Source organism: Canis lupus, chromosome 37, assembly GCF_003254725.2.
Source record: "Canis lupus dingo isolate Sandy chromosome 37, ASM325472v2, whole genome shotgun sequence".
NCBI classification, from domain to species: domain Eukaryota; kingdom Metazoa; phylum Chordata; class Mammalia; order Carnivora; family Canidae; genus Canis; species Canis lupus.
In genome coordinates, this window is record NC_064279.1 from 13,230,746 (window position 1) to 13,374,924 (window position 144,179).

Here is a 144,179-nt window from a genome sequence, read left to right on the forward strand (position 1 = left end):
CTTAAATTCTGCATGAGTGAAGTCATATGGTGTTTGCCTTTCTCTGACTTATTTCACTTAGGATAATACTCTCTAGTTCCATCCACATTGTTGCAAATGGCAAGATTTCATTCTATATATATATATATATACCACATCTTCTTTATCCATTCATTAGTCAATGGACGTTTGGGCTCTTTCCATAATTTGGCTATTGTTGATAATGCTGCTATAAAAATCAGGGTGCATGGTTCCCTTTGAATCAGTATTTTTGTATCCTTTGGGTAAATACCTAGGAGTGTGATTGCTGGGTCATAGTGTAGTTTTGTTTATAGCTTTCTGAGTAACCTGCATAGTGTTTTCCAGAGTGGCTGCACCAATTTGCATTCACAACAGTGTAAGAAGCTTCCCCTTGCTCTGCATCCTCACCAATATCTATTGTTTCCTGTGTTGTTCATTTTAGTCATTCTGACTGGTGTGAGATGATATCTCATTGTACTTTTGATTTGTAGGAAATTTCTCTTTTAATCTCAAACATCTGATTTTTCTCTAAATCAGTCTTCTAAGCCTTTCAAGGCTTTCCACTAGGTACCCATGACGTCACGTCACTTTTTGTATTTAAGATTGTGAGCTCAAATGTTTCTGCAAAGTATAGAGAAATAGAGTGAAAACTATTTCAATTGTGCAATAGATAAAAGCCCTTTCTACTCATGGGGGCATGACCTGAGCATAATATGGAATATTCTTAGTTTCTGTATGTCCCTCATAGTGTAAAACTGAATTTTTTTTTTTCTAAATCAAGGAAATGTGGCCTGTACTAATGGAGAGGAACAAATCTGCCCATGTTTGAATGGTAGTTTTGATTACAAGCACTTTTGGCCTCACTTACTGACTTTAAAATGTTGTTTAAGATAAAATTCTACCCAAACACCTGACAGCAAACTTTTTAAACTGAAGCTGGGAACCTTGCAGACATGTCACAGACCGATCTTCCATCAGATTGGCACTGGGCTTCAGTGGCATCAGTTCTCTGGGAATCCTGCCCTGACCTTGGGGGTGAAAGCCAGGGCCTTACGGTTTAGTGATTCCTTCACACTGAATCCGAATGTGGGCCCAGCTGAGCCCTGGTTCAGTCAGCGGGTGACACTGGATGATATTTTACAAGATTAAAAACCAAAAAAAAAAAAAAAAAAACCACCTTCACAAAATTGTTCCCCTTGGTGCTCACTTTGCCGATAACTTCAACCTAAGTAACTTAATAGGTCAATCTGGCACGCCGTCGGGAAAGTAGGTCAAGATCAATATAGCAGAGACTGAGAGAGAACTCGTGTGCACTGCCCAAGTATTGTTTTAGGTAGTGCATACATAGAAGTTGTTATTTCTCTAGATGGGTGTCTGTCAAGCTTTCTCCCTGAGAGATGTCATTTGGGGTGTCACATCCAATTTCAGGGATGTCAGTTAACAGCCTGTAAAATGTTCCTGGGATAACCCCTCTCAATAAGAGAAACATGTCCTGGGCATTGACAAGTCTGACCTCGTCATTGACACACAACAAGGCAGCCACTCAACAACAGCATCCATTTCTGCTCCTCTTTAGAGTTCTGAGTGACAACTGTGGTCAGATGAAGGTGGAAAAGGAACAAAAACATGAAACACAGTGATTTCCCATACATTTTTTTCCTTGTCTTCAGGCGAAAAATTACACCATTATGTCATTTTCGTGATGTGCTCATCAACAGGAGTGAAAACCTCATTTGTCATCTTTTGGTCTGATAGAAAATCAGAGTTTAGGGAATTTTGCTGGGCTGTCAGCACTCTTGCTGTCAAGTCGAACGGCTAAAGGAAGGCAGCAAGAACACAGAGCCAATGAGAGCCACCAGACCCTGATGCCAGTGCCTCCTGTAGAAATCCACAGAAAGATCCTGTGCTCCTTGGCATTCCAATCCAATTTGCTAGAGCTGTTTATCAAGTTCCCATGCAGACAGGATGTAAATATGCCACTTAAATCTGCAAATACAATAATGAAAACTGATACTTGTAATTGTATCTGTGTGGTCCCACTGACTCAAAGCTAAATGGATTTCCAACCTAATATTGCTAAATGAATCCTTGAAAGATGTGAGGTCCATTACAGTGGAAGAGTGGCATCGCTTCTCACATCCTGTCATGATAAGGATATCTTCGTTGTTCTGTATGACTGAAATATTTTTATCTGACTCCTGAAATTGCCTTGCCTCAGTTTTAACCCCATCTTTTGTGGGAAAGTATGTGCCATGTGAGTGTTCCTCCCATTTGCTTTAGTCTGTTGTGCCATGGCAAGGAGAAGGTTCTAGATGGCAGAGAAAGACTTATGGACACTCTCTCTCCCACTCACGATTTAAGTATCTTCCCATGGGCAGCCTCCATAGAGTTCTCTCTTACCATAAAAGGTTCAAAAACCATCATGTGTCTAGTAAATGACGGGAGTCTTTGTAAATCCCACCACCTCTTGGCCCCAGTTCAGTGCAATGCCATAATCATTCCAGAAACATCGTTCCAGCATTAAAAGTCATTAAAACACAATTAAGTCTTTGCTGGCATTCTCTTAAATAGTTTGAAGGGAAAAGACATTCATACTAGTCATCACAACATGTTTGCCATCCATCTTTTCGTCTCTTTCTCTTTTAATGTATCCATCATGAGGCTTCTTTTCCCACAGCAAATTCCTCAGAACCCTTCTGCCTCAGCCCGCATAAACTCTCTATTCTCCTCTTTTCTTTCGTCTCTGACTCAGCTCTTTAGTTTGTAGAGTGATTTGGCCTTCTCATGCCCCATTCCCCAGCTTCTGTGGCACAGAAGACCTTGGACTGCCTGAGGAAAGAAGAGCCCCTTTCTTCTGAGGTTAAGAGGAGGCGGGGGAGAAAGGGAGAATCACAGAAATTTGAACCTTAGTTTCTTCTATAATCTCTATTACACTCTTGAGCCTCAGGTTCCTCATCTTCCAACTGGGTATAAAGGCAACATGTTCCATATCTCAGAACTGTTGCCAGGAGTCCACGAAAATGGAGTAGGAAAACCCCTCTCACAAGAAGGAGCATCTGCATAAATATGCATTAAGTTTATCTCCTTCCCGTGTTCCTGGTGAGATTTCAAAGATATTCACCTTTTATTATGATGACTCTTCTTTATATGAATGGTTTTTTTTTATAGTTACTCTTGCTTAGGATTATTTTCTGATGTGTTCACTGTCATTAAAGCATATTATAATCTATACTATTTCGTACTCTGAACATCTTTTGAAGAAACCATATTTTGCTCATTTTACTATCCCCTATAGTGCCCATTAAAATCCTTTAAATATATTTAGTGCTCAATAAATGTTAGACCCGATTGCACTGCTGGGTTATGTAGATTGAGTCTCAACCCATTTCCCGACTATACATGTCACTTCTGGCAGGACTTCCCATCATTTTGGAAACCCCAGGAAATGATTAGATAGAGATAATGAGAAAACTACCTGTCTACGGCCATACTACCCAGAACACAGCGGATCTTATCTGATCTAGCTAAGCAGGGTCAGGCCTGGTTAGTACTTGGATGGGGGAAAACTGCCTGACATGACCAAAGGGCCCATTGGTTGAGACTTAGCATCACTCCTTTGAGGGAGAAGATTTCACTTTGGTTATTTTTCCAGCATCTAATGCACTTCTTGTCTTTAGGAATACAGCACCATAGTGAAACTTGGCAAAAACTTTTGTGATAGCTTATAAGATATAAATTATTAAGACGAGAGAGAAATTTTAATTCCCTTTAGAAGAAGTTTCTGTCCAGCAGAGTTCCATATTCTTTTTTGATAAAGTTAAACTTTGACATCCCTTTGACCCATACAACTCTCTCTCCCCTCTTGTTAAAGCCTCAAAATTCCTAAGTAAATAAAGGGTTCTGATTTGCAAGTCTTGTTTGAGAGTAGCATAGATTTTCAGAGTTTTGCAAAATTCATCTTTTTTTAAAAAAGATTTTATTTATTTATTCATGAGAGACAGAGAGAAAGAAAGACAAAGACATAGCAGAGGGAGGAGCAAGCTCCCTGCGGGAAGCCCTGTATGGGACTCCATCCCAGAACCCCGGGATCACAACCCAAGCCAAAGGCAGATGCTCAACCATTGAGCCACCCAGGTGTCCCAAATTCATCTTTCTTTTTAAGATTTATTTATTTTAGAGAGAAAGAGAGAGTGCACAAAAGCAGGGGAAGGGGCAGAGGGAGAGAGACTCTCAGCAGACTCTCCGCTGAGCAAGGAGGCCATATAAGATGTGATCCTACAACCCCAGCTGAAATCAAGAGTCAGTCATTTACCAAATGAGCCGCCCAGGTGCCCCCAAACTTATCATTTGGATGCCCAAATCTATAGTATGAATATGACAAAAATGTGCTTTGGTAAACTTTATTAAAACTTCAATAAATTTCTATTCTGTACTGGTTTTTCTTGTGTCTTCTCTCTCTTACCTCCCTATTCTACATTCTCTCTAACCTCCTCTATAGAAGGGAAGTCTAAGTATTCAGAATTTGCCCTACACTCTTCATCTCCTTTTATATTTTCAAGTGGTTATGATATCTATCTATCTATATATGATATATATGATTAAATGGTGAATACCCAGAAGACACAACAGTGTCACATCTTAGGATTCAGACAAAGCCATCCCAGGAAAAATTCCATTTCCTGCAGCCATTGTTGCTTCTTTTGTTAGAGAGAGAGAGAGAGAGTGCAAGTTTACCAGCAGATAGGAGGAGGCACCAAGAGAGAGTGAGTGGCAACCATTCACTCTCCACCTCAGTCTGTGCCCCTGAAAATGAGGCTGAAAACCATTTGGCAGACGCTTCCAGAAATATAGATAAGAATTTATTTTCTCACGGACCTCTCTTCTCTTCTCTCACTCCCTTGAAAAATAAAAAGTAGTACTAACTCTTCTAGTTTTCACAATAATCTCTGTATCTAGAAAATGACTCCATGTAAAGGAAACAGGATTTAATGTCATTTTACATGCATTTTTCTGATGATATTTTGATATATGATCAAGACAAAAAATTAGGAAGTGCAGAAAAAATCACTTTAACCACAATATCTAGAATCAGTCATTATTAACTTTGATATATAGCTTTACGTGTCGTGTGTGCATGTGTGGACACACATGCATGTATTTTGCATTAACTTGAATTTGCTTAAATTCTCACTTTACTATAAACAAATGAGAAAACTGCTTGGAATTACATTGCCATTTTCCCCCTAATACTCCTAACTGTGCTTAAGAGAAACATTTTTTATGAACTGGATGCAAAGTGAGGTTTGAAGGCATATTTTCAGAGAATTAGTAATTTTGGAGTTTCTAACAGCCAGATTGTTTGAATGGTAAGAACCAAAAAAAATAAAAGCACAGAAGGCAGCAAAGGGTAGAGAAAATGGTTGAATAATCAGCTGTGTTGTTGATGCGGGTGGAGGAAAGAAAGAGACAGCCTATCACATCTAAGCCTTATTCAAAGGAAAGTGTGCTCCACTTGATGGGCAGGATGCCAGGACACAGTAATAGAAGAGCAATGTAGGACTGCAACACGGTACTCTAGAAATACATTTTCCAATTAGTCATAAGTGTTTATTCATCAAGGCACACCACAATGCTTTTGGTAACTGAGTTGTACAAGCAGCTGTAATTGGCAATTGAGAAGCATCATCGCAAATGTTTTGATGTTTAATCCTGAAATCGTTCACGCTCCACATTTCTGAATGGTCCCTCTGTCCTGGAGTGGAGTCAATAGTGAGCCTGTGACTAGAGGTTTCGGTCCTTTATAATTTTCAAGCATTAAATTAGGTCCACCTCACACATTTTGTCCGTTGTCCTGATCGATTTGAAGAAGAGAAGTGGAAGCGGATTGACAAATGTTCTTTCAGGAAGGTTGGTGGATATTGTTTAAGTTAGAAGGAAGGCTGATGGGATGGTCAACTGAGAAATAATTTTCCAGATCATCAGAGTAAGAGTCTGTATCAGAAGCTCTTACTTCCCACAAGTTCCAACAAGAAGCTCAACTGGATGTGTCACAAATGTCTACAGACTAGTCTGCGTAGCTGAGAGCCTATGCGACAGATCCTGATAGCTCTGTTTTGGTAACAGCACATTTACCTTCTGGCCATTAATCTAGAACAATTCTTAAGCTAGATAAAAAGCTCCAGTGAAAAAAAGAATTCCACGGGATGTTTTCTGACCTTTAAAAAGAAAACCATCAGGACTGACAGGTTTTCGATTTTTTTTTTTTCACTTCTTAGTAGCACAAAGCTGCACATGATTACTTAAAAGGGTCTCCTCCCTTTATTCTCCAAAGTTTTCAGGTACTTAGAGTGAGAGGCTTGTGACAATTAAATCAATTTCCACTGGAGTCTCCAGAGGTGGGGCTCATCTCAGCTTCCTCAAGAAGACTTCTTATTCTAATAAGGAGCCAGCAATTTATGAGGGAGGATGCTGCAAAGTAGAAAAATGAAATTTCAGGTCAAAGGAAAACTTAGTAGCAGAATTACCACTTCTTGCAGACTGAAGATCAAGCTTATAATAGAGTTTTATTTATAATGGAAAGAAGAGTTTAGCCAAAATCAGGCTTTGAAAATCACTTTCTAATAACACTATTTGACTCTTGAAAAATAAAAAAGAGCTGTTATTAAAAAGAATTTACTTCGCTCTCGCTGCAAGTTGAAAATGCACTTTTCATTTCCAGAGGTAAAAAAGGAGCCTGCTGATTTGGGTGCATATGGAGGGTTATAGACCAGAACCTGAGCATTCATTCTACAGTTACCGAAGCAAAAGCTACAGAAACCACCACCCGATTGCCCTTTGCCTGGGTTTAATCCCGGTAATTAGGATGTGAGTCTGCTTTGAGACCATAGACCATTGTCCCCCTCTTGTTCTCTTTACTGCTCAAGCACAGCCAGACCAAGGACCCCAGTGCTGCTCCTCTTCATCCACAGGCAGCGTAATCTGACAGGTAGAGCCATCTAATACCTTCTCACCAGGACTACCGGCCACCTTTTATGTGCTCAGCACACACCCTGGAAGCAACAGGTTAAAGGATTAGGAGATGTGGCATGCTTTCCTCCCAGCCCCTGGCCTTAGAATTGACCAGGGAAACTTCCAAAGCCACTTCCCAGGTGGCAAGGCTGCCTTTCCGTGAAGCAGCAGGGCTCTGTGCTGGACAGCACAAGAGGGAGACAGAGCGTCAAAGGTGGTTCCCATATCCAAGGTCAGAGTGCAAACCTGGGCTGTGGCAAGCAAGGGTTTGAGAAGGCTGAGGTCCTAGCAGCCGGGGAAGGTTCTCAGAGGCTGATCCCCTGAGCACTCCTGGAAATCTTCCCAGGTCTCTTGAGTCAATGCCTTCTGGCCCAGGGACCAGGTTAGCATTGTTCCATATCACTAGGGCCATTGGGTTAGGGCCCTCATCAGCTCAGTCCAGTCGTGTGCAGAGTGTCTCCTGTTAGGGTTATGTTTTGGTTTGTTTGCATGCATGGGATGCAAACCACCTGGAGACTCCAAGCAGGGATGGTCCTATGGGTGTGCGACCTGTGCCTCCTCCCAGGGCCCTCTGCTCAGAAAGATTTGCTCCAGGACTAATGCTCTGCAATTGCCATCTGGAAGGTTAAAATAATTTTTATAAAAGAGGACTTGCACTCTCATTTAGCACTGGTCCTGTAAATTATGTAGCCAGTCCTAACTGCAAGCCTGCATCTCAGGCTGTCAATTCATCTGCTCCACCTAGAAGTTGGCTGTACCCCGCTCAGGAGAGGGGAAAATGCTGAATTTAAGTTAAAGACAGAAGCTCTCCTTGAAATAGAGTGGCCATGAAAAACTGGTATAGCTTTCTTGAGATGGCCCAAGCTTCCCATGCAGAACATGAGACACAAATAAAAGTTGCACATCATGATAATTGGGAACCATTGATTCAAAGGTCAAGACAGCCTTGCTAATTAATTGGGTAAATGTTGTTTTTCTTTTCCCCTCCATATGGATTTAGATTTCACTCTCACAGGAAAAATCAAGGTTTGTCCTTGGGAGCTGAGCTTTCTCTATTTAATAGGTAGACTAAATAAGTGGCCAGTAGGCCTAGAGCTCACGGGAATATTGAAAGGGAATTGAGAGTGTACACGGAGACTGACCCCTAGAACCGGAGCCTTTTCCCCCAGGCCACAGGACTGGAATATAAGAGCAGTGAAATCACAGGGATAATAATCCCAGGACACAAATCATGACAGCAATTGTGAGTATAGCCTTGGGGCATTGTGTAGGGGGTAGGACCTAGTGGTGGAGAGCTTTTAAAAGGTAGCTTCTCTGAGATTCCGGAGAGAGTGCAAGCTAACTGCAATGTCAGCATTCCTATGTTGTAATTCCCTTCTAAAATTCACCTAGCTCTTCAGCAGGTTACTAAGCATGCACTGTCTGTTCAATAGTTACATGAAGGCTGGTGGGGAGGAAGGGGCTTGGGTTGAAGGGGCAGTTCTAACCCCATCTCTTTGTGACCTCTATGCGAGAGAGCGTGTCCACTCCTCCAGGGACCGATAGCTCTTAGCTCCAAGGGGCCGTGGTGGGCTTGGAGATGCCTTTAGCAGCTCCATGAGCTGAAGGTCAATTCCAAGGAGGACTTACACAACACAAAAGAGAGGGTAAAGGCAAACCACTGCCACTCCTGCATATTAACCAGAGCATACTGCTCCCCGACAGGGGAAGAGGAATCCTGGTGAACTTCCGGATTATACAATTTATCTATCAGGACTAAACATTCCTCACAAATGTTCCTCCTCATTTATGTAACTTGTGAGCCAAGAGCTTTACTGTATATAAAGCACCGCATGCTATGTGCTATACGTTTAATATTCATAGCTATATAATAGTCCTAGATGTTGGTCGTACGTTGGAATAACTTAATGAACTCAATAGAACAAGGTAATGTTTTGATATTTAACAATATTTATAATTGTTATTCCACTGTGTGTTGATTAGGGCATAATAGCAAGTGGTTCACATGTGACTAAAATTAATGTTGTTTCTATAATGTCAAATCAAGTTTTCACAGTTTTTCTTCTTCCACTTGGCTCATTAAGATCAGTAACCAAAGGTGCTGGGTTTGCTCTTTCGTCCCCAGATTTGCCCCTCTTTTGACTCTGAGGCTGGTCCCTATGGGCTCTGGCTTCAGGGCTCCCTTGCAAGCTGACTTCCGGTTAGATTTGATCAATGACAGGCACCAGTGGACCAGAGAGGAGGAAGAGGCGGGAGGGTCTCCTCCTTATTCAACCCCATTTTCCTCATCCCCTTAGCTCTGTCAGAAGCTGGATCTCTTGTGAGAAGGTGGCCCCTCCTCCAAGGCTCTGTCTTCAGTGGGGTCTGGTTGCCCTAATTCCTTCCACTGTCCTTTCAGCCCTGGGTCTTCATGTCCTTTCAGTCCTGGATCAGTTGCTACTAGTCTTATCTTGGTGTATTCCCTTCTGCAATTGTCCTTTCCTAAAATCTCTCCATCTGAGCCCAGTGCCAGGAAAGCATAGATGCTTTTGCCTGTAGGCTTATCCTCTTCTCTCTTGCTCCCACTGTGGAATGAATAAAAAGCTCTTGAATCCGCTCTGCAATACCCGGGATCCTATCTGACCAGTGCCCTACATCCTCCCTCACTGCCACCTCACTGCACCAGTGCATGACAGATTGCTGAGGTTTCCTGACATTTTTCTCCACCAGATCTTCTCGCTTCCGTCCCATCTCAGTTATATTTTCCACACTTTACGATTATTTGAGCCGCCAATTCCCAGAGTCAATGATAGCACTTGGGGCTGAATGTGAATTAAGGAGCTGTGTGACCATGGGCTAGCACAGAGAAGCCATGCCATCACTCCAGAGCTTCAGACTCTCATATTTCCTGGGGTCTCCAGAACCTGCCCCTAGAACAACCTTGTAATCTCCTCCAGAGAGGGAGCCTGAAGGTAGGGAAAGAGGAGAGCAGAGTCTAGTTTGTCTTGCCCTAAGTGCTCTGCACAGACATCTCCCATCTCCACCTTTGCAATCATCACCAGTTTTGTTGACCTTGGTCTCTCCCATCACCAAGGGACCTTCTTTGATGTAGCTCCTGCCTTTCATTTCTGTATCCCCAGGATCCAGCAGCAGTACTTGGCTTACAACACTTGCTGTGTTAACTGTAAAAACAACTTTTCCTTCAAGACTTTTAATGATTCGTTTGGGAGAAAAAGCGTTACCATATTCCTCATGAGGGTGGTGGAAGTCAACAGGAAAGATGAACAAAGAAAGGGGAGGAATTTGGCACCAGCAAATATAACCTGCTTCATTCTTTTGCCTACTTACCTCTAACTCATCAAAGCAAAGATAGGTAGGGAATTATTATGGAATTTTGAATAGCTCTACGTTTGTGTGGCATAGAAGGAATACTGCAGACTATGTGTGCTTCATAAAGCCTTTCATAAAGCTGGAGATCTACGGGTAGTGCCATGTCGGCGCTGCAGGAAAAAAGACAAAGACCAGGCCATGGGTCAGGAGCCTTGGGGCTGGCTTCTGGTCCTGCCACTCACCAGCCATTCTGATTTGGAACAGCATCACCCAACCTTTCTCTACCTTTTTGTTTTAACCTACACAATAGAGATATTATAATACCCAGTTTGTGTCCTTCCTCAGATGATAGGCAGGGTCCCATGAAGTAATGTAGGGGATTTCTGCCAACTGTACAGCGTGAGACAAAGGTGAAGCTCTAGAATCAGCATCTACATCCTGACTCTCTGAGGCCAGGAGAGGCTTAGGCCATGAGATGCTCTGTCCCCAGAAGAGCGTGCGCATCAAGAAGGAGGCAGGTGTGCTGAGTTCATTCCAGCAGTTAATTGCATGTGCTCTGGAGGCCCCTGACAGTTTCCAGCTTCACTTTGGGGGCAGTGGATTACTTGGGAATTTGTGTTCCTGCCCATGCAGATTCCCTCTTGCTCCCCAGAGCTGTTCTTCTCTGTTTTCCTCTCAGCGTGATTACTCACTAATCCCTTTCCCTTCTCACATTTACTTCTGACCAGACCCATGTGTTTGACTCCAGAATGACTCTTGTGGATGCAAGCTTAGGCTCAAAATATTTGGTTGGAAAGCCACTCCATACCTCTGCCATGAGGGGTTCTTACAGTTTCGAAGTATATTCTCTTGTAACTATTGAAATGTCTTCGGTCAGAATGTTTTCATACTGTAGCCATGTGCGTGTGCATATGCACGTGTGTGTATGTGTGTGTGTGTGTGTGTGTACCCACATACTGGTTGTACTTAGTGGGAAGAAGGCTCAGAGGCCAAAAACCTATTTGGGTTTGTTTGGATGAGCGAGAAATGATGGGAATTCATAGTGTATAAGATTATAAATATTACAGAAGTTATTCAAAATCTCATTTGCTTTGGTTTGACTGCCTCTTTACTCTACATATTTAAATTCCATTTGCAGCCACCAACCCTGATACTGTTAAAGAAAATAACAACAAACAAGCTACTGCTAAGGGAAATGTAAATTGGTTTGTTTGCTACTTCACACTCCTGGGCAGTGAAAACACAAGCAATTGTTATTCCAAGGGTCTCATTGAATATACAAAAATCTTTGTCTTTCTTAGGAGTTGCTTTAAAGGTTAACCACTTTCTAAAGAGTTTTTTTTTGTGTGTGTGTCTGGAAACCAATTTTGCGCACCTTTTGTCCAGCTGCGAAGTTCTTATAAACTTGTTAAAGTTTCCCACACAAACACATTTGCACTCATTTAGAAAATAGGGAAAACATTTCACCCTGGGAAAATCTGTTTGTTCTCCTTTGACATTTACAAAGTCTTCATAGTGTGCTGGGAGCCACATGCAGCTTCTAGAAGCCCTGTGCTGTGGGAGGTGCATCGGAGGGGATAGAAGTTCAGAATTCTGAGATATTGATACCTTGGTCCTCGCTTGGGACTTGTGCACACACAGCAGTGGCTGTGGCAGTAGGAATTGGTGCTCAAGATGTGAACCCTATGCTCATCTCACCAAATTTTCAATTCCCAGACTCTGAGCCCCGTCCTTCCTGGATAATTTCTTTCTAGCAGTGCATTTCATGCACTCAGAAATGTCTCTTCTATGTGAATTCCTATTCCATTTCTATTCACTTTTTACTATAAATGATTGTGTACAAACCAAGATGGTGCACTCAGGCTGCCATCAGGGAGAGAGAACGCAATGCCCAATGTCCCCAGTCTAAGTTGGGGTCATAAATGAGCAATATTTTGGCAATATAGATGTCTTTTGCCTTCCCCCAGGATGAGAAAATATCATATGTAAAGTCCCAAACTTAAACTACCAAAAAATTTAATATTTTCGTACATACAATTTCTAGTTTTAAAAAAGGGTACTTTTAGATATGGAATCAGTCAATGGACGTTTAAAGTGGGATTTCTTTTACGGGCATTTCACTCAACAATGTGTGAAGGGAGGTACACTTATAGGGCAATACTGCAATTCATATACAAGGCTCATACAATAAATAGTTACCAAGCATTTGCCTGCCAACCACCGACAATGGTCGATCGTTCAAAGTTGGATTTGCCTTTTTAAGGAATGTTTTCTCAACAATTCTCTATCTCACAATATAAAGACTCATTCTACTTAGTCATAATATAAGTACTTTCTCTTGCCCTAATGTTTCATCAGACATCTTTTTAAAGATGAAGTGAGGGTATTTGGGCTACTTGTCTTTCTGTACCGTGTTTATTCTTCATCTCTCACGCTCAATGATAGAGACTGTGATAGTAATTATAGCCCATATAGGCAGTAATTGTTCAACAAAGGGGGACTCAGGGAGGTCAAAACAGAATTTGAAAGCATCACAGCAAAGCAGGTTGGGCTGGTGGTGCAGTAGTAATGCATCGCTCTGCTAATTGGGAGGCACAGATGTGGGTATGGAGTAAGAAGCTTCCTTGGCCCCAGTGAAAGACAAGCTGACATAATTAGCTGGGGCTTATGAAGAAGCTGGAGCTGGTGCTGGAGCTGGTGCACCACAGCCAAAATGATGGCCTGAGGTCAGCGCCTGGCTATGCCATGATCCTTAGTTCCATCTGGACTTAAAAGAAAAACGTCATCAGTGTGGAAAACCCAGCTAAGGTTCTGAGTCTCAGCAACCGGGATTTGCTCCCTTTCAAAGAAAGTTAAGTATGCACGACAAATATCACATCTCCAGTGTAGCCACTGAAAGATAAACTTGCAAATGCACAATTCATTAAAGTCAGTATGCATAACCATGACACTATCCTAACTGCATCAGAAACGATACATTTGGCTTCCTTCTAATTCTCCTAGAACCTCAATTCTAAGCCTCAAATTACGTGATAATGTTCGAAGGCAAGAAGAAAGGGGTGTGAGACTCCAAGAGCTCTTTCCCATAACCCCCTTACCCCCACCTGATCTCAGTGGCTAGAATCGGGTCAGATGCCCACCCCTCAACCAACCACCGGGAAAGAGGAAGGACTCACAGGAGAGGCTGAGATCAGCCATTTTTCATCTGGGGAGGCAGGAGCAGGGCAGAGGGGATCCACTTTACTGGAAAACATTGCCAATGCTATCTGAATGTAATTAGGGTTCTAAGTTTTATCCAGTCCCCACAGGATACAAAAGAACAATCACAAGCTACTGAAAACATAGCCTCCTAAACTAAATGGAAGCAATATAGCTTGGTAGATAAATGCTAAATTGGAGAGCTGTTGCTTTGGGTTGCTTTGTCAAATGACTCACTCCCTGCTATGTGTCCTTGGGCAGCTCTCAATGGATCCAAGCCCCAGTCTGTGATTCTATCAAAGGAGAATAGCGTCATTTACCACCTCCTGGTCTCACAGTTGGGTTGTATGATGATTAAAAGGAGCCTCATAAGGGCTATGAATTTCTCAGATTAAAGTATAAAGTGCTGACACAAATGTCAACTCACTGAGCACAAAACCAGCATCGACTTGCCTCTCAAAGTGGCTTGGAAGCTATACCACCTAAGGATGGGCTCCTCTTTTGATGACGCTGATTTGAATCCCTCTGGCTCTTATCCTTCTTTCTCAGCTCTTCTCTGAGAACCTTGTGCCATTGTTTCTGTCCCATATGCTTCCTCCCCAAAAGCTAAGAAAACAAGGGAATGGATAATGGGTCAGGGTTAAGAGGAGGAGTGTGGTGGGTGTTATAAGAAGAGTGAAAAGCGGGGAGCTAAGCAAATCTACTGCTTTTCTTCCACAAATTTCAAACCCTGTTCAAGTCCATTGCTTTGATACCTAAACCAGACCGCTGCTTGCTTTTATCCTGCCCAAGACTGGCACGTTCTGGTCGCTTGATGGTAGAGTTTCTTATATTTAGGGTTTCAAGCCAGTATGTCCTGGTTTCAAAGCCACCCCTACTGATGGTGTGTGATCACCATACAGTTATGTCCAAACAGAGAAGACGTGCACAACTAAGCTTGTTCTGTGCATGTTGCACATGTCAGCCCTCAGTTTTGAAAGGCATTCCTGTTAAAGATGCACCCAGAGCAAATACTTTGTTGCTGTATTTATGTTTGCTTCTTCCTCAAAACAAATGGAAGTGGCTTCCATTTAAAGATGTAGGGAGTATTTTTTTTTAAATGAGAGCTTAGAAATAATTTAGAGCAAGATATATCAAATGGTGATCCTAGAACAAAATAGAATGAGTACAAAACTCCACAGCCTAAGACGGAGGAAAACTTGTTGGATTATATAATTCTCTGTTTGAATTTGTCACTGTTTTTTTTCTCTCTCTCTCACTTTTTAAAAAATACCCTTTTACTAGTAAGTTAAACTGATAGCTGTCATTAAATTCAGAGAGATTTAATCATGTATCTTAAATTATTCTTGGAATAATGCAGAGCACTTGTTGATTTATTTGTCAATTATGCTGCTTCTTGCAGAAGGGACATTTTGAAATAATGAAGAAAGTACCTTTAACTTTGGCTTTGTGGAAGATGCGATGATGTTTTCCATGTTAATGCTTTTTAAGAAAAAAAAATTTTAAAGAAACGCAGATGATATATCATTTTATTGTGATTGAATGAAAACATTTCCATAGGAAGCTTAGCTAAGAGAAAGAAACAGCTATTAAATTAATAAATTATGTTACAGTTTGCATCTCTGCTTCTCTTTTTTAAAAGATTTTATTTATTTATTTGAGGGATGCCTGAGTGGCTCAGTGGTTGAGTGTCAGCCTTTGGCTCAGGTCATGATCCTGGGGTCCTGGGATCGAGTCCCACATCAGGCTTCCCCGCAGGGAGCCTGCTTCCCCCTGTGCCTCTGTCTCTGCCTCTCTCTGTGTCTCTCATGAATAAATAAATAAAACCTTTTTAAAAATGTATAAATTATGTTACAGTTTGCATCTCTGTTTCTCTTTTTTAAAAGATTTTATTTATTTATTTAAGATATATATATAGAGAGAGAGCTTGAGCATGAGCTGGAGGGAGGGGCAGGGGGAGAGGGAGAGGGAGAAGCAGACTCCCCGCTGAGTGCAGAGCCTGAGATCTGGCTCTCTCAGGACCCTGAGATCATGACCTGAGCCCAAAGCAGGTGCTTAACTGACTGAGCCACCTGAGCACCCTCTGCATCTCCTTTCTTTCTTTCTTTCTTTCTTTTTCTCTCTCTCTCTCTCTCTCACTCTTTTTAAAGATTTTATTTATTTATTCATGAGAGACACACAGAGAAAGGCAGAGACACAGGCAGAGGGAGAAGCAGGCTCCATGCAGGGAGCCTGACGTGGGACTCGATCCTGGGACCCTGGGATCACACCCCCAGCCAAAGGCAGAGGCTCAACCGCTGAGCCACCCAGGCTCCCCTGCATCTCTGTTTCTAATGCTTATTGTCCATCTGTAAAATGTCCCAGTCTGCCTTTGGACATTGTGCTTTTCAGTTAGCTAAAGCTGGTACTTCTCCTTCCCTCATTTGTCAACAATGCTTCTCTGGCTGATTTTGGTAAGGAACCTCTTCTTCAGTCACAGAGGTGATGGCTTATTGGAAAGAATGTAAGCTCTAGAATTAGATGGGCATGGGTTCAAATCCTACCACTCAGTAGCTGTTCTTATCCTCAGTTCTGTCTTAAGTAAAACAAGGATAATGTCACTTCTTGGATATTACGTTGCCTCCTCTCCCTCAGCCACCACACTCAGTCCTACCGGTAGCCCCTCCATGGCCATAGATCAGCCACAGTGTCGTGTCACTACTAAATATCCTTTATTAATTGACATTGTCCTGGGATAAGATCCAAACCCCTTTTCATGGATCGTAAGACCCTTCTTAATCTAGCCTTGACTATTGTCTCTTGCCTTTCTTCCCAACCCCAGCTCGCTCCATGTTTTGGCCACAGTGAACTATCTCCCCTTTGGGGAACCAATCAGTTTCCATTGAGCCTTGGTTCTGATTTCTCTCTCAGTGTGAATATCCCTCCTCTCCTGGTCTGTACTGGACTCTCACTATTCATAGGCCCTGTTTGCATGTCCCCTTGGCTTCCTCATCCCCAAGTCCAGCACTGCCCCAAAGTCCAATAAGAAAGTTTTTCTCCTGTGAGCTCCCTTAGCACTGTCAGGAGCCTATTTGCTTCTTGTCTCACCCACTAGCCGTGAGTTCCAGGAGGAGAAGACCACATTTACCCATCTTGATGTCTTCCGGGTGCAAGCCAGTCCTTCACAGAAGTCGCTTAATAAATATAAATGAAAATGTGAACAAACAAATATCTTTCAGGGTTTTTGTGTAGATTAAATGGGATAAAAGAGGCAAGGCCCTGGAAATATCGCATGCACTCAGGAAATGATCATCCTCATTATTATTATTGCTCGGATAACTACTACTACCTAGTGGGGCTCTACTGCTTTTAGGATTGATTGTGGTTTTTGCCTATGGAAACCTATGTGCAAATGGCTCAAGGGCTTTTGACATTTGTAACTCCAGAAATATGATGAAAACTACTATAGTCATAGTTTCGTTGGGTGTTTGTAAAAATGTGCCCCTACCTCCACCTCCCTCATTTCCTGGTTCGAGTGCCTCTTACAACCTTTCACAAATAAGTGGGTTTAGTCATCGGAATATGCACTTTCGCCGGTTGGTTCACTTGCCTGTAACCCCTTGCGTCCCTATTCAACAGAGGCTAGTAATTACCATAGCAACCGCAGCATGTGGTGCCTGTGCGCTCTCTCAGAAACAAAGCATTTGCCTGAAAAAAAAAAATCACACACACACAATAATTTGTAACATGAAATTCTATTTCATGGTATTTATGAAGGGAAATCATGCCTCTAAGTAGGCAGACTACCTTCCTGCCTGGACTGGGCGCTCACACTGCTGTCCTGTCTGCCCCACCCCCATTGCACTCCCCATGCACATATTGATTCATTTCAAAAATGAAATTTTTGTGCTATGGGAAAAAAAAAGATGGGAAGGATTCGGTTTCAGTGGGAAGGTACAAAGGTCAGTGAAAGGGTGCAGAGCTCCATATAGCAGTTGTTCCTGTCTGAGTGATGATTATACTACCAAGGGGATTTATTAAAATGGAGCCTATTGCTGTTGCACTGAATGAGGCTCTCCATAAATTCGGTGTGAGCCTGTCAGGGGCTAAGCCCATACGTAATGCTTAAATACAGTGCCCGCATCTGCTAGCCGGTGTGTGCATCCCAGCGCGTGTGCTCCTCCCCGTGCACTGGGTGCATGTGCAAACACGCCCCAGCACACTCAAGGACCCAGGACCTGACATGAAATGCTGTGCGTGCCCAGAAGTGGAGAACTCCCATTCTCACCTGGGCTCTGTGTAGGTGTGTGGGTGTGCACACGCATGTGTGATTCCAGCAGGACATCATGGTGTAGACGTTGACAGAATCAAATGTGACAGGGCCACTTGCTCTGGCTCCTGATCTGGTGGGGAATGGGAAAGGGAAGGGGAGTTTGGCTAAGGCAATCCAGGCCACGTGGCCCCATGACCTCCTCCCCCTGTCCTTTCAGGAAACAGACGGAGGGAGATCTGTGCTAGGGAGTGTTCAAGGCCCAGCTAGCTCTCAATGTCATTAGTCATAATCAAAGGGCAGGCGACAGAGGGTGAACTCTTTCTGGCCTGCCTCCTTGAGTCACCTGAAAGGAGAAGAAAACCTGGGGAGAGCCTCTGCTTCAACTAGACCCTTTTTTCAGTTGTTGTTTAAACCCAGCCAGTTGGAAGCCTCTTTATGAGTCCTCTGGTTGAAACTCTGATTTTTTTTTTTTCCAAATTGCTTTGGTCTGAGGAAAAACTAATATATTCCAGTCAGAGGCTTGCAGGGCCCCAGAACAATCTAAATCCTTCACTCTGTTCCACAGGAATTCGGTTAGACAGCCTTCTCCAACAACATGGGTGCGTTCTCTCAGCAAATAGCGCTCAAGAAGGGAGCATAGGGTCATGGGGTGATGGGTGGGTGGGGGTTTAGGGGTTTGGGGGGGACGGGTGTGCAGGTGAGGCAGGTGCACATGGTCTCATCCTCGTTGGCTTTTACCAAGTAGTTGATACAATGCTCTGAACGTACTGTTTCCCTGGGCGTGCAAGGGTGGGTGCTGACACGGGCAGAGGCTCACCTACAGAGCTCTAGGAGTAACAGGTGTTGGGGCGCCCGGGGAGCCTTGCACCCCTCCAGAGGCCATCCCGGAGGCGGCGCTAGGGGGCGCCTTCCACCCAGGGATGGCTCGGAGCAGCGACCCTGAGGCTAAGGGGAGCACACTGAAGTGAGCAGCAGGGAAGTCAGTGACGTGGGGAATTATTATGCACAGTTCATTTCCTTGTAATTTAACTCTCAGAGTAACAAAAGCATAATGTATAGCCTAGTTTTCGGGTCTGATTTACAACAATTTAAACTTAAAAGATGCTTTCTGCCTCCCCACCCCCTTCTCGTCGCTTCTGCTGATATCAGCAGCTGAGAATTTTGTATTTCATCATGCCATCATATCCTCCCTCAAGCCACAGATCCAGGAAGAGAAAAATAGAGAAGGATCCCTGCAGACAGATCTGGATGCAAACTGTCACTCTCCGTTTCAAATGTCATTATAGCCTTCTTGTCTGTGTTTACAAAATTGACGTTTTTCTGATGGTTGGTTTGGTTAGAAGCCCTCAGTATGTTTAAACAAAAGTGGAATCCAAGTGGGGCAAAGCTCTTCTGTCCTCAAAGGGCTGTGGTGTCAGAGGTTCAAACCCAGAGGTGCGAGGAGCAAGTGCCAGGTGAGGGTTCCCAGCTGCCCCAAGCTCCCACCATCCCTGCAGACGCCAGCTGGCTTCCTCCGGCTTCTTGAGCACTTACTGACTCTACCAGCAATTTAGCATTTTTGTAGCTATTGTCTTGTTCTCTAATTGCTTCATATGTGCACTTTTTCCTCCCTAAGGAAGAGGAAATAACTTTTTTCTTGAGTGCCTACTCTAATAAGACTCTTTGCTAAGGGTTTTGCGTATAATTTCCTTTAATCCCTGTAATAATTCTTTGGCTTACACGCAATTGATTTCATTTCACAGATAAAGAAACTGAGTCAGAGAGGTTAAATAATGCACCCAAGGTTGGTCCTGGAAACAAGAGGGGGGGAATTCAGACACAGGTGTACCTTTCTGTTACATTATTGTGATCCCACCTTGATTGTAAACTGAAATGACTGTCTCACTCTTAACACACATGTGGCATGAAGCATAGTGGTGGGTGTGCACCCCCCCCCCAACATACACACATTCTCTGTCTCTCCTTACATGGTATTTAAAATCTGTCTGGGCTAGCCTTGGTAAGAAGTTAGAGTTGACTCCATTTTTAAAACTAAGTAACTTGCTGAATATTAGCCAACTTCCCAGACTCCTTGTCTTACTATACACCTAGTAGATAGTTAGTAAATATTTATTACAGACCCATTTATATGCATCAGTGCTATTGTTGTTGGGCCTTTTAGTCTGAGAGGAGGAAGATCCATGTTAGTCCAGAGATTTATTGTGAAATAATCAGCACTGGAAACCCTTCTATGGGGTCCAGGCAGCTATCAAAGTAGTGAAGTCACTGGACTAATGTGAACCCCGGTCTCTAACTCCCAGCTCACTGTTTTATGCATGACGTGTATTGTTTTGTTTCCCCTTTGGGTGGCTTTATTGGGGGTTGGTTTGGTTTTACCTTAGATTTGAGTGATTCAGACTCTGACTCTCCCCACAACCATCCCAAATATTGGAGGGAAGATCAGTCAGGAGGAAGAAAGAGGGCTGCTTTCTTGGCAGTGGAAAAAACAGACTGCCCAGGGGTAGAGAGAAAGCAATAGATCCTAAAGCCCTTTAGGCGTGTGCTGTGTCTGACGTGTTTGGGAACAGCAAGTGGTGGATGCAGAGGACTGCGTCAAAGTGTGCACGTTGATATAAAAGAAAAATTCTTTCCATCTGTTGATTGGGATCAGTAAGAGAGCAATCAACTGGCACCCATAACGTAACAAGAGCTTTTTAATAAATACCTGGTACCTCCCAGAACTCTCAGAGCACTGGGCCACTACAAAACCACCCAAGCAAGTTAACAAGATAGAGACATGGCAGAAAGTCACTGAGGAGGAGGTGGTTTCTAAAGACCCAGTGGAACCTACAAACCAGGAGGCTAGTTTTCGTCTCTGGTGGCTTCTGGCCTTCAGGAAGGGAAACTGGGCGGTAGAAGAATGTGATTGCTAACCTCTGAGATCACATTTGGGAAACATATGGAACCAATAAGAAAATTATGGTCCGTATAGGGTGGTTTTAAGAACTCAGAATTTTACCACATTTTGGGACTAAAGATATAAAAGAAGGAAACCTCTTATACCTCTTGGGGGTTTGAACATGAAGTTCACCAAGAGGGAAATTCTGCCCTTTGTGACATGGATGGATCTGGAGGACATTATGCTAAAAGAAATAAATAAGCCAATCACAGAAAAACCAATACTGTGCACTTCCACTTATATGAACTATCTAAAATAGTTCAATTTATAGAGTCAAAAGGTAGAATGTTGGTCACCAGGGGCTGGGAAGAGGAGAAAATGAGAACAACTAATCAATGGGCGTAACGTCTCTGTTGAATAGATGAGTGTGCTCTAGAGATGGGCTGCGCTACATCGTGCCTCTAGTTCATAATACTGTACTGTTCACTTAAAAATTTGCTAAGAGGGTAGGTCTCATATTACATGTTCTTAGTACAATAAAATAATTAAAAAAGAAAAGAAAAGAAGAGAAAAATTTCTGTAAAGCTAATGAGCTACTGTGCATGGTCTCCTGACTTGCCTTGATGTTTCAAGAGCCTTTAAGAGAAAGTAGCTTGAGTGGCTTCTGTGACAAGGGTGGGAGCATCTGGGAGCATGTCTGACTGAGTGGGAAGGAATCTGTAAGGGACCTGAGGGCTGGAGGGTTGGGCTGATTTCCAGAACAGCAACACTGTGGATGCTTCTGAATATGCTCTGATCCAGTCACTCCAAGGAGAGATGGACATCCTTAGGAGGGAGTGTTCAAGTGCGGAAGAGGAACAGTCTCACCAAACCCGTGACATTTTAGCACAGCTCTAATCAGGCTCAAGAAGAAAGGGGGTGCTGTGGGCTAGACTGCTGCCCACACCCTTCATGCTGGATGCTGAGGCTAGGGTGGAGGACAGACAACCACGCTGCTTCAGCCATCATGCATCCCCATGCCCAGAAGCCAGTGAGCTGAGCAGCTGAGTGACAAATGACTGGTGGGGGGAGACGAGGATGTAGGGGAGCAGCAGAGGGCAGCTGCAACCAGGCTGATGCCTGAGTACATAAGCTGATACTCCCAGGGCCTCAGCAGCCCCTGGCAGGACAGGAGGAGGAAATCTCTGATGTGGGAATCCTATGTATGCTGGTGAGGCAAGGAATCCGAGAGCTGAGAGAGCTCGGGTCTGTGGGATCTGAATCCTATTCCAAAACTGTTGAAGACTTGGGGGCCTCCAAGTAACCTTTCCAACATCTAGTGCAGATGTAACATAGAATAACTATTACTTTCTTCCATTTCCTTCCCTTCTCTAGAAGGCTTGTATGTGGGGACCTTATCCTAATTCATCAGTGAAGTATCGACTCAGTTCATCTACTATCATTTTTTAAAATAAGCTTTCCTAAGCAGAAGTAGAGTCATTTATGTGTGAAAATTCCCAAGGGTCAATTCAAACAAAATGTTTTCTTCTCAATGCTACTTCTCTTCCCTCTGCTATAAGCCACCAAGAATCTCAATTGATGAAGTTCTGGAAAGTATACCAGACACAGTCCTGTCATTGGACTGTTGTACCTGCTATACCCTCATCTATGGAAAGAACGTTCCAGGTAGTCTATGTGTCTGGCTGTCTTGGGATCGTTGCTTAAAGGTCACATTCTTTAATTTTTTAAAGATTTTTATTTATTTATTCATAGAGACACACACAAAGACAGAGAGAGAAAGAGAGAGAGAGGCAGAGACACAGGCAGAGGGAGAAGCAGGCTCCATGCAGGGAGCCCGACGTGGGACTCGATCCTGAGTCTCTAGGATCACACCCTGGGCTGAAGGCAGCTCTAAACCGCTGAGCCACCAGGGCTGCCCAAAGGTCACAGTCTTAGCGAGATCTTCCCAACCACCTTAATTAAAATTGTAACCATCCACCAACCCTCTCTATGTCTCTCCCTGCTTTGTTTTCCCATAGTATTCATCACCCCCTGGTACATTTTTGCTTATAATTTATTATTGTCTGTCTCCTGCACTAGAAGGGCAGAGACTTTCAGTTCCTGTTCATCGATATTATCTGCAGAGTCTGGAGGATTGCCTGGCACAGAATAGGTCCTTAAATATTTGTGTGAACATATATTAAAATGTCACACCTTTAGTTAATATTTCTGCCATTCAGCATTGCTTGGCTTGAAAGCAACATTTTATTTTCTCAGCATCTGTCTTAATATATCTAAGCATTCTTTCTTGCTATATTTAACTCTGGGTAAAGAAGAAAAGGATGCATAAAGGACTACGAAAAATGCCTTATCAAAAAGCAAATGAAGGCACACAAAGCCAGCGCAGCAACAAAAGCAAAGAAAGATCATTCAGTCCTGGAAAGCTAAAGTGATAATATAACAATAACAATAATAATAGTAATAGTGATAGCTGTTAGCGGGTACCACCTGCAGGCTAGGGCTTCATTTTCAAGACATATAATTAGTATCATAGAATTGTCTTTCAGGAGCTTAAATTCCTGTGACCTTATTGGGACAGGGGGTGGGGAACCATGGAGAAACTGACAGGAAGATACATAATAACAGGAAATAGGAGTAGGAAAAGGGAAAGGAGGTGGAGAAAGAGGAGGAAAGTAGGAGAAGCAGGCCAACATCCGGGGCTGGTCCCCACCCCCGCCCAGACAGCCACCCCTGAAACATCCCCTTTGCAACCATCCCCTTTGCTTCTATCCTCTTTTCCAGGATCCATCAGGGCTCAGGCAGGTTTCTCTTCCCTCCATGTGTCAAGTATTTAAAATCACCTGCTACCTCTCCCTGGGAAATTAATGACACATAAGGCATTTTTAAAAATTGCATTAAGACACTATGTTATAATGCCTTAAAGTTGTGAGGATCCCATCTTAATCATAGTTTGCAAGGCCTCTGAACAGCACAGGATGAAGGAGATACTGGAATCTTCCACACTTGGAGGAAAGGATGATGCATCGCCAGGTTTGGAAATTTGGCTGTAAGCCTCCTGCAGGAAGCTGAGTGGGGAATTGAAGGCAGAATGAATTCAGAACTCTACCTTAGCAGTTTGTGACACATGTGAGCTCACAGAGGCATCCCGACTTCCTTCTGGCCCCATTGTGCAAACCCAAAAACATCCAGTTGGAGAAACACATCAGGAATCTAGACACTACCCCTATAATGCTGCCCGGCCCATTTTCAATCCAATTGAAACAATGGCCAGTATTTGGAGCTCAGAAACCACATTGATAAATCCAAGAGAGAAAGGGAAGGCTTAAAGCTTCCATTTATGCAGGGTTTCTCCCCAGGAGGAGCAGAGTGGTATAGATGATTGCCACTTGTTGCCCTTCAGATGGAGAAATGGTGCCAGGAGTGAGAGTTGCCGTGAGCTGCTTCATATTGCGCAGGTGGAGTAGAGTTTTAATAATTACTGGCTGACAGCAGCTGTGGTTTTGATGCCATAGCAACAATCAACTCCTGGTTTATTCTGAGTTGATAAAATTATCCAGGCCACAAAGACATTATTAAAAACAAAACAAAACAAAAATATCTGTTCCACAGCTCGAAGGCAGTGCTTTGCAAAATTTACCATGCTTTGGTATCAGCGGCACTGCCCACTAAAATTGCAGGTGCCACCATTTCACCTTTGATATTCCACATGGTAGTCTTGGAAGGTGAGGTCCCAAGAATTTTTATTGTGGATAAGGTCCCTAAATGAGTTGGATGCAGGCGTTTCCTGACCCACACTTTGACAATCACGGCCTCAGATGACGCCTACCAGTGGTTAGTTCAAGTCCCGCTCTTGAGTTCTCCCAAAGTAGGCCAAGGGATGGACTCTAGACCTGTACTGCTAGTGCAGAAGCCACCAGCCACATGTGGCCACTGAGCACAAAAAATATTGTGAGTCCAAACTGAGAATGTGCCAAAAGTATAAAATAAAGTGGATTTAAAAAGAGTATAAATAGCAAAAACAGTATAGAGTATCTCACTGAAAATTTTCATATTGATTATATGTTGACTATGCTGCTGTGCTTGATGTATTTTATTTTGGTTTCAAGTTTTTATTTAAATTCTAGGCAGTTAAATCTTTAAAAAAATAAAAAAAAATTCTAGGCAGTTAACATGTCTGGTAAAATTCATTTCAGGTATAGATTTAGTGATTCATCACTTACATATAACACCTAGTGCTCATCACAAGTGCCCTCCTTGTGATGGCATCTACCCATCACCCATTTAGCCCATCGATAAAATATATTCCTAAAGTTAATTTTATCTGTTCCTTTTCACTTTTTCAATGTAGCTACCAGAAAATTTGAAATTATATATGTGATTCCCATTAGATTTTTAGAGCTGCTCTAGACATATGAGTTCCAGATCATAGAACAAGTTGAAGAAACTTTCCAGAAAAGGAGGAAGTATTTCCAGTTTTATTCTTCATTTTATCTACATCCTTACAAAGAAATAGAAGCAACTGAGGCTCATCCAGCTTGTATAGCAGAGGTTGAAAACAGGTAGCATTCTAGCTCAAACCCAAACCAAACCATGGAGGCATTCTGTTTCGCTCAGCAAATGTTGGCCCACATAATGTTTTCCAAAACTACATCACTAACATAAAAAAAGAGTTTAATATGTAATTTTATTTTTAATATCTATTAAAATATCTGAATATCCAGAAACACTGGGTTCAGCATCCCAGATGAATAAAATGCTGCTAGCCCCACCCACGCAGCAACTGCTTCATGAGGAGCAGGATGCATGCTTTTCCATTTGCCAAAATCCCTGACGCTCCTTATTGCCTCCCGACACTGAAATGGGAGGGTCATTGCCATTTTCATTTTCCTTGTGTTGTGGAAAATGTTTTCTTTCCTCTTTTTATATCCATATAGGATGTAATAGGAAATGTTTATCTTTCCTCTTTACTATATCCCTATTTCTATTGAAAGTTGGAAAGTAGGGGCACCTGGGTGACTCGGTTAAGCGTCTGCCTTCAGCTCAGGTCATGATCTCAGGGACCTGGGATAGAGGCCCCAGAGTTGGGTTCCCTGCTCAGTGGAGAGTCTGCTTCCCCCTCTCCCTCTGCTGCTCCCCCTGCTGTGTGCTCTCTCTCTCTCTGTCTCTCTGTCAAATAAATAAATAAAATCCTAAAAAAAAAAAAAAGAAAGTTGGAAAGTCAGTTAAACCAAGTCTGCCACAAATAATAAGGAAAACACCTAGCCCACTTTACACATTTCCAGGTCCTACCAGGTCCAGCCTGGTAGGCTTTTGCGTTCACAACCCTTGCTCAAGTATCATTTAAAAACAGGAGCCCAATGCCTGCCTGCCCTTTATATAACTCTTGGCTCTTTATTGTGATTTCATAGCCCCTTTTGGAGCAGCCCTTACGCCACGGGGATTGCTGATTTGCCTTCTTCAGAGAATGTCCTGTCGCCATCTATGTTTCTCTCCCAGTTGACAGCTGATTATTCACTGGTAGGAGTTCCATTAAGTCCTACCCTTAAAATGACCCATCTCCAGCCTGGGGTCAGCCAGTTTTGGTCTCAGTGGTTGAAGACAGCAAAATTCTGGATGTGCTACATACAGAGCTGCTGGTCTCAGCAGCAGTGGCTTAGCTTCCTTTGTTCCATCAATTTCAAGATAATCTGAGGACAAATCAGTCCAGATGCCATTGCCATAGTTTTATTCTGCTTGTCAGATTTTATTGCAGGCTCTGCTTTCTAAGATTGCCATCAGGTAACAGACAACAGGAGGCAAAGAACAAGATAAGTAGCTCTTATGGAGATTTGGGCCTGAGGGCTTCATCTAACCCTGATGCCTGTATCTTCCACCCACCTTGCCCTCAGTCAATCACTCTTCATACCAAACAACCGTTTCAGAACCAAGGAGACAAAAAGATCCAAAATACCAAACCTGGAAGTAGATGAAGCTCTCATTTACGTAATTAGAGAAAGCCTCTTGTTTCCTACCTAATGATTTTTGACAATATATTAGGCGGGACAAGTGAAACTAGCTACTGAAGCAAACAAGCTTGGGAGCTTGACGTAATACAAGTTTATTTCTTGCTAGTGACCCAGTCAATTTCACGCTGGAGCAAGAGCTCTGGTCTACAACACCATTTGGGAATCCAGGCTTTTCCTATGATGTGGTTCCATCACATTCTAGGGACTTGGAGTCCTCTATTGGCTCCAGTGAATCTGGCTGTCAGACGAGACAAGGAGACAAAGTATAAAAGTTCATGTGAGTGGTTTTAGGGCAGGTGGGAAAATGATGTATGTCACTTTCACTTAATTTCTATTGGCCAGAATTCAATCATAAGGTCCCAACGAATTGTAAGAGAAGCTAGGCAATGTTTAGCTGTGTAGCCAGTGAGAAAAGGAAATGGATATTGTGCACCTATGTCAGCGTCTTTGCCTGATCAGGGCTTAGTAAGGAATGGAATGTGCAGAAAGAAACAGAGATGACTGTGGGAAGCCAAGAAAACAGCCAGGATCAGATCATTCTGGTTAAGTGTTGGGTCTTCCACAGCCTTGCCTCTGTGTCCTTCGTTCATTCCAACCCTGGGTACATAGGGCTGACAAATTGCTTTTTGTACCTCTACAGGCAGCAAAATGGATTACTCTGCTTTTCCCAAATAAATTTAATAAAGAACACAAGGACCTTTCTGTTACTCAGAATACAGTGTTCTGTTCTGGCCCAGCACGACCTGTGACTCTAAGCATCTGTTCTAGTGATTAATGTCATTTAGGACCCAGAGAAATATTTCTCCAAATCTCTTGCCCTGCATCCTTCAATCAAAAGGCAACGACACTCAAATGCTGTGAAGGTTTGTGGGTTATTCTGCTGACATCAAAGATGGACCTTGCTTTAAACTGTGGGGATGATTTGATCCATAGAAGCATTTAGGTAAGAGTAAAAAATTGTCCAATTTTCCCTTTCAGTGTCCTTGAGATAGATTCTCACATAATGAAGTACGTACTCTTTTTTTTCAATAGTGTGGAGCAGTGTCTTCCTCCCATGTCCCAGTTTGTGGTTTCAGAGATACTCACAAATCAGGCAGTGTTCGTAGCTGTGCATGCGGTGACTGAGAACAGTTTGTAATGTTTTTTTTGTTTTTTTGTTTTTTTTAACAGTTTGTAATGTTAAGCAATTCATATGCCTTTTAATTTGGATGTGTGTAAGCCCAAACATATCATCCATGAGGAATGATACCAATTCTTTACCTGAACAACTTGATGAACACCAAAAGCTAGAATTGTAAATATTTCTAGCTTTCTAAAAATATTTAATAAGATCTTCATAGCCTTTTGGGATATAATTCACATTTCACACAATTGACTCATTTAATGTGTATAATTCAGTGGTTTTAGTATATTCACAGAATTGTGCATTTGTCACCACAATCTTTGAACACTTTCATCATCCCTAAAAGAAGCCCTGCTAACCTTATCTGTCATCTCCAATCTCCTCATCCTTGCCCCCAAGCTCTTGGCAGCTATAAATCTACTTCCTGCCTTTATGAATTTGCCAGTTTTTGACTTTTCCTATAGATGAATCATACATTATGTGGTCTCTTGTGACTTGGCTTCTTTCACTTAATATAATGGTTTCAGGTTTCATCCATGTGGTAGCATGTATCAGCACCTCTTCCCTTTTTATTGCCTAATCATATTCCATTGTATGGATATGCCACATTTTGTTTATCCATTCATCAATCAGTAGGTATTTAGGTTCATTCCCTTTTTTTTAGCTTTTATGAATATGCTTCTCTTAACATTCACGTAGAAGTTTTTTTGTGGATGTACATTTTCATTTCTCTTGAGTATATATCTAGGAGTGAAATTGTTAGTAAGCTTTCATTCAATTTTTAAAACCTTTAAAATAAAAGTTTCAGCTTTTTAAAAAATACATTGGCTAAATTTTTGATATTCATTAATTGTGATTAGAATTTGTCGTTTATTCTTAATAGATAATTTTAAATATCTTGAAAAGGTCACATTTTGAAAATGTGAAGAATAAGCATATAATTTTTGTTTTTTTTTTAATAAAAATACATTTAAATTGTTTGCTTTGAATCCAATATTCCATATAAATCCTTTAGGTCATTACCATTAGTGCACTATAAGTTATATGAAAATCTTGGTTATATCAACATAGCGATTTTGATGAAAAAAGGAAAAGAAGAAGAAATTACATCAAATAAACATATAATTATTTTTGGATTATATATGTATCTTATTACTCACCCCAAATTGCCAGCCCATCAACAGTACACAGAAACATGAGCAAAATATTTAAATTTTGTCAGTTAAAATTCAACCATATAGGGTAGCCCGGGTGGCTCAGTGGTTTAGCACCGCCTTTGGCCCAGGGTGTGATCCTGGAGACCCGGGTTTGAGTCTCATGTCAGGCTCCCTGCATGGAGCCTGCTTCTCCCTCTGCCTGTGTCTCTTCCTCTCTCTCTCTCTCTCTCTCTCTGTGTGTGTCTTTCATAAAGATAAATAAAATCTTTAAAAAAACATAAATAAATAAAATAAAATTCAACTATATAAAAACCGTAGACTTTTTTGCTTCTTTCTATTTTGTTGTCATTGTTCTATTTGTTTTTATGAAAGCATATTTGTCAAGGTAGGAGGATAGAACATATGTTGTTTTGTGGTTTGTTAGCTTGATTTTTAACTTTTAAATATTTAGACATATGCTATGGGACCTCTATCTACTCTTAATACAGGCCCTGTAGGGTTTAAGGGGCATACCTAGTACAAGGTAGTTAAATGAAGATCAGTGAATACTGGTTGATTGATTGGTCTAGAACCGGAACAGGGGGATTTTTAAAAATAATGTTTTAGAATTTTTAATTTCCTTATACCTGATGCTTTAGTCTTATCGAGGACATTTGGGTTTGATTACCTTGACTGCGATGGACAGGTGCAGCTGGTTGGTTATAGGACCACATATAATGTCTAATTCACACTAGCAAAGGCATGTAATTAAATCCTCCATGTCAAATTTCTCTAGTTAGGGTCTCACTGCCAAGCCTATGGAATCCTGCCTGCCACTCTAAGAAGTAAGTTACTTATTTGAGCATTCCTAATTATTTTACATTCCATATTCATGAACCTGGGAAGCCCCGGGCCCTGTTGACCCAAAAGGATGTCAAAATTGGTTTTCCACTTTTTATTTTTTTATAAATTGCAACCAGAAACTCTGTATTATCCTAAGACAGCTAACAAATGTAGATAACTACATTGAGTGGACATTTTGTGTCCCTATGTAAGGAATTGGCCAAATAGGGAATACAATAGAGTAAGATATAGCCCAGTGAACATTTGACATTTTGAGGGAATGTATCATTCTTTCTATTTGGGAGAAGTCCATTGTATCAAACCACTCAGTGACATGTAGCCATATGCATTTATAATCACCTTCATCATTCTGTGGTGAAGTTCAGCTTGGTCAGCTCTGTCTCGACTGTGGGACTAAGTCATCTGGAGTGGCTCTGTTCTGCAGATGTTCATTCTGGGGTCAGGCCAATGGGCAGACACTTCTCATAGCATGTCCTTCTCATGGAAATGGCAGCCACATAGAAGAAGGAAGGGCCCATTATGCAGAGTTATTTCAAGTCTTTGCTCATGTCACTCCTGTTGATATCTCAGTGGCCAAAGCAAGTCTCATGGCCAAGCCCACAATTAGAAAGAAAGAAAAGTGAATATTTGTGGCACTATCCAAACTATTACAACCCCTCTAGAGTGGCTATTTGGATGAGGGCCCTCCACCTTCTACTTCAAAGTAGTATCTAAAAAAGAAGATATCTTCTTTTCTGCCTTCTGTCCTAGCTTGGCCACTAGAAAATCCAGAGGGAATGACTTAAAGAAGGAACAGTGAGAGAGAACACTCAGTCAGAAGCAATGCTATCAAATAATCAGGGTAGTCATGTCACTGGTATCTTTCATACCAGATTATTCTGGGGGCAAGGATCTTGGCTATGTTCTCCTTTTCCTAACCTTTCTTTGGTCTTTCTGGTTTTCTGAGCCTGGTTCTATAGCCTGAAAGATGATTTCTGGTATTGACCCAGTTAACTGCTTTCTCCTTGATAGCTAGAGAGAGTTTTGTTTGCTTGCTACCAAGAAAGCTAACTGGTGCTAGTAGAAACCATATTTGCCCTTGAAAAAAACATTCCATAGTTAGAGGAGACAACATTCTCAAAGAAAACTCTTGAACAAAACCTTGAATGTATCATATGAAATTCCAGGAAGCAAGAGTATGACACTTGGGGCCTAACGGCAATGATTTCACATCTCAATTCTGACACTTCCTTGCTATGAGACTTTGTGTGTATGATTTAACTTCTCAGAGCATTGGCTTTCTCATCTATAAATGGGAACAATACTATCTACCTCACTAGATCATCACAATGGTAAAGCAATAATAGCATGTTTAAATCTCCTAGTACAGTAGATATTTAGTATAATTACTACTTTTACTATATTCAGAGTAGGCTAAGCTTCCTGAAGGAAGGGAGCTTTGAGTAAAGCCTGAAAGAAAATAGGAATCCTAGACTGATGAAGGGAAAGAGAGGAGCATTTCAGACAATGATAATCTGTAATAGCCAGAGTATAGTACAAGACTTGACAAGTTGAATGTGAGAGATGTGGAGGAGATTGGCATGACTATTTAGAGGGAGCATATCTGCATGGCAAGGAGTGGAAAGTTATAAAGTAAGAGAAGATCTGATGCTCGATACAGGCCTCCACTCATAGATGAGGTCTAAATGTGATGATTCGGTAACAGGGAGGCCTTACAGATTTTTAGGCTGTTGAAGAATACATGTATGAGACAAGTTATATATATATTTAAAATATTTGGGGGGTTATGAGTGGGATGATTCATGGTAAAAATGGAGTCCAGTTAGAAACCAATTGCTGTAAATACAGCGTAGTGTGATGAGAATCTGGGTTGGAGTGAAGAGTGTGGAAGTAGAATCCTTGAGAAGAAACCCATCTGAGAAATACAAGGAGCTCAGTGACTCTTTAGATGCAAGAATTGGGAGGAGTGTAGGGTCACTGCTGCATTTGGCCAGGGACTACAATTATAAGGTCAGAATAAATAATTGCTTCTTTTTTAATATATAATTCAGGTATTGTATTAGAGTTCTCCAGAGAAACAGAACCAATAGGATTGATTGATTGATTGATTGATTATGAGGGACTGGCTCATGTGGTTATGGAGGCTGAGAAGTTCTACCATCTGTCACCTGCAAGTTGGAGACTCAGAAAAGCTGATGGTATAATTCTAACCTGAGTCCAAAGGTTTAAGTACCAGGGGAATCAAGGGTATATTTCCCATCAACTGATGTTTCAGCTGAAGCAGGAAGGAAGGAAAGGAATGAATCTTCCACTTTTTGTTCTCTATAGGCCCTCAGAGAACAGGATGGTGCTCACCCACAATGGAGCAGCTTGTCTACTTGACTCAGTTCACGGATTTAAATGCTAATCTCATCTGGAAACACTCACACTCACCCAGAAATACGGTTTAATTTGGTCACCTGTGGCCCCCGTCAAGTTGACACAAAAGTTAACTGTCACACATATCATACATTTTACCATTTTAGAGTATACAATTCAGTTGTTTTAATATATTCATAAAGTTGTGCAACAATCTCCATTATCTAATTCCAGAACATTTTTGTCAGGTCAAAAAGAAATCCCATACCTGTTAGTAGTCACTCCCTGCCCCCTGTAGCCCCTGGCAACTGTTAATATACTTTCTATTTCAGTAGATTTGCTGATTCTGGCATTTCATATAAATGGAATCATTTGGTGTCCGGCTGCTTTCACTCAGCATAATGTTTCAAAGGCTTATCTGTGTTGTTGCATGTGTCAGTACATGCTAATTTCATTCCTTTTTAGGCTGAATAATAATTCATTATATGGATATAATGATCCATTCATCAGTTAATTTGGATGATTCCATTTTTTTTACAATTATGAATAATGTGGCCATGAAGTTTTGTGTATAAGTTTTTGTATATGTGCAAGTTTTGTTCATATGGTTTTAATTCTCTTGGGTATATACCTACCTGCAAGTGAAATTGTTGGACCATATGGTAACCATGTTTAACTACCTAAGGACCTGCCAAACTGTTTTGCACAGCAGCTACACCATTTCACATTCCCACTGGCAAAGGACAGCCCACATTCTCATCCACTCTTGTTTTTTGTTTGTTTTTGAGTCTTCATACCCATCTTAATGGGTAGGAAGTGGTACCTTATTGTAGTTTTGAGTTGCATATCCTCAGCAACTAATGTTGTTGAGCATCTTTTTATGTGTTTATCATCTGTTTGTATTTCTTCTTCAGAGAAATGTCTTTTCAAATCCTTTGCCTATAATGAGATTTTTGCCTTATCTTATGACCTAATCTAAGACTATCTCCACAAAGTGCCATAATTGACAGCTCTTTAGGGTATAATCTGCACTATGTAAATCAGAAAATTCTGAGGTTTCCAAAGTTTTTGAGGAACTACAGTGATGCCTCTTTCATTTTATTCGGTCTGCAGTTATGTGATCAAGAAATTTAAACTGCACTAGGGAGCTATTTTTCTATTCGTTCCTTCTTTCTCATTTTTTTTCATATTCCTTGAAGGTAATTGATATTAACACTTTGGATTTATTTTTTTAATCTTCTTTCATCTGATACCAAGGACAAATGAAATGAAATTCTTTTCAAAAGTTAATTAATTTCACTTTATTTGAGCCATCTCTCAAATGGAGCTTAGTACTTCCAAATTAGTGGTAGAGAAGTAAACTACACAAGGACTTTTCTTTAAGTAGCTGTAAAATAAGAAAGCTGTACTAAATTATCTCAAATTTTTTCTTCACTTTTAATAGTCCGTGATTCTAACATAGTTGGTTTTTAATGAAGATGGGATGTAAACCCAAGAATGTAAGCTTAAGCCCCCTTCCCTGGTCAAGATGCCATTTTTCTTTGATGAAGTAACATTTGCAAAGTAAGACTTAACTGGTCTCTTGGAGGCTGAAAACTCTGGAAACATAAGAAATTCAGGTCATAGAAGGAAAAGTTCAGAAACTAATGTATGTACTTAAGAGAGTGGTCATAGTAATTATTTGGTGGGTGAACTGTGCTTATAGATAAAAGTCATGTTTAAAAAATGCAAAACAGATGGTGGTTAGGCAGAGGGGTGAAATTATTCCTTGGAAACCAATGAAATTTGGACTGAGACATTTTGAGAAGTCCAAAATGTTAACGGAAACCTTGACAGTAGATTAAAAAGTATGTGGAAAATATTATCCATTTGCAATCTCCTTCCATCTAGCTATTAAAATGGGATCAAATAAACCTGAAAATAGAATCAAGAGGAAATGGAAGCTAGTCTAATGTTGCAAGTTGGAGGTAAAATGGGTTTCAGAGCCACGGAAAAGTTTGTGTGCTTATATGCTAGGTTTCCTCTATTCTCAGCACATTTCCAGTTTTCTCCTGGAACTATTTAAGAGAGGAGGGCTAAAGAGAAAAAAGAATTTGAATTCCTTTGAATTTGAATTTGAATTGGTTGATTTATGTTTGTGCTTAGCACATATCTGGGATCCTTGGGTTATCTGAGCCCTGGACCAGAGGAGCTTAAAATCTTATTCCTATACAGAACCCTTTAGTTAGGGGTTTAAGGCAGTATATGACTGAATGTTGAAATATATAACATATGAATTACGAATTACATGCTATAAAAAGTCAGGGTGCCATGATTGATTCAGGTCAGAGAAATCAGGCTCAGGGAAAGCATCCAGGGCATGGTGACATGGACCATGGGTTTGAAGAATGAATGAAATACAGTCAAGAGAAGTAGAAGGAAAACGGCATTTTATCGAAAGAACCTGTAATTTGGTATTGGGGATAAGCTCGTTGTGTTCTGGACATAGAAAGTGGTCTTCTGTGATATTTCTGTTAGTATCTTATTAGAAGTGAGAAAGCTATAGAGCTAACTGTCTCAAATGGGCCTTGAATGTGAGATATGAAAGCTCTTATTATTAAAGGCTGAAAGAACAGGGAACTATCTACTGAATGCCCACCCTAAAAGGACAAAGGCTATATAAAAAGAAAAAAATGTTATCTACAAAGAATCAGCATTAAGATTATTTTTTAATAGAGTTGCAACCCTTGACTTCATCTAATTCCTTGGTAGATTCATACTATCAAATCATAGAATCATAGAACAGAATGTAAAAATTGAAACAAAACCTAAATTCATCTAATTCATTCTTCTCATTATATGTGAAAGACCTAGAAGTTCTTGGAAATAAATAACTTGCTCAAGGTCACATAGCTGGGAAGTAGCAGAAGTCCTGTCTCTCCAACCCTGGTCTCCCTACCACAGAAAATATGTTGTTTAAGCTTCGATCCTTATATGCTGAGATCTTGATCTTGCAGCTTACATTCAAACTAGCCAAAAATTTGTTCCACTTCTATTATCTTTGTGCATAAAAGATCATTGTATATAAAATAGTGTAGAACCATGTCCCTCAAGGTGTGATTTGTAAGTCAGTTGCATTAGAACATTCCTGAATTCCATCACAGAATTATTATAAATTTTCATGATTAGAGCCTCAGAATCTGCACTTTAATCAAGAATCTGGGTGATTTTATACACGAAGATTTGAGAATCATTGCCCTAAAGTAAAACAGAATTCATCCAGAATATTTTATTTTATTTTTGAGACTCAAGTAAATTATGTGCAAAAACACTTTAAATAATTACTATTTTGTAATTTGTGTGGATTGAAGAACTAAAGATTCTGCATTTTAGTGTTCATACATGATATTCATCTATTCAATCATTGGAACCCTATGGGGAAAAACATAAAAATGTAAATTATTTTTCAGTCACATAGCTACAAGCTGAAAGATGACACATGTCTGAAATCTGTATGTGTTAAGTGTATATTATACATATGTAGTGTGTATATATATGTGTAGTGTGTGTGTGTGTATATATATAGACATAGACCATATCCAGTGCAGAAACTGAACTGATAATTTATGATCTTCATTTGTTGCCAAAATCCCTGATCCAGATGATTTTTAAAGATTGGAGTTATTAACATTTCAGGAAACAGATCATCTTTGGCTTATATATGTTGTTTCAGAAAGAAAAGAAAATGCTTTCACAGTAATTTCGTGTGTCTAACATAATTATGGTTCAAAAATTAGATAACAGTACAATAAAAAAAATCAGAATCATTCCACTTATAAAATAGATGCAGAGATCTTTTTTAAAGGTTTATTTACTTATTTTAGAAGAGAGAAAGCACGAGCAGGAGGGGGAGAAGGAGAGAGAGAAAAAAAAACTCAAGCAGACTCAGCGCTGAGTACACAGCCAATGTAGGGCTCAAGCTCATGGCCCAGAGATCATGAACTGAACGGAAACCAAGCGTCAGTTGCCTAAATGACTGTGCCACCCAGGTGTTCTAGATGCAAAAATCTTTTTTTTTTTTAAGATTTTATTTATTTATTCATGAGAGACAGAGAGAGAGAGAGAGACAGAGACAGAGACACAGACAGAGGGAGAAGCAGGTTCCATGCAGGGAGCCCAACGTGGGACTTGATCCCGGGTCTCCAGGATCAGGCCCTGGGCTGAAGGCGGCGCTAAACCGCTGAGCCACCCGGGCTGCCCTAGATGTAAAAATCTTAAATAAAATATTAATTAACCAAATAAACTAAATCCCCAAACTATATTATGATCAAGAAGTATTTATTTTAGGCATGAAAGAAAAATTTAGCATCAGAAATTCACCTCATTAAAGGACTAAGGAAGAAAAAATCATTGATTATAAGATGCTTTTTCTGCATATATTGAGATATAGTTAGATATGGTAATAAAGTCAGAGATCAATCCTGGTCAGAGAAATCAGGCTAGATTATTATGTTATATATAATGTATATACTAACCAGACTCATTAATAATGAAACCTGGCAGTAAATGAGGAATTAAAGGGAACATTCTTAATTTGATAAAGTCTACATCATTAAAACCTATAGCAAATATTATATTAATAGAAAAACTCTAGATTTATCCCAGTAAATACCAGGCAAAAAAAAAAAAAATCCATCATCACTACTGGTAACATAATGCTAGATGCCCTGTCCAATTATATAAGACAAGAAAAAAGGAAGTTCTGGGAAAGAAAAACTAAAACTCTAATATTTTACTAATGATTGTCTCCACTGAAAATTCAATATAATTAAATCAAATCATTAGAAGCATTAAGAGTTGAACAAAGCTGATAGATACAAAATTATCTAATAAAATCGATTATGTTTCTATCAGGAATAACAACCTAGAAAATATCATAAGAAATAAAATGCCATTCACAAAAGCTATAGGAGTTGGCAAACTATGGCCCATGGGATATACCATGGCTTACTACCTACTTTTTGTAAGGATTTATTGGAACACAGCCATGTCCATCCATTATATATTGTCTATGACTGATTCAACTGTAGAGTTTAGTGGTTGCAAGGGAGATGGTATGGCCCATGAATCCTAAAATGTTCATTACCTTGTCCTTTACAGAAAAAAGGTTGCCAACCTATACTATAAGATTTTCAGAAATCAGCATAAGGTATGCATAATGCCATGGAGTTTGTTAAATGCCATTAAAAACCATTTGAGGGCAGCCCTGGTGGCGCAGCTGCTTAGCGCCACCTGCAGCCCAGGGTGTGATCCTGGAGTCCCCGGGATCGAGTTCCACATCAGGCTCCCTGCACGGAGCCTGCTTCTCCCTCTGCCTGTGTCTCTGCCTCTCTTTCTCTGTGTCTCTCATGAATAAATAAATAAAATCTTAAAAAAAAACCCATTTGAATAAAAAGGATATATCCATTTACAGGATGGGATGATTTATCATAGCCCTCATATCTCCCCTAGTCTAATTCTCCCCATAAATGAATCTAATAATTCAATGCAATTCTAATCAAATTGTTGTCTGGATTTTGGGGAACTTGACAAACTCACTTTAGAAATTATAATAAAGGAATAAATGAACACAAATAACCAAGTAAAGGGTAAAAAGAAACAAAGACCAGAGACTCTCACTACCAGATATTATTATTATTTTTAAATATTAGTATTTATTTGAGAGAGAGAGAGAGAGCATGATTGGGAGGGAGGGACAAGCAGACTCCCCGCTGAGCAAGGAGCCTGAAATGTGGAGCTCAATCTCAGGATCCTGGGATCATGACCTGAGCTGAAGACAGACAGTTAACCAATTGGGTACTTGTAGGGTGGAGGGAAGAAAATGTAAGTGTGGAAATGCAGAAGAGGGAGGGGGAATAAAAATAAGAAAATAAAATTTGATATACAGCCTTTCACCAACTGATGATGACAATATTCTGTGAACCGAAGAGTGGAATAAACTGTGCATCTCTTGTTTTTGAAAACAAAAAAGCATAATGGTGAACTTTTAGTCAAATTTTAAAATAATGAAATTAGCAATGTTCATAAAATGCATATTTGTTATTTAAAATCCCATATGTACTTACAGAGTTTCTCTTATTCTGTAGATATTTCCCAGCTTGGCCAGAAAGCTGTGTTTATGGGCATTTGGGAGGAATTGAAGGTTGAGAGGGTTTTGCTCTGCTGTGGCTCAGAATGTAATATCCCACCAGGCTATCTGCACAGCTATCAGCAACATTAGTCCTCCGGTGAATCAGAATTCTACAGGATGTGGATTAGCATTTAAATGTAATAGGATCATACCAAACACTGCTGTGGATGAGATGCTGAAGCTATTTATTCCCTTAGTAACCAGTTCCAACTTGTATCGCACTAACTGAGAATTTTTTCTTGTTCCTAATCTTTGCAGTAAAGTGCTAGGCATGCAGTAGTATTTTTTTTAATTGCTGAAAGAATACTAGTTGAATGAATAAGTAAAAACACAGCAAAACAGATTAGCCCCTTGCCTCAAACAAGACTTAAAAATACGTCCTAACAAAATTATACCACTAAAAATGCAAGAATTGCAAACCTTGGGAAACCTGAATTAATATTTAATGAACAAATCTTCCCTTTTTTAGATAGAGAAAATTCTTTATTATTATTATTTTTTTTTGGTAGAAGTCTTCTTGACTTATGGGGTCCATCTGTCTCCTTGCCTAGTGACCAGTAAGATATCTAATGATGACTTGATCCTAAATGCAAAGTCTGAAATTATTAGACTGAATGAGAAAGCTAGGCTAAATCAACACTAAGTGACTAGGGACTAGGGGAGGGGTCATAAGCAAACAAGGATAGGAAGAGTACTGTGAAGGCTATCAAACAAGGAAGAAGCTGACTTGGGCATTTGCCATAAACTAGGAAAAGACAGCACCCCCCCCCCCCCCAGTAAGAAAAGTCAAATGGAACTTGTGCCAATGCAACCAGCATTTTCGAGCAAATCTATGAGCTCAGTGCTTTTCAGCTGCTATCTCCTTTAATCCTTATAACCCTATGAGGTGGCCGACACAGCGATCCCTGTCTTCATTTCAGATGGGATAGCTTAAGGCTCAGAGATCTAAAGTATCTTGCTAAGGTCAGGTCAGTGGTACACATTAAATATGAACTCACTTTTTTTTTTTTTGCAATTCCAAAACATTGGCTATTTCCATAATACCACGGTCTCTTCTTTAGCTTCTACCGAGAGTGAGGACAGACTAAAGAGAAAATATAAAATTTTAATATCCAGAGGAGAAAGATTGGAGTTAAAATGGGCTGGCCTCAGGTGTTGGGAGTCTGAAAATATTCTGAAGTGATGATGCCTTACCTTAACACTTACTTCCTAAATTAGATGAACACTGACATTGTGTCTATGTACTGAGAGCTGTCAACTTGTGCATAACATTTTTTAACATTTGCAAATCACCAAAAACTTTTATAGTGTCTGTAATGTGTAAAGTATCTATAAGTTGTTGGTCCAGGGTTGTGGCAAGGGGGATTCGAAGAAACATTCCCCACCCTCAAGAAGTTTGGAAAGTAACTAGAGGACAGGTAAAAAGTGAATAATAGGAACCATAAGAGTGGAGCAGACAAGGGTGACTGGGATGAAGATTCCAGGGTGATGGCTGTGGAGTGGTTTAGTAAGGGGAGATTTTAAGGAGACAGATTTAAGAAAGGACATAAAAATGAGAAAGGTTTAGATCAGCGTTTCTACAAGTATGGTCAGAAGACTCCTCCCGCCTCAGGAGTCTTGGAGATCTTTTCAAGAAGTCTACAGGGTCAAAAGTATTTTTATAACAATGCAAGACTTCACCTTTTTTTAAGTCTGTTGACTTTTGTGTTAATACTGCAAAGATCGTGGTTAAAACTACAGTGGCACTAATCTGTATTGGTGGCGTATGGGTGTTCTTCACTGTTATACACTCACAGTTTAACCAAGCTGCCAATTTCACTTAATATTCTTTTTTTATGTTTTAATTTTTAATTTTATTATTTTTAAATATTTTATTTATATATTCATGAGAGACGCAGAGAGAGAGGAAGAGGGACAAGCAAGCTCCTCACAGCGAGCCTGATGTAGGACTCCATCCAAGGACCCTGGGATCACATGACCTGAGCCAAAGGCAGATGCCCAATCACTGAGCCACCCAGGTGCCCCTACTTTTTTTTTAAGATTTTATTTATATATTTGAGAGAAAGAATGAGAAAGCAAGAGAGAGAAAGAGAGAGAGAGAGAGCATGAGTGGAAGCAGAGGGAGAGAGACAAGCAGACTCCCCACTGAGCAGGGAGCCTGACTTGGGGCTTGACCCCAGGACCCTGAAATTATAACCTGAGCTGATGGCAGAAGCTTAACCTTCTGAGCCAACCAAGTGCCCTTTACTTAAGAATGTTCTTGATGAAACAATGAAATAATTTTATTAACTCTCAACTCTATAGTATAAATCTTTTTAATATGCTGTATGATAAAGTGGAAGGTACACAGAAAGCACTTCTGCTGGATTGAAGGCTGATCATCTTAGAGAAAATACTTGTGCGATTGACTTGCATCCTGAACTAGAAATAGCTGCTTTTTCTTCACAGAACATTTTTTTCTTGAAAAAAAAAAATGACAAACAGACAACTATGGATATAAGAAGCCTAGATATTTGGCAGACCTTTTCTTGAAAATGAAATGAAGTGAGCTTGTCACTTCAAGGAAAACAACTGGCAGTATCTGTTGCCAAAAATAAAATTAGAGATTTCAAGTAAAAATTAGAATTTTTGGCAAACCATATCCACTACCATAAGCTTGACAGCTTCCCAATACTTGAAGAGCTTTCTGATGAGATAGGTGATGATATTAATGAATGTAATATATATATTTATATGTACTTCATATATATATTATATGTAAATAAAATAATGAAATGGGCCAACATTTGGAAGATTTGCCTAACTCAACCAATATTTTCCAAATGACTAATGCCTGATGGTACAAAATCATGAATGGGTAATCAGTTCATTCAACATGTAAGATAGCCCAATGGATTTTTAACGTAACAGAGTATGAAAAGTTTCATTGTATGATTTTAGATTTCATGTTGTAACTATCTTTGGAAAAAAAAAACTGCTTAGAGAATTTTGGTATAGCATCAAAAAAGAATAGCTATAATTATCTGAGGAATATCAAAATACTCTTTCCTTTTCTGACTACATATTTGCATGAAGTAGGATTTTCTTCATACACTTCAACCAAAACAACATATAGCAACAGATTGAATGCAAAAGCAGGCAAGAGAATCTCCATGCCATCTAGTAAGCCAGACATCAGTGATGTTAGTACTTTGGTTTTCCTCCATACCTTTCTTTTGTTTGTTTTTGGAAATATAGTGTTTTTTCATAAAAAGACATTGGTTAAGTTAATGTACAGTGAGGTTATTATTTACTATTTTAGTTGAGTCTATAAATAAATATTTAAAATGTTTTTCTCAGCATCAGTTCCTAATACAACATATATCAGCGGATATAATGCACACAAATATAAACTCTTTGGGTTCCTCGATCATTTTTAAGAGTGTAAGGAGTCCTGAAACTTTTTCTTTTAAGTCAGGTTTAGTGAAGTACACCTTACATACAGTGAAATGCACCAATTTTTGTGTACAGTTATGAGTCTTCACCAATGTGTCTACCACCACATTGAAGTTATAGAACATTTCCATCATCTCACAGAGTTCCTTTGTGCCCCTCTGTACTCAATCTCTTCCACTACTTTCCCTTCGGCAACCACTAAATTATTTTTTGTTCCTGTAGTTTTATCTTTTCCAGAATATCTTATAAATGGAATCATACAGTATGTGATCTTTTGAGTCAGGTTTCTTTCATTTGGAATAATGCATTTGAAATTCATTTACATTGTGAGTTTTTTTGGATTGTTCCATTTTATTGCTTATTGGTAGTTCATTATATGGACATATCACAACACAATTTGTTTATCTATTCACCAGTTAATATTAGGGTGGTTTCCATTTTTGGGAAATAATCAATAAACATTCACATGCAAGTTTTTCTGAATGTTTTCATTTCTTTTTTTCTCTTTTTTCTTTTCTTTTTTATAGAGATGGGAGGGGCAGAGAAAGGAGAGAGATAATCTTAAGCAGGCGTCACACCCAGTGTGGAGCCCAGTGTGGGGCTCCATCTCATTACCCTGAGATCATGACCTGAGAAGAAATCAAGAGTCAGACACTTAACAGACTGAGCCACCCGGGCACTCCTAAATTTTCATTTCCTGTGAAGAATACCTAGGAGTTCAGCTTCATAAGATGGTTTCGATATTTGAAGATGCCAAGGGAAATATCCTAGAGAGGGAAAATGTAGGCAAACTACTCTACCTTTTTGCCCCAATTTATTCTTTTCACCAATATTTCACAGCTGAAATATCATCTCTGCCTTATTCTTCTCCTCCAGAAACACCCATCATCTATTAAGTAAACATGTAAGAGATGTCCCAGCTACATTGCTGCTGTTCTCATGGATTCTGCTTCGATCTATTAAATAGACCAGCTTAATTGTTGCGAAAGACTTGTGGGGTGGAGTAGTGGGAAATGATTCTGCAAAGATAGTTGGGATCCAGCTTGTGGAGGCCCAAACTAAGGAAATGCTTTTTTTCCAGCAATGGATGAAAATGAAAGAGCCTCAGGAGGGAATATATTCCTTACTCCTCTTAAGCAAGCTGCTTTCCAAAGACAGAAGATTGGGAGCATAGGCTTTAGGGAAATGCCTGAATAATGAGTAAGAAATCTGCTCTTTAAGAACATATCAGGGGGATCCCTGGGTGGCGCAGCGGTTTGGCGCCTGCCTTTGGCCCAGGGCGCGATTCTGGAGACCCGGGATCGAATCCCACGTCGGGCTCCCGGTGCATGGAGCCTGCTTCTCCCTCTGCCTGTGTCTCTGCCTCTCTCTCTCTCTCTCTGTGACTATCATGAATAAATAAAATCTTTAAAAAAAAAAAAAAAAAAAAAAAAAAAAAAAAAAGAACATATCAGGCACATGCTATGTTCCCCCTCAGGCCTCTGTGTTGCTGACCTCAGTGCTTGCTCTGACTCAGTGGTTACAACCAGCCAACAGGTGACACCTGGACCTGAGTTGTCATTGCTGCTTAGAGTTGAATGGTTCCTTGTCTGGGAATCAAGAAGAATCAATGTTTGGAAGAATTAACACAAGTTTGTTTCTATTTTAAATGATATATATTTTTAAAATATATTTTTTATTTATATTTATAAAAATATATATAAAATATATTTTTAAAAATATAAAAGCAATTCATAATTATTACATAATTTTGGAAAATTTAGAGTTAAAAAATTCTTTGCCCAAATAAATCACCATTCACACTTAGGCTATTTTCATTAGATCGCTTTCTAGCCTTATTTCTGTGTAATTGTGATCACATTCTCTATATTATTTTGTACTCATTATTTCCCTAATATTCCATCATAATCATTTTCTCCTTATTAAACTCTTTATAAAAATTATTTTAATGGCCGTGTGATATTTCATCATATAGCTCCAACATAATTTACTTAGTCATTTCTTTATTACCGAGAAATTGCTGTTTCTGTTTATCACCAGTATAAGTAAAGGTGTGGTAAACATCTTTTATAGACATTTTTATTAAATTGAATTTACTTTCTTTGTATTCCCAATAACAAAATCACATGAATACTTTTGAAGTTTAGAAAAAATTATAAAAAGAACCATCTCAAATGACCCTAGGAAGAGTTTATTTAATTTTCTCTCTCTCTTGCAGTCTAGCAACACTGCACACCTACCATCTGCTGACTCCTTCCTAGGCATGGCAAGAAAGAATCCAAAAAAAAAAAAATGTAGCTGGAGGTTTAGATTCTGAGTGTCCAATTCAGTTATACAAATATTGGTTGCCCACTGCACTCACGTTATGCATCATAATAGCAACTGGTTTCTGGTGAGGAGCAGGATCTCATTGCATCCTTACACCAACCTAAATTGCACACAATATTGTTGACCTCACTTTATAGAGGAGGAAGTAGAAGTACAGAGAGATTAACTGACTTGTCCAAGCCACATAGCTCATGAGAAGCAGAGCCAGGATTTGAACCTGTGTGGTTCACAGTCCCTTACTCTTTACATTACTTTGTTCTTCCCTCAAGAGCACTTGTGGTTAGGAAGTAAAGGTCCACAACATCTTGTATTTTACCTCTTTCCTGTCCATGTTTATGTTCTAGGAGTAGTAACATATGTAGTAGTAACATAGGAGGAGTAAGATACAAAGGGCGGTAGGATTTAAGCTGCTAATAGTGGAAGGTCAGCATCCACCATAACATTGGGGTAATTCTACATAAAGCAAATTACACAAGTCCTGGTCACTGGAAAGTTCTGCTGCTAATATTTGAGTACTTTGAAACATACTTACATTTTTTAAAAAAACAACACATACATAGGAAGGCAGCAAAGTTTGAAGTCCAGACACGAAAGAAAAGGAAACCTAAATTCTTAAGAAAAAAAAAAATTCAGACTGGACTAGATTACCATTTCCCAAATGGTATTTTACATAAAAGAGTTTTGTGGATCAGCCCAGTTTAGGATATGCTGCATTCTTTACCTTCCTTTTAGAGATAGATTAAGCATATTAAGGAATTCAAGGGTCTGAGAAGTCCTGCAGTGATACAACGGGCACTGAGGGGGGTACTTGACAGGATGAGCACTGGGTGTTATTCTGTATGCTGGTAAATTGAACACCAATAAAAAATAAATGTATTAAAAATAAATAAATAAATAAATAAATTTAGTTCATCCAGAATTTCCAAGAGTTATATGTGCCCAGAACTCTTTTCTCAGGTGACCTCTATTTGCATCCCACACACTTGGGGAAATGGTGGACTAGACTCATTGGATAGTAATTCTCCTCAGTTTGCTTCTGAGCGCAGAAGCCAAGCACCATTAGGTGGTGGGCTCTAAGTGGCCAAGGAGGCTGGTCAGGCTCTGGTGGCTGTGTTTTTTTTTTTTTTCTTTGTCTTGTCTCACCAATGAGAGACAACAGAGCAGTGAAACATGACAATTCCCACCAAATTCTCATATTCTGATTCATTTCCCTTATGCTTATGAAAACTCTAGAGGCCAAAGAGAGTTGTGCTTATAAAGCAGAGGAAGGCCCCTTCTCCACATTTCATGTGACACCTGGTTCAAGTGTGTTGCTGTTACTGGGAACACCTGCTGCCCGTTCTGCAGCCCAGCATCTCAGCCAACTGGCCCAGCTGGTCCTCTCTCCCAGCACATGAGCCATTTCAGGGTAGTGTGATGAAGTTTTGACGCAGCCCCAGAACTGCCTCCTACACTCCTCCCAGCCGCCTTTGGCTATTGTTTGAATGGAGGTGGTGATTGAATTAACAAAGCTGTTAAAAGCAGAAATGGAACACATGGAAAAGGACTTAGAGCCCTAAAAGGCAGCCTCATTTGCTTGCCAGTCTGGAGCAAACATGTGAGCTGCACTTAAGTGGTACCTGGTGATTACGGTATTAGGGGAACTTTGCTCCTTGATGCCTGTCACTCAGTGCTACTGAAAAGAGGTCTCAACTAGGGAGCCATCTGAGTGGCTGGGAACCATGCAAAGCCCTGTAATTATGATGCTAACTCCCAAAAGGTCAGAACTCCTTAATCAAACATTAATCAAACCGTTTTATAAATGGTAATGATTTTATCCAGAGTGGGAGGTAAAACAGGGACAGAGCCCTGAGTCCTCTTGAACCAAAATGGATTTTGTGGATAAGTGTTGGTGAAGGCAAATAGCTTTACTCAGGAAGATAAAAATCAGTAGCTGTTTTTTGTTTGTTTGGTTTTTTTTTTTAGTTCCAAATAACATTGTTTTCTGTGACTGTCTCATTACCTTGAATAACCACGTTAGAGGACCAGTTAAGGGATAATAGTCCAAATGTGCAGGCACTTCTCCCCTCCTTACCCTTTCTAAGCACATTCCTTTGTAAAAATGTTTAAATTTGCAGAGCCCACTTCAGTTTATGAAACACTTCCATTTGCGTTGTCTTGTCTGCTCTTAGCAACCTCAAAAGACGGTTAATCCATTACAGAGATGAGAAAACTGAGACTCAAGGGAAATTCTGTTGCTTTCCTTTAGCTGGTCAGTAGCAGAAGGAAGACTCAAACCTATATTGATCCAAAATGCAAGGTACTTTGTACATACAATGGCTTCTAGTAGAATAGAGCTTGAATTCTTGGATTTCTGAGCTATGTGGGCCTCTTATTCAATAATCAAGATCTCCCTGTCATCCCAACTTGCCCCAAATAAGAATTTAGGAGCTGACTTTTAATGACAAGGGTTCTTCATGTGCAAACCTCCCGGTTACAAATTAATACGTAAGCTGTACAAACAACCTTCACCCTCTCCAATTTCTGAGTCTTTAAAAATACATTTAAAGGACACATACACATTCTTTTCAATATGAAAAGAATGCATATTTGGTGATTGGTTGTATGAAAAAGCATAACCTTATTCACTAGGTCACTTATGTCTCATATATTTTTTTAGGCTTTGAGCTATATATATATTTAAGCACTGCCAATCAGCTGTGATCAAGCTAATGATAAATTTCTAGAAGATTTCATTATGCAACTGGTCTTGGTCATCCTGGTGGGCAAAGTGGTTTTCTTTGTGGGCCTGCATTGTGTGCACCCGTCTATAAACTCCAGGCAGAACACATTGGCAACAGCCTCCTCCCTTTTCCAATCCTCATTTTCTCTCCTTCCCAGGGTGTGAGCTCCCCAAAGTGTGATTAATCCATCTATTGATCGCCTCCTGCCATAGAGGGTGAGCTATGGCTAGCAATCGGTGCCAGGCCGCCTATGTGACCAGACTACTAAGGCAGGGTGAGAACAGACAAGGGCTAGCCAGGGCTTTCCAACCCTGCAGTCGGAGGGGGAACAATAGCTGTGCTTCCCACAAGTCTTGTGAAATGATCTCTCTCATCAAAATGCAGTTGATTCCTTTTTGAATGAATTATTATGTATATTCCCTGCTATCTCAGTTGGCTTCACAAAGGTCTAATAAAGGTTTATGGATAGAAAGAAAGAAGGTGATGGGGAGGGAGAAAAGGTAACCAGATAGAAGCCCCTGGAAATAGAGCCAAGCAAGAATGTGCTGCTTTGATTGAAGCATTCCAGGCAGATAGGATGGATGACCAAAAGCACACCAACTAAAGGGATTAGAAGAATAAGAGTATTATTGAGTATTCAGAGACACTACAGGGGGAGGTAAGGTGAAGATAACCCAAGGGGATAGGCAAAGCCTCTAGAGAGAAAAACCTACCTGGAAATGAAAAGAGTAAAATGAAATGAAAATATGGGCATTTCTCAAGGCTACTTTTGGCTGGCAAAATGAGGAAAGAAAATTTGGCCAGACAAGAATCAGAAAAGCTTTTGTTTTTTCCACTTTCTCTCCCATCCTGCCCAAGAGATAGCCAAGCACAGCTATCCTTGGCTGCAGATGCCATATTTTCTTTCATTCTGCTTCATATGTTTAGAAGAACCCTTCATCCACAAAGTCATACTACTTTTCATTTCAGCAACTCCTATCATAAGCAGGAAGTCACCTGGAATTATACAGCAACTTCCATTTCCTGTAGAATTGATTTTGAATGTCCCCAAGCAGGAAAACAAACAGTTGAAAAATTGATCAGTGGTTTAAAACCTGGTGGCCCTTCTGCATTAGGGAGAGTGGCAGTGTAAATTTTGAGACATCCAGACCCCCTTGTAGTAACTCCATGTCTCTGACTCATGTTAGCTTTTCTGCTTATCTATTCTGCCACATCTGGGAGACCCAGGAAGCCCTGACCAAGGACAAAAGAAATGGCCACAGTGTAAAAACTGTCAAAGTGAAACAGAAAAAAATATTGTTATAAAAATTTCAAAAAAAAAAAAAAACGAGTTAATTCTGATTTATGTAGCATTTCTAGGCAGGTTACATGTAAAGAATCTAATATTTGTTAGGCACCTACTTAAATGTCAGTTTCTTGCTAGGGGTTAGGTGTTCACAGTGAGCAAGGCACAGACCTAGTAATCAAAGAATTTGTAGCTCACCAGGCCATTGGAATAGACCATTAGAATTAGAATACAGGGGGGTGCCTGGGTGGCTCAGTCAGTTAGGTATACACCTCTTGATTTTGGCACAGGTCATGATTTCAGGGTCCTGGGATTGAGTCCCACACTCAGTGGGGAGGCTGCTTGAGGATTCTCTCTCCCTCTGCCTCTCTTCCCCACTCATGTCTTCTCTCTCAAATACATAAATAAATCTTTAAAAAAAATAGAACATAGAACCAAAATTCTATAGAAAGGTTTTTAGCTCAGGATGAGCTGGGTGTCTAACCCAGTCACTGAATCTAGTCTTGGTGACTCTTATTTAAGCTTCCTGGAAGAAATGACACATGAACTGGAAGCTAAAGGATGGACAGGAGTTTGCCATACAGAAAAAGAAGCAGATGAAGAGAGGTAAAAGAGTAGGGGTGGGGGAAGCATAAGATTATTCGAGGCTGGAGAACCATCATCACACAGGTATGGAGGTAAGAGAGATCAGAGTACATTCAGGTAACCACAAACTATTAAACATGACCAAAGCTTAGCGTGTGAGCAAGACAGTGGCAAGTCACCAGGCTGGAAAGTCAAATCAGGCCCTGGAGGAGATGTTTAAGTATTTGGACTTAATTCTGAGGGCAACTGCAAAACCACAGGTGGATTTCAGTAAGGCTGTGATGTGATCAGGATCAGTGACAGTGTGGGGAATGGGTAGGAAAGGGACAACGCTGGAAGCAGGGCCCAGTTGGAAGAGGATGGCCCTAATCAGATCAGTGTCCTGAATTCATGTGCTGGCAAAGGGAATGGGGTGAAGGAAAAGGAGGAACCATATCCACTGAGAGTTTATCTAGAGAATATATATCTAATTATAAATAGGTTCCTGGAAGGGCCGAACACTTCTTAGATGCCCAGTATGTTGTTAACAAAAAATGTATAAATGAACACTTGCTCTTTCTAGTGGTTTCCAGGAGGTGGAGAACTCCAGAAGACAAGAAAACAATAGATTTGCTAGGTTCATATTCTATTTGAAGAATAGCCCCAGAATATAAAAGGAAAGGTTCTTTCAAATTCAAGTCACAATCCACATGTGAAAAACTGGCTGGACCAGACTGTCCCAAAGTCACTTTAGCAGTGTTGTTCTCCCAACTACCAGCCAATGAAGGCAAAGTTGCATGTGCTTGGAGATGAGCAGATCATTTCCCACAAAAGCAGTGTTTCAATGTTTTGCTTGGCACCAAAATCAAATTGGACTGGAGAAGATCGTGCTTTGGAAATAGGCTGAGATTTAATAAATGAAACAGTCTGTGAGAAATGTCAGTGTTTCCAAATATGGAGCACAGTCTTTGATAGAAATATTAATTCTTAGTATCTTTATTAATAAATTGAAAAGAGGGATTCTCTTATTGATGCAAATCACAGACGCTTCTAAATTAGGCAGCATTGTCAACACCCAGCAGATCACAATGTCCCCAAAGAGGTTAGAAATGAGGGGCAGGAAATAATAAAACAAGGTTAAATTTGGCTGGATGGAAACTACATCTGGGGAAAGATAATTCAAAAAGCAGATATTCATTGGGCCAAAGAAATCTGGACCACACTAGTGCCAAAGGAGACCCAGGTGCTATACCGGATGGCAGATGAGGTGGGAGTTTAAAATATGCTAGGGCAGCCCAAAGCCCATTTGGTTCTGGCCTGCCTCATCTGATAACACAGATAAAGATCTGGTCAGCCTCAGCATTCCACGTTTGCAGGCCAGTCACAAAGGAAATTAAATCCATTCACTGCCTTTGTTTTAGTTATAGAGATAAAACAAAAATCACCTACTAGAGCTATAAGGCCTCTACCGTTATCTCGAGTTCATGGCCAATGCTTTTCAGTTGAAGAAATAAAGGTGATTTGCATACAGAAGCTTGGTTCACAGTAACTCAAGATGTATGGGAAGTACTTTTTGATTATTCTCCCATTGTTGTCTCTTTGTAACAGTCTTTCGGGTAAGTGGCTAGCCAGTCAGACGGTCTACCTCTGTTTTACATGTTAAGCAGCTGAGGCATGTTTGCCAAGGGCATTCAAGATTGCTGGTCATTGGTCTCTCTGCTCGTGCTTTGTCCATTACAAGGACATTTTGTTTTTTCAAATAATTTATGATTTTGAGAGATTTTAAAGGGAAATGGAGAATTGTCATTCCAGTGTCCCCATAGGTCTAAGGGGGCATTGTTGGATGACTCAATGGGCAGATGAAGTATGTGGCTGAAGGCACTAGATTTTTTAAATTAGCTGATACATAAAGAAATACCAAGTAGTCTTCATGATAAAATTCAAAACTTTCTTGGACACTCTATAGTTTAAGCTTTATTATTAATCTACTTTGAATCATAAAAGGAAACATGGATAGGACATGACCATAATAATTTCATTGCTAGAGATTTAAGGTTTATATCAAGTCTAGTTTGAAATTTGACATAAAGGGAAGCAGGAAATGGAAGTAAACACTATGACTGCAAGGAAGATTATTTCATTATTTCCTCAATTTGCTTTTATTACTTATCAATCACATTCAGAGAACTTAAATGCTCCTAGAGCAAAAATATATGATTTCACCCAACTGTCATGCCTCCGTTTTAAACAGACCCATTGGCCATATATACTTTTGGGCAGAATTACAGGGTGATTAATGATGTGCATGCTCAGAAACTCTTCCCAAAACTAAAAATTGCATTTTGACCTGGACTAGAATGTGGGCACTGTGGTTTTGGAGCTTTGGTTGTAGTCAGAGTCATTTCAGTCATATTATCTGAGTGACAACTCATTACTACAATTCAAGTAAGGGATAGTTTGCTGCTTGGGTTTTAGTGAAGGATAGTAAATTTTATAGTGTATATAATTTGGAACAAGTCTGCGTTCAGCCCATATGTGGAAATCTGCCCGTGTGCTTATTATTATGCTTATCTGCAAATGACCAGATGGCCTTGCCCAAATGTAGACAACCATTTAGTGCCATTTTAAACCATTAAGGCTATTAGCTTTGACTTGAGATAATCCTTTGCCCAAAGGGAACTAGTTTTGCTGTCCTTCAGAGCCATCAAATGTAATTAAATGCCATATTGTAGAGTAAACATTAATAGATTAAGGAGACAGCACAGTCCGCCAGTCCTGGGTCAACCAGAGCAGAAGGAATATAGGAATGGATCAGAAAGATGATGTATTAGGTAACGTACTGGCTAAGCTGCTATAACAAAGAATCCCAAAATACAATGACTAAGAGAAGATCATTCATTTTCCTCTCAGACAAAAAACAGAGGTAGGTAGCTCTAAGATAGGCAGGTGCCAATTGTCTACAACTGCAACAACATGACATTTGCCCTTTACTCTTCATGTGGGAGAAGTCAGTTCAGTGTGACTCAGCCTGACCAGAAAGCCATCATTAGAACCAGCACTTATTCAAAGAGCTACCAGTGAAAGTAACCGGGCAAAACAGAAAGGCACAGTATTTTCTTGTTATTGCTGCTGTTTCCCGTCAGAACCAAGACCACGTCCACATTATTTCCACAAGGCCGTTGGCTCAGCTCTGCCCTGATCCTGCTTGGCTGGGAGACCTGGTCTCCTTCGATATTCCCTACACTCCCAGCTTCCGTCTTTATGGACAATGTTCTCAATGGGAGCAGATTCTCCAAGCCCTCCTCCTGGGTGGTATGACAATGGAGCTTGATGATTTAATCATGTATTTGCCAGGCTGCCTAGGAGACAGCTGGTTAGGGCTAGGATGCAATCTGTGGCTATGGAACAGAGCCAAGTAAACTGGGGTTGAAACTATGACCTTGGCCTCCTGGGAATGAACTCTAAGTCAACTGCACTAACTGGCCACATGTATGGCAAGGCAGTTATGTGTGATAATAGTAATAATAGTATACATTTGCATTTATGGAGCACTTACAATGGGTCAGGCTCTTGTCCAGTACTGTTAAGGGGATTATCCCCTAGAAGTCTCCCAATTCCCTGTAAAATAAGGATGCCTACCATCGTTTCCATTTTTTCATGTGAGGGAATAGAAATTGAGAGAATCTAAGTAACTTTCATAGGGCACATAGCTAAGAAGTAGTGAAAACAGAATTTAAACCCAGGCAATTTGATTCCAGAGCTCACACTAGTCCTAGGAGATTCCACATATTGAAGACAGAACACAGATAGAAGTTGTTTCCTGTGAATAAACTAGCTAGCTAGTATGAGCCTCTTGATTTTCAGTTTAAGGCTTTATTCATTAAACTTGAAGTTTTTGAATTTGTAAGTTAGGACATCATTGTTTTTAATGTACCAGAATCCCATCTTTTGTGCTAGTGACGACAGTCCCAGAAAGAAAAGGCTGATACTAAAGATGCCTACACCAACCACATTCTCAAGAGGTATTTTATCAAAACCTGGGTTGCCGGACACCTGGGATGGCTCAGCAGTTGAGGGTCTGCTTTTGGCTCTGGCCATGATCCCGGAGTTCTGGGATCGAGTCCCACATCGGCCTCCCTGCATGGGGCCTGCTTCTCCCTTTGCCTATGTCTCTGCCTTCTCTCTGTGTCTCTCATGACTAAATAAATAAAATCTTTTAAAAAATCTGGGCTGCCAAAGAACAATACTCAATCATCATCATTGCATTACTTATACACTGCTAGTAGAATTATAAATTGTTAACATTTTCTGGAATGTGGCTTGATAATAATGTATCAAAAGCCTTAACTGGGGGTCCCTAGTTGACCCAGGCATTCACTTTGGCAAACTTATCCTGAGGAAATAATTTGAGAGAAAATTAACAATGATGGGATCAACCAAGAATTTTAGTCATAAACCACATCTTATGTATACAATGGAATATTACTCAGCTATTAGAAATGACAAATACCCACCATTTGCTTCAACGTGGATGGAACTGGAGGGTATTATGCTGAGTGAAGTAAGCCAGTCGGAGAAGGACAAACATTATATGTTCTCATTCATTTGGGGAATATAAATAATAGTGAAAGGGAAAAGAAGGGAAGGGAGAAGAAATGTGTGGGAAATATCAGAAAGGGAGACAGAACGTAAAGACTGCTAACTCTGGGAAACGAACTAGGGGTGGTAGAAGGGGAGGAGGGCGGGGGGTGGGAGTGAATGGGTGACGGGCACTGGGTATTATTCTGTATGTTAGTAAATTGAACACCAATAGAACTGAAAAAAAAAAAAAAAGAATAAGGATAAAAGGGAATAAAAAAATTAAAGGAAAAGAAAAAAAAAAAAAAAAAAAAAAAAAAAAAAAGAATTTTAGTCACACTATTGTTTGTAAAAATAAAAAGTTGAAAATACCCTAACAATCCATCAAGAAGAGATTGATTAAAAATTTGTGTTAAATCTTTAGTATAGAATTCTATTTAGCTATTTCAAATGGGAAATGGTACCCACATTTGTTTGTGATTTGCTAGTAAATTAAAGATGCTTGTGATGTGTTGATAAATAAAAGAAAGTAATTATCAAATAATCTGGATAGCACAGTGTATTAGTTTCCCAGGACAATCGTAACAAATTGCCTCACATAGAAAGGCTTAAAACTTTATTATCTCAAATTTCTGGAAGCTACAAGTCTAAAATCAGAGTGTCATCAGGGTCCCTTCCTTCTGGAGACTTGGAGAACATGTTCTATGCCTCCATCCATGATTCCATGGTGTTCCTTGGCTTGTAGATGTGCCACTCCCATGTCTGCCTCCATCTTCATATTTGGCCTTCTCCCCCGTGTGTCTCCATGTCCTCTTTCTGTCACTGTATTTGGGGCCCACTCTAATCCAGGAGGATCTTATCTTGACACTCTTACTTATTATTTTTTAAATTGAAGTATACTTAACATATAATCTTATATTAGTTTAAGGTGTGCAACATATTGATTCAACAATTCCATACATTACACAATGCTCACCATGATAAATTATTACAACATTGTTACTATGTTCTCTCTGCTGTAGTTTTTATCTCCATGACTTATTTATCTTATAACTGGAAGTTTGTAACCTATTCTCCTTTGTTCATCAACCCCCTTTCTTCTGGCAACCACCAGTTTGTTTTCTGTATTTAAGAATCTGTTTATTAATTTGTTTTGTTTTTTAGATTCCACATGTAAGTGAAATCATGATGTATTTGTCCTCATTTCACTTAACATAATATGCTCTATGTCCAACCATGTTGTTGCAAATGGCAAAATCTCATTCATTATTTTGACTGAGTAATATTCCATTGTGTGTGTGTGTATAAAAAAAAATATATATATATATAGAGAGAGGACATTTGGGTAGCTTCCATATCTTGGCTATTGTGAATAATGCTGCAATAAACATAAGGGGGGGATATATCTTTTTTTTTTTTTTTTAAACACATTTTGGAGTTTTTTTTTTTTTTAATTTTTATTTATTTATGATAGTCACCAAGAGAGAGGGAGAGAGTCAGAGACACAGGCAGAGGGAGAAGCAGGCTCCATGCACCGGGAGCCCGATGTGGGATTCGATCCCGGGTCTCCAGGATCGCGCCCTGGGCCAAAGGCAGGCGCCAAACCGCTGCGCCACCCAGGGATCCCAAGGGGGGGGATATATCTTTTTAAGTAAGTGTTTTTGTTTCCTTTGGGTAAATACCCAATAGTAAAATGACTAGATCATATGGTGTTTCTAATTTTTTGAAGAATCTCCATACTGTTTTCCACAGTGTCTGCACGAATTTACATTCCCACCAACAGTGCATGAGGGTTCCCTCTTCTCCACCTCCTTGCCAACACTTGTTACTTCTTGTCTTTTGATACTAGATGACTGGTGTGAGGTGATATCTCACTGAGGTTTTGATTTGCATTTTCCTGATGATAAGTGATGTTGAACATCTTTTCATGTGTCTGTTAGCCATCTGTGTGTCTTCTTTGGAAAAATGTCTATTCAGATCCTCTGCCTATTTTTTAATTAGACTGCTTTTTCCGGGGTGCCTGGGTGGCTGAACATCTGCCTTCAGCTCAGGGCATGATCCCAGGATCCTGGGATCCAGTCCCATATTGGGTTCCTCACAGGGAGCCTGCTTCTCTCTCTGCCTATGTCTCTGCCTCTCTCTGTGTGTCTCATGAATAAGTAAATAAAATATTAAAAAAAATAAAAACAGGGATGCCTGGGTGGCTCAGCGGTTGAGCATCTGCCTTTGGCTCAGGACATGATCCTAGAGTCCAGGATCAAATTCCACATTGGGCAACTTGTGGGGAGCCTGCTTCTCCCTCTGCTCATGTCTCTGCCCCCACCCCCATGTCTCTCATGAATAAATAAATCAAATCTTAAAAAACTAAAAATAAAGTGTTTAGATTGGGTTTTTGGGATTGAATTGTATTATAAGTTCTTTACATATTTCAGATATTAACTTCTTATTGTATATATGATTTGCAAATATCTTCTCCCATTTGCTAGGTTGCATTTTTGTTTTGTTCATAGTTTCTTTTGCTGTGCAAAAGCTTTTTATTTTGGTTTAGCCCCAATAGTTTTTGTTTTTGTTTCCCTTGCCTGAGGAGACATATCCATAAATATGTTGCTAAGGACAAGGTCCAAGAGATTACTGCCTATTTTTTCTTTTGGGAGTTTAGGGCTTCAGGTCTCACATTTAGGTATTTAATACCTTTTGAGTTTTGAGGTCCTCACTTTAATTGTATCTGCAAAGACTCCTTATTCTACATAGGTCACATTCTGAGGTTCTAGCTAGACATAGTTTGGGAGCCACAGTTCAATCTATTACATATGGCTTTGTTTTTATTTTATTAAAAGCATGTATTTATACAAATACATATGTAAAAGAGAGTTTATCATAGCTGTATTGGACTTTAGAGTCAGACAAATGGTCTTTTGATCCTAATTCTACCCCTGGCTGACTATAGACCACCAGCCAATTACCTTAATTCTTGAGGCCTCATTTTTCTTATAGGGGATAATTCCTATTAATAATAGGATGATAATACTTCACAGGGTTATTCTAGGAGTATAAGAGATAACATACAAAAACTGCTTAGCATAGTGGTGCCTAATTTGCAGAAAGTTCTCAGAAAATACCAGTCATGATTTTTTAAAGAAAGAATTCTGGAAAGATAAACCCCCCACATGGTGACAGTAGTCATTTGCTATAGGGGTTCACTATTCTAGGTAGTTTTATAATTTATATCTGTATTTCATAAAATTTTTAGCTACACATATATTACTTTTTTAAATTCCAGAAAGAACTAATAAATCCATTTCTATTTAGGGAAAGAACAACAAGACTTATTAGATTCTGTATCCTCTGGTTAAACATACACACTTATGAATAAGCCAGACATTGTAGATTAAATTAGCCATGCAACTAATTTTAAAAAATATTCTCTCCTAGCCTTGAGAGCTCTTCCTCTCTCTCATTCCTCATTTTTCCAAGCGCAAAATTTGTTGGCTTCACTGACATTTTTCAGTGCCAGAGCCACAATATGCTGACAAACATTTAGGAGTAACAGCATTTCTTAAATGTCCGCAGTGTGAAGGGTGATGCATAGTATGTTTTGAAAGATGGGCTCCTTCTGTGGGAAGATTTGTTGACTCAATGCAGTGATGAAGAAATCTGTCAGAAGTAGGATTTGGGGGAAGAAAGGGCAATAGCAAAGTTGAAACCTAAAGGTTAGGTCACGTGAAATTGTCTAATGGATTTGCATACTCGAAGGTACATTTTTAAGGTTAGCTGCCCTTTGAGAAGGGAAACACCTTACCTGAAAAAAGTGTTTTTGTTTTTTACCGTGTTAAAAGCAGTATGTGGTAAATCAAGAGAATGTAAAACACAAGCACAGGTGCACACGTGTTCCTGTCAGCACATACAACCCCTATATGTGAAGAAGAAAAAGGCAACTCTTTTTGGGGGGTCTCATTAGAAAAAGATGACCCTACCAGGCAGGTGTAGCCCCTAAAGCTGCCTGTTTCAGCAAGTGGATGCACCTTTATGCAAATTAAGAAAAGAGCACCTTCTTCCCTGACCTGGAATACTCTCTTACCAGAGTATCCTCTGGGTGCCCCTTGTCAGAGGACAACCGGAGTGACTGCGTGTGGTGGCCCTGAAAACGACTACAATTGCACCTACAGTTTTTAATGCTGTATTTTGTAATATTTGATACAAATATTCAATAATACAAATACAAAACAATACTTGTAATAAACATGCAAGTCATGGGGCAAAAAATTTAAAAATGAACCTATCAACCAACTTAAGAACTGAATCATTACCAGTGTCACTGCTTCTATTTCTTCAGTCTTCACTGTCCCAATCAGTCTTTCTCTCAGGGGAGGGAATCATTATGTTGAATTTTGTCTTTATTATTGCCTTGACCTATTATATATGTATCTATCTATCTATCTATCTATCTATCTATCTATCTATCTATCTACCTATCTCCTATGTCACATCAGGTTGAATGTAGCCAGTCTTCTGTGACTTGTTTTTATAACTCATACTATCATGTAACCTAGTTTATCACTTAATTTACAAACATCTTTTATGCCATAGAATTTTATTCTGCAATACTTGTACAAACTACAAAGTATCCCACTGTATGTTTGGACCATAACTTAGCTAATTCTGTTTTTATGTTAAATTAGTTAAATACTAATACACTCGATTAACATAGTTTAATGAAAAGGCAGATTTTTATGTTGTTTCCAAGTTGCTACAAAACTATCATGATGATTTTTAATTTCATCTACCGGATGAAATCTATAGGAAATCCTGAATCTAAAGGAAATCTTGGACAACATCTGTGATTATTTTCTTGGAACACAGGCTTAGACATAGAATTAGTGTGTCCGTGGTTTGTGGATTATAAGGCTTTCAATGTGCATGAATACTGGTGACATTGTTAAGGTGATGAAGAAGCTGCCCAATGGATATATGATACCTAAACCAAGGAAGTTCAGAGCTAAAATAATCCTGTAAACACTTCATATCTGCTCTCGTCAGAGAACTCGTCTGTGCAGCAAACCCCACAGGGCTGTGCTGTCTACTCCGACTCCAGGAACTCAGGGTTTGCCATAATTCCAATAATGGTGCCAGTGTGGGGGTGGTCATCTGGACGGGGTTTAGGGGGTGGGTGGTGGTGGGGAATTCTCAGGTAAGCCCAAAGAATCACAAAACCAATCCAGGGAAATTCCTTTGGATCCAAGAGGACCACAGGAGGAGGCAAAGACACCTACCTTTCTGTGCTGTAGTCAAAATGAAGGCCAGCCCAAGAAAGAGGACTTATAAGGAGATTAGAATATGCTAAAAGTGGAAAGGAGGGGTGTGGACAGCCAGCCTACCATCACAGCCCAAGTCCATCCCAAAGGGAGCCTTCCCCTCAATGAAGGAAGAAGTAGAGACTTTAGAAGGGGGCAGGACCCACCAACCTCAGCTCTGGCTGAGAGGATGATTAGAAAAGCAGGCAAAAGTCCACACGAAGAGCCCTTCTTCCCCAGTGGAGACTGTTAGTCATTGCCTCCTTTGGCCTTGACAGATACCTAACAAACAGAAATATCATTTCTATGTTAGTATATTAGTTGCTTTAAAAAACAATTTAGAAAAGCTCTTTCTTTTTTCAGGAAGCACTTCTATTTTTCTAACTGATTAAATTACTTGAATACTATGCTTCAAATCTTTACAATTGAAATGAGCATGGTTTCCTTTCTATCATGTCTGGAGATCAGAAATTAAATTTGTGTGTTAAGTAGATTGTCAATGCATTTCAAAAGGTCATAATGTCTGAACTTAAGCAAAAGTAGGTTTTTATATAAGGCAATGTTCTCTCTTCTCCAAAGAAAGGCCAATAGTTTCTTTTTGCTTCTGTTGGCAGCACTGGCCTGTTTTGCTACATGATCAAACAGTGTCTGCTCAGTACAATCAAACAATAGTAGCGGTTACCACTGATTGAGCATTTATTACATCTCAGGCACAGGCCAAGTATAAAACGGTTGAATCTAACAACCCACAGGGAAGCTGTTGAAGTTAACAGAGAAGCAATCTGAGGTTTAGTGAGGTCACCTAATGGGTGGGCTACCAGAGGCCATGACCCAGTGGCACACTACCTATCTTCCGTCTATACCCAGACCAATGAGGGTGGGAGGTGCGGGGGGGGGGGGGTGGGAGGGGGCAGGTGGAGGGAGAGTCACCCAGATCCTAACATGGAATGGGGGCAAGAACAAAGGGATGTGGGGTGAGGCCTGCCTTGTTACTTGGGTGGGGAGGAATCATCCTGAATAGGCTCCACTCTTACATTCCTTCTCTACATGTCTTTGGGTGTTGCTTCCCACTGTTTTCCCTAAGGCTTTTTTTCTTTAATTATAGTCTTAAAACGGTCATGTCGACATACTAGCTTTTACATCTTTTGAAAAAATAACACCCTTCTTTAGAGCGCATACGTAAGAGAAATGATTGCTCACCTCACCACCACTTCAACGTTCAGGGGTAATTATGACCCAGCTTAGAAATTAAATCAAGCACTTCTGTTCCAAGCTTCAGGATTGGAACTTTGAAGGATGAAAAGTTTGGAGCTGTAGGACTCACTATAAACTGAGTTTAGGAACTTTCTAAGCTCTGTCAAAGTAGCTTTGCCATCATGAGTATTTCATTTTCATTTGACAAAGAATGCTTGAACACCTACTGTATGCCAGGAACTATCCCAGTTTCTGGGAAGACAAAGATGGCTAAGGCATTGTCCCTGCCTGTGAGAAGTGAGGAGAAGACCACAACAGAAATATGAACGATTACAGCAAAGCAGAGGGTCTGGCTGCCAGTAGAATCAGATGGAGAGTTTTTAAAAAACACCATGGCTAGATTCCACATTCAGGGATTTTGCTTTAATTGTTCTTGGGTGGGGCCTAGTCATTTTTACAAGCTTTCCAAATGATCCTCAAGTGCAGCCAGGATTCACAATCACTGGAATTGAGGCATGCATAAGAATACCCAGGGAGGGGTGCCTGGGGTGGCTCAGTGGTTGAGCATCTGCCTTTGGCTGGGGTCATGATCCCAGGTACTGGGATCCCCGCAGGGAGCCTGCTTCTCCCTCTGCCTGTGTCTCTGCCTTGTTCTCTGTGTTTCTCATGAATAAATAAATAAAATCTAAAAAAAAATTTTTTTTAAAGAATACCCAGGGGAGTCCATCTAGAAGCTTCTGAGGAGGTAATATTTGAGTTAAATTTGGAAAGATTGATGGGAGTGTGCCAGACATTTCAGGGTAGAGCTGAGGAAGGGCCTTGGAGGAAAATGGAAAAGCCTGGACCAGATTCCAACATACAACTGGCAAGGTGACTTTCATGGAGTGGCTGGAGCACTGAGTGGGTCAGAGCTCAGTGGGAGATGAGGCTAGAAAGGCGAAGTGTGCAGTGGAGGGGAGGGTACAGGGAGGGATCAGGTGAAAAAGAGTCGGACTGAGAAGATAAGATTCTATTTTAAAAGTGATAAGTGGCCATCAATATTCTTACACAGATCCCAGTTGCAGTGTTGTATGCGTGTGTGTATACGGAGAGAGAGAGAGAGAGAGAAAGAGAGAGCTTGAGTGTTTAAGAGAGAGGAGGAAGGGTTGGGAAAGAAAATCCTACAAAGAATGTATCTGGCAATATATAGAAAGAAACTCATGAGTAAGTTCTTGCAGTACTTCTGGTGAGATCTATACAAGTAAAAGATAAAACAATTCACACATTTCTTGTTTGTTTGTTTCCTTGGGCTTAGGGTCAAGAACTACAATCTATTAAAAACAAGTGTTTTCTTTGTTTGTTTGTTGAGTTTTTGTGTTGTTGTTACTGTTGATGTTGCTGTTTTGAAAACCTACAGGGTAAGGCAGTGGGAAAATGAAGGCAAATGTGAATACAGGCAAAGCTCCTGCTGTCCTGTCGCTTACAGTCCAGGAGCTGAGGTTGTAGGTGGTGTATTTTCCAAAGACATCTTTGAAAGAACATCAAGAAGTGAAGCAAGTTGAAAATCTACACAAATTCAAGAGGATTTGGATGGGTATAATGTGAGGATATTTGGAGGATGTTAGAGACATTTGCTACACTTAAAAAAAACTTTTATAATTGGCATGAGGGACGTCAGTTATGGTTTCCCAGATGTTGCTTGTTGCCCATATCAAAGACAGGATTCTTGGTTGAAGGGACTGTTAGATATATCCTAGCATAGAATTTCTTATGTTCAGATTATTTTACTTTTATAAATGTAGCATGTGCCATAGAAGAAAACGGAGTTAACTGGAATTGTCCCAAACAGCAATAATTGTAAAATGTTCGTTAGTTTAGCCTAATGACCATTACAAGTGTCCACATGAAGGCACTAGGGTACTGTACCAACTATTTCTAGCATCCTGTGGCCTAATAGAAATATTATGCCCCAAGCGAACTAAAATATGCATGAGACCTCTTACCCTCAAGTATTATAGAATTGATCTTGAGTAATAAGGATGAGGATGATAGGTTTATTATGATTTACTAACAAATATAAATTAAAAATCCACTTATAAATATCCATTTGTATGCAAAATCATTATTCATGATAATAAATAATTTTTGACGTTAAATTAAATTAGCGGAAGATTGGGGGGAATATGGATTCAATCAGCAATTTCTTGCTTAAAAAAAAAAACAACTCAAGCTCTAAAAGCTGATGAGGTGTTTTAATTATTTCGTTTCACATGTGGAAAGAATAAATCTGAAGGAAATAGCTTAGGATTCTTTCCAAGTTTGAATTACAAATTATCCCAGGACCCTGGGGAGAAGCAACAGCAAACAAGTTTTTAGGCGGTTCTTTGTCAGGTCAGCCTTTCGATCAATATTGAAAGGTACCTCAAGGACCTAATCTTTCTCTTGTGCTGTTTCCCAGAGTCGAGAGAAATTTAATCTTCTTCTTGATAGGTCTATGATATGTGTTATTCATGTATATGTGGCTGGTGTCCCGGGTCCAAATCCTATGAAAGTTGCTTCATCTGGGTATCCCGTATCCATCTCAGCAGAGCCCTGTGAAATAAATTGCCCCATTGCCCCTTTAGCTTGAGGTCTGCACCAGGGACAGGTGGCGCTGACTGTCCCTGTGCCCTGTCCATTGGCCATCTGGACCTTCACACTCATGATGGAGGAAGCAGGTGCTTTGGCAACACTCAGAGCAGAGCTGGCTTATATGCCACAGATTGCCGGACTCCCATCTCAGAGACAGTATTCTCTGATAATCCCTTTTCCCTAAGCTCCACTCTGGACCAGCTGTCTCTTTAAGGAGAGAGGATCCACATGACGAGAATATACCACATGGAACAGAAACACTCCAGGAGAGAGAAGACTATGTTGTCCCAATCTGGTTTTTATTTGCACTCTCTTTAGTTCTCTCCCATAAGCTCCCACCCCCTATCTTACAGGGCCAATTTTCTTGCTCTGAGGAATCCTTCTTACCTTGGATTCATACCCTTAAATGTGGATGTGAAGGGCGACCTTGAACATCCCATGGGAATAAAAGTGTACCACTAACCATAACTCAACCCTAGATCTAAAAATCATGCAACACATTCTAGATGGCACTAAGAAAAAAAAAATGAACATGAAAGATATTACCAAAAAATTCTCTAAATCACATTTGCCCCCAGTAAAAGGCAGTAGCAGACATATCATTTCATAGGCAAACTTGGCAAATCCTTAGGAATTCTGTGGCATGAGAAAAACAACACCAAACTAGGTAAAAATTTAGTGTTTGACTGAAGCTTGATCTAGTTTCCAGCCTCTCCACGAGTCAGCAGGAGAGGTATTATTTTGGTGCTGGTTTTCTAAAAGTCTTCCACACAGAGGATGTTTTTTTTTCTTTTTCTTTTTTTTTCCCCCCATCTGCAGTGATTTCTCTTGACTCTAAACTTCCCGCTTGGCACCTGAGCAACCTCCTCAGGCGTTTAAACTGCGAAGGGGAAAGTCTCAGGCATCTCAGAAGTCTGCGTAGTCACAGAGTGATCTGCCTGGAGCTGCTGTGCCTCCCAGAGCACCTGTAAACTGTTCTCCCTCGCGCCAGGCCTGAAGGATACCTCCTTTTGGCATCGACATAGACAATTTCTTCCTCTGGTGCAATGCAGCTTCCACATCAATTGATGCCGGGAGCATTCTGCCGAGAAACAAGAGTAAAAGGAAAATCAGCAGCCAAGTGACTGTATCATTTTTTAAAATACTAATTGACCTTGTCAAGATAATTACTGCAGATTGGGAGACACTGTCTCTGGCAGGTTAGATGGAAAACTTACTGATTCTGGGGAGAATATGCTAGGAAAAAAGTTTGCTGTGTTGAATGAGAAGCCTCAGGCTATTTTAAAGGCAAATGCTTCTTATTCAGAGATCATGAAGCTGAGGGACATATGCTTGCTTTAAATCTGGAAGAACAATATATACTCATGAGGTTGTGTTTTGTCAGAGCCTCAAAGCACTACACAGTCCTAAAACCCTCCTTTGAAGCCAAGAGTATTACTGTCTATTTATATCAGCTCAGTGATTCAGTCATTCAACACCCAGTTTTCAAGCATCTACTGTTTCCAGTGCTGTATTAGGTTCTACGTGAAATGCAAAGGTGAATCACATGAAGTACCTGAGAAGCTTGTGCCATCATAAGGGAGGTGTTATTTTCATAAATCAATATAATACAAGATATCCAGAATTTGTTTAGAAATGTTAGGCACAATTTGGAAGAGGTCTTACCTGGAAGTAACTTAGGAATCATTGGGACCAACCATTTTATTGGAAATCTTGGCAAATTCACCAACAGTTTTCAAGGAGACCTAATCTGTACAAAAAAAAAAAAAGAAAAAAGAAAAAAAGAAAAAAGAAAAAAAAAAAAAGAAAAAGAAAAAAAATCTGATAAAAACTGGTTAAGGTATAATTTACCACAAACTGGGTTGCCAAAGTAAAATAGTTGCACTGGTCTTTAATTGTTAGATTATTTTATCATCAAGTCAACATTGATTCATATGTATGCTCGGTACTCAGGCTGGAACTGGTCAGGGAGCAGAATGGAGGGAGAAGGGTCTTTAGGTTATTTTCATTGATGGTTTGTTTTCCTCATAAAGAAGTCACTCTTGAAATCTCATCCTGTTCAACAGGTATCTAAGTTGCCCAAGGATATAGATGACATGGTGGTAATGGCAGATCAGCAGATGAAGCTAGGAGAGATATTTATTGTGTTTGATGACAAGAAAGATTCCCAAACCATCTCAACCAGATATAACAATGTGTTTGCTCTAACAGGATGAAACTTCATAGTGAAAAGAACCTGTATTTGAGTAAAAAAAGTAAGTGAATGTGTACAGATGGCAAAGATGTGGCTAAAGGGCAGCAAGCGTGGTCACTACCAACCTGGGAACCATGATTTCCTGTAAGCTCAGTGTGAGCCAACCATGTAAGGAGGCATCCAAAAAATTGAATACACACTTAGTCTGCATTCATAAATGAAAAATATGCCAAACAAGGGTGCTAAGCCCCACTAATGTCTAAACTGGTCAGAAAATATGTTTGGAATATTTTTTATCACATTTTCAGAAGATAGTTGGTAAATAGCAAATCACCAAAGTTGGCAAAGGAATTTGAGAACCATGATACAAAGAATTCTTGAATGAATGAAGCATGTTGAATCTAGAGAAGAGACTTGATGGTGGAAAGTACATGAGGATCATCTTCTAATAAAGGAATGGCTGCCGAGAGAGAGAAAACATTAGACTTTCTGGATAGCACTGATGGACAAAAATGGGACTCAGTGAAAGGAGTCATAGACAGAGAACTTCTAGTTCAACACAAGAAAGAATTGTTTAGCAATCAGAGCCACCATAAAAATGGCAGCCTTTTTTTTTCTTTAAGATTTATTTATTTATTTGAGAGAGAGAGGGCTCCGGGTATGCACATGCGCATGGGGGGAGGCACAAAGGGGGAGACTTTTCAAGCAGACTCTGTACTGAGTGCAGAGCCCAACATGGGGCTCCACCCTAGGACCCTGATCTGAGCTGAAACTAAGAGGCAGAAGAGGCTCAACTAACTGAGCCACTCAGACACCCCAAGATGGTAGTCTTTTTTTTTTTTTTAGATTTTATTCATTTATTAATGAGAAGGAGAGAAACAGAGAGAGGCAGAGGGAGAAACAGGCTCCCTGCTGAGCAGGAAGCTCGATGCAGGGCTCAATCCTAGGACCCTGGGATCATGACTTGGGTTCCAGAAGGCAGACACTTAACCAACTGAGCCACCCAGGTGCCCTAAGATGGTAGTCTTGATAGATAATAAGTTCTGTGCCACTGAAAGCATTCAGGGAGCATATTTAATGGTGTATTAGTGTGAGATCACATATCAGACAGGAAAACAGGACCAATGACTATTAATGTCCTTGATAAATCAGGGATTCTACGAGGTTATGTACATGATCCTGGAGAATTATCCTCTGTCTGTGTTCATCTAAGCATCTACATTCATTCACAGTATTGCTCTTACCAAAAAAATCATTGAGAAAAAGACTTATTTATTTGTCAAAAAGTGCATAATACAAGACCTACCTTGTCACCATGGCTCATAGATAGACACTCAACAAGTATTTGTCAAATGAATGAATTCGGTTTGTAATACCAAACAAATGAAAACAAAACACAAGGCTGTATGAATAATGCAGTATGGGAGCATGTGAATCAAATGCCACAGTTTCCATCTGTCTGTTTCCTGGACAAGGAGCAAAAATGACAAAAACCTCAGTATCCTCAAACTTTATTCACTTTTTTCCCCCCTCACTTGACATCACCTTCCATCCTCCTTTAGGAATTCAGTTAGAAACCCTTAAGCTCCAGACAACCCCTCCCCCAACTAAAAGGAATTTTCTCTCAGTTTCTTACCCTTGCTGACTGACAGATTAATCAAGGTGAAAGACGTTCAGTTACTGTGTCATTTAACCAGGCCTACGCATATAATATCTTCATCTATGATTGTGACACAAAGCTCAGAAAGCAGAATCAGATCTCAGCAAGCAGGGGGATGAGGCATTGGGGATTGATCAGATCCGAACCTTCCCTCCAAATTTCTCAGTGCAGTAGAAAACTTTTAAATAATGGGATAAATAGCTCCTGACGTACAATGGAAAGTTAATCAAATCAGCTAGGCAAATAATGAGCCCAAACCACAATTCTACATGTTTGACTACAGTAAAAATAAAAAATAAATTAAAATGAATTACATACTTTTTTTTTTTTTCAGGGGGGAAAACAAAAACCAAGAAAATCCAAAAGAGCCATCTCTTCACAAAGACCTACTACAGTTACACATTCCAGTGAACTGAGCTTGCTCCTCCCCCAGAATGGCTTTTTTTTTTTTTTTTGAAAGGGGTATTGAGATTTGGGGCATGTACGTGTGTGCACATACCTTCAAAATGAAGAATAAGAGTAGCAGAGGAAGAGGGAGCCCTGTCAGCAAAGCCAGACCTGAAGGTCCGGCTAATTCTGTCTTTTGCACGGAGCTCAAATGGATTTTCCCAGATCTTCCCACTTCCATGGGCAAGATGGTCAGTTTGGGGCAAGGTGTGGCTGCTAGAGGCTTCTTACCACATGTTGAGGGCTTAGATATGTCTATTTGATGCTTGTTAACACATGTGGCTCTGGCTTTCCCTCCATCCTCAAGCTTTTTCTCCCCTTTGGAGAAGTCTCTGCTCTCCAAGCAGCCCTCTAGCCACTTCCTCCTTTCTTTTCTTTTCCTTTTTTTTCCTTTTTTTTTTCTTTTCTTTTCATGCTGGGTTCCCTCCTCTTCTGACTTGAAGCAATCTCCTTTCCTTCCCTACCTTTGACCCAAGAGATTTCAGATGCATGTTTTACATTTCCAGCTCATTTGTTGCTAGCTTAACTAATTTATTTTTATAACTCCCTCTCTCTGACATCCTAAATGCCTCCATGTGTCTCTATATTACTTCTACTTCTGCTAACGTAGTTTCTAGTATCAAATACGGTATTGCAGTACATGCTCTGCAATTAGTTGAGGTCTCACTCTATTAATACCAGCCCCATCCTTGGACCTTCCAGGATTTCATGCATCCAGGGGAGAGAAATAAAGCTGCAGGGCATTTCACAAACAGCCTTTTGTAAATTCAGAGCATTAATGCCACAGCACATCTGATCTCAGCAGTGCCCGCCCCCTGCCACTGGGGAGCACCTGCTTTAAAGCAGGAGTCTTCCTTTCCAGGCACACAGAAGCCCGGAGGTAGACAAGGTCGTGCCAGGTCTGGCGAGCACAGAGATTTAGTCTTTGGTTTCATGATCAACCCTGCTTCATGTTCTCAGCTGCCTTACCCTAATGATCCTTAATGCCACCGCCCTTGGAAGGAGGAAGACACGAGTTGAAATGAAAACCTCAAGTACAAAAGAGACTCAGCAATAGCCCCCCCAGCTGGGAGGTGGGCTGGCGATGCATGCTGTTGACCTGGCTACTTAAATCTAATAACACAGACTGATGCCTGGAGCTCGCATCAGAGAGAAGAGCAGAAAATTGTGGGACACTGTGGACACTTGGAATGGAAGGGGGAGGATGCCCACTGAGGCATTTTCTAGGCAGGTGGCCTGTACTCTGTGCTAAGGGTTCTCTTTGATCGTGATCTTTTGATGACCAGCTTTAGGAGCCAAGGCCACTGTGAAGTTGCTGACAGAGCAAATAGCTGAAGAAGCAGAGGCGAAAATTTGTTTCAGTGCAAATGGACTCACATCCAACAATCCCACCAGGCCCTACCTCCCTAGGGATATGGCTCCTACGGGGCCATGTGGCTTTGGCCGAGACACTGCTAACACCATGACGCAAAGCTCATTGCTGCTGAGGGCTGAGGCAGCTACCATCCAGGGACTATGCTGGGGCTCAGAACTATGCTCTCCAAAACTGGGGTGACTTCATCAGAGCTTTGAGAACCCCCTTCTTTTTTTTTTTTTTTTTTTTTGAGAACTTCCTTCTATTGACTCAAGTTGTCAACCTTTGGATGTTCAACCTGAGTTTTTCTCAAACTGAATCAAGCTGTTGTGAGGTTTTACATGATAATATATTTTTAAAATGGCTTTTGGATGTATGCCCCTGTCAGAGCCCTTTGCTTCCAAATGAACCCTGGAGAGGAAGCTCTGGTTTTAAATTCTTACCTCAACAAGACTTAGGAGCCCAGGTAAAGAGTTTTAGCTACAGACACACTTCTCTTGGGAAGAGGTAGAGATGAATAAGATGGGGAGGGTAGATGGACAAGATCCATTACCTCTATTCCTTACTACTTTTCCTACATTGTAGGAAATCTGAGCTACGATGCCTGAATCCTGTTTATTCTTGCTGCAGTATGGAGAACTGGTCACAAAAACATAACCTATCAGCCTGCTCCCTTTCCTGATCCCTTACAGCTAAAATTCCTTTAAAATCATGTCAGTTCAGGATGCCTGGGTGGCTCAGCAGTTGAGTGTCTGCCTTGGGCCCAGGGTGTGATCCTGGAGACCCGGGATCGAGTCCCACAAGACGGATGCTAGCATCGACAAAGAAATGGGGAGATGTACCTTCTTCATCTCTAGTTGTTGGAAAATGAATCTCCCAGTGGCATTCTCTCACATTTCATGCACCTGTAGAAACAGGGGCTACACACAGACCATTTGATAATGAAAGAGTCATAGTCAAAGAGGTAAAATAACAACAATGGTGTTTTACAGCACTGACAATTATGCTTTATAATTTCTAAGGTTCTTCTGTGCTTTATCACTGTGGCTCCCCTGCCCTTGTATCAAAACAAAAAAACCCTCCTTCTCAGAAAGGCTGAAGGGTTAAATCCCAAACCTGAACCACTAACTGGGATTTTCCGTCAGTCCTCCTGGAAAATGGCCAGAGCACCTCCTTCCAAGGCAAATGCAGGCACCCTGGAAATGGTCCACAAATGACTGTCATATTAGTTCAAATTTCCCGGTAGCCATATAGAGGATCAGTGCCCCAGTACCAGAAACAGTGGTGTTCAGAGCCAAAACATTCATTTTTCTCTTTCTTCTTCCTGAACACCCTCAACCCATCTGAGCCTTTGAGTTATAAAGCTTGGGCTCCATCTGTAATGAGATTGGTCAGTTATTTGCAAGAAATTTGAGTGGCCAATTCAGCCAATAATACTGATACCACTAGTACTAATGATAGTAATAATAATAATCAACAACAATAATAATTGAGCTGGCAGGCAACACTCAACCCATTTCCATTTATTAACTCATGTAACCCTCTTAATGGTTTACAGATATGCACACACCCTTCTCCTACTGATACTTTTGCCACGTGGATTGTAGGTTTAGGCAGAAATAGCACATGCTCACCACTATTGAATTTTTCTGAGAGCAAGTTTTTTTTTGTGAAAGACATCATATGTGAGTCGCTTTATTTCTCTATTTTGAAATTCAGGACTTGAAGAACACCCCTATTTTATATTTTATAGTAGAAGAAGTATCTGACATAGTTAGTCTTTTACTATCCACCAGGTACAGGGCTAAATACTTGCACATATATGATCTCATTGAATTCTCACAACAATTTTACAAAATAGATATTCTCATATCCATTGTACAGATTAGAAAATGGAGGTATTATCCAAGAGGTAATCCATGCAGTAAATTTAGTAGGATTTAAACCCACTTCTGTTTGATTCTAAGTTTCAAGCTTTTCCCCATGCTACGGTTTTTACTTTCTTTCTACTCTTGAGCAGAGTCAAATCTTGCCAGACGATTTCTCTTTGCCCTGATCTACTTTTCCTTCCACCTTTCCTTCTTCCCCTGTGGTCCCACACCCAGAGTGACAGAGATGATAAGAGGGTTAAGTTGATAGTAACATGGTACCATTTTAATATCTTTTCTCAATTTCTGGCCCTAGAGAGGGTATGATGGCCACTTAAGTGGTTATAGAGGCACTTAAGGTGAGAATAAGAACCAAAGCACCAACAGGTATATATTTCTGAAACCAACCATGGCCTTGGATTGTAGTTAAATTTCAGACTTTTCAGATTCATCTATACTCTTCTCACCCCAATTCCTTTTTTATTCATGTATCTCTAGTGTTAATTATTTCTTTCTGGTCTCAGAACTCTGCTAGAGGCTGGAAGTAGTACAAAAAGGAACAAGACAGGGCTTAACTCTGCAAGCTTGTTACAGCTTGCTAGAGAGGTAAGATACATGCCTAAACTCCTAGACCATGCACATTTTGAAGGCAGGAGCACTTCATGTTCATCCTCATACTTTCCATAGGGCCTTGCTGAGAATGTGCCCCTGCCCAAAGTCAGACAGACTCCTATGGTGACAATTATTCTTCCCTGGATTTTTCTAGCCATTTAATTCACTTTAATCTTATTAGACCCCTAGGTCCACTAACCAGAGTAGTCCAGTTTGTGCTAAGACCAAACCTACCTGAAGAACATCTGAATCTCTGGATTAGCTCTAACTGCCCCTGTTCCCTCAGTTTTCCAGTTTTCTCTTGGCTGGTGATGACTGGGCAGGAAGACAGACAATGCTTTGGTAAACTTTATTCAAGCACATAATCACTGCGTTTTGCAACTGTTGTTTTCATGTCCACCTCCTGCATTTCCTGCATGTGTAGGACATGTGATTACACACATGGACTGGACTGTAATGGGTTGTACATTCCCATGGGTAGGGACCTTGTCCTTCATGTTGGTGTCTTCAGCACCTAGTACAGTACAAGGAACATAATAGATACTAGATACAAGATATTTTACATAAATGATGTCTAGACTGCAGAAAATCCTTTTAAAATCTCTTTTCCTTTCTGCACTCTATCCTTCTAAAAAAAAAGTGCACTCTCTCTGTATTTATTATTCTGGCTCTGGGCTGGGACCTGAATACTGCTGTAGAGTAGGATAATGGTCATTTGGCAAAATCACAATAAGCATTTGCCTTGCCACGGGGACTTCTATCTTTTCCAGTCATTTTTGTGTATAGTTGGTTCACACTTGCCTATGAAAATTTCAATTTTGTTTTGCATCCCTGTTTACTGTGTCACTAACAAAATTCATCCTGTTTATTTCTAATCACTCCCCTTATTTGCCAAGTATATTTATCATTTTGATACTAGATACCACCATTCCTGCCAGTTTGCAAGCACTTGCATGTTTAAGGAGCATTTGTAGAGTGGGTAGAGAGCCCTGACCAGGCCCTCTGTGCCCTGCCCCTCCTGGAATGGTAGCACAGGAGATGTTTATCACACATGCCCTCAGTCTGGGTGAAGTCATGAAGTAGCAGTGAGTATACCAAAAAGTGGGATGTTACCTATTGCAGAAATGCACAACAGGTGGCATGGCTTATAAAACTATGTGAAGAACCCATGCTGGCTTTTCATGTGACACAGCTAGTCATATAAGAGGTTTTCTAAGCCCTCATTCTGGAGCTTCCTGGTTCCTGACAGTTCCTTCTCCTGAATAACAGAATTCCAATACATCTCCTATGAGGGATTAAGAAGACTCAAGAAACTGTGCTCACTGATCAGACCCTATATCAGTACCTACCAACCTGTGTCTGCTTGGCTATTAGATCCACACCTAGTTTTCTGGAAATCCAGCCTTTGAGATTATGATCAAGAACTGTAACATTTATATACAATGAAATATTATGCTGCCATAAAGAAGGATGAGATTGTGCTGTCTGCAACAACATGGATGGACCTAGAGAGTATTATGCTAAGCAAAATAAGTCTGACTGGGAAAGATAAACAGCATTTGATTTCACTTAGATGTGGAATCTAAAAAACCAAAACAAATGAATAAACAAACAAAAGGCAAAATCAGCCTTGTAAATATTCAGAACAAACTGATGGGTGTCAGAGGGCACGGTGAGAGGAGGGGTAAAATGGATGAAGGGGGAGTAGAGGATACAGGTTTTCAGTGACAGAATGAGCAAGTCACAGGAATAAAAGGCACAGCATAGGAAATACAGTCAATGATGTTATAACAGTGTTGTATGGTGACCGATGGCAGCTACACTTGTGGTGAGCATAGCATAACATAGTGGAATCACTATGTTGTACACCTAAAACTAATGTAATATTGTGTGGCACATATACTCAAATAAAAAAAATTGGGGGACACCTGGGTGGCTCAGTGGTTGAGCACCTGCCTTTGGCTCCGGGCATGATCCTGGAATCCTGGGATCGAGTTCCTGCAACAGGCTCCCCACAGAGAGCCTCGTTCTCCCTCTGCCTACTACGTCTTGGACTCTCTCTCTGTGTCTCTCATTAATAAATAAATAAAGTCTTTAAAGAAAAAAATTATAATGTGGAAGTATGTGCCTGAGTGTTCTGTTCTCTACAAAGCTCCAAATCTTATCTTTTGTTAGACAAGTTCGTACTGTTAACCAACCAAGGCTAAAGTAATCATTATCACTTCAACATCCAACTGTTATCTTACAGAATAATTCCATGCACTGGGATAGGTTATAATATTTGTTCAAAATTCTGTCTTCCTTTCCACCCAGGCCATGGATTTTCTCTGGGCTGAGGATACTTCACTGCCCAAATGACACTGGGCCCGGCTATGGAGCTTGCTTTGATTAGTGGAATGTGTGCTGAAGTGAGTGTGTCACTGTCAAGTTCAGGCTTTAGAAGTCATAGCAAGTTGCACTTGCTCTCTTACATCACAGCCAATGGCCCTGAGAAAGAACAACATAACCTACATGGCCGTTATACTTTCAGCTGGGTCTTGGAATCAGAGGCTGACTTGAACTCCTGTTTAGCTGAGCTCAGCTGAACCACAGATGATTCCAAACTCCACGAGGTGGAGATCAATATTGTAAACTGCTAAAATCATGGGATTGTTTGTTACTGTACTATTACAGCAAGACCTGAGTATCCATTTCTTTTTTTTTTTAAGATTTTATTTATTTGAGAGAGAGTGTGCACACAAGTGGGGGTGGGGGATGCTGAGGGAAAGAGAGAAGCAGACTCCCTGCTAAGCTCCAATGAGGAGCTTGATCCCAGGATCATGACACGAGCCAAAGGCAGACACCCAACTGACTGAGCCACCCAGGTGCCCTGAATATTTATTTCTATATGTCTGTATCATCTCTTATTTTTCTCAAAATAGGTGTGGGAGGAATCATTTTATAGAAGAAGCAACTGAAGCTCAGAAAGCTTTTGAGACTCATCAAATATTATGAAACTAGTAATTTCGGAAGGCTGTGGTTAAACCCAGATGTCCTGATGCCATTAGCAGTTCTCATTTCATATACTGACTCAAACCTGTCCCTCTCTATGGGAAGGCTCTAACCCATCAATAATCATTTTTTTTCTTGTGGTCTTCCAGCTAACTAAGCACATACCTAATAGCCATGTGGTTATGAGGTAGGAAGATTCTCTGATATAAAAATTAAGATTCAATTTAGTTAAATTTTATAGGAAAACATGTTATAGAAGTGTTATAAATTATTGAATATTTCCCATCTCAATTGATTCTCACAGTACACTGCATTTTTCTTCATTTTCTTTTGTAGTTGTCGTTAGAAAGGGAAGGATTAGCTTTTCAACTGCTGCCTGGGAAACTCTATTCCTAGTCCTTTTCTTAAATCTATTCACTGGACAATTGCATCTCCCTGCTGGGCACCGGGCAGCATTACAAGGGGTTCCTGGGCTGTAGCAGCTGCAATCACTTCTTAGCAAAGATCAACTGGGTACCAACTGGCCTGAGTCCAGATGTCCAACTGACCATGTTAAATAGCTACCCAGGCAGGGATGGTATAAACACAATGCCGTATCCTCAAGATGTGTCTAACTATTATAGCTATTGACATGTATTAAGCACTTAGCATGCCCAAGTGCTTAATGCATGTTAATAACAGACTACCTACACACATGTGATTCAATTTGTTTGGCATGTACCCCTTTTCTCCTTCCCTGCCATTTTATCCACATGAGTTTTCTGGGTCTGCTGAATCTGACTTCATCTCTAAAGTGGGAGATGGAGAAGGATGAACCAAAGGACTCTGCTTTGGAGTAGGGTTAAAGGATGAGACATACAATCCTTTGCCCCTGCAGGAAACAGAGAACTGGAGAGAATGGGGTCACCTGCACCTTGGGAAGTGGAATCAGAAATATGTTCAGTGAATTGGAGTGATTGGACCCTAATGAAATGAAAGGCAGGAAAGGTAGGGCCCCAGAGTCTGGGCAGCAGATGAGGAGGGCAAACAGAAGTACAGGGGAGAAGCAAAGCATCAGGCATGGTGGGAAACAGGGAGGAAAGGGTCAGTAATACCGACCTGCAGAGCAAGGAGAGTAGACCTGGTGAATTCTGTTCTCTGTGGCAACCTCTGAGCAGAATCCCATACCACAACCAAAAAGTTCCTTTTCAAAAATTTAACAATTATTTGTTGAGCCCTTTGTCCATTCCAGGCCCAGGGCTGAACAGTGTTTGCCCATGATGGTGACCAACAAACAAGACATTTGCATAACTGCTTGATTGGATATTAAACAGCTGGGAAGGGTCACTACAATTAAGTATTCCAAATACCTTAAAAGAAGGGCACCTGGGTGGTGCAGTCAGTTAAGTGTCTGACTCTTGGTATTGGCTCCAGTCGTGATCCTGGGTCATGATTTCAGGTCTGGGTTGGGCTCCGCGCTCAGTACAGAGTCTGCTCTGCCCCCTGCCCCCAAATGCAATCGCTCTAAAATAAATATATAAATATTTTTTTAAAGTACCATTAAAGAAATTATTAACATGAACTATCTGACTCATGAAGAGATATAAACCCCCATTCTATGAAGTGCTGGGCTCAGAACAAGAAAACGTGGCCTTTGGGAAGAGTGGCAGGGAGCTAGGTCCCTTGTAACAATCACTGGAAAGAGCTACTGAAGATACAGTTATGTCCTTTTGTAAATTAGAATAGTCTCACCTGTTTTAGATGGTATCTGAGGATGCCTGTCCCAAAATTGAGGATGCATCAGATTCACCTGGGGGGCTTGTTAAAGCATAACCCCTCATCTTCAGATTCATTTCAGACTTGATAGATCTGGGGTTGGCCTGAAAATCTGCATTTCTAATAAGTTTCCAGGTGATGCTGATGGTCTTGGGATCACGCTTTCAGGGCCACTGATTTGAATTGTGTTTCCTAAATTCCCCTATTGGTGAGAATCATCTATACATGTAGGATTGGGTTTCTCTTCCTTTATCTCTGCTGCCAAGTGGAGTCCCTTTGGATCCACAGCTTTCATTTCCCTCTTTGGAGTTGAAGTCAGGACCAGCAGTCTCAGAGTAGTGATGGGTATAGAATGATAGAGAGGGAGAAGCTGTTTAAACACCCAATTCTCTAGGCCCTTCCTCTGAATGTAGTGGAACTGAGGAGGGGTCCAGAAACTAGCATTATTCTCATACACATCGAGAGACACTCATGATCAGGTAAAGCTAGGAATCAGTAGTGTAGATGAACTCTAAGCTTCCCTCCCATGATTTTATGAAGACTGTTAGTTATATAGTGTGACAGAGAGAAATTCAGGTTTCACTGCTTTTAGCAATTTAGGATTAAGTATAAAGATAAGTGGATGTGGAGTCAGAAACCTGGATGGTATTTGATATCCCTAGGCTTTGTGACTTTGGGCAAATCTCTAAATATCAGGGTTGTGCGGGGATCCCTGGGTGGCTCAGCAGTTTAGCACCTGCCTTCGGCCCAGGGCGTGATCCTGGAGTCCTGGGATCGAGTCCCGCATCAGGCTCCCTGCATGAAGCCTGCTTCTCCCTCTGCCTGTGTCTCTGCCTCTCTCTCTCTCTCTCTCTCTCTCTCTCTCTCTGTCTCCCATGAATGAATAAATAAAATCTTAATATATATATATCAGGGTTATGCATAAAATACAACATTATCTGTAAAAGAAGGCCAATAATACCCATTTGTTCCTTTAACTTCTATCATGGGTCAGGTGATTATCAAAGGGAGCTAAGACAGGTCCGGTCCCCACCCCCACAGAGCTCACAGACACAGACAAGCAGAACCTGACGTAAGTGGTAACAGTGCAGTGTGATGAGGTGTCCCACCAGTGTTCAAGGGGTTTCTGTAGCATATGAGGATATAATGTGGAAATGTTGGAATTCGAAATCTCCCTAGCCATAAAGGAATTGACTTGATCATCATCATCCTCATTACCAGCAGGGGGAGAGTTCTGTTAATGGTCACAGAGCGATAAGAAAAGGGGACCAGAAAATGGACAGCCTGAGAAGTACTGACGAAATAAACGAAGGGCCAAGAGGAGAAGAGGCAGGGAATCTAGCATCATAGAAACTGGGAGAGGCCAGAGTTTCGTGGACTTGGAGGGCAGGATGGTCAGTAGTTCCCAATGCTGCAGAGAGATCAAGGACAGTGAGGACTAAGAAACGGCATCTGGGGGGCTGAGCTGGGCAGCTGGTGACTCGGGGGATGTAGGCAGATGGTAAAAGGAAGCACGTTATCTTCCACCCGTTTTATTGAGCAGGACACTGAGCAACAGAGAAATACCCGCAGGTAAGTCATTTGCAGAAATCAGATCAAAACGCTCTGCCTTCCCAAAGGTCAGGTTATGCCATTGCAAATTAGAGTCCCAGTCACTCGTCCGCAGTCCCCACCGCTGGTGCCTCTGCCAGCCAGAGCAATCCTAGGGGACCACGCAGGCAAAGTGACTCTCTTTTTGGAGGTGGTTTCTTGCGTGTCTGGTGGCGTCTTTCAGCGCAGAGGCAGTGGGCGGCCTCCCTTCACTCTGCATCTGTAAGGTACTTCGAGGTTGAGGAGGCTGGCACGCTGTAAATTGTTGTATCATTAATAATAAATAAAGCTCTGCAAGAAGCCTGCATTGCAGACATGAGCTACGGTGAAACAGAGCCACTGTGGGGTGGATTCCATGGGAAGTAGTAAAAAGGATGAATTCCTGGGGGCAGGAGCGGGAAGGAAGAGTTAAACATCTAACATGTGTTGTTACTGACATTTCAAAATATATCTATTTTTAAGGGATTGGGAGAAAACCCAGTCTCTAGGCTGGCTCTTCTAATTCTACTGGGCTGTTCACAAACCCGAGGCCTGGGTACTGAGAAAGCCTGACGCCAACAAAATGTAGATGAACTGCGGGAACAGCCAGGAGGCCACAGTGGCAGATCAAAGGGAGGTGGCGGGGAAGTGGGCTCAGCTAAATATGATGAGGCATTACCATAATGAATTTTGTGAGTAAGCAACTCACTTTAAAATCACTCCTTTTGATCTGTTAAGAAGGTGTTTACTGTAATCAGGCAAAGGTTTACTTGGCAGCGGGAAGAAAAGAGAGAGAAAGAGGAAGCCAGAGAGACAGTTTTCGATCCGGTTTTAAACAATTTTCTTGGCCCTTTTGGTGTTTAGATCCTTCTCCTAGATCCTTTCCGGCTCCGATTCCCTCCACCTTCTTAGAAAAGCTAACTTAATTTTAATTAAATACTTGGGGGTCTTAATGGTGGAGGAAGCGGAGGGAGAGCAGATGGAAAAGGGATAAACTCAAAGATCTCTTGCTCTATAAAGTGAATTACGGTCTTAAGCCAAATGAAACTAGAGAAGTCACAATCGCTGATACGATGTGAAAACAGAGATTAAGCATGTGAAGAAAAAAAAGCCAATTTCTGCCCACATAACTGATGAGGCTTTTTTGTTTTTAGTGATTTCGGGGCATCGCTAGGAAGGCTCCCTCTCCTTCATCTCAGATGCTCTTACTGCGTTGGTTTCAGACAATCCAGGATCCAGGAAGGCTGAATGTTCTTTCCACTGGGGACAGAGGGCCAGTGTCTCTGCTCCATTCAATTTGAGTGTGTGCATAAGACTTTGGAGCCCCGATGGATGTAACTGAGACTCACTATGCTGGCTGCCCGGCCAAGTCTTTCTCTTTTCTTTTCTTCTTCTTCTTTTTTTTTTTTTAAGATTTTATTTATTCATTCATGAGAGACAGAGACAGAGAGAGAGAGAGAGGCACAGACACAGGCAGAGGGAGAAGCACGCTCCATGCAGGGAGCCTGATGGGGAACTCGATCCCAGGACTCCAGGATCACGCCTTGGGCCGAAGGCAGGTGCTAAACCGCTGAGCCACCCAGGGATCCCCTCTCTTTTCTTTTTGTCTCCAATCTTTCTCTCTCCCCACCCCTCTTTCCCTCCCCCTCTCTCACTATCTCCAGGGACCTCAAGGGAAGTGGCTTTGGCAATAACTGGTCCCCAAACTGTGAACCATGCACTGTGACATTAGCCATCTATGTCCCCTTATCTACTTCCATTCAGATTCTTACTCTGCAAGGACCAGATGGCACCCAGAAGGGTAGGGCCTGCAGGCTGCATCCCACTTCCAGCAGGACCAGGTCTGGGGGGCAGTGGATGGGAAAGAAGCACGAGCTCAGAAGCAGCTGCTAACTGTCTGCTCATGTCATGTCAACAGAAAAGACTTCATCCCTTACTTTGCCCAGAAAAATTTCTTAAGAGAAGCCCTAAGAATGTTAAAAAGTTGCTTTGACAAGACAAAAATCCCTTTCTATTCTCAGAGGATTTGGGTAAAGAACACAGGAGTCTGTATAGGTCCAAGAACAACAACAAAAAACCAGTTGCACACCCTGCCCTTTGGGGTTGTGGTGGCAGGTGTCACAGAGAAACCCAAGGATGACTACAACTGGGGCAGGTCATGTCTCTGGGTAACCCATTCCCTGGGTGCCCTCATTTCTGATGAAACTCCTCAAACAACACACTTTGGAGTCTCTTAGTGACCTAATCCCAACACTTCAATGCCTGTCCCAAGAAAATCTTCTCAGCTCCCCATGCCCAGGGACAACCACACCTATGAGGGTTTTCCTAAAAGGTGTTCAGCAAAGAACCCGGACATGGTGAGCACAGAGATATTTGTTGCTGGGATGCTAATGGTAAAACCACAAAACAAATTTCAACTGGGACACTTTTCTTTCAAAGAACTTAAAAATAAAACATTTAACAAGTCATAATAAAAGTGTCAGATGCTCTACTGAGTGTGGAGCCTCAGGGCTCTGTCTCATGACCCCAAGATCATGACCTGAGTCAAAATTGAGTCTGACACTTAACTGGGTGAGCCACCCACGTGCCACAGATTTCCTAGCTTATAAACATTAAAATAATAATTTTGCAGAAAATTTCAAACCCAAAGTAAATAAAATCAAATACGGAACCTCTGTATGCCCATTACCCTGTTTTAATAGTCATCAACATTCTGCTATTCTCGTTCCATCTAAACCTCTACTTACTCCCTACCCCTCATGCGATTGTTATTTCTATTTACTATTTTGCTAAATGGATATACCCTAAAATGCACGAATCTTAGGGGCACGATCTTAACAAATGCATTTACTCATGCAACTCTTGCCCTGTTTTAAATTTCATCTTCCCAGATGTTCATCTTTCCAGAAAGTTCCCTTATGACATGACTAAGTCATCTTAGACATTTTTTACTTTCTTAACAGACATCTCTGCCTGTTTTAGAACATCATGTAAACAGAATCATATAATGTGTATTATTTGTTCTTTTTCTTCGTGTTGTAGGATGTCTACAAGATTTGCCCATATGCTTGCATGTGTAGGCAGTTCTTTGCTAAGTGGTATTTCGTTGTATGACTGTACCACAGTTTATCTATTAGCCTCTTGGAGCGTTTTCAGTTGTTAGCTATTGTGGGAAAAGCTGCAAAAAACACCTTGTACATGTCTTTTGGCAAAAATTGGTTTGAATTCCAGTCGGACAAATAATGAGGAATGGAATTGTGGAGTCAAAGAATACATGATGTTACCATCCTACCAGCAGTGTATGGACAGTGAACAGTTCTGACTGTTCACATCCTGCTCTCTTTTGGTATTTGCCCACCTTTTAAATTTCAGCCATTGTGGTGGGTGTGTAGTAGGATCTCATTGGGGTTTTAATTGCTTTTCCTCCATGGAGAATGATGATGAAACCGTTTTATGTACTTACTGATTATCTGTAACTCTTCTTTTGTGAAGTGACCATCCTCTGTACTCTGAACATCAGATTCTTTGAATATTCTGCATATAGACTCTTTGTCAAATACCAATTGACCGTTTAAGTATGGGTCTATTTCTGGATTCTCCATTCTGATGTAGGAGTTCTTAAAAGCAAGAAGAACATGAGAAAATACATGTGTTAGATAAACAAATTTTATTCAGGGATGACTTACAATGCTGTCAGTTGAGTTCAATGCTAATGGATCAATAATACATATTAAATAATTTGCCTTTAAACAGAAACACACATAAAATAAAATTATATATTGATTGGTTGATGAAAAAGTTTTGAGCAGAGGCTCACTGGAACCAACTGTATTTCTCCTAGGAGCAATGATTCTGTATTTGCTAATTTAGTGTGCATGGCTACTTTACAAAACATACCTACTGTGAATAACAAGAATCTATTATATATAATATATATGTATATAAAATATATATGGCATATATGTATATATTATATGTATATATATGGTTTCTGTCTGAAAGAACTATATATTGTGTGTGTGTATATATATATCTGTAATATATATATTAGATTTAACCCACATGTTTTCTATTTCAAAATCTTCAGTTTTTCATTTATATGGCAGCATCATTTCTCTTCAGCCAAGCAGAGCTTTCTTCAATATATTTTGAAGTACAAATCTGTTAGTAACAAATGCTAGTTTTTATTCATCTTAAAATACCTTATTTTAGCTTTCAATCTTGAAAGACATTTTCACTGGACACAGAATTCTGGGTTAACAGTTTTTGTATTTCAGCACTTTAGAAATGTGCCATTGTCTGCTGGCCTCCATTGTTTCTTTTGGAAAGTCAGAAATCATTCTTATCATGGTTCTACTGTATGTAATGTGTCATTTCTTTCAGTGTGCTTTCAAGACTGTGTCACTGTCATTGGTTTTTCAGAAGTTTGACTGTAATGTACTTTGGTCTGTTTTTCTATTTTATCCTGCTTTGGGTTTATTGAAACTGCTTGGCTCTGTCAATTGATGTCTTTCACCAAATTTGGTTTTAGGCCATGAATTCTCATGTATTTTTTCTTTCCCATGCTCTCTATTCTTTCTTTTTGAAACTCTAGTTACACATCTGGTAATTTTTTGTATTGTTCCAAAGGTCTCTAAAATTCTTTTTATCTTTCTTCAATATTTTTCTGTGTCCTTTAGATTGCATTTTTAAAATCGGCTTTCAAGTGTACCAGCTCTTTTCTTCTGTCTCCAATCTTAGATCCATCCTGTAATTTAAAAATTTCAGTTATTGTATTTTCTAGCTCTAAATTTTCCTTTTGGCTCTTTTTAATAGTTTCAATTTCTCTGCTAGGGTTCCCATCTGTTCATATCATTGGTAGATATCTCCCTCAAGTCTTTGAATATATTTATGACATTTACATCAAAGTCTTTGCCTATTTAATAACAACATTTGGATCATTTTAAGGTTGGTTTCTAATAACTGCTTTTTTCCCCTTGGTATAGGTCACTGGGATACAATAAAAAATATTTGTTCTTTGTTTTGGCTCCTGAGTGCTCCTAAAACCCTCGGAATCTCCTGAGTGATAAAAATGTCTGATAATGAGATGACTCTCAGCTGAGGGCCTTATAGATAGCTTCAAGGTACAGACTGGTCACCAGAAAGACAAGCCATGATTATAAGATTGGGACTTTCAGCCCTCCTCTACCTCTGGCGAGGGGAGAGAGGTTGAGTTCAATCACCAAGGGCCAATGATTTAATCAGTCATGCCTACTAAATGAAACCCCCCAAAAAACCTCAAGCCATAGGGTTTGGAGAGCTCCCAGGGTGGTGAATACATGAAAGTGCTAGGTGGGTGGCATGCCACTCTCTCCCCTCCTCCCACCTCTAATTACTTGTCCTATGCAACTCTTCCATTTGGCTGTTTCTGAGTTGTACAGAAATAAACTGGTAATAGTAAGTAAACTGCTTTCCTGAGCTCTAGGAGTCATTCTGGAGAATTATGAAATTGATTTATAGATGGTCAGTCAGAAGTGTGGGTGGTACCCTGGGACTTAAGACTGGCACCTGAAGTTGGAACAGGTTTATAAAACTAAGCCCCTTAATTTGTGGGCTATTAGTCACAGACTTACTCCAGATGGTTACTATCTAAGAATGGGAGGACTGGTATTGGGAAAGAGACAATGTGTTGGGGGAAAAAAACCCTCACATATAATGTCAGAAGTGGGTGTCAGAACCTGAGAGTCACATTTTCCTGCTTGTTCACATGATTAGTGACTCACATATTTAGTGAAACTGGACATTATAAATGATATGTTGTAGAACCCTGTATTTTATTTTGTTCTTCTGAAAAGTGAAATTTGTTCTATAATTCAGTTAGCTTGGCTAGACTCAAACTCCAAATTCTATCTCCTCTGTGTAGAACAGGAGCTGAAATCTCTGTTCAATATTTTAGACTTCTAGATCCTGGTTGTTCTTTACAGATTCCCCCGGGGTTTTCTCTAAACATGAGTGCTTTAGTCTACAGCCTAGGATCTGGTTAGATTTTTTTAATGTAGATTTGGGGTCTCAGCCTGTCTGGTGCTTCCTCCCTCCCATGATTTCCCTCTATTTGGCACCCACAAACCTGTAAGGCTGTGGCTTTCTATCACTTGAGCCTCTTGTAGATTAGGCAGTACTTTTAGATAAAACACGACTTGCAAATCTCATCCTTCATATTTCCTCTTTCAAGGCATGATGCCTCTCTAGTTTTTGCTTTCTTTTGGTCACTCTCCTGAGCCTTCAATTGTTGTATGTGTGTCCGTGTTTAAATATTGTTTTCCAGATTTTATAACTGTTTTCTGTGAGTTAGTTTGACCAATGTACTCCATCATTATTCAGTTCACTTGCTTATAATTTGAAAATGAGGTATGTCCTTGATAGGAAAGAAGCAGTATCATAAATACATTATGAATGCATAGTATACATTCTATGGTTTCCATTTAATATCTGGGATTAGCTAGTTTAAATTCTGATAATCTGATTAATTTAGGTTTAACAACAATTTGAAGAAACTTGCATCTCATAATAGAGGTTGTTCTCAGCCTCAAATAGTAATAGGACACAATAATCTCCTTAATAAAAGCTTGCTATTTTGTTATTTAAAAATAATTTTTATATATATCATCACACTATAGTCAGGAAAGTAAATAACCTGGTTATTGTTGTGCTAATGGTGTATAACATTGCCCATAACTGTACTTGGAGATGACTGGCTCCTCATGCTTCTTTTCTTCAAAGCCCTTCAGAGACTTCTGAGCTCTAATAATGACCTACCACATCCAACATCACCTGGCCCCTGTTACCTCTCTTACTTACCTTCTAGAACTCATTTTTGGTCACTTTGCTCCAGTCATACTGGTCTGATTTCTCCAAACAAACACACAGGCATATTCAGAGCTTTTTCCCTTGCTGTTCCCTTTGCCTGAGATTCTCTTTCCCTGAAGTCTTCATGCTGATTTCCTCTTTTTATTTCAGGTGTTTGTTTAAAATTATATTCTAAAAGCAGCCTCAATTTCTACTCTAGCTAAAATTACCACCCTCTTCTAGTCTTGCTTCCTTTATTTCATATCTCCAACATGGTATATAGTTTCTTATTTATTGCATTTATTTTCCAGATTTATTTACTAGTTATTTACCAGAACATAATTTCCACAAAGGCAGACATTTGTCTCTCTTTATGTTTATTTATTGAATCCCTAGACCCTAGGATGGTACCATGCACACAGAAGATGCTAAATAAATGTCTTGAATAGATAAATGAATAAAACCCCCTCAATGTTACCTGGAATTCTATTGAACATTCACCACTGAGGGCTAACTTTCTCAGCTGACTCATATACACACAAGCAGTTTTTGGCATTATAGACATGTCAGAGCCTCATGCTTGTATTTTCAATTCAGTTCCTACTTTGGGAAATGTCCCTTTTTATTACACCACAGGGGGTTGTACATTACTATTATAAGATGAATACTATTATTATGAATACCAATGAAACCCAAAATTTAGTCCAATGAAAATATTCTATGCTCTGACCAATGGTCCATGGCCCATAGTAATAATACTTCATTGATCTTATTATATTGAAATTTTCTTGTATATATTATGTATGTGTATGAAATATATATATATAATCTCAGTTACAATCCATTCTCTTTTCCCAGTATTTTAGTAGCTTGTGATAATGAAAACATCCAACATCTGACTGTGTGACATAATACAAACTGGAAAAGAAATATGACACAGTGGCTCTAGCTAGTATAGCACAAATAAGGAGTAAAATATGATTACCACCCTCCCCCCTCAAATTACAAGGGACTATAATTGGCTCAGTTCTCTAGGGAACAAGAAAAAGCAAAAGGGGAAATGTCAGAGGGGAAAGAGGATTGGCTTCTGCAAGAGTGCCTTTCTGTCGTGCCCTGCATGCTTGGGCAGCTTTAATGAACCACCTCATCTTTGAGGGAAGTTGGCTTCTGTTTTGTTTTATGTCCAGTCCTTGACCTTAGGGAAATGACCTACAAGTACTGGCAATGAGATTTCGAATGATGTTGATTACAGTAAATTTCAGCCCCGTGAAAGATCTGGTAACTTCCTAAAGTTCCTCATGATGGGATTTGACCTGTAATATTTTTACAGATAGCCATCATTGAGCATCAAGGGAATATGTGACTTGCACAGCAGGACTGTTTTTCTCTGATTATCGAATCCTCAACAGTCAAAATTTCTTTCATTTTCTAATTCTCAAATGTCCCCAGGCAAGCCAACTTCCCCTCCCACTCCCACACTTACCCACCAAGAGGGTTCCCTGGGCCCTCCATTTGTTTCCCAGCTCCTGACCTATGGGAAAAAATATATATATAATTTGGTGTCTTACCCAGATTACCTAAAAATGTCACTCTACTTTCCATATGTGGGAGTATGAGCATGTAATAACTGTAACAGCTTACTGTTACTATCCTTACTGACCTCCCTTTTCATCAATTCACACAGCATTTGTGATTTTACTAAAGGGACTTAGCCAAAAATTAGAAATCCTGAACTGGACAATAGAAATAGTGACAAATTAGTGGATTGACCACATAGTTAAAAGTCCAAGATCTGTAAGTTGTTGACTTCAGTCCCCACCTTGGATACTTGTCATACTAAAATTTGGTGTCTCTGACTAAGCTTGCCTGACCATCACTGAAATTCTATCCCACTCTTCAAAATCTTGTTTTTGATATTTACTCCCTTCCATCTAGAGGGATTATTTTTTTTCACATTATTCCTCATCCTGTCTCTTTATTTAGTTACTTAAATATTCCACTCAAACTTTAAGCAAGTATGTTACAGCAAATTTCAAATGAAACTAAACATATGTTTATTACATAAAATATATAATAGGCAAAAAAGGAAAAAAAGAAAAAATATCATTATTTCTATCACTCAGAGATAGCCACAGATAAGTTTTGGAAGTATTTCATATATATATATACATATCTTATGTCATTTATATATGTGTGTGTATGTATGTGAATAGTGATATATACAAGTATTCATTGTAAGAAATTATATATATAACTGTGTGTATTTTAACCTACTTTAAAAAATAATATCTAGTACCATCTTCACACTCAATTAAATGACCATTCATATCATAATGTTTGTTGTCTTCTCAGAGAGGGAGCATCTGTGATTTAGAATATGGCCTCTGGAGCCAGACTGCCTAAGTTCAAATACTAGTTCCACTACCTATTAGTTGCATAGCCAGGATAAATTATATAGCCTCTGTGTAACTCAACTTCCTAACTTATAAAATGGAAATAATAAAAGTACCTTCCTCATAAGGTTCTTGTGTAGATTAAATCAACTAGTACTTGCATAGTACTAATTGCTAGTACTAATATACATAATACTACGTATCAGGCATCTAGAATTTTGCCTGATACATAGTTAAGTATGATAGAGGTATCCGTTTGCATCATCATCATCATCATCATCATCATCATCATCATTCCATTTGGGGATGTTGAGTCTACTTGGGCTGCCGAAGAGAATACCACAGACTGGGTGCTTTGAGCAACAGAAATTTATTTCCTCACACTTGTGAAGGTGGAAATCCAAGATCAAGGTCTTCTTGTGCCTTCACATAGTCTTTCACGTGACCTTTTCTCTGGTGTGTATACTCCTGGTATTCTTTTTTTTATTTATTTGAGAGAGACACAGAGAGAGAGAGAGAAAGGCAGAGACACAGGCAGAGGGAGAAGCAGGCTCCATGCAGGGAGCCCAATGTGGGACTCGATCCTGGGACTCCAGGATCATGCCCTGAGCCGAAGGCAGGCGCCAAACAGCTGAGCAACCCAGGGATCCCCTACTCATGGTATTTTTGTTCTGGAAGAAATCCAGTCTTATTGGATTGAGACCCTACCATTATGACCTCATTTAACTTTAATGACTTTCTTCAAAGTAGTCTTTAAATACAGTCACACTGGAGATTAGAGTTTCAACCTATGAGTTTTAGGAAGACACAACTCTGTCTATAATAGGATGTATGCTAATTTAGTTATTGTTAGACATTGAGGGTGATTTGTGATTTTAACCACAAAGATGTTGGTGTATACACTATCCACTATGTAAACACTATCCACTATGATTTCCTTAGTGTAAATTCTCATAAACATTAAAATATCAAAGTGTGTGGAATATTAAAGCTTTTGAGAAATAGTGCCAAATTGCTCTCCAGAAAGGCTTTTACCAATTTACGTATCCACTAACCATATAAGACTTATTTTTATTTTCAATTTATTGCAAGAAATATAGTCCTTTTAGGTATCATTAAAGCCTAGTAATTTCCCACCATCACTGCACTTTCCCCTTTCCCCTTCCTACATACACACAAAGTCGTTCTTTGAAAATTAATATAACAGAGACAAGTTGAGAAAAGTACATGTTGGCTTACCTAATGTCAATGAGGCTTACATTAATAAGCATTCTATTTATTGGTATAAACCTCAGCAATAGAAATGAAAAATGTAGTTACAGAAAACCCCAGGACTGTGCTAGGCCAAAATAGAAGAGGAATTTGGTATTTAGATGTCAAAAGTTAAAACAAACACGTAAACAGGTAGCCCAATACTCCATGCCTCTAGGAAAAATATCTCAGAAGGAACATAAAATTAAGCAATTTGATTATTGAAAGAGAAATTGAAAACTTAAAATTCATGTTTCACAAGTAATATTTTAATGATTAATTTAAAACAAAACTTAAAAACTTACTATGAACATGTTCAAACATGAACAGAGAAGTAGAAAGAGTACTACAATAAACATTTTTTAAGATTTTATGTATTCATAAAATACACAGAAAGAGAGGTAGAGACATAGGCAGGGGGAGAAGCAGGCTCCCCATGGGGAGCCCGATGCAGGACTCAATCCCAGGATCTTGGGACCACACCCCAAGCCAAAGGCAGACTCTCAACCACTGAGCCACACAGGTATCCCACTACAATGAACATTTTTATAGGTGCACTATAAAACTAACTATTTGGAACCTATTTTGTTAACATATTTGCTTTATCTATATAGATATATATAATCTTTTTCTAAAAAAATTTGGAGATTGATATTTCACTGCTTGGACTTTCTTCTAAATCCATTATTAAAACATTATCACACTTGAACAAAATTAGCAAGAGTCCCTGATATCATCTAGTACCTAGCTCCTATGCAAACTTCTTTAATATTTCCCCACATACTTTAAAAAATATTTTATTTATTCACTTGAGAGAGACAGAGAGAGAGAGAGAGTAAGCAAGCATGGCACGAGCAGGGGAAAGGCAGAGGGAGAGGGAGAAGCAGACTCCATGCTGAGCAGGGAGCTGGATCCCAGGTCCCTGAGATCATGACCTTAGCCAAAGGCATATGTTTAACCATCTGAGCCACACAGGTGCCCCCTCAAATACTTTTTATAACTTTTTGTTAAACCAAGATCTAATGAAGTACCAGGCATCACTATTAACTGTTATCACTGAAGTCCTTTTGCGATTTTTCACCTAAATGGGTTAGCCATCCAGTGGTGGTATGATTGAATGAACTTATTTCACTGGGGAATGCAAAGTGGAATTTTTGTTTTCATTTTAGAGTTGCTCCTGCTTTATTTAGCTTAAAATTCTATGTAAAAGAAGAACTTTCTAGCATTAATACATTTTCTAAAATGTCTGAACACGTGCTCTATTCTTTGTCTTTTGTTAACCATCTTCATGTCAAGAACTTATTGGAAGAGTCATTTCCAGTGGTGGTAAATGGAATTATTTTCCTGTATTTTTTGCTATTAATCATGCATTTTAATGTCAACTTCAGTTTATCTTCTTTTTTATTCTCAAATTGTCACACAGATATTTCCAGTGGGAGCTCTTTCAAGCTGTCATCTATGTCTTTTTGACATAACCCCATTTCTCTTTCACCTTTTCCTTGCCTTCTCAAACTACAAAATGCTCTAGGTTTACCTGTTTAACATTGGTTTGGGTTTTATTCAGTTCCCCTTCAAAACTTTTTCATTGTTATATTTTCCAAGAGATGTGAAATAAAGAAGCAAATAAATTATTATTATCTGATATATTGATCTTAGTTTGGGTTTTACCAAAAGCAAACTCAGACAATGACGTCATTCATATAAATTATTTGGGAGTTGATCTCAGGAAGGCAAAATGAAGAGACAGGTAAATTGAGATATAAAAGGGGAAATAGCAAAACACATGTGTGTTGGTGTGTGTTAGTGACCTAGTTATTGGGCAACAAGCTCAACCCCCTGGGACCTTTTATAAGGAATCTTATAGAACAGAACATTCATTTCCAGAATAGTTCACTGATAAAATGGGGAGCTGAGGTATTTTTTAGTTACATTTTCTCTTTGGTCCAGGGTTGCCCTGAGAGCATTAACTGTTGAACTGGAGAAAATTCTGAGATGGAGAAGTAGAACTCAGGTGCTCAAAGTAGGAAGTTATCAGTGTGTTGAGGTTACAGATGAGCCAAGGAAAGGGGTCAAGGCCCTGAGAGCATCTACTATATAGGAAACTAAAATTGGTGTCTCCTACACTATATATAGTGATATATCTCATATATCTCATATACATATATGTTATATAATATATAACATATATAACATATACAGTGTTATATATCATATATATGTGTATATATATGTGTGTGTGTGTATATATATATATATATATATATATATATATATATATATATAATCTGTTCTATTCCTTTCCTTTGTTTCTTGACCTATGGTCTCTACCACTTTGAATGCCAACTATATCTGGATCCAGAAGTGTTTAAGTGGGCAGTTTTCCCTCCTTCTGCTTTCTGAAATCTGTCCATGGTGTTCTATGCCAAGTGAAAGTCTATATTTAGCTTAGATTGCTCCCTGAGCTTCACATCCACATTTCCAAATGTCTACTAGGTACATTCAGTTGGATGTTCCATAGATTCCTCAAATCTATCATGTCCCTAGCTGGTTAATATCTTCCTCCTAGACCTGCTCCCTCTCCAACAGTAATGTGGATGGCACTACCATCTGCCCAGCTGCCAAAGCCAGAACTCAGGCATTGCCCTTGATGCTTTACTCTCATAACAATCTATCAATTGTCTTTTGTGTTTTAAGGGCTTTAAAAACCCATCTATGTCTCTTCATTACCACTGCCTCTATTTTATTTCTGGACACCAATTTCTCTTCCTTTGATTAGTGTGGCAATCTCCAAACTAACTCTCCAATGTTGCTGCTTCTAATCCATTCACACTAAAGCCAGGTGAGCTCTCTAAAAGGCAGCAAGAACAATGGATTCTAATGCTATTTTACAGAATCCTTTGTTGATTTCTGTTTGCCTTAAGTAGAAAGCTGAGTCTTTCAAGTGGTTGAAATGCTTTTCTGGATCTAGCTGTTGTTTTCACCTCCCTGCCTTCTAATCTGTCACCAGCACCTGCTCTGAGTCCCCACCCAACCACACACCCACACACAGACCTTGGGCACATTACTTCTGGGGCTTCTCTCAGGTCCTGTAATGCACCATTCTTTTTTTTTTTAATTTTTTTTTTTATTTATGATAGTCATAGTCACAGAGAGAGAGAGAGAGGCAGAGACACAGGCAGAGGGAGAAGCAGGCTCCATGCACCGGGAGCCCGACGTGGGATTCGATCCCGGGTCTCCAGGATCGCGCCCTGGGCCAAAGGCAAGCGCCAAACCGCTGCGCCACCCAGGGATCCCTAATGCACCATTCTGACTCCCTTTCTCTCTCTCTCTCTCCCTCCTCCTCCTCCTCCTCCTCCTCCTCGCCTCCACCTCTTTTCCTCCTCCTCCCCAAGGCCCCAACCCTGCTCTCTCAGCTTGGAACACTCATCCTTCATTTCTCCATCTCGCTGACTTTTGCCCCACCTCAGTTCTCAGAGGACATATCTTTGAGGCCTCTGATATAGGTTCTCCCAGTACTGCACACTTCTTGTGTCCACCCTTCTCCTCAGTTTACACACCTCTAAATTGAAAATAATAGTAGTGTCCACCTTATACGATGGTTGTGAGGATTAAAAGAGTTAATATATGCAAAGTACTTACAGCTAATACATTCAAAGTACTTAGTAAGCACTCAATAAACACTTGCTATGATGATGATAAAGTATCATACCAAATTGCATATTAAATTGTCTGTCTTCCCAACTGGACAGAGAGTTCCAGGAGGGCAGCAATTTTCTGCCTATCTTTTATTTTAAGATTTATTGATTGATTTGTTTTAGAGGGAGAGAGAGCATGCATGAGAGCAGAGTAAGGGGCAGAGGGAGAGGAAGAGAGAATCCACACACATAGACTCCCCTCTGAGTGTGGAGCCCAACAGTGGGCTCAATCCCAGGACCCTGAGATCATGACCTGAGCCCAAACCAAGAGTCAGATGTAACCAACTGAGCCACCAAGGCGCCCCAGTTTTCTGCCTATCATGTTAGCAACTATATCTCCTGCACTGTGTTCACTGTCACATGGCAGGGACTCAATAAGTTTGTTGTATAGATAATATAGATAATATAGACGGTAGTCTGAAGCAAGGTGACTTCCCAAAGTTTTAAGGAGATGATAGAGAAATGACTCTCATGCTGAGAGAGGTGGGCTTTTTAGTTGGTACAGGCACAGGTTTTCAAGGACAGTCTGTGGCAATCACTTAAGAAGGGGAACTTTAATAATCTTACTTAATCCTCACAATGGTTCTGTGAAGGCAATGGCTTTACTGAAGAGAAGTCTGAGTAGCAGAAAGGTTCCATGACCGGTCTGGAGTTCAAAGTAAGCAACAGTGTGAAGCTGTCTGTCCGGCCTCTTGGCTTATCCCTTCCCTAGCTGGGTCCTCTAAACTTGGGTTCTGCAGTTTGTTAATAACTGGTTAGCAAAGGATTTGGGGGCACAAATAAATTTGGGGACCACAGGATTATATAGAAGTGACTGCTATTGTTACGGTCATTTTGCAGCAGGGCTGCTCAAAGACTTCAGCGTCTCAGTGTGAGCTGTGACTCTCTAAGAAGAAGATATTTATGAGTTTACTTGAATAGAGAGCCCGATCTTCCCAGAGCTTTCTTGGAAAATCACAGTTGCCCTTGCCAGGCCCTCTACCCATGTTGCCTACCTTCCTTTTAACTTCAAGATTTGGTCATTTCTGATCCTTGAAGTTTTAAGTTTAGTAACCAGGATTCATTAGTGAAAACATAATCCCTGTTTAATCCTCATGTGATTTAACAATTATTTGTTAAAGATGTGTGATGGGCTTGGCACTGTGCCGCATGCTGTGACATACCATAAACCATTAAAAGTTTCCTTTTCTTGTGACAATATTACTACTGAGAGAAGCAACAAAAACAATGATAATGACAACACAGACTTACCAGACCACACTCTGCTCTTTCCAAAGTGCATTTATAGCTTGTATCTCACTTGCTGGGGATGGAGATAAATGCAGTAGGTGTTACTGACCCCATACAATGGGGCTAACAGGATATAATCCTAAGGAGTCAGGTGAATCGCTCAGTCTCAGGACTAGCCATCCATTAGGGTGTTTCCTTTCAGCTTCCCCTCAACTTTCCAATATGGTAGATTTCATTTTAACATTTGTATTTGAAATAATGGCCTAACCACCCCCACCATCCCCCACCTGACCCACCACAGCCATGAGCTTGTAGGTCAGGGATAAGGAATGCTCTCCACCATCCACCATCCACTATCCAAACCATCTCTGATTTTTAATTATATCACTGTTTCATGAAAAGTATATCTGTTTTATCCTAAAATTGGGCCTGAACCCCTTCAGAGATCTGCTTATTCCTATCCTTACCATCTTAAGTGGCTTTTGTTTACTCCTCTATTGTTTGAGGAGATTTGGAAAGAAGTCTCGAAACTGTAGTTCTCACATTGGCAGTGATCTTTATGACCACAAAAGATTAATTACCAGGGGAACCTATAACTTTGCATGATCAAAGCAAAAATTCTATTTTTATGGCTGCCTGTGTTTTATCCTCTATAAATTTTATAATAATGATTAGGCTCAGAGGATGAACATAATTTACATACATCAAAATGTCTCATGCTGTCCTTATAGCCAGAGAAACACCTGCAGCAAGTAGAGGAAGCAGAAAGCTCCCAAGTTCTCGGAGGCATTCGTCAATGGAAGCTCTCTAAGGCAGAGAGACACACGCAGAGACAGAGACCGAGAGAGGGAGACTCTGACAATGACAGTGGCACCCTGTCACTGCCGTTGTGTGGCTGGCAGTGTTCACACAGGAATAATGCATTCTGCACTTGTCAGAAGTACGCTCACTTCGGCTTTTTTATCACTTCCCAAGGTGATCAGCCTTATTTCCCAGAAATGCTTTTTCTCTTACACTGACCAGAAACTCTTTAGAAGTGTCAGCGCAGGAAGGACTTTAGAGAAGGCTGCTATTTAACGCGACTGGTTTCTCCCACCTGTGCCCAGAATATGCTCAAGCCTATAGATAGATGCGGTGCGTGTCCCCTGAGTCCCTGCGGCACCTTCCCTCTCCTCCAGCCTCCCACTTACTCTACCTTGGATTGATTTTGCCTCCTAGCGAAGAGTTAAAGGTTATCACGCAGGGATTTAAGTCCAGGCACGCTGGCAGACGTGTACCAAGGCAACGGCAGCTACAAATAGCATATGGTACAAGCTTTCAGGGTAAACATCAATTTCTCCAATTTGCTATAGCCTGAGAACCTTATAAGCCTAGCGAATGAATTGTGAGTGTGGGTTTTGTGCTGGATGGATGGAGCAGGGTTGTTTCTATAAAGCTCTGTTAATGTGCATGGAGTCTTCAGCTGAAATATCATGAAGGAGTAAAAAGTCACAGCTGTTTGATTTGCTGCCCTCTTTACATGTGCCAGCTTCAATCTTCTTGGACAAACGCTGCCTTGCAATCTCTCACCTGGATCCAGCTTCATACAGATGGGAGAGGTGGCCAGAGCTTGCCCCCAAACACCAGGGCAAAGGCTCTCCCCTCATCTTTCTGCTTACCCAAACCCCATCTCCATTTTCAAATGCACTACTTGGCCTTCAGCTCAATATATATGTGTGTATATATATATATATATATATATATATATATATACACACACATACTTTTATTTTAAAACTGGGAGCATGCAATTTAAATAACCCATGTCATTTTATGAAGGACTTTATAACCTATACCACTTACTCAGCCTTAGCAAATTTCCCACAACTTACCAGCACACATAGCAAACTTTGATACTGACTTAAATTCTTGCATTTAATTTGACAAATGCATTTTTTTTCCTTCCAGATATCGCTGGTTTACAACTTCACCAACAGACAATTAATTTGATTCTCACGGACACTGTTTAGGACTTAGCTTTCTGTTCACAAGAAGTGATTCTAAGAGAAAGTGAAATGCAGATAATCACACCTACTGAAAATAAACACTTTGTAAGTGTTTAACTGAATTTAATTCAGAAAGAAAATGAACACATTGAATAAAAACATAATTTTATGTATTTAAATCATTCTGTACTAATTTGGGCTAAAAGAAGGCACCATAAGGTGAAATTCAATATGAATACCAAGACAACAATGACAACAATTTATGTCCAAGTGTTCCCTCAGCTCTTTTTGCTCTTTCTCGGAGAACACCCATGAATAGCGCCCTATATATGGAAATATTTTCTGTTTCTATGAGATCCTCCATTAACCATAATAGGTATTGAGGTCTTTCCATGTGCTAGGCACTGTGTTAAGTGTTTTACATGGACTATCTTGTTACACTTCTAGGAGATAAGTACAATTATTACCCCATTTTATAGATGAGGAGACTAAGGCCAAAGACAAAAAGCTTGGCCAAAGTCATAGGACTAGTAAGTGCTAGGGTTCTAGATCCACACTCAGCCTAAACCCATTTGGCACTTTCATGTTTATATCTGGGCTTTTAGATTGGACACAGCTCCCCCAGGGCTAAGTGTTAGTTGTCTTTGTTTCCCCTTGTGTTCTTAGAACACTCAAATATTTGTCAATTTTAGAGGGCCAAAACAATCCTGGGAAAAACCAGAATAACAGTATAAAACCGGCAGGCCTAGAAATGCGATCCTCCCAAAGGAGACCTAGCTTTTCTTCCTGATGCTGTTAAAAGACTAGAATATGATCATTTAGTTTAAGGACAACCTTAAATAAAAGTTTCATTAATCAGAATGAGTATTCCTACAATAATGAGCCCTGGATTGAATTTTAGAACCCTCTTCATTCTTTGTTAATAACAAAGCTGTTATAAAAATAATTTGATAAGACAGTCCATTGCAATGGTGTGACTTAGCCGTAAAAAGGGTTCCTTAGCCTAGTGTCTGAGCATCCCCGACTTATGTAATGCTAACATAATGGATTATGCATATTGTATCGGGTTAAAAAGGAAACCCAGTGAAGTATTACGGCAATTTTAAAAATATATATCAGGGCTTGTTCAGCACAGATATTTAAAATTTAAACCTGTTTAAATATTCAACTGAAACTAAAATAAAATTCTGAAAAATGGTATTCAATAGAAAAGCTCCATTAAGAATAAAAATGCTTTTCCAAACCCATTTAGTTCTAATAGAAATCCATCGAGTGAGGGTTTCATTGTTGCAGCACTGGCCAAGGCAAAATTACACATACATTTGGAGAGAAGGAAATTGGTTGGACTTCTTGTGGCACAAGCTTCCCTCGGAAAAGTAAGAGAAAAGAGAAACTCCAGACCAGCACTCAGATCAGGCTACCATTTGCTTAAAATGGTCTGGAGCTTTCCTAAATCGCATCTTCTCATTTGTCCCTTGCTTCAGTGAAACCCCATTTCACCTTCCGCATCAGATGTGATTCTAAAAAGAAAAAAAAAATGGCACTTCTGGCTGCAATATCAGGATACTGACCAATTTGCCTCCTGTGAGCCAAGCTTTATGTCTCTGATAAACATCCTGCAGGATGTTTTTATTCAATTAATTGGGATGATTGCTTACACAGAAATGTACCGCTTTATCAAGGTCTGCTTGAATATCGGGGTTGGGCTGAGCCCCAGCGTTTTTGTTCTTGAGTTCTCCTGACAGCAAACGCAGGAGGATTTTGAGACATAATTAAAACAATCAGCAAGAATTAGCCAGCTTGGTGACTGCACTCAAACAGCAAACACAGAGGAGCAAATAAGGAAATGTGTGGGTACGAGAAGGGGAGTGCTCCAGAGATGGAGGGAAGGCTTTTAGGAGACCTGAAATGGAGGGTATTATGAGAAGAAATATAGGATAATATAAACAGAGTCTCTAATCCTGAGGACTGTAAATCCCTTTTCCTTAATTGGTTTAGAAACTGGGGTCTGTAATGTGAGACCGAGGGCTCTGGCTGCCTTTCTTCTTTGCTGCCCGGAATCACATTAAGTGGAAAACAATAGCGGGCCTGACAGCTCCCTTTCTGTGGGGCACTTAGAGCTAATCTGCTATTGAGACTAATACAATTACACGGGATTAGAACGCGGCCAACGTACTCAGGTTGGAGGATTCTCTTCTCGGGGGAGGGACCTGGGCTTTCTCAGAGGAGGGTCTGGGGGTGCCTCAAGTCTACAGGCCTCCTAATTAGTCTAAAATCCAGAGAAGTACCCATGACTCTGTAATTCACTCAGGATCTTGATGATGAATTCCAATCCAAAAGAATCCTCATTGGAGGTTTGTCACCAATGGTCCTTTACACCATTTGGTTTATTTTTAAAGACTAATAATATAATCTAGAGATTTCCTTATGGGAGTACATCTCTCTAATTGTTCCCCCTGTTGCTTCACCTCAGTTTCCCAAGACAGAAGGGGAACCTGATTTAGGAATTCAGGAACCCCGACTGGCCAGAGAGTCATTCCCTGGTATCTACTTGCACTTGAACTGACAGGTGACACTAGGATTTTTACAAAATGAATAGGGAGATCTACCAGCACTAATGAGCTAAATGAGAGTTTTCTTTTTCTTTTTTTTTTATATTCATTTATTTATTTAGTGATCTCTATGCCCAATATGGGCTCACACAACCCTGAGATCAAGAGTTGCACACTCTACCAACTGAGCCAGCCAGGTGCTGCTCATTTAGAGTTTTCTTAAGTATCCCTGAGAACCTGACATCGGTGTCATGCGACACAAAGGAAAAGTGTGATATTTATAGAGAAAGGACACATTACGTTGGGAAAATAGCAACTTTTTAAAATGCAGTATTAGAGTCCTCCTTATGAGCTTTAAAAACTATCTCCAAAAAAATTAGTATACTACATACCAGCTATCCATTGCTATGTTTCTCTACCATTCAGTAACTAGTTGCACCTATTTTTCTTCTTATAATTTTTAAGTAGAAATAGCAAATATGACATGCTTATTACATCCCCAGCATGGTACAGCAATACTTTTCTAATTTAATTCCAAAGTTATTGGTCCTAAATAAGTGCCCCCAGTGAATGCTTTAGTTCCACCATCTATCTGTTTTATTAAAATGCTCACTACATTTTGAGCAGCTTGCTCAAGATCAGAGTTCTCTCTTTCTGATGGTCCACAAGTGACAAAGAATCTCTAGTCCGATATTATTTTTGGTTGTGGTATTTTCTTCAAAAGGTCCATGTTTCAATGCAAATGTGACCACGTGAGATGTTAACTGGATACTACAATTTGTCTCTGGATGTGAGGCCCAAAATGAACAAGATTCTGGTGCCTCTGATACAGGCATGGGAAGTGGGAAAAGGAGGAGAAAAGTGTAATAAGATAAAGACAGAGGTTAAGGCTTTCACATACTGATTAATATGAATTTTACCCAATTCTGAGAAAGGTATCAAAAAGATTAATTCTGGCTTGTTTTTTATTTAGTGCTCTTGCTTGTCCCTAGCTTGTGTATTATTCAAAGTAGCCTGGAGCTGCCTCTTCAGGCCTGGAAGTGAGCATTCCTCCAATTCTTCAAGGACAGGACTCCTCTCTGCCTTTCCTCCAGTGGCCTCCCCTGGTTAACAGAGGGTGATGACACTGATGCCAGGCCTTTTACACCCGAGCTGACCATGTTCAGGCCAGCCCTAAGCCACAGGAAGAATGAAATATTCATTTGGTTGGTGAGAGACCTGCTACTTAGAAAGTTGAAGTAGCTTGCCCACAGACTGGGCTTGAAGGCCCCTGGTTCCCTTTTACTCCATACCACACACATCCTGCGCTGTTTCCCACCAGCGTCTCTCTCACCACAACCATCACCACCATCTGTGAAAGCCCTACTCTCTGCCAGCTATGGGGCTAATCATTTGAATACACTGTCTCCTACACGCATCACAACAACCCTGTGAGGCAGGTAGGTATTTTTGTGTCCACTTCGTAGAAGAAAAAACTGGGTTTCTGAGAAGTCAAGTGCTTTGCCTAAAGCCACACCTCCAAAAATGTCAGACACAACTCAAGACTTTGTGAAACTGAAGCTTATTCTTTCCATTATACCGTGATACCTCTTTTATCTATTGTGTGACTGGCCCCAATGTGCAAGGTTGCCTCTGTGGGTGTGCCATACCCAGAATCAATTCCTCTGATTGCTCACTGGGGGACTTTAATCCCAGCCTTAGGAATGGGCACATGACCAAATCTTTTCAGGAGGAATGTTTTGTCCCCTGGCCACCATGATCAGCAAGGTTGGACTTATGGGCCTAAGACCTGTGTGGTCTCACAGGACCCCATCCTCAGAAAGGTCCCACCCTTCATCTAATGTGCAGTAGTCACCATCTTGAAATTCTTAGTAATTTTTAAATGAGGGGCCTTGCATTTTCATTTTGCGTTGGGCCCCACAAATTGTGCATCGGGTCCTGGTAACTGTTCTAGGGCTGGACACACACAAGGAAGCTCAATTTCAGAACTGCACTAATAAGGCTCAATTCTAGAACTTTGCTGGACTTTTTGAGAAAGTAGACCCTTTCTACTGAAGTGGTAAGCTTGGAGCTCCTGGGGGCCACCATGTGCACAGTCTGCCTGAAAATGAAGCCAGATGAAGGCAGAGCTGAGTGTCTTGATTAAATCACTGAAGTTCCTGGATCTAATCTTTTTGGCCTAAGTCAGTTCAGGTCGGGTGTTTTTGCAACCCCCTAAAAGTTCCAACTAGTTCTGTTGCAGACTGGCTTCTCGAGCAGTACTGAGGCAGGGTTTAGGGTCCAGGATGTTTATTAGGATACATCTATGAAGGGAGGGTGAGAAAGCAGGATTGGACAGAGGAGGAGGTCAAATTTCTGCCTTTTGCAAGCCCAGTAAAGGCTCTGCCAACCTGGCAGTGAGCTGTGTGTGGAATATGGCTTGTTTGAGGTATCCTGTGCCAGGCCCAGGTGGCCAGGCCTTCACACCCTGACTCGTTCAGTCTCAGGTGGAGCAGCTCTAGGAAAGGTGTGGATTTGAGTGAGGCAGCTCCCTGCAGCTGAGGCAGAGCTCAAAGGGGTTGACAGCCCAGAGTTGTCTGCTGACCTCACGTTCTCTGGCTGGCAGCACGTCCTTCTTTGGAGAGGTCAGTGTGCCCTATCTCAGCTTCAGTTCTTCGAAAAGCCAAGACAAGACAGAACCCAAGACAAGGTTTATATGTACTAGTTTATAAATAAGTACAATCCTAGGGAAGTAGAAATTGGGGGGAAGGGTGAGGCAAGAAATGAAGGATAGCCAAGAAGAAGGTGTGTTATAGAGAGCTGGCCTCTATTTGGTACTAATGTCCCAGGACATTCAATCCTGGTGGAGGAAGAGCATCCACAGTTGACCCTCTCCTTAGGACACCAGGAAGAGCCATTTAGTGTCTCTGAGGCAGCTTTATAAGAGGAGCCAATTCCAGGTGCTGGGAATTCTGAAAGGTAACATTTAAACTCCTGCCCTCAAGCTCACCATCTGGCTGGGAAGAGGGAATACGCACCAAAAAAAAAAAAAAAAAAAAGGTGATATAGGCTAAGCAGGCAGTTGGTGCAAACTAATGGTACACACACGTGTGCTATGGCATCTCTGAAAAGCAGCAGGTGTAAGAGACTGGAGAGGCAGGCTGTTTGCTTAGAGGTGGGACTAAGGCTGGACCTTTAAGTTTGAACTTTCCTAACTAGAGAGATAAGGAGGAGCAAAGAGGGGGAAGCCAAAATGGAAATGCACAAAAAAACAAAAAGACCACATCTTAGAGTAGCAAACAGATGGAAGGGCTAAAGGCCTAAAAGGGAGCTGGGAAAGAAATTCTGAGAAAAAGAAAAGGAACAATAAGATAAAAGGGGCTGGGGAGCTGGTAGGGATTGGTATTATCATATGTACAAAGCCAATATTATTTTAGGACTATGAGGTGAAATTCTCTTTGAAATTCTCAAAAGGTGCCTTCTTACCCACTCCTTTGTACCAGGGGTATGGATTTGCCAAGTGCATATTCTGTGTTATGTCTATACATTGTTCATGGGACTTTTTTGCCAAGTAGATTTTGGAAGTGCTTGACTTCAACGTAGTTAGCAATGACCACATGTCTCTTTGCCTGGAAACATAAAACCCCTCTTTAAACAATTAAAACTGTAATTGGCTGAAAATCTCTTATTCGGCTTGTCAAAGTTTAAGGAAAGGAAGCAAGCATTAGAGACTTGTACAGTCTTGACAGCCAGCTGTGGGACAACTGAAGAGATGATTCCAATCATCCCTTAATTTGTTTCTTCATGTGTGTTCATCACATTTCTCAAGTGCTCAAATGTAGTAATCATATTGAATAAAACACATAAAAATTGGATCCTCAAAGGTGTTGATTATTCAGAAAATGGGGATTTATGGGTTCCAGATCTGGCCTTCTGAGTTCTGCCAGAAACTGCACACCTGGGTTGGGAAGTTCTGTCTTTTCTGGAAGTTGATGTGTATGGAGAAGTTAAAGGAAAAGGGAGATGATTTCCAGAGTGATTTCTTTTTCTTTCAAGTACTCACTGTGGGTACCTACACATCTTTGTTTGAGATGATCCTGCTAGTGTGCAGAAACTTTGGTGCACTGACAGATGGTTTGGGGAAACCGTGAATATAAGAGTGTTCAAAGGACTCCTCAGCTAGGCACGGGTTTGGGGGAGCTTAAGGTTAAATTCAAGGATCCTAAGTTCACTCCTCAAACACATTCAGAATGAGACTTGTTTCCTCTGCTGCAGAATAAACAGATGGTTAGGGCACCTCGGCTCTGTAGTATTCACAGCTGCAGAGAATGGAAGCCTGCGTAGCTCATGTCACTCTATTCTCTGATATAGCCCCAAGCACCTGGTCATTATTTGTTTATCATTTGCTTAAGGGAACAAAGAAACAGGCTCTCTACACCCAGGCAGTGAGAAAAGGCCTTCCCTTCCAATGTTCATAAAGCTCCGGAGGCCTTCTCCCCAACACAGAGCTATCAAATCCCAGGTTTGAAGAGCCCCCCCAGTAAGTCACCAGAGGCTGTGTCCTTGTTTTGTAAGTCACTTTCCTGAAGCAGGGTCAATATTATTATTCCCATTTTGCACATTTTACACAGTAGATCAATTTTCAATTCCCAACAACTGAACTTCCCCAATTTTTATATGATGAAACTTAACTCCAATCATATGGGCATAAAGAATATGCATACCCACCAGAGCATTGTTTGATTTCAGGAAAAAATTTTATTTCACCTTAAAATATGGTCTATAGTAGCCTAATTGTGAAAAAAAATGCATTGTGTGTGGGCCTTTTTTGCATATTTAGATATGGAAAATGTGAGCAGTCGCCAGATAATATAATTTTCATCCAGCCAAATACCGAGTACAATGAAGAAAATGCAACTTTTGCAGTGTGATTTATATGTGCTTATATACCCTTCATTTTTAGTCTATATGAAATGCAGACATTTATAGTTCTATAACCAGAGGAATAAAATTTGAATGTGTAGTAAAACGAGAAATGTATTTTAAATGGGCTTTAGAAACAGAACCGAGGAAGTCGTCAAGAGGCCACAGTCACTAATGTCATTGGTTATTTTGCTAGATGGCCACTCAGATGGAGGCCTGGCAGGCGCAGGATTGAATTTGGGCTGATGAGTAGTGGGAGATGGAGTGATAACTTCCTGGAAACCATTGAGATACAGCAACACGGTAATTGAGGTTGGCCATAAAGCAGCCATAAAGCCCGTATGAGAAATTCCTCCTGCTCATGTGATGCATCCTTATTTTTCACTTTTCAAAAAAGAACTATTTTATGATTTGGCATAGATCATTGATTGTAGTGTTTTTCCATTTCAAATATCTCCCAGCTTTGTTCTGTGTCAAATTAAAAAAAAAAAAACACTATTATTTCCACAAACTATTGGAAGATTGAGTGGCCATTTGCCCATCAGCACCTATCATTTCCAATATAACTCCCTTGGGCATGCATTATAGAAGCCACTTACTGGCCCCAAGTGATGTATGGGAAAGAGGGAGCATTAAAGAATGTTCCTTGTTGTGATGGGCAACTGCTCTTGTTGACTCTCCAGGAGCCCTTCCTCTGTGTCCTAACAGAACTCTATTTGGAAACCTGGGTTATGTGGCTTCAGCGGAGAAGAATCCTCCAACCCCTACCACTCTCCCTCCAACCCCTTCCACAGGGATGTCATGTGACCCAAGCTAGGCCAATCAGAGTCCTCCTCAGGACTTCCCCATGAGCTCTTTAAGGGAAGACTGGTTCATTCCAATAGCATTACTAAGCTGGGGGGATAGGGGCTTAGAGTTGCTGGTGACCATTTTTATTAAGCATATGGAGAAAAACATGGTAAGGACTGAAGCCAAGCCAAGCTAGGCTCAGAGATGGAGAGAAACCTAACTCATTACCCAATTTAAATCTCTAAATTCAGCCATGCTTGATTCCAGTAATAAACCTTCTTTTAAGTTTTGTCAACTAATGAACTTCCTTTTTGTTTACTGTCGTTTTAGTTGAGTTTCTTCTATTATTTGCCACCCCAAAAGCCCTAATACACTCAAAGTTTACAAGGAGACTGTATTTTGTCTTTACCAGCCTTCCTTTTAGCCTGGTTTGGGGCCATGTGACTAGTTCTTGCTAATAGACTCTGAGCATAAGTGATCAGCGTTGAGGCTTAAAGAGATGGTGTGCCTCCTCCAGCTCCCTTTTCTACTTTTGCAGAGATGAAGAGGCCACGTCTACCAGATAGTATGGCTAGAAGATGACAGAACCTGAAGCAGCCCGGGTCCCTCAGACCCCGTGGACAGAGCCCCCTACCAGCCTTCGCTGTGTTAAGCCATTAAGATTTCAAGAATAATTTGTTAGGCACACAGAGGCTGATGATAGAAGTTAAGCTCAGCTCTATGGAACGATTAAGAAAGTTGTATTTTTCTTTGTTCCCCTAAGTTTATGGATAAGATCCATGTCTACCAAGCAGGTTTTTGTAATGATTCTTCATAGCATAGAAGTAGAGGTAGGGGGTTTCAAAGAAGACATAAAAAAGCCAAGAAAAGGGAAACAATGAGCACAGCAGTTTTGCACGTTGAGAGAGGCAGAGGTCTCAGCCTCAAAGGAAGCCAACATTCATTGGGTCCCACTGTGAGTCAAGCACTTTACCTATGTTATTTCATTCCATTTTCACCAATAAGCAATGAGATGATATGATTTCTGTTTTATTGACAAGGAAATTGAATTCCAGAGAGATTAAGTAGAGCTACAGATTCCTCCCTAGAAAGGGTCAGCTTTGAACCCTATCTGTCCAGCTGCATAATCTAGCCCAAATTATTGTTATTACTATTAATAGCAGTATAAATATTACTTACAGATAATCCTTTCCAGATGCACTTAAAATACCAGTCTCTCCCACCCACCCTTCAACTTAGAGAAAGCAAGATGCACCCATATCTGGTCTGAGTCCTTGAGTTTCACCACTTTGATGCTTTAGGAACAAAATGCATGCCTCTCAGTCCCCTGGAACCCCCCAATTCCTCTATCCCTGAATTTGTATGTCCTTTGTCTGGCCATCATTGGAATGTGCCAGTCTTTTTCTTCAATATCCAGTCCAATGTTGTCCTTTCTAGTTTAATCAGTTTTGCTCTTGGGCACACAGCCAGTTTGGGTCCCATAATTCCTCATTCCCAGTTCCTCATATTCTCTGGACTATTTCTCTTTGTCTTGACAGATTTTCCTCTACTGATGGTCCCCATTTCTAATTTGTCAGCCAATATCCTCTCTTTAGCCTAACCTACAAGTTTCTTAATCTAGATCCAATCATTTTCTTTGCACTTATGAAAGACTGCCCCATCATTCTTATTTCTTTGCAACATTAGCATTCTCAAAAAATATTTATAAGTGATCACCCTCTGGGTTTCTAGTAAAATAGGATTTAGATTTCAATTTGCAATAATTTAGTGAAGAATATTACTTCTTCTCAAACTTCTAACTTACCTTAGCTTCAATAAGTATCTCTTATTCTAAATCCCCATATAGTTATGCCAAATATTTATTGATACCCAAGGTAAAAAATATGAAATTATAGAGAAACTGACTGGTCATTGTAAGATTACCCCCAAACTAAACAACAAACACAGCAATATACCTGGAAGTTTGAAGAGTCAGTGGGCCTCCAAAAATATAGAATCAGGCAAAACTATCCACTGCTTCATTGCCATAAATTGAAAACAAAACAAAACAAACACCTGGAGAAGAATGTATAACTTTCCTAAAGGGAAATCTGGGGAGGAGACCAGGATCAATTCTCTGAATTTCCATAAAAGGACACCAGCGATCATGAGCTGTCAGGGTATTCATGCAGTCACACAAGTAATGTCATTGTGCTGCAGCACAATTAGTACTCCTTGTGACCTATCACTTAGATCAGTATTTATGAAGGCTCAGGCTGCAGATTATGAGCCAAAATTTGGCCTTTTTCCCACCAGTGACTAAAATAATGCATAAAAGCCCACTTAGCACATCTCTGTGAACATCACATTGTCATGAACTCATCCCTGAGACAGTAAATTCTATAAGCATTAATGGGTTTTATTCAACAAACATCCATTTTGTAGTCAGACAATTTTGCTACGGACACCTGCCAATTCATAGTCTAAGAAGAAATCACTGAGCTTATAGAGTTGTCATTTTAAAAATGAATATGTCTCATTATCTTTATTTATAATCTTTTTATTGCTCCAAACTATCAATCCAGAAGACCTTTGAAGGTTTTTGGGGAAAAAAAATGTTTTCCAATCAAAAATCAAACACCATACTTTGCCAATTAACAATGGGTTGATTTGCACATTGAATTCTCATTAATTTCATTGAAATGGGAAAGTAGGCAGAGGTCCCTGTCATCTGGACTGAGGCATATATCCTAGCATTGGAAGGTTTCATGAGAGATTGGATGGGAGGAAGGGACCTGGGTTCTAGTCCTCTGTGGCCTGCCACTATTCAGCCATCAGCCTCTTACCAAGTCTTCACATTGCTTTGGGCTTCTGGTTTTCTCAACTGTAAGTTTCTGGTCCTCTAGAATGATCCTCTTTCTTCAAGCAAATAGGATATTAATTGTACTCCTTGCTCAGCTTTCTTTTGATGGCTCTATCAGGCAAACTCCTATTCAGCCTGGCTCAGACATTACCTCTTCTTTGGTTCTTATTAGATTTGGACACCTTCTTCCACCTTTTATATTTTACTTTATAAAAACACTTCTATGCCATAATAAATACTATGGTAGAAGAAATAATGGCCCTTCAAAGATGCTCATGTTCTAATCCCCAGAACCTGTGAATATGTTAATTTACATGTCAAAAGGGATTTTGCAAATATAATTAAGTTAATTATCTCAGGATAGGGAGATTATCTTAGGTGATTTAGGTGGGGCCAGTGTAATTATAAGGGTTTTTATATGAGGGAGACACGAGGATCAAAATTAGAAAAAGGAGATGTGGCATTGTAATGATACAATTCAAAGATGGAGGAAGAGGCCATGAGCCAAAGAATGTAGGCTTCTAGAAGCTGGGAAAGGTTAAAAAAAAAGCAAAGAAAAGATTCTCCTTTGAAGCTTCCAGAAGGGTCATAGCTCTGTCAACACCTTAATTTTAGACTTCTGACCTCTAGAACTATAAGAGAATAAATCTGTATTGTGTTAAGTCCCTGAGTTTGCAGCAATTTGTTACAGCAGCAATCAAAGACCAACACAAAGACTATGATATATGATACAGCATACCAATATTATAACTGTTTATTTGTATGACTGATTGTCCTCTTGCTAGCCAATAAACTTCTTGAAGGCAAGGACCATATATTTTTGTCTTTATATTCTCAGTTCTTAGAAGAGTCCTTGGTATATACTAGATGCTCAAAAGATATTTGCTGAATGCTTGACTAGATGGATAAATCTTGTTTTGCAAAGATAATGTCAGAATTTAGGGGATAAATGATTTGCTCAGGGCTGCACAGTAATAAGAATGCTGCCCAAATGCTGCACTTTCTCTGGGATGTGGTATTTTTTGTGACTTGTATATTCACTGAGAATGCCACATTGATAGGGTTGTAGTATTGTTATCCCCATCACTTCATATGAAACCACACTACACAAATCTAAACTCCTGGGTAGATAGTAGTTTTTATTTATTTATTTTAAGCATAATTCTTGAGATTCCATAGGAAAAAAAAACATTCAAACATTGGCAGAGCACATTATATTATACAGTTTTACTTGGAGCTCTTTCAATGATTCAATTTAATGCTAAGTAGTCCAGATTTTGAGTAGTAAAAATATTATGTGCACTTCATCTGTTTGTTTAAAATGGGCTCTCTAAACAAAACCTACACTTTGCTGGAAGTTACCAGTGTCAGTGGGTGTGAATATGTATATTTACACATTACAGAGTGGAGAGGGGGTTGGGTAGGGGAGAGAGAGAGAGAGAACCCTCCCCCTATCCCTTCCAGTGTAAAGGTGTGGCTAAACTCCCACTGGCTCTGCGTTATGGTCCCACATGGGCCGTGACAAGAATAAGAGCACATTTTTGAGCACCCGTCCTTGGAAGAAAGCACAAGCGTGACTGCCATTTACACTGCAGATGGTCCGGGTTGTCTCAATCTTTGTGTGAACAGCTGCTTGTTGTCCTCTCACGGTTGTAGGAGAGTTTGTTCTGTTGTTTGGCAAGTTCCTTCGTCCAAGAGTTATTCCTATTTGGAAAGGAGAAAAGTTGGCTTAATGTCATCTTGTAAGAAGAGTTCAACTATTTTAACATAAGTTTCACTGAGAGAAAATTCTACAGATGCCCATTACAGGGATGCACTTTAATTCCAGTGGTTAGATCCTGCCATTACTATTTTAGAGGTTCAGATTCTGTTTTTCATCAGAAATACATATTTAAAATTTCACTTATATTTGCCGCTAGAAAATCTTTAGGACCCATCAATCTGCAAGTGTTTTTTGAATGCCTAGTCCTTAACGGTGAGACAAAAGAGGAATAAAATGCAGTATGTCCCCACAATTGAACTTTCAGTCTCACTGGGAAGATAGGACATCACTCCCACCACTGAAAAATCTGTGTACAAGGCACATGTATTACATAACTTTACTGAAAAGGTACACCAACAACGTTAAATAATTTTGGGAACAAAAAATATACTTCTCCTCCCACCCTGGCACAACCATTTTCATTTGCGTATTTGCATATTTGCCATATGTGGCCACACACAAGAAAGAAATATGCAAAAAGTCTTTCAATTCTACCATGATCTCCCCACAGTTTTTCCTTTGTTCCTCCTGTGGTGTGGAAAAGTGGCCCACAGTATGTTTGGAAGTCCATGAACAAATTTTTATAATTTTAGCACTGTAACCGGTAAGAGAGTAATTCTCATATCTTCCTGCACCTGTCACCTTGTCATTTGCTTCTCAACTCAAATGGTGTCTCTTTGGAGAGACCTTTCTTGACAATGCCCTCCAATACAGCGCTCTAACCTGTCATGGTCACATTATACTGTTTAATTTTCTTCACAGTCCTTATTTCAATATGAAATTCCTTATTTAACACTTCCCTATTTAATAATTCTTTATTCCCATTATGTGTTTGCTTGAGTGTTCTCTTGTAGCCCACGTTGGGAAAGAAACAAGGTCAGAGCAGGAAGTTTATCTGTTTTCACAGCTATACACCCCAAGTGCCTAGAACAGCACTTAGTATGTAGTAGGACCCCCTTTGACACTTGAAACTGAGTTCATGAAATACAAACTATCAGTCTTTGGTCTAATTCATAATTAATATTACTCATAGAAAAAAAACAGAAAACAAAATGGACAATGACTAAAACTTGCACAGAGTAAAATTTGTTATAAATGAAGAATTGACTAAAGAATCTATTTTGGTAACATGGAAAATTCAAAAATTGATCTGAGAAAAAAACACTTGTTTGAAACAATTGGCACACAAAAAACAATGGCTAAAACTGCATATGGAAAAATTTTCCCTTGACTAAAAAGTGATAGAAGAACAAAATTTTCTAAACAAAATTTGTATCTGTAAAATTTGACCCTGGACAATTAGAGTTGGTGGAAGTAAAAGTCATAAAGGAAAACTCATAATAGCAGAAGATATAATAGGTAACATTTGATATGTTTAGGGGGAAAAAGACCTGATGGATAAATCAAATCTTCATCATAAAATTCATGAGAAAGAATTGATTTTGAGAAAAATAATTTTAGTGAAATGAAAATGAAAAAAAGAGAACTAAATTGTTTATACAGAAAAATTGATCAAATAATGCAATTGGCTTAATGCAGTTTGATTCAAAAAATTCCTTCTTGGCAGGGGTGAAATAATTCTGATCAAAATGATTGTGTTTATAAATATGGAGTCAATATATTCTTATGGTCAAGATGGTGAGATAACAACTTTCTATAATCTGCTCATATATATGTATAGCAATATAAATAATAAATCACCAAATTGTGAATCATAAACAGTCATAAAATAAACCAGTGTATAATGTGCTGAAAATGAAAAAAAAATCATTATAAATTGTCAGAGGAGTTTCCTCAGAAAACAGGGAAGCCAGTAACCAGCTGGACAGGCTTGGGAAAGTCACTCAGCCATCCTAGGTCTTGAACATATTCAACAAGAGTTTGAGCTACAAATTTAGACTGAAGTCAAATATGGAATACTAAGAGAAAGTGTGGATTACTGAGAATGAGAGCAGAAATACTAACAGGATATCATGGGCTCACCATTACGGGCTTCCTGCATTCAGGGGATAGGAAGATTAAAAAAAAAAAGCGCTGGAAAAAGAGGAAAAAATGAGCAAATCAATAAAAGAATAGAATGGTGCAGGGGTGCCTGGGTGGCTCAGTTGGTTAAGCAGATCTCTGCTTCTCTGTGGGTTTTGGCTTCATTTCCTCCTATTGCTTCTTATACTTGGCAGAGGAAATTGTGGCTGATAGCTCCTATACTTCAGTTTTGCCACAAAACAGTTTCTTTAATTCCAATGTTAAAAATCGCAGGGCAGGCGCACCAGGGTGGCTCAGTTGGTTAAGCGTCCAACTCTTGATTTTGGCTCAGGTCATGATCTTAGGGTTGTCAGATTGAGTCCCGTGATGGACTCTGGGCTCAGTCTGGAGCCTGCTTAAGATTCTCTCTCTCCCTTTCCTTCTACCCACCCCCTACTCACATACTCTCTAAACAGAAACAAACACAAAAACAAAACGAAACCCAGGGCAGGTCTAGCCCATCACTATTGTCAATGAAGTGGACCATTAAGAAGGCACAAGAAGACAAGACAGTTTCCAAAAGAGGGGAGATTACTGATTCTCAGAACATGGGTGAAGAATTACAGGATGGACAATAGGATATGACCACTGTAAGCAGTTAGGAAATACAAATGCTTTCAAGATCAAGCAAAAGAAGAACATGTCTAAAAGCAGAGAGGAACAGATGAAGTTGAAAATGGAAAGAGGTAATAAATAAAGGAAAGACAGATGGAGGAAGGTGAGAACCCCAAAGCTTCAGTACTCTCTTGATTTCTCCAATCTCTCACTCTTCGAGTTTGGTGATCCCACTGACCAGTTCTCCTGCTTCAGAGTTTATCTTCTCACCTTCTGATTGAGCCCTTAGTTCAGTCGTCTCTTTCTATGATGACTCTGCACCTCTGGGACATGCTGAGAGCCTTGGTCTCTGCCTCCTCCTGCTTCCCAGCATGGGTCTGGGAAAGCTGGGCAACAGACAGCTAGATCTCTTGAGACCAGGAAGGGATGAAGTCAGAAGCAAAGATGAAGAGTTCAACTTTTGCAAAGAAGGGAAAGTGGACATCTTTCCCATAGACAAACTGGCAGAAATAAATAAAGGGATACATTTCTGCAAAAACAGATTTAGGAAAAGAAAAAGACAAGTTATTGTAAAGGAAAGGGTGAATGGGGGATTTGGGGGAGAACGGCCTTGAGAAAAGAGGTTGAGGATACGAACTAAAGAGAAAAGTCAAGGCCATCTACTAGTAGGAAGGATGGAAACGAAGGAGCATAAAGAGTGTATTAGTTTCCTAGGGCTGCTGAAACAAATCACTACAAACAGGCAGCTTAAAACAACATAAATCTATTCTGTCACAATTCTGGAGGCCAGAAGTCTGAAATTAAAGTGTCATTAGGGTTGCATTTCCTTTGAAGACTCCAGAGGAGAATCCAGGCTGCTGGCATTCCTTACTTGCTGCATTATCCCAGTCTCTGCCTCTGCCTTCATATGGCCTTCTCTCTGTGTGTCTGTCACATCTCCCTCTGTCTCATTCATCATTGGATCTAGAGCCCATCCAGGTAATCCAGGATGATCTCATCTCAAAATCCTCAATTTAATTACACCCTTTCCCCAAATAAGGTAGCATTCACAGACTCAGGGATTAAAAGCGTATGTGTCTTTTTTAGGACCACCATGTGACCATTATGAGGGGTGGAAAAAAAAAGGTCTGGATTAGCTGATTTAGAAAAGCAGGCTTGGAACATGGAATAAAAGAATGAATGTGATTACTGAAAAGAGATGATGGCCAAGTCAGAGTTGGACACATGAATTTTTCATAGGCCAAGACTGCATGATTTTCCAGCTGCTTTTGGCAGCCTGGAAGCAGGAGCTAAGCAAGCAGACGGCAGAGGTAACTCAGAACGGGGTGTTTATAGGTGGGCTTAACAGAGAGTTAAGGAAATGAAAGATCTGCTTTTCCCCACTTCCAGCTATAGAATATGAGATGTCTGTTTATTTAAGCAAAACAGTACATGTTAATTCATCTTGTGAATTGTAAAGCATTTAACAAAATAAGGAGATGTGATTTTACTTGTTCCCCTCACTCCTCCCTCTACTTTATTCTTATATCCCAGCTATATTCTTACTATGCAATTCTATATTCATTACTATCCTCCCAAATCCCCCCAAAATAAAACTTTAAACAAAATCTCTATTTCAGTAAACCCAAACTTTTTTTTTTCATGAATGATGCCTTTAATAAGCGTAGACTAAGTACAATAATGACTGATAAATACTCCCAACATCCCCTGGCTCTCCAAAACCCTGGTGGCGGAGTATTTGTCTGTATCACCAGGGTCTAAAAAAAGTGTTAGAGAATTTTCATTTATTGTTGGAACCAGAGATAGTTCAAAAACCAAGCCTCTAGGTCATATTTCCAGGGCAACGCTCAATAGTTCCACCTCATCCTGGAAGGCTTGCTGGGGAAGCGAAAAAGCACAGGTTACTTCACAAGCTGCTAGATCTGTGATTTTTAAAGTTCATTTTTCCTCTTTATCTTTTTCTGCCTTTAAAAAAAAAAAGCAGCTGAGCTCTCTCCTCAAACAAAAATTTATATCAAACACATAAAAGTGAAGCTGCCATGGTTGAGGTTTGGGAGGGGAACTCAGAACCTCCCCCAGCCAGTTTGTCTCCTCCCCCCACCCTAGTGTCTTTTCCCATAGGCCCCTCCCGTGGTGTCCCTTGAGTACCTCTAAGAAATAATTTCTGAGCAGCTACACTAGATAAGTATAGAATAGACTTAAGAGTGCAGAGCACAGAAGCAGCCTTCTGGTCCAGAGAACTTCAATATCTTGTCCATGGAGAGTCTGTCTGACTCAGGCTGAGCCTTCACTAATTAACTTTATTACTTAAGTAGTAGAATCAACAAATATTTACACCATGAGAGGCTTTAGTTCACATCCAGGCCAATTCTGTCCTTTTGGGTCAGTTCTGGGAATATTTAGAAATATTTAACTCAAGCTCAACTGCTCCTTCCAACAGGAACATGTAACTTGTTTCTTTCTTCTCTCTGTAAACCTTTGCAAGAACACATTAAAAAATATCTGATATAGAAGTTTCCAGGATAAATGGTTCTATTTTCATTGGTGTTGACATCTTACCATTTTCGAGAAGGCTTACAAGCCCAATTAAGGTCTCTGAAGAAAGGGTAAGTGTCAGTCCAGGCTTCATCTTAAACTAATGGTTTCATCTCCATCAAACTACTTTCTGAGGAACATCCTCATCTCCTTTCCCTCCTCCCTCTTCAAGATTTTTTATCTCTACCAAACTTTTTTCTTCTAATCTGAGGATATGTTTTTTTCTTTAAGCCTATTTATTTCTTAGCCATCTGACATGCCCAAGATAGCACAACCCTCGCAAGATCTGTTTTTACTGCACTACAATTGGCAATTCTCCCTGCTTGAATAAACTTGCACACATTAAAAGTTTTAATAGAGGAGTGAGGATTGCAAGTAGGTGTTAATAGGGCAGGCCTCCAAAATGAGCCAAGTACAAAGGTATTTGGCAGAAGAAAAATATTTCACTAACTTGAAATTGCAGATAAATAGCCAATGCAGTTAGATTCAAATGCATTATTTTGAGATGGGCATTCAGTAAAGTCTCTTAATACAAATCAAAAAGTACTTATTCAGTACCTCCTCTGTGAATGAAATTGTGTCAAGTTCAGTTATGGGGGATGGGGTGGGGTTGGGAATACAAGGATAAGTAAGACAATTTCTTTCTTAAATGACCATGTAACTTGAAGGATTAATCAAATGAGCTACAATGCAACACAAAAAGTTACGTAAAATAGATTTTGAATAGTGAGAAATGGATCATCTGAATGTGAAGAAGGGTGGCTATCAGTGTGTCAGTGAGAATGGAAAAGAGTAGAAGGTATTCAAGATGTGTTACAAAAAATATATATATATATAGAGAGAGATAGTTATAGATATATAGAGATATAGATATATAGAGATATAATCTTAAACTGACTGTAAGGAGTGAGGGAGAAAGATAAGTCAAAGATAATGTCATGGTTTAAAGCTTGTGTTAGTGAGAAAATAGAGTGTCATTATCTGAAAACGATGACAAGGATATCTATGAAATGATAAGTTCTGCTTTGGATGGGAAAAGTCTAGGTGCTAGATCAACGCAGATACTGTTAATCAAAAAACTGAAAGAATGGGGTCTTAAGTTTGCCATAAGAGAGAACTTAGCTCAAATCATATCCATACAGTGACTCACAGGGAAGAAGATGAGATCGTCAAAAACAAAGCAAAACAAAAAACAAAACAACAAAACAACAACAACAACAAAAAGAACAGAAAGAGAAAAGGAATAAAGCACTGGGGGAAGAGAAAGTTTCAGAAGAAAACCACAAAAGTATCCAAATCTGCGAAGAGGGTTGAGGAGTGTGAAGACTGAGATCCTATTGGAGCTGGTAATTAGCAGGCTACTAGGGACTTTAATGAGAGCTCTTTCAGGAGGATGGTGGGTTTTCCTTACCTCATTGCCTCTGTTTATTCATAACATCTGCTACCTTATAACTTGGGTTTGCAGTGGATTTGACTTGATCTCATGGCTTCTCTCTATGCAGCTTTTCAGTGTCTTCTGCTGATTGCTTTCTTGTTTCTCCAAAATGTTCCAATTTGAATATCCTGCTCCCCCAAAAAAAGAATCGACTAGAATTTATCTTGGTTACATGCAGGCATCACAATTTGTTGGATGACCTATGGACCAATGCCTCAGGTCAAGTGCCTCTTCTGATCCGGTGGTCTGTTACTAGGAGAATGGCACCTATTTCCAGTCTAGGGCTGTCCCTTCAGCAAACAGACGGGCTGAGGTCAGCACCAGAAGTGACATGTCTAGATTATTATGTCCACAATATAATGCTCCATTCCAAAGTGTAAGGATTTAAAATATAAATTGCTCCTGGAATTTTAAACAGTACCTAACAGGGAAGAAAAGTTCTCTTTATACCAGCATCCAATTAGTTCATAGGTCAATATTAATAAGGCTTTACATTTACTTAGCTGTTTAAACTTTGTAAAATGTTATTCTAAGAGGGTTCAGAGACAGAAAGGTATGTATAAACATACTCTACAAAGGCAAACATTTTATAGCTTTATTTTATGCAAATGAATTAATAAAAAAGTATGTGATAACTATCTAAACAATACCTGCCCCTTGGCAAATTGTCACAGTTACGGGTGCTTAACTAAACAGTACAATCTATCAACTTCCTTAGTTCTGGACCTTTAACAGCACATTTAGTACTTTTGCAGAGAAGAAACAACTCTTATTAGCTTGAAAGCCAAAAAGTTGCTTCTCTAAGCGTCATTGTTACTATAGAGATTGATATTAGGTTGTAAGGATCCATGTCCCTTCCTCTAGATTTGGTGCCCTGGAGGTGGTGGTCGAAGTGGGAGGAAATCCTTGGCCCACACAACAAATCAGAACAAATCAATTCACTTCAAACACAGGGTCTTCTGAGATCCACAGTAGCAATGAGAAAATGGAGGAGTCATGAATTAATTGAGGTCACACTATTGCATATGGGCACAGCTGGACAAAAACTCCCACTTTTTTGGTCTCAGGCCCGTAAGTACTCTTTCCAGTACTCCAACATCAAATAAGGAAGGTGATATTCGAAGATGAAGCAAGAAGAGTGGAAGGAAAGAAGTATTTTAACTTCTGGTCCACCCCAATCTTCATTAGTCACTATTCTCCACCTAATTATTTAAGCCAGAAGCATTTCTTGTTTTCTCCACCCATCCGCCAACAATATGCAATAAATCACTAAGTTCTGACAGCTGACCTCCAAAATATGTCTGGAATACATTCTCTTTTTCCTGTCTTCTCTGTCACCACCTTGGTCCAAGCCACCATTGTCTCTTAGACCACTGCAAAAGCTTCCCAATTGGTCTCCTGGCTTCAGCACTAGCCTACCTACTGTCTATATTTAGCAGACTGGCCAGAGTAATATTTTTAAACAAAAATTACATCTCATTTCCCCCCTATGTTAAATTCTTCACTGGCTTCTAGTTTCACTTTACTCTAGATTTAGAGTAAAATCTAAACACCGTACTCAGGCTCTGCACGGCATCTTGGCAACTCCACCAAGATCACTCACTCTTCCTCTCACTGACAAATCCAAGCACACCAGTCTTCTGACAATTCCTAGGATGTGCCAAGCTCATCCTGCCTCATGACTGTTGTGCAAACTCTTCCATCTGCCTCGATTGCCCTTCCCCAGGTCCTTGCCTATTTGGCTCCTTTTCAACTGTCAAATTTCCTCCTCATGAGAGACTGCTCCATGACAACCCAATTTAAGTAGCCACCTACTTCCCATCCCCTCCTGTTACTCTCTACTACATCACTCTGTTTATTTTTTTCCTAGAGATGATCACATGTACATATTTTAAATGTATGTAGTTATTTATTGTCTCTTCCTCATTGCAATAGGACCTCCATGAAAACAAGACTCTCATTTGTATCTTTGTCACTGTAGCCTCAGGGCCAAGCCCAATGCTTGGCATACAGCTCATCCTATCAATTCTACCTCCAACATATATCTTAAATGTATACTCTCTTCCCTGTCTCCACTGTCATGATTCTGGTTCAAGCTAGCATTATCTTTTCTTTGGACTAATGCAATAAGCTCCCAATTGGCCTTCCTGCTTCAACTCTAGCCCAGCACCAAATATTTATGGTGAAAAAAATAAGCACATCATTGTGGGAATCATAATAATATCTAAAAGAAATGGAAATCTGGACCCTGAAGGAAAATCACTTAGTTTTTTTCCCCAAGCCCTGAAAGAACATCAAACAATTCTCACCAGGTTTTGATACTTGAGTGATAGAGTATGAGCCATTTTATTCAAGCTCAGCTGAAGAACAGCATGGAGAAGAGAGCGTTCCATTTTTCTATCTATGAGCTACTGTTCTAGTCACATGCATGGAGTTTCTAGGCTCCAAAGAATGAAGCAAAAGGAAAAAACTCAATCGCAAACGCCCATAAAAGTAATAATAATTTTAAAAGATCTTCACAATCTCAACCCTGACCCTGACCACATCAGAAAAGACTAATCTGGAGGCTTTTCTCTAATACCTCTACCTATGAGGTTAGGGGTGTTGTAGATCCCAGAAAGAAAATAGGAGCTCTGTTAATTAAAGAGATAGCTCAAAAGCTTTCATTACACCTTTGAACTAGTACTAAGAGGATTGTAGCTTCCGATTCCATTTCCCCACTGTCAGACCCAGAAATGGCTTCTCAGCCAAGAAGTGACGGAGTAGAACAAAGTGCACAATCCCTGATGCCAGGATGCCACTTTAATCATGCCAGGTCTGTTATACAATCTTAACTTGAACCCCATTGATTTCAAGACACCCCAGGCACTATCCAGAATACACTGTCACACAGAAAGTGCAAATGTGTGCACAGATGGACTGTGGCACCTGGTTGTGTTTGAGGCTGTGGATGCTTGAAACAGGTGTAGTTCGGGCAACAAGTACCCACTCCTTGCCTCATTGGAAGTGACTTGGAGAAAAAAATCTTCCCAAGGTGACAGAAATAATTATATGGCTTTGTCTAGAACCGACAAAAAAATACATTTGAATGGCACAAAGCAATTAAGGCTGCCCCCCTCCCAACAAGTTAGTGTGAGGCAATTGCCCCAGGTTGAAAATCCAACAGCTAACATAGGGAATCCCAGCACCATCTTGGTAGCACACGCCCCTTCTCCATTTCTCACCAATCCCCAAGTTAATTCAGCCCGGGTCTGTGAGGCAGCCTCTGGAAGTCCTGAGGTAGTGTTCTAGGTATCACCGCTTAGTTTCATTTTGGTTGTCTCCCCATCCCCCCACAAAGCTTTGTGGGCTGGCCTTGACCTGAAATCCATCCCCGTAGTGAAACCTCAGAGCTTAATCCACTAAGTCGGTCTGGCTTTGAGCCCCAGAGAAAATGGGATTTCTATAAAATGTTCACTTTAAAGAGAGATTTGCTCCCTTCACAGCTCCTTTTCTGCGTCACACACCATTAACTCACAAAACGCTGGCTATCGGCTGAGGCAGAGACTCAAGCTGGTTATGCATAAAGGGGCGAACTCCCGCATTTGCTCTCTCTCTTAATGAGGCTCCATTTGATTCTCACATGCTGGGGTTTTCTGCCTCAGAATCTGCATCACAAAACATACCAGTTTGCTCACTTTCTTGTCTCCCTCGAGTATCATAATTTGACACAGTGACAAAAAAAACATGGAGATTCCATTGTGAGTTTGATTCCCCGCCATTTCTCAATGCTACAGAAGCTTCAGGAAGGCTCAGCTCACAGCCCAGCATGAACGTACACGCTGAATCAGGAGCCCATGCATTCTTCATGGGGAGTTTATGTCACGCACCTAAATCCCCAGAAGCATAGAAACAACCACTGACTTGACGTCAGGGGACCCCCTCCTTGCTACTCAGGAGTATGGTGGTTATTTTCTGTTAATCACCTCCCCTCATTCATTCCCCACTGTTCTCCTTCCTCCCTGTGCCCAAGCAGTGTGATCCCTCGTGGACAGCATCATTCGGGCTCCTTGACAAGGAGAAGCCCTGCAGGAGATCACTGACAGGGAGAGAGCGAGGTCAGGGTAGTCCTTCCTTCACTCCTCAGCTTTAGCATCCCGCCTCCTGAGTAGCTGTGTCCCTCCAGAATTAAAAATACACACCAGAAAATCCCTCTTCATAGGCTCCAGCTCTTACTTGATTCTTGTATAACATTTCCTCTCCTTGCCCTTCCGTCCTCCCTGGGCCTCATCATCCTTTAATTGTCCCTTAGTTGTGCCCATACTTGTGCAAATGGTCCCTCCACTAAAGGATCTTACCTTGAACCTCTGTGCCGATTCTGTGTCCGTCTGATGCAGGTAGAACCACCTGTCTGGGCTGAAAGACCCATCCTGGCCCCCAGAATTCTGGTTTTAATACTCAGAGAACTGTGCCTTAAGTCACTTTTGCTACCCATCTGGTCTGTTCTAGTAAATCATTTCTGCATCCCTCTGAGATCCTATGATGGCCCCATTCTGTCAACACAATGTTTGTCTTCTGATCTTCAGCCTGGTTCCTGGCCTGGGCACCCTGCCTGGTACCCTAGACCTTCCAGAGCTTGAATCCTGCTTTCATCTCAGGATAACTTCTCCTGCCCCAAACCCTGGCACCAATATGCTCACCTGGTCACCTGAACACTACCTGCTTTTTGTTTCCTTTCTGCCTTGTTTTATTACTATTGATTGTATATCCATTAAGACAATGGCTTACCATTTCAACCAGGATGACCACCTATTATTTTGTGATACTCTCCAGACAGCATTTATTAACTGTTTCATTGGACTTTCAACCCTAGATCCACCTCCTAGGATCAGATTCTCCTCTCATGTGGCATCATCCTAATGTTTATCTGTGCATCTCTGAAGACAACTGCATGCCAGGACAAGCACTGAACTTTTCCCCCATATTTTTTAGATACTATGTCCAACATGCTCCTTGATCAATTAATGACAATTTACCACAATCTCATTGACTAACACCACAATCTAATTGAACCCACATCTGAGTACCAACCAGTCAGTGGCAGTCCCATAACTTTTGAGGGTCCACCAATTAATAGTAGAGTCACTCCAGTGACAATGCTGAAACCTAGCCAGTCAACAAGACTTGCTTCCCCAAAACATACTTTTAAGTTTGATGTCAACCAGGTACAATGTCTGTCACCAACATAATCTCAGAATAATCCCTGAATCCAAATCCTATTTTGTTCAGCAGGCTACTTTGCTCAGAGAGAAGATGGCTAACCAGTATACTCTTTCTTATCTAAATAATGAATTCTGTTTTTTTGTTTCAGTTATTGAATGCTGATACTTTCCCTCCACAATATAAAATAACACCTCTTAGCAACCTAAGAGTAGAAGTAATCTTCCTTAGTTTGCTAGAAGAACTATATCAGATCTCTAGTAAGTATCATACTGACTGGTGACATGATGCTGGTGTCTCCACTAAAGGCAGAAAAAGGTTGTCCGCCCCCACTGCTATCATTTCAGCATGAAAGGTAATGCCAGGGCAGTAAAATTAGACAAAGAAATAAGGAATAAATATTGGAATTGTCATAATTTGCCAGGAAACAATTGTTGACCAAGAAAATCCAAACTCCTCAACTTGGAACTGTTTAGAACCCAAACAAAAGTTTAGTGAGGTGGTCAGATACAAGCTTAACACAATATTAACATTAATAGTAATTGTTAACCTTTATTGAGTGCTTATAATGTGCTGGGAACTCTTCTAAATGCTTTGCAGGTTTCATTTAATCCAACTCTCACAATAGCCCTTGAAGTAAGTACTATTATGCTCCCTATTTAAGACGTGAGATACAGAAAGATTGAGTAAATTGTTAAGAACAACCAGCTTATACATGAGAAGTCTGAGATTTGCACCCAAGCAAACCAATATCAGGAATTGTGCTCTTAACCGCTCTTACAGTGGTCTCCAAGATTTTTTTAAAGACTTTATTTATTCATGAGAGACAGAGAGAGAGAGAGAGAGAGAGGCAGAGACACAGGCAGAGGGAGAAGCAGGCTCCTCATAGGTAGCCTGATGTGGGACTCAAATCCAGGACCCCGGGATCATGCCCTGAGCCAAAAGCAGATGCTCAACCTCTGAGCCACCCAGGCGTCTTGGTCTCCAAGATTTTTATTCACGGATCCCATGAGTAAAGAAAGACTGAGCAAACATCTGCATTATATGCATATTTTTTATTTTTAAATTATATACACACATGAAAAAACAAACAAGAGAAACGTTTAAAGGAAAAGATAAAGACAAACCAAACAATATTTTCAAATAAATTTTATCTTACTATTGGCGAAAAAGATCCCTTCAGCTCTCTCTGAATTAGCACAATCGTGTAAAAGAATATGTCTCTTGATTTTTTTTAAACGTAGAGTGTTGATACTTAGACTCAGACCCTTTGTTTGCTCTATCACCAAGGCTCAGTTTCTTTTGACACAGCAGGTAACATCTGTGAAAATAATTGCATTGGGGAAGCTGAAAAAGACAGGCTTTTGATTTACATAGGTAATTTGCATGGTTTAAAAATAAGAGAATATTCATTTATTACTGATATAAAGAATTCTTTTTAAACCCAACCTTCAGTTGATTCCTGTTACTCTTCAGATGGAGACAGACATTCTCACATGATGTGGCCCTGATCTCCTTTAGTCTCAATGGACCCTCTCCTACTCTGCTTTTCATTGACCGTGAACTGTTCCTTCAACAAGCTATTCTTCTACTATCTTCCAGTTTAAAGGACTTCATCTATGGTCTTCCCTCTGGAAGTTCCAAACCCCTGCCCCCCAACCTCATACGGCCCCCAGCTCTTCCTTATCCTTCAGACCCATCACTTCTCCCCATCGCTTCCACCAGTAAGGACCAGACCACTATTATGGTTCCCTTCACTTAGCACAGATGTTAGTTCTACTCTACATGGTAAATATGTGTCTTTCCCATAAAATACTAAGTTCCCCCAGGCAAGAACCATCTATTTTGTTCACCATTGTATCTTCAGACTCTCACACTATGCTTGAGCTTTTGGTAGGTTTTCAATAAATAATTGAATTCGTGGCCCATTGAATTCATTCCTATTTGTGATGCCAGCCTGGACATGGGAAGGTTAACAAAACATTCCTAAATTAACTCCCCTTCCAGAACACTTGTAGAAGCATGTGCAGACTCCTACACACCCCTGGACATTGGCTAGCCACTGTGCACTTCCAATGTTGGTTTGCTTCTACTCCTGTGCCAAAGATTGAGGTGGCAAGACAATAACCAACTTTGACAGCGTGGGTCTTAGATGTCAGAAAAGAAGTATGGATATTATCAATGCATGAGATGTATGAGCATGTTACTTGCTGTATTGTTGGGGTGCCTGGGTGGCTCAGTTGGTTAAGTGTCTGCCTTTGGCCTAGGTCATGATCCCAGGGTCTTGAGATCGAGCCCTGCATTGGGCTCCCTGCTCAGTCGAGGTCTCCTTCTCCCTTTCCTTCTGTGCTCTCTCCCTCTCTCGGGTAAATAAGTAGAATCTTTAAAAAAAAAAAAAGACATTAACTTGCAAAATATATAAATACACTGAACTTGGTGATAAAGCATATTTTAAATATATCAACTTGTTCAATAGGTGCTGAGCCTGCTTTCCCCTAAAAGCAGTGCCCAACACAAGGACTTGGATGAAGGTAATTTATTTAGGAGATAATGACAAAAGTTGAAGCAAAGGAGAAGAGGGAGTGAGACAGGCAAGGAAAAGCCAATATAAAGGTGCATTCTCGAGGTTGTCACCGGAGGCAACGGGGGTTCCAAATGGCTAGGAGTTCTGGAAAGTATAAAGAACACCTCCTCAAAATGTCTCTCAAAGGACAGAGGCAGGGCGTTTCTCTGCAGGTTTCCACCTCACCCTTGGTTAGGGCTAACCCTCTGGGCATGATCTTCCCTGTACTTGCAGGCTGCACAACTTCGACATCAGCCTGAGTGCCACCCACAGACGTTCAACGTGATAGTAATAGAGGAGCAGTGAACAAGGGGCTCTGATTTGTAATTGTACCCAGTCACCAGGAAGGAAACTTCTAGGGCAGCACATTTCATACAATAATCAGGAATTCAGAATAGGAAATGCAGACACTAGATGAAGCCACTCTTTGTCTGTGATGATGATCATGGCTTTGCTCAAATTGACAATTTAAGTTGGCAACGCGGATGACTACAGAGCAGGCTGCCCAGAGTTTCGTACTGAGATGCACTGATTCGCGTTCTCCCATGAGCCTCCTGACTACTTTTTCCTTCTTGATCAGGGGGAGCGACAATTTGCAAGCACCCCAGTGAATAAGGTCAAGAGCAGTGAAGAGAGGCCATTTCTTGCCCATGATTTGTGTTCTTCGTAGGTGACTGCACGCAGGTGGATGACCGACACCACCCATGAAGAGTGTGAGCACAGCACCAGGCTTTGAGAATTACCACCTTGTGATGTGGTTCAATGTCCCGTGGCTCCAACCTGCAGCTCTGTCCTTCCCTGTCTCCCTTGCCCTCCCCACACCCCACGGGCCCCTTTGCAGCCTGCTTGCCAAGGCAGCAGAACAACCACACTGTCGGATGGAAAGGCCTCCTGATGATACTCTGGGCCCTTCCTTTCTAATCCGTGGCTGGGCTGGCCACCACCAGTGGGTGCAGTCACCACCCTCAGCCCCATCTCCCACCCCACCTCCCCAGAGACCACTGTAGCCCCCAAGGGACCACACATCCTTCAAAAAAAAAAACACGTCATAACCTCTTTGTGTTTGCCAACACTTCAGAGATCTCTCTCATAGTCTCTTGTGCTACTCACTTGACAAGTATTAAAAATCGCAAGCCCATCCCTTCCCCTCAGGTGATTAATGTACTTCGGCCTTTCTGCAAGCGCCAAGTGCTCTTCCTTCAGGCACAACATTTGATAAAGAAATGAATCCTTGACATTATTAATTCCCTGGGCTGAGATTTTGTTTAATAACTGTTCTGTCAGTGATAGATCTGAAGAGGTAGTGTGCGTGTGTGTGTGTGCATGTGTGTGCACATGTGTGTGTGTGTCTGTGTGTGTGTGTGTGAGAGAGAGAGAGAGAGATGATAGAAAGAGAGTGGAGGAGAAAGGGGAGGATAATTTGATTGTGGCCTAGACATTAGGCAGCCTGGCATTACAAAGCACCTCTTTATCCTGAACCCGAGCACCAGTGTGACAAATCACGGCTTTCTCCACCCCCCACCTCTGTCTGATTAGGCCCAAGCCGGCCAATCACAGCGCATGAGTTGAGAAATATTTCCTCCTTGACATTCTGGAGAACAATCCCTTGCTGAAGAAAAAAAATACATTATAAAATAAATGGAAAAGCATCAATCAGCTACGAAAATGTATTCTACTGGTTGGAGGCAAGTGATGTTTTCATTTAAATGGGACTGAAGGCAGAGAGGTTTGATTTTTTACTGAGACACCCAAGCAGAGCAGGGAAGTATTTGCATATACACTCCTACCCTCCCCCCCCATGGTCCTTTCGTTCAGCAGGATGGACCAGGAGGCAGTTCTCGGGGAGGCGGCCTCACGCGGTGGCCAGGGAATCACTCCTCCCACTTGGTGTGATTTGGATAAAAGTGCACAAGTCATTTTATTGCCAACAGTCTTTTTCTCTTTCTCTGTCTCTCTGTCTCTGTCTCTGTCTCTCTCTGTCTCTCTGTCTCTCTCTCTCTCTCACACACACACACACACACACACACACACACACACACACGCCTTCCTCAGATGGAAGAAAAGTCAAATTGCAGAAGAGGAAGCCTCTTCCCCTCTGGAATGCACCTCAGGCTGGGTTTTGGGGACTGGCTGGGAGCTTTCCTTCGGGAGAAGCAGGCCCGGCTGCTAAACCCTCCAAGACTGGATAGGGCCTGCCTCACCCAGTCCCGCTCAGTGATGCCCCGAAACGTTTGTCAGCCCATCTCCCCCTTCCCTTCCCTCGCTTCTCATGGCATCACCTTCAACCCTCCTCCTGTCCCCACAGATGAAGAAGTGGATGCATTTATATGACTCAGAGGTCTGTGAACTCAATCCGGGGGGTAAATAACTCACTGAATGAATGAGATATGTCATTCCCAGGCTATAAAAATGACTCAGTGCCTCCCTTTGCCTAATGGGGCCTCGCGGCCTGGTGCGCTCCAGTCAGGGGGCTGCAGCCCCAGGGTGGTCAGGCCCTCCAGCTCCACCTGTGTCTCTAGGTGAGCAGGAAGGCCCGGAACCACTCTGAAGGGCGTCGGCCTCCTCCAGGATCATAGAAATATATACATTTATATCTATTTCTTCCCACATATGATACACCAGCATACCTACAGAGACTTTTATTTCATGAATTAATAACAAAATACAAATATGCTACAGTTTTCATTTTCCTCTCTTAGTTAAAGGACAGAAACTTCCACAACAGAATTATGTGTATTGAGTTCAGCCTGGACTGGTTCTGGGTAAAATAAGGAGGAAAACTAAAGTTATCAGTAACTTTTCCCTGTCTTCCTCATCTTCCTGTCACCTCCTTCCCCCCCAGCCCAGCCTCACCATTACGCGCACACACACACGGGCGCACACACACACAGAGGCAAATACCTGGCTCACCCCTAGTCCAAATCACCCATTATGGCTCTCATAAAACGGTCCCCTTTATTATCTCACTGAGGTCACTTCCTAGGACATTGCAGAGAGGCCAGACCTTACAGGTGCCTTCCTCCTGCCAAAAGTCAACCCAGTCCTCTCTTTGGTTACATCTGCTTTCCAACCCTCAGACCAGATCCTGTCTCCTACTACCTGAAATCCATCCAGACCCTGCCTCCTTAGCACCTACCCTCAATATATCTCAATATTCAATATATCTTCAATTTTTTAAACAAAAAATATTTTGTTTTTTTCGATCTGTTCATTTTTCCCAGCCAGTACTCTGAGTTCCAGTACAGGCAAGACCCTTGTCTGTGATTACACAGACCACATGCACACACACACACACACACACACACACATATACACACTCCATCCAAAAATGTTGCATTGCACAGAGCCAGTGTTTTGTAAATGTTTGCTGTTAAGTCTTATCAATTGCAAGTCCTATGAGAGCCCCAGGAGGAAGATATTTGGAGGCAGACGAGAGTTTGAAATCAAACCAAAAAAAAAAAAAAAAAAAAAAGAAGGAGGTATTATCATTTGGCAAGTTCCACAATCATTCTGATGCTTGGTGTTCTTGCATGTTAAATGGTGATAATAAGGCCTTGCGCTGGGTGAGTGTGGGAATTAATAGGATGGGGTATGTAAGGAGCGAGCAGAGTGGCTGGCACATGATCAGCTCTCAATGAAATATGGTTCGCAGAAATCACATCGTGTTGGCTTCTTTGTCCTCACGGGCTGGCCTTGCTACCAGCCCAGGACTCAGTTCATGGATTGCTAGGGTGTGTGTCTGGGCTCACATCAGTATGCACGCCTCCCTGGCACATCCCATTTTCAGCATGGCTACCTGGTCATGTTTTCCCATCCTTCCACTCTTCCTTTCTTTCTCTCCTAATTTTGCCTTTGAAAAGCAGTCACGCTAGCACAGTCTCTTCTTTCCAAGACACACAAGAAACATTAAATATTTGGAAACCCTTCATTCATGACATCAGTCCAGGGTATGAGACAGGCTTTCGGGGAGCGGGTGAGAGGCTGCCATAGGAGCACCTGTGCCTGGTAACCATCTCCCTGGCAACAGAGTTCCAATGGCCAATGGACGTTCCTTTTGAAGCTCTAACAGAGTTTTTGTTTCCAAAGCATGTCTGCTTCTCCTACTTTGACTAATCAACATTACATCTTTCAATGTGTGTTTAAGTGAAATAATAGATTACTGCTCAGCCACAGTTGAATGACAGGGGGGTCAGATGACTCTCAGGAAGAAAAGGCAAACAACAAAATCTACAATGGATTTTGTTGAAAAGGAAAAGCTTATAAACCATTCTTTCTCTCTCTGCCTGAATTCACTTATAAACAATTATGTTTCAAAAAATGATCTTTTGAATCATGAACCATTCTCCGAGCTCATGAAGACTTTGGGGGTGTGTCCCCACTTTTTCAGCGTTTTTTGTCTGCTTAGAATACTTGAAACCTTCCAAATAAATACACCCCTGCTTGGCTCACAAAAGTAACACTTATCACAGTGTCCAATGTCATGTCCGAGTGATTCTTACAACGCTGTTTTTTGAGATTCTGACAACTATTTTGGATTGTGCCTTTTGTTTCTGGCAGGAAAGGTTAAGATGTATTTTCAAAGATACATTCATTTCTCAGGTATATATATATATTTTTTCTCTCTCTCTCTTTCCTTTGGAATCTTTTCCTCAGCCTTAGAAACTTCTTAACAATTCTGTAACACCTGGAATTTGTCTGTGTCTCCTCTTTATCCTTTTGTGTCAGGACCAGAATTCCTGATTTGTTCTAATATACCTAAGGTCCTCATCCACATTTGATTAAGATATTTAAAATAAACAGAGATACTACATTCAAACGTGTCATCCATTAGTTTCTGGCTGGCTTTGTTCTCTAAATCCTTAACTACTTTTGAAAAGGTAAAATAAGAAAGTGGAACCAGTTCTGTCTTGTATTAAGTTCTAAATATTTAAATGGTAATTCTTGACTTTTGAGTCAGAATGGTATTCATTGTCTGGCAAGGAAGGATACAAAAGAAGCCACGTGCTTGATTTTATATGTTATTAACATGTGCTGAAAATACATTTGCTTTTGTCTTGCACAAACTCATTTTGAAGATGATTAACAGAATGGATTGACACTGAATTTTTTTCTAGGCATAAGGAGGAATAATTCTAAATTGGGGGCAGCTGTATTAACAAGTAGGTCTTTCCTAGAGTCCTAAAAGTCACCACGAGGTGGCACACTAGCACAACACGAAAAAAAAAAAAAAAAAAGGAATTGTGTCCCAGGGGGCCAACTCGCAGTCTCTGTTAATGCCTTGATTTTCCACTTACAAGCAGGAAAATGCCATGGAAACTTTTGTTTTCCACTTCGAGGGAAGGAGGGGGGTAGGGATGGGGGGAGCACCAAGCCCCCTTCCACCGTGTGTTGTGCGCTGCCCCATAACCACATCTGGACATTATAAATCATTGCATTGTTGGAATCCAGCATTTTCTGATCTTAGCAACAGCCCCATTCTAAGCAAAAAAGAACCAGCATGTTCGGTTTAGCTTAAAAACAACTAAAATAACAAAGGGAAGAAAGGAAATCATTTTTTACAAAGCAGAAAACATCAGTGGAGTTTATTTGGACATCCGGGGGGGGGGGGGCAAGCGACTAGAGAACACACCTTCTGCTGGTTCCAGGTGCCACTCAGGCCTTACCTGCCACGGGCTCTGCTTCTAACAGAGACACGAAGCTGACTGCATCAGAGTTTTACCTCAACACCTCTTCTGCCCTCACAGCCTGCACTGACACCCCGCCCCCAAGGGAATGACCCTCTATTACTATTACTTTTTAATCTGGGCAACTGCTTGACATTCCACAGAACCCGCTTAGAGAAGGTGCCATGGTGCTGCCTTGGTGAACAAAGCCACTTCTGGGCATTGGAGCAGCTGTGCTCTAGCTCAGCTGAGACTGACGCCCCAACCTATCCTCCTCCCGCATTCCCGAGCTCCTGGATCTTCGTACAAAGTACCTTTAGACCATGTGCATGAGGATCCGTCTAATCTCATTAGATTTCTCATTTTCAGCATAATACTGTCATGGTGCCGTGCACCAGTGCCCCAGATTAGTGGCTTGTCAGAATGGTGCCCCACTAATGAGCTAATCCAAATAATGCTCAAATCCCAAATCAGATTTAAGACGATCCAGTCTGGGTAGAATTAGGGAGAGCAAAAAATGCTGACTGAAAGAACAAGCTTTCGTTTTCTTTGTTTTGCCTTAAAATAAAATAGGTGGAGCGCTGTCAAGCTCCAGAGTTTTTCCTTTGTACAACATTAACGTCCATCACCCAACTGGGAATAATAAACAGAAAAGAGTACATCTGTATGGATTGGTATAAATTTACCTTAGAGGGTTAGAAAACACACAAACACACATATGCGAGCTTAATATATTCAGCAGATCCATGTCCTTCACAGCTTCTACTTTGCCTGACTTTCCTGTGAGCTTGGCCTTAAGACCTTGCAGACTTTGAATCTGATGTATTTCAACGGTGACTTTAGGATGTAGGGTTAGGTCAAAAAAAATTTTTTTAAGCGTATTTGTTTCCTCCTTTTCCCTCAGGGCAAAGCTGGGCTCCAGAAATCCCAAAATGTGTAATAGCAAAGTTAAGGTCAGGCCCTTAACAAAGGAACTGGGAAAACAGAATGCAATCAGAATCATTGTGGTTTCAGGTGTTCTTGAAAATGAAGCCCTGGCTTAAAAATTGAGGCTTAATTTTTTTTTTTTAATTTCTGTACTTTTGTAGACTTCTGGAGAATGAAAGAAATTACTTCTGTTGGCAAAAAGACAGTTTTCATTGTGGCTACCGAGTGGGCCAGTGCCGAGCGCTAGGAGGGTAAGGACCTTCCATCCTCCTCCACCGCCCAGCGACTGTCATGCCATCACAGGGACACTGTACCTCCACCTTGGGGCAGCGATCTGGAAGGTGAAGGGCCATCACTTGAGTTTTTAAGAGTCAAGTTCTGCAAAGCAGGGTAGTTGGCCTTCGTGTTCTGACGCACACACACTCGGCCAGCTTGACCTGGGACCAGTAGCCTCAGAATGCACAGGTGGACCACTCTGTCCTTGGACTTGTTGGGCACACAGGAGGCTGTTCCCCAGCGTCTTCAGAAGTGTTTTCAAATGACGCGCCCGTGAAGTACTTTCCGGATTCGTTTCTCCTCATTTGTAGCGTGTCCATTTGATATGCTGCTCTGGTTTATCGTTGCGAGCCTCCTTAGGTTAGGAGCTCACAAAGGAAAGTTTTGTGTTCGAGTTTTATGCTCAATGGATTTTTATTGACCTGCAACTAACCTGAGCTTTCTTCCACCGATTTCAAAGTTAACCACATGGCACAGTCACAGACACCGAGAGGCTGCCTGGAACTCGGGGTCCTCGCCCAATGCCTACATGAGAGATGGCACCTGTTGCTCTCCTTCCTTCCTTGCTCTTTCCTTTCCCATCGTCACATCCTGGAACATAGAGACTTACCCTTGTTCCTGCACCTCAGCTAGGCTGATAACCGCTTCCTCCCTCGTCTGCTGGATGGTCAGTCAAGGAGATCGATTGATCGGCTTCCCGATTTGGTAACAGAGGCGAGGATCACCAACAGAAATGAAAACGTGTCGGGACGCCTGGGTGGCTCAGTGGTTGACTGTCTGCCTTTGGCCCAGGGTGTGATCCCGGGATCCAGGATCGAGTCTCACATCGCAGGGAGCCTGCTTTTCCCTCTGCCTCTCTCTCTCTGTCTCTGTCTCTCATGAATAAATAAATAAAATCTTAAAAAGAAAGAAGAAAAGAAAAGAAAAGAAAAGAAGTCTCCACAGAGACTGGTACCTGAATTTTCATAGCAGTTTTATTTATAAGAACCCCAAGCTGGAAGTGGCCCAGATGTCCATCCACATGGTGAGTGGGTAGTCAGGCTGTGGCATATTCACGCCATGGAGCACTACCCAGCAACCAAAAGGAGCAGGCTCCTGAGAAACGCAACCACACAGAACAACCTGAAAGAGGCTGGACTCCAAAGTCTACATCCTGTATGATTCCATGCATGTAAAATTCTCAAGGAGGCAAAAATCATCAGGACTGAAATCAGATCAGCGGCAGTCCGGGGCTGCGGGGAGGCGGGGTGGACAAGGGGATGGACTGCAAAGTGGCAAAGGGGATCTTTTTTGTGGAGGTGGCAATGTTCTGAACATTATCATAGTGACAATGACACAACACTGTCAAAACTCATCAGATCGCACACTTAGAATAGATGTACCTTATTGCACATAGATTACACTTCAAACAAAGTCATGAAGTCCTTTTTGGATGGATAAGTTTTCGTGTTTTATAAAACTGCCATAAAACAAACACAACAGCTAGAATGAGCCATTTCGCATGTTTCACATTTATCACACTAGCTTTTTGGCTGTAGTTGAATTCGAGGATCAGAATGATGTCCTGTAATGACAAAGCAAGTTGGTATTGGCCTTAATACCGCCGTATTTTCTCGAGCACCCACAGCCTTCCCTAGTTTCTTTTTTTTAATAAATTTTTATTTATTTATGATAGTCACACAGAGAGAGAGAGAGAGAGAGGGAGGCAGAGACACAGGCAGAGGGAGAAGCAGGCTCCATGCACCGGGAGCCCGACGTGGGATTCGATCCCGGGTCTCCAGGATCGCGCCCTGGGCCAAAGGCAGGCGCCAAACCGCTGCTCCACCCAGGGATCCCTTTCCCTAGTTTCTTTACCCAATGTGTAAATGCTGTGAACTTGTCCACATTAGCTTGTTGATTAGCAAGTTGGCTAATCAAGTACCTGTTTTCTTCGGTTAACCGCCCCCAGGGTAACCACCTCATGCCATGCCATCCTCCTCCCCTTGCCCTGCCTGGACGCTCCTAGCGCTTGTAACCACAGTCCGCATCCTCGGCTTCGCTCAGGACCAGGGCACAAATTGATGATCATTTTTCTTTGTGAATTATGACACAGGCACATCGCCTCACCCCTGGAAGACAGCGGCCCCTGCCAATCCTCCAGAACAGCCAGAAGAGAAATGAGAGGCCTGCTCGGGCCTATCTGCTTCCCTGCTGACTCTAATTACCCAGTCGGGAGTTTTACAATCCCTCCCTCCCACCCGCCCCCAAGTTGTGATGGTCGACTCTGCACTCTGCAGACTTTGGCTGGGTCTTTCTTTTGTGTGCCCACTGCTGCCAAGTGCATTGGGCTCCTAATGAGGTTTGACACTAATGGAGCTGTGAGACAGTGTGATTATGGGTCCTCCCCCCATGCAGCTCAGACCTGGCAGGAAATGACCCCAGACTCTGCACCCTTCCACTCCACCCCCCCCACCCCGCCCCCGCCGATTCTGTTGAAACCATCTTCAGCAGCCAGCTGGAGCCCACCGACCCCCCCTTTCTCACTGCAGTTCCCTCTTCCCTCCATCATCCTGCAGGTGGCTGAAAATAAGATTTTATGGCCTGATGCATGGTGGGTTGGTTGACAGCGCTGGAGACCTCCTTTAATTCAGGGGGGCTGTGGAGCATGGAGGTGAGATTGGAAATGGGAACAGGGGCCCATAAAAACAAGGACTTTCCCAACTTGCTTTTAAAAAGCGCTCCAAGGAGGAAGGGATCTAGGCAAGTTATGGTTGTTTTCTATTAGATGCTTAACAACGTGTGTAAGTGGAGGTGATTTAAGAAAAAACAACATGTGCTTCTGTAATTTCCATGTTGTGTGTGGTACAGGTGTTAAGGGGCTGGAGCTGACTATTGAACTGTGAGCTAATTATAGGCAGAAACAGCTGTTGTCCTCTAATGAGGAGACAGAGCCACAAGACACTGCTCGGGCGCGGAAGCCGGAGGAAGCCTGTTGCAGGCTCCTTGCGGATTGCTTATTCGTCACAAAATATTCCCTGCCACACACTTGGTCACTGGCCCGTTCTCACATCCACTCCAGCAGGTGATAAGTAATTTTCACCTCCCTGTGTCTGGAGAGAGGAATATGTCCCCATTTTATTAACCTCAATGCTCCTTTTATTTTTATGCCCCAGAAGTGTGTCATTCCTGACCCCCAGCCGTGCATGACCAGGAGGGGTGCCCCTTCTCTGGCCCCTCTTTGACTTCCTCCGGTCCATTCCCATTTTTCTGTGTTTCCAGAGCAATCAGATATTCCCAGAGCTGTCAACTATTTATCATGTGATGTAAATGCTTACCTAGACCACATTTTCTGTTTCTTGGTGCTACAGTTTTCTCCTCGCAGTCACTTCAATGCGACCAAACATCTTTCTAATGTCGTGGAATGCAGGGCCTAGACGGTTGGTGGCAAGAAACGCGACTTCCCACTTAGATCTCTTTCCCGGACAAGTGGGGGAAGTGTTGGTTGCAAATGTTATCTTTGTTAAATGTCAATAAAATCTGGTGTCCGAACGGACCCGAGTATTTAGAACACGTTAAGCCTCAATACCCTGCAAGGAGGGAGAGAGTCAAAATGCAAACAAGCTGATGAAGCAGGTGCTCTGCTCGGCTACTCAAAGCCTAAAAATGCTCCTTTCCAACCAATGAAGAGTAGGCCATTTAAAGTGACCATCCCCCCCCAGCCGCCGTGTATAAAGTATTATTTACTGCACCATTGACTTAAAAACAAGGGCTTGCTATAGCAACCGTCCTAACAAGAGGCACTATTCACAGGCTGCCTCGGAAGCCCCGGGTCCTGGGCCCATGAAGCACCTTTCTGAAAGCACTTGTGGGCAAACGGGTGGCATATGCGTCTTTTATAGCATGTACAAGGCAGGGCTTGTACCATAAAAGGTTTCTCTGCACACTGTATTGCTTTTGGAAGGGAAAGGGGAGCTCCAGCAGCTCTGTTTTTCTGTAGTTTAGGATTAGTGGAAATTTAATTGAAAATAAAACACAGAGCAACTGTAGTGGCTACGAAAAGAAAGAACAAAGCCTTCTTCATTGGGGCCGGCCCACCACATGGCGGCCCAGGGAGGCTGCTGCGGCCTCATCTGCTTGCTTCAGGGCAGCATCCGGGGCTTGGGAACAAGCCACTTTGTGATCACCCACCCTGTGGCACCATCCGTGACCCAAGCATTCCTGAAAGGGCTCGAGAGCCTTCTGCGAGATGGATAGAGAGTGTTGTGGTTAAGGGACGCATTGGTGTGTGTGTCCACTTAAGGTGAATATCTCATTTCTTACCTCAGGACCCGTTTCTTACAACTGCCCTCATACTTTCTCGTGCCTTCTTTGTCCCACGTTGTATTTCTAAAATCTTTATTTCACTGCCTTTTTATTTTAACCTCAGGGAAAGCAATCTTTCTTTTTCTCTCATCCTTTCTCTGTCCTTCTCCTACTCCACTTCTCTCAATAAATTTTTGGGAACACGTAGATAGTAATTGCAACACATCATTGGCAAAGATTAGGTAAGGATGAAGGGCTGAGAACACCCTGTCCACACCCCTTTCCCCCCAGGATACAGTGACCTGAGGTTTCTGGCTTATCTGAGTGGCCCTCTTCAAGCTTCGCAGGTGTTAGGGATGAGCTTTTTTTTTTTTTTTTTTCTGCTATTTTTGTTATCTATTTCTATATCCCAATAACAGCTTCTGGTGTGTTCTGGCATGAACTCCTCCAGTGCTGAACCTCCATGTGAAAGTGACACCTGTCTAAGTGTCTCTTGCCCTCCTGTTTTCTTCTTCAGATGCCAAAGGTCACCCCTCAGTCATGTCACTGCCTCCTGACTGTAGCTGGAAGAAAAAGTATCCTCCAGATTGTGATGTCTGGGGAACTCAAGAGGCCAGGTCCTTAGTTCCTGGGTCAATTGTGTTAGCTGCCTTGATTCAAAGTGGCTCTCTCCTAAGCATAGCGTTTCCATGAATATTATTCTCAGTAGTTTAAATCTATGTATTCAGGTGTTTTTACTCCATACATCTTTCACACCATTCAGAGATTATGTCAGAGCCTAGCATCTATTTGGTATATATAAATGTTAAATAAGTGTTTTGGTATGAGAAATCTACTAAACATTTAAAGAAGAATTAATACATATTCTTCTGAAGCTGTTTCAAAAAATAGAAATGGGAGGAAAACTTCCAAACTCATTCTATGAGGCCAGCATTACCTTGATCCCAAAACCAGACAAAGACCCCACCAGGAAGGAGAATTACAGACCAATATCCCTGAAGAACATGGATGTAAAAATTCTCACCAAGATTCTAGCTAATAGGATCCAACAGCACATTAAAAGGATTATTCACTGCGACCAAGTGGGATTTATTCCTGGGCTGCAAAGGTGGTTCAACAGCCACAAATCAATCAATGTGATACACTACATTAATAAGAGAAAGGACAAGAACCATATGATCCTCTCAATAGATGTGGAAAAAGCATTTTACAAAGTACAGCATCCTTTCTTGATTAAAACTCTCTGCAGTGTAGGGATAGAGGGAGCATACCTCAATATCATAAAACCCATATATGAAAAAGCCACAGTGAGCATCATTCTCAATGGGGAGAAACTGGAGCTTTTCCTCTAACGTCAAGAACATGACAGGAGGTCCACTCTCATCACTGTTGTTCAACATAGTACTGGAAGCCCTAGCCTCAGCAATCAAACAACAAAAAGAAGTAAAAGGCATCTGAATCAGCAAAGAAGTAGCGAAACTCTCACTCTTCACAGATGACACTCATGTAGAAAATCCAAAAGACGCCACCCAAAAATTGCTAGAACTGATACAGGAATTCAGCAAAATTGTGGGATTTAGGGCAGCCCAAGAGGCTCGGCAGTTTAGCACCACTTTCAGCCCAGGGTATGATCCTGGAGACCCGGGATCAAGTCCCACGTCGCGCTCCCTGCATGGAGCCTGCTTCTCCCTCTGCCTGTGTCTCTGCCTCTCTCTCTCTCTCTCTCAAAAATAAATAAAATCTTTAAAAAAATTGTGGGATTTAAAATCAATGCATAGAAGTCAGTTGCATTTCTATACAATAACAATGAGGCAGAAGAAATAGAAATCAAAGAATCAATTCCATTTACAATTGCACCCAAACCCATAAGATACCTAGGAATAAATCTAACCATAGAGGTAAAATATCTATACTCTGAAAACTACAGAACTAAGAACACTTATGAAAGAAATTGAGGAAAACACAAAGAAATGGAAAATCATTCCATGTGCATGGATTGGAAAAACAAATATTAAAATGTCTATGCTACCTAAAGCAATCTACACATTGAATGCAATCTCTAACAAAATGCCATCAACATTTTTCACAGAGCTGAAACAAATAATCCTATAATTTGTATGGAACCAGAAAGGACCCCAAATAGCCAAAGGAATGTTGAAAAAAGAAAACCAAAGCTGGAGACATCACAATTCGGGACTTTAAGCTGTATTACAAAGCTGTAGGGATACCTGGGTGGCTCAGTGGTTGAGCAGCTGCCTTCAGCTAAGGGCGTGATGTTGGGTCTGGGGATTGAGTCCTACATCGGGCTCCCTGCATGTAGCCTGCTTCCCCCTCTGCCTATGTCTCTGACTCTCTCTCTCTCTCTCTCTGTGTGTGCCTCTAATGAATAAATAAATATCTTTTTAAAACAACAATAACAGCAAACAAAGCTGTAATCATCAAGACAGGATGGAACTGGTACAAAAACAGACACATAAATCAATGGAACAGATTAGAGAACCCAGAAATGGATTCTCAACTCTATGGTCAACTCCGACAAAGCAGGAAAGAATATCCAATGGAAGACAGTCTCTTCAACAAATGGTGGTTGGGAAAATTGGACAGGCACCTGCAGAAGAATGAAACTGTACCATTTCCTCACACCATACACAAAAATAGACTCAAAATGGATGAAAGACCTAAATGTGAGCTAGGAATCCATCAAAGTCCTGGAGGAGAACACAAGCAACAACCTTTTTGACCTTAGCCAGAGCAACTTCTTGTTAGACATGTCTTCAAAGGCAAGGGAAACAAAAGCAAAAATGAACTTTTGGGACTTCATCAAGATAAAAAGCTCCTGCACAGCAAAGGAAACAGTCAACAAAACTAAAAGCAGCCTATAGAATGAGAGAAGATATTTGCAAATGTTTTGTCAGATAAAGAACTAGTATCCAAAATCTATAAAGAACTTATCAAACTCAACAGCCCCGAATAAAAAAAATCTAGTCAAAAAATGGGCAGAAGGCATAAATAAACATTTCTCCAAAGAAGATATTACAAAAGGCCAAGAGACACATGAAAAAATGCTGAATGTCACTTAGCACCAGGGAAATACAAATCAAAACTACAATGAGATACCACCTCACACCGGTTAGAATGGTTAAAATTAACAACTCAGGAAACAACAGATGTTGGTGAGGATGTGGAGAAAGGGGAACCCTCTTACACTGTTGGTGGGAATGCAAGATGGTACAGCCACTCTGGAAGACAGTATGAAAGTTCCTCAAAAACTTAAAAATAAAGCTACCCTACAACCCTAGCAATTGTACTACTAGGTATTTGTCCAAAGGATACAAACAGTGATTCAAAAAGGCGCATACACCCCAATATGTATGGCAGCAATGTCCACAATAGCCAAAATATGGAAAGAGTCCAGGTGTCCATTGACAGATGAATGGATAAAAAATATGTGGAATATATATACAGTGGAATATGTCAGCCATCAAAAAGAATTTGCAATGATGTGGATAGAACTAGATGGTATTACACTAAGTGAAATAAGTCAGTCAGAGAAAGACAAATATCATATGATTTCACTCATATGTGGAATTTAAGAAACAAAAAAGATGGACATAGGGGAAGGAAAGGAAAAAATAAAATAAAAACAGAGAGAGGCAAACTATAAAAGACTCGACTATAGGGAGCAGACTGAGGGTTGCTGAAGGGGAGGTGGGGGGGGGATGGGGTAATTGGATGATGGGCTTTAAGGAAGGTACTTGTTGGGATGAGCACTGGATGTTATATGCAAATGATGAATCACTAAATTCTACCTCTGAAATCAATAATACACTATATGTTAATTAAATTGAATTTATATTTAAAAAGTTTTGCTACGAATGGATAGATGGATGGATGGATGGATGGATAAATGAATAGACAATTAAGTTAATAAATAGAAGGGTTTTTTTAAAGATTTTATTTATTTATTCATGAGAGACACACACACACACAGAGAGAGAGAAGCAGAGACACAGGCAGAGGGAGAAGCAGGCTCCATGCAGGGAGCCCGATGTGGGATTCGATCCTGGGTCTCCAGGATCACGCCCCGGGTGGAAGGCAGACATTAAACCTCTGAGCCACCCAGGCATCCCAATGAATAGAAGGTTTGTTCTGCATTGGAAGATAGCAATTTGGTTTAGCCTATTTGCAGATTTTTAAAAAGGAGCTTAATTTCCTAGAAAGTACCTACTAGCTCTTTCAAAGAGCTTATGTATAAAGAAGACTGATTAATTTATACTTTAAAAATGTTTCATTAGGGGGATATAAGCAAAAATAGTACAGTGAAGCATTTCTAATTTTGACAGTAATGCTGTTGGAGGGGGACACAAATTCTGTAGAGAATACAGATCCACAGCTCCTTATTCATAATGCCAAAATCCAAAGAGTTGTAATAAACAAAAAGTTTTTCTTTTTTTTTTCCCCAAAAAGTTTTTCTTAATTTATTTGGCAGGAAACCTCACCTGCACTGACATGAGGCTATTTACAGCCTTTGCTTATATTTATCCTACCACGTGTGGCTAGGCACATATACTTCGGCAGAAATATTAACGTTTGATTATAGGGAGCTCCAGATGTCCCTGGGGTGTTGTGTAATAGATGGCATATTCATATTTTTCCCTTTCTAAACTAAAAAAAAATCTTGAACTTCAATACATATGGCCTCAAGGCATTGAGAAAAGGGATCAGGACTGTATATTAACAAAATGCTGCTTCAGTATGTCCGAGTTTATTCAGCGACTTGAACAGATTGCCAACAAGACAAGACACTCAGAGATCTTAAATATTGTATATAAAAGATCTTAGTGCTTGAGACCTTACAGCATTATATTTTTATTTTTATTTTTTTAAAGATTTTTTTTTATTTATTCATGAGAGACACACAGAGAGGGAGAGACAGAGACAGAGGGAGAAGCAGGCTCCATGCAGGGAGCCTGACGTGGGACTCGATCCCAGGTCCCCAGGATCACGCCCTGGGCTGAAGTTGGCGCTAAACCGCTGAGCCACCCGGGCTGCCCCAGCATTATATTTCTAAAGCATGAATTCTTCAAACAACAAACATCATGAACACAGACCAGGCAGCTCCATGATTACCAAGACCTCGGAGAAGATGGTGCTACCACTCCTGTTCTCAGGGAGCTCAATCTGCTGAATAATGTTACAAGTGGCACACAAAAAACATGCTTTCATTTTTGAAGCTTTCTTTGTTTCTTTTAATTTTTCTCCATTAAGACCCACAAAAATCACAAAGTGATTTCTTAATTGCAACCACACTAACCAATACAGACTTCTAAAGCATGGGACATTTTCCATCACAACGGGGACTGTCCCAGTGCTTCTTCCATGACCCTTGTAGACAAGCAGGACCACTGATCATTAAACACACCAACTGGAGACAGCAGTTACTGGTGAGGGTTTGGACGCAAAAAACTTTGAAGTCACAGCTCAAGCCCAAGTGTCTGCGCTGGAAGGATACATTTCTGCCTCTACAAGGCCGTTTCTCCTGAATGTTATATGGCTTTGAAAAATTCAACTACCAGCACCAAATCCTAAGTTGTTCTTTCTAACCTGGGTGGGAAACGTGGTGGGTGAGGGCCTAGGAGGTGTATGTGTGGTATGTGTGTATGTGTGTGTGGGGGGGGTGCAGGAGTGTTCAGGAGGCCCACTCATCTCAGACAAAAGCTGTGGTTTCATTGGCTTGGGCTTTAGAGCCCAACTTATTCATAGTTCCGTTAATGCAAAAGCTACAGATTTCACCATGTCAATAAAAAATGGTGATAAGCAAATTGTGTGTCTGGCAGGTGAACACCAAACCTTGAAGCCTGGGCCACTTCTATTAGGAAGCACTGTGGCACCGTGCTGCCTAAATGTGCAAAGCTTTGGATGAAGGTGATTTCCACGCCTGTGTTGGGTCTAAATTATGGGAGAGTTTGCCATTTATTTAAATATTTTGTTGCACCGTGGCTTGATGATCTTTAAGGAACTGCTTCTGCCAGTGTGTTTTCTATGTACTTTCCTTGCAGCAATAAAAAGCCCCACAGAACTTGCTAAGTGGGGTGAAAAGAACCAAGGGCTCATCCAAACTTCCACTTAGGGGACACATTTGGGTCTCCCCATTATGTCCCACCGAGTCTTTGTTAATGGGAGTTTTGTTCCAGTCATGGGACCTTACAGGCTGCTGGTACTCATATCTCCAGGGGGACAAATTCTATTTCAAGAAAAATAGCACCTCTTTTCTTCCAACAGATCTGTCACCACTGCAGAGTTGGGAGGTGCTGCTCACAGCCTGGGTGGGAAGGCAGCTCGCTGAGTCAGCCCTACAGAGTGTGAATGGTGTGCAGTCATTAGGGTGATGACTTCCATGGGAAATGACCTGAAGAATTTCAGTAATGAAATTCCATGCAGGAGTCTTGAACAGCCCACAAGTACCAATCCATTCTAGAGTCTGGGCTCAGAGCAAAGTCTGTCAAGCATGAAGTCGAGTACTTTCAAAGCATGCTTTGACATGGCTTTAAACAAAAGAAGAGCAAGTCTCTGCCTTGGGCTTTTATTCATTCACACCAGACCTCAAAAAAGCGGACAGACTAATCTCCTTTGTTGATGCTGTCACAGTATTGGATTTCTGACCAGTCAAAGGTCACTCTGGTGACTTTGCAGGTGGTAGTCAATGAAGATTCCTAATTCATGAAGCTTTGGAGGGAAAAGTGGGTGAGGATTCATACTGAGGTGGTTTTTGCTTTTGTTCTTATTTTCCAAGAAGGGGAAAATCCAGAATTCTGCCACAAAGCAAACTTCATGACCAAAAGCAACCACAATAGAAAAACAATCCTTCCTCTGATTTTCTATATCCTATTTTCTTAATTGGGTGGGCAGGAGAGCAAATTTCCACATGGAGCAAGTAGGTGGGCATGGGCGGTATAAATCCCATACTTGCAATCTTTGGCAGGGATATGCATTGCCATTATGCCTTCTAAATGTCAGCTGAGGTAGAAACCGGTTCCAGATCTGAGAGGTGCCAGACACCTGCTCCCTCAGCTCCAAGATGTGCTTCTGCTGGTAGGTCGCCCGTACACAACCCTTTCTCAACACACACTGATCCTCTGAACCCAGGAGCAGTTTAGAATATTGAGTATGGTCAGATTCCCCTTCCTTCTCAACATCCAATTCCTCTCCTACAATTTGCTCTTCTGATAGGACACTGAGCTGGGTGTCTGTGCTTTCATTTGGACCCCTTAGTTCTCAAAAATCTCTGAAATGCCATCTTTTCTGTGGAAGGCTCTGACTTTTCAAAGAGCCAAATGTCTCAATTAGGCAGTAGCAACTTTGAGAACCACCTTCTTTCTTTTTCTTTTTAAAAGATTTAATTTATTTATTCATGAAAGACAGAGAGAGCAGAGACATAGACAGAGGGAGAAGCAGGCTCCCTGCGGTGAGCCTGATGTGGGACACCTGAGCCAAAGGCGGATGCTCAACCACTGAGCCACCCAGGTGCCCCGAGAACCACTTGCATTACAAAAACTTTTTAACCTAGAAGATAGCTATGCTGGTGAGCTGTTTCACAAAGGAGAAGCAATAGGACTAATTTCATTGACTGTGATCACATTCTGGGTTATTTTCACTTCTTTTCATTCACAAGAAATTTTTATAAATGACCTTGCTTCACCTTTTCTAAAATTGAGTGTGAGTGTAACTATATCTAATATTCAATGGACCCAGTAATTTAAATATAGTTGGCAGTAGTTTGGCACCCAGAGCTTTGTTTGCAGAATATGGATTCTTTGTGACTACCTCAACCTCCAAATCCATCAAGTTAGGACCTAAGGCAGTAAGAGCTAATATTTATCGAGCATTTAGCTTAAGAGAATTTCCTCCATACTCAGAGCAGCCCTGTTAGGTAGGCAATGCTATTATTCCTATGTTACAAATGAAGAAAGTAAGAAACAAGGACAACAGAGAGGTTAGCTAACTTGTTAAGTGTCATGCATCCGTATAGGAATCACAGCAATATTCTTCTGGCATTTACTTTAGGCCAAGCACCCTTCTAAATGCTAGGAAGCACAAAACATCTATAAACATGTTAACTCACAGCAATCCTGAGGTTAGGCAGTGAAAGGGTTCAGAACAAGTGTCCCCACAATGTGCCAATTTGACGTGTTGGACAATTACAAGATGAAGGCAATCAAGACCCAGCAGATTTAAGAAAAACTTTAACCTCTCCCTCCACTATCTACAAGAATATAGATGGGAGACTGGCCCAGAAAGAAAATCATTACCAAGAGATTACTTTTTATCTGAATGACCTATCTATACAGTAGGACAAACATCTAATTATCAAGCATCTGCTTTTCTGATTGTCCTGTGAATCACCCTCCTCCCTTCTGAAGCCCCAGGTCCCTATCCCATTCCTTAGCTCAAGATGATATATAGGCCCCAGTTGCCTGGTTTATCCCTGAGGCTCCCATGTGTACATGTATAATTACATTTGTTTTTCTCCTGTTAGTCTATCGTACATTAGTTTTAGACCAGCCAAAGAAACCAGAAAAGTAGAAAAACATTTCTTCCTCCCAACAGTGCTATTGTTATCCCATTTTACAGATGAAAAAAAATGGAGACACAGAGAGGCTGTCCAAGGGAACACAATGGGAGGGCTAGGATTTAAACCTAGACAGTGTAGTTTCACATACTGTGCTTTTAATCAGAATGCTAAATTGCCTCTCATATAGTCTATAACATTGTCATTCCAGTCTTCATTTTCCGTAACAAATGCTTTTTAGGGTTATTAGTATTACCTCATATACTCTATGTGAGGAACTTAGCACAGTGCCTGGCACACGGCAAAATACCACAATAAATAATAGTTACTATTATTATTAGTCATAATAATATTCATGCTGTGTGACTTTTTTCCAGTGGGAAATAGAATGAGAAGAACACATTTTTTAAAGATTTTTTAAACTTATCTATTCATGAGAGACACAGAGAGAGAGAGAGATAGAGAGAGGCAGAGACACAGGCAGAGGGAGAAGCAGGCTCCACGCAGGGAGCCCGACGTGGGACTGGATCCGGGTCTCCAGGATCAGACCCTGGGTTGAAGGTGGTGACTAAACTGCTAAGCCACCCGGGCTGCCCCGAAGAACACATTTTTATCTACCTAAAGGCATCTGTACAAGAGTGCCCAGCTACAGGTAGTTAATAAAATCCTTTTTGTGTGTGATGAGGAATATTGATAAACTCTCTACTATCTGCCATTCATCCTCTGGCTGTGAAGCACTGCAACCATTTCTCTCCTTTGGAATGCTCATTCATGGCAAGTCTCAAGGCCAAAATGCCAGTGGAAAGAAAAAATTGAAAGTTCTATTAGATTGTAAGAGGGGAAAAAAAAGTCATAGCCTCTTCATCTCTAAAATAGAGATCATAATCCCACCTTATCTAGCACTCAGCGACAGTGTGAGGCTCCAACGAGATAGCAAACATGAAGATGCTTTGAAAACTATGCACCCTAATCAAGCAGTACCATTTGTATGAGAAGGCGGCCCCAAGAAATCCCAGATGTATATAAGTCATAGACACCGTAAGCATGGCGAGCCACACTGGGAATCTCAGATACAAGATGAGAGGCTGCTGAAAAAGGTAGCAGGTCTAGGGAAGGGAAGAAGAGTTGTGTCTTTTGGAGACTGAGAGGGGAAATCCATGAAAGAACAATAGGAGGAAGAGAGGCCACTGCATGGGTGGCAGGTACCAAGAGCATCCAGTGTGTGGCTGCCGCCTTGCACTTCCTTCTGCATAAGCTGCAGAAGAGCGTGCCCTTAGATGGCCTCGCCCAGCAGGTCAGTCTCCCCCCACCCCACCCCTGCCTTGGGGGGGAGATGAACAATACCGTGGTGCAGTTGCTATAACAAATCTCTGAGTAGTCAGCAGACCGACCAAAGTCATCCTGCCACTGGAAGCGCCTCTAGTCAAACTGTAGAATGTGTGACTTTCAGGGAAGGGATTAATGTATTTAAAGGCTCAGTCAAGCCCACCACCAGGAGACTTACAAAGGGCTGAGGAAACAGAGGAATGGCTGGAGGAGAACCCATCATGCACAGCCTCAGCAACACACCATCTTCTCCTGGCTTCTCATAGGTGTCTCAACAATTTTAGACTAGGAGACACTGAGAGTTGATGCTTAGTGGAGTTGCAGACTGGTGAGAGATATAAATACGTATGAATGGCTCCATTGCTGGCCAGTCCGCTAAGAGGGCAAAAGGACTTGCAGAACTGGGCAATTCAAAATATTTTCAATAGCATCACCCACGAAAATATCACCCCAGGGCAAATTTCCTTGTGTTTAGAGCCAAGTCTAGAAGAGGCATTCCATCAGCCAAACCGATGGGTGTTAGAGTACTTGCAAATAGGCTCATTTGTTAAAATGGCAAATTGTGATTTAGTGTCCTTGGAACTAGCCAGATTAGCAAATGAGAATGCTTTCTAATGATAAATTGTGCTAATTTGGGTTTCATTGGTCAAGTGAGCTGTTACTCTGTATTTTACAACCAAGTCTGACAACAGGAGTTACTGAAGACGTTCCAATCATATTTGGGGGGAGTGTTTCTGCCAGGACTCCAAACAGTTCAGCAATAACAGTTGCCTCAAATTTCCTTTTAATAAACAAAGTTATTTTGGCATGTTTGTACTGTGTTCCTCGTGGATTTTTGGAAATCAGTTCTAGCTTATTTGGATAAACTGCTTTGTAAGGGGTTGTGAATATCAACACATGGATGACATATAAAATAGAACACCATTTATCACTTTTCAAAGTGATCTTTTCCACTTTGAGGAGAAATACATGCACAATATGGAAGATATATAAATCTATAAAAGCAGCAAAATCAGTCCTTATTTGTTTGATAGTAAAAAAATAAAATCAACTCAAATCAGCTTAACTGGCTCGTGTAAAGAAGAAATTCAACTGGAGCCGATAGCTTCAGGCATAGTTGGTTCCAGGAATTAAGCTGTGTCTCCTGTGTCATAGGCTGTGGGAAAGGCAGACAAAATCTCTGGTTGCACAGTTCACTACGAATAGCCAGAGACGAAATGATAGCCCATATTGCCATTGTTCAAAAACAATTATGCTTGATATTTTGGTATATTTCCTTCTGGTCTCTTTTGCATGCACATTTCAACTTGCTCATTCAGAAATTTAAAACTTGAGCCCGTTATTGCACCCTGAAGATGCAATGAAGATGTGAATGCGTTTTCATGTCAGTCTCCTGACACATCACTCACAGTCCCCGCAGGCAAGTGTCAGAAGGGCATGTGCACAATGCCTGCTCAGACTCTCTATAGCTGCCATTCTTTGGTGACAGTGCTATCCAGAGAACATTCTACAATGATGGAAATGTCCTATATCTGCCTGTCCAATACATTAGTCACTAGTTCACAATACATGAACATTCTAAATGTGGCTAGGGCCACTGAAGAAATAAAGTCTGAATTTTATTTAATTTTGATTAATTTAAATTTAAATAGCCACTGTGGCTACTGGCTACCATATTGGGCCACACCGAGCCTGCACAAGTGCCAAAAGTAGCTTAAACATGAATACATGTCTTACCCCTCTATGGATAACAGAAGCACCTTCAAAGGCTTTGATTGAAAATGTTGAATGAAAAGACACTTTAATAAGCTTCTGTGGGGGCTCCTTTCTGTCCTCAAGCAAAG

The 144,179-nt window shown here is 40.8% G+C and overlaps 4 long non-coding RNA genes across 4 annotated transcripts; 1 reads left to right on the forward strand and 3 right to left on the reverse strand.

Annotated features, from left to right (window-relative positions):
• The first annotated feature begins 8,086 nt into the window (after positions 1 to 8,086).
• Positions 8,087 to 72,563, forward strand: LOC125754490 (uncharacterized). The gene is made up of 2 exons (XR_007408855.1): positions 8,087 to 8,251; positions 66,497 to 72,563. It is a non-coding gene; the product is annotated as an uncharacterized LOC125754490 (long non-coding RNA).
• LOC125754491 (uncharacterized) lies at positions 62,456 to 104,519 on the reverse strand. The gene is made up of 4 exons (XR_007408856.1): positions 104,336 to 104,519; positions 85,067 to 85,114; positions 80,222 to 80,375; positions 62,456 to 64,058 (listed from the first exon to the last, which is right to left on the reverse strand). It is a non-coding gene; the product is annotated as an uncharacterized LOC125754491 (long non-coding RNA).
• A 1,822-nt stretch (positions 104,520 to 106,341) lies between these two features.
• Positions 106,342 to 114,070, reverse strand: LOC118353443 (uncharacterized). The gene is made up of 2 exons (XR_004812380.2): positions 113,508 to 114,070; positions 106,342 to 106,926 (listed from the first exon to the last, which is right to left on the reverse strand). It is a non-coding gene; the product is annotated as an uncharacterized LOC118353443 (long non-coding RNA).
• Positions 114,071 to 119,861: 5,791 nt separating this feature from the next.
• Positions 119,862 to 125,316, reverse strand: LOC125754489 (uncharacterized). Its single transcript, XR_007408854.1, has 3 exons — positions 125,090 to 125,316; positions 120,938 to 121,111; positions 119,862 to 120,051 (listed from the first exon to the last, which is right to left on the reverse strand). It is a non-coding gene; the product is annotated as an uncharacterized LOC125754489 (long non-coding RNA).
• Positions 125,317 to 144,179: the final 18,863 nt, after the last annotated feature.